The 144,179-nt window shown below is 40.8% G+C and overlaps 1 long non-coding RNA gene across 1 annotated transcript; it reads left to right on the forward strand.

Annotated features, from left to right (window-relative positions):
- The first annotated feature begins 49,242 nt into the window (after positions 1-49,242).
- Positions 49,243-92,522, forward strand: LOC115325991. Its single transcript, XR_003919549.3, has 3 exons — positions 49,243-49,439; positions 50,783-50,863; positions 92,304-92,522. It is a non-coding gene; the product is annotated as an uncharacterized LOC115325991 (long non-coding RNA).
- Positions 92,523-144,179: the final 51,657 nt, after the last annotated feature.

Consider the following 144,179-nt stretch of genomic DNA (forward strand, 5'->3'; position numbering starts at 1 on the left):
TTTAATGTGCTACACCATTTTGTTATCTTTCATGGCCGCGAAGAACTTGAGAAACGCTACGTGTGGCTCAGTGTGCACTAACTTCTTTCGTTGTTATTTGACTTTCCGCACATGTGTCACTTATAATACCTCGACCAAATTGGCAAAAAGCTGCAATGATGTGCTTGCAAAGCCCCACACCCGACTTTCTATAATTTGTCAGAAATTATAAGAAGATTATTTAAATTGCTGACAACTGCAAGCATTTTTATTTGTTTAGAAAGTTCAGTATGGGGGGGGGGGTACTATTTTCCGTATATTCAGTGTGTACTAATTCGTAGATGTCCAGTTCGAATTCATTTTTATAGCTTCAGCTTGGGTGGCTTTTGTATTTCAGCTTTGTATAGTTGAGGAAGACAAAAGAAATCAAGACTTGCCCAACGTTTCACGTTCTTTTGCAGTCATCCGTCTTCATCCTGGGATTCTCGTTCGGAAGCGCCGTCGTCGCACGAACGTCGCCTGCGCTGAGAGACACAGTGTTACTCCATATTCGCCTCACATTTTTTTTCAATAGCAGCCTAAATTATGAGAACTGATGTCATTGCTATATCGAAAGGCTTTGAAGGCCAATGTCAGCTTAATGAATACTCATAATCAATGATAAAATCGTGAACAGGACGAAAACCACAAATTAAAATAGAGCAAGCGATACAGACGGGCATATTCTTTCATGGGAATACTCTGTCTCTTTTATTCTTTCAGCCAGAAGTATATTTATACCAATGCTCTTTTTACGAATATAAGCGACCTCCACTTATGCATTCTGCGGCGATAGCAAATGTAGTAGTGTCTTCTTGTGCAAACTCCTTCATGTGCACTACCTTCCATACTCCTTACATCACTCGGAGCTTTGATTCGGCTGCGATAAGTCCAACTCAGAGTAGGCTCATCGCTGGAACACGGTGTTGAAAGCTAGCTCCGAAAACTGAGGAATTTGAATAGGGTATATCCCTGGTTTCCGAAGCTCTCGGTGTCTGTGATCAACGACACCAATTAGCTTAAAATCTGCTTCTCGGCCGAAGGCAATTGCATTATCTCTAACTCGTTTGCATTCACTTCACATGTGTAGCGTGATTGCGCAGTCCGCTTCACGGTAGCGAGAGCCCGGGGCGACCTGTATCGTAAGTGCACTTCGATGGTCATTACAGAGGTTTCCTTGTTCAGCTTTCGTGCTCGCATTTGATAATGGGGCAAAATAAATTTCGATCCGCTGTCAGCGCTTGTGTCGAGAGTTTTATAAATGAGGCACATATAATCTCACCTGCCTCTCGAGGCTGAGAAATACGATTTTTTATGCTTAGGTCGTCATTTGCGATTAATCCGAGCAGTGTTCATATCTACAAACGACTACCTCAAGGCAACGAATACAGTCGATGTAGATTTACTTCAGGGCGCTGAATGTCCATTAAGATTAGCCATTACACGGCCAAACTTTGGCGTTAACCGTTATCATTCGCGGCGTTGCTGCTAGGGGAAATGAGATTTTTGATGCTTGGTTTTTTATGGGGTTCGTTTAACAACGAGGATTTATAACTTTCTTTTTGGATTATTGACGCACGGATTCCAGAAAGTAACTTTTACCTTCTCAAACTTAAGGGTCCAGAAAATTTATAGTGCTTTCCTACTGAATTTTTATTGGTGGTGTGGAACAAAAGAGTATATTTACCTGGGCGTTTGAAGTTCGTTAACAATGCGAAGTCTAAGAAACCCATTTATTAAAAAAATATCTGAAGTGCATAAAACACCACAGATTGTGGGGAATCAGCTTGAAGCCATAAAACAATTACAGAAAAAGGACAAAACAAGTGACAGACAAAAAACTGGATGTGTTTCTCGTCCCGTTTCTATGTGTAATCGTTTAGTGTTCAAGCTGTTTCGCCACCATCAGTGACCATGTACCAACTCGCTCAACTCAAACCGGCAATAAAACATCAGCTGCTTCACTCAAGGCTGACAGACCATCAAAATTTAGTTTACAATGTGTAAGTACCTTTCTTGCTCGCACCATGGCAACATCAGAAAATGAGCTTGTAATATTTATTTGTTAATTCCCAAAGATAATACCCCCCCCCCCCCCCCCCCCCCCAATACAATGGAGATGAGGTACCCGGATTCGATTCATAATTTTTTTAAGGCGTGTTTGTGTAATCAAATATTTTCGGTCAATATTAAAATTTTATGTTTTATTTGTTTACAAAATACTTTGCAGCGCCGATGCATTGGAGCAGGGAGGGGAGTTTCACAATTGATCAATACTATCAGTCACATACCATTATATCAGCACAGGTAAATACAGTTCAGGAGAGTATGCTTCAGTAACATAAATGAAAATCATCTACACATAATTTAGCGTCATATCAAGTTGAAACACATCAGTACAACACAATTCAAAGATCAAACATTTACATTTAAACTATAAAAAAAAAGATTCACAATAAACTCATACTAAAACTGCAGGCAGGTCTTCCAATCGAATATTATTTGGGGGAAAAAAGAAAACTTCATGCAGTCTTCCGTCATTTTACTTCCCTATTTTTTTCCGGTGATCCCTCCTATTTGAGATGTAATGGGGCGTTTTCAGATTACCCGATTTGTTAACTCCGGTTAGATTATTCGAAATAGCATAAATAACTGTGAGTTCTTTTTTTACATGTTGTATACAGATATTTCATATCGATAGAAGCTTTCATTTGTGCTACCCTTTCATTTCTTGAATATTTTTTTTACAATAAACCTATCTACTGTATTTTGCATGGCCTCGATCTTATCTATTAAGTATTTCTGGTGGGGGTCCCACACGGCGCTTGCAAACTGTAGATTAAATCTGACAAACGTACGATATGCCACTTTTTTATAATTTGGGGAGCTGTGCGTAAGTTCCTGATGACTAAACTAAGAACCCTACCTGCTTTATTTAGGATCTTATTTATGTGTTGATTAAAATGCAGGTCCTCAGAAAGAATAACACCTAGATATTTAAAGTCAGACACTTTTTGTAGCGGGTCTCTTCCATGCTCGTAAGGTGAATCAATACTACCCTTATTAATAATAAATGTAACATGAACGCACTTTTCTGTGTTTAAACTTAGTTGCTTAATCTGGGACCATATAAATAAGATCCAAGTCCCGCTGCAATAGTGACACATCATCGGCATTCCTTTATGTTCTCGAAATTACACAATCATCCGCGAATAACCTGATATTGAAAAAGGCAGAGGATGACATATTAATATTGAAAACTAAAAATAATAGTGGCCCAAAACAAGCACCGGAGGGACACCCCAAGTTACATCCCACATATTTAGATTTCTTACCTCCCAAGATCGCACATTGTTTTCTCTCACTCAGGTAGTCTTTTATCTATGCGGGTATAGTATTATAAATATTTAAAGCAGTCGTGTAATGCAACAAGAAATGGTGATAAACCAAATGCTTTGCGAAAATCTATAAAAATTGCGCCCGTTTGCAGTTTGTTTTCACCTGCACAGACCAAATCGTGAAAGAGTTTAATTAATTGGGTTCTGCAAGAAACGCCTTTGCGAAAACCATGTTGATTTGGAGAAACATTCTTTTATCTCCCAAGTGTTTCATCACGTTACTACAGACGATATGTTCCCACGCCCTACATTATAAACACTTCAGTGAAATAGGTCTATAGTTCTTTACATTTGATTTTGATCCACGTTTTTAAACTGCTACGACATACGTCTTTTTTTCCATTCCTCATTCAATTCTTCAGTTTCGGGAGGTTTGCCAAAAAGTATACACAAATGTTAGGGCCAGGCAGGTATACATATATATATAGCCAGGATTTTTTTTCCGGGGGGGGGGGGGGGGGGGCGCCCATGCCAAAATGCTGTATGAGGGGGAGGGGGGAGAGGAGGTTCCAGAAAACTGGAAAATTTCGGGGGGCGGGGGGGGGGGGGGCCGGGCCCCATGCCCCCCCCCCCCCCCCCCCCGGCTACGTGCCTGGTTAGGGCACTATAAAGTTTTCTTACTTTGATAACGCATTAAAATCTAATATAAAATCCCGAAATTATTTTACGGCTTCTCAGCTTAGAGAACTTATTTTTCAGTTTTGATTGACAAAATTCGCGTGGCGCGAGAGCTTTTAGATTAGACGTACACTCACATCATCTTGTTTACCAATCGCACGCGGATGTTTTGGCGTAACTCTAGACGGCCACAGTTTTCTGCAAAAATACATTTTTACTTAAATATACGTTATATTTTTTTTCAACTTGGGTTGAGGGTATTTCGGCATGCAGAGGAAGAATTAAAATGGCGTGGCCACGAAGTTTCTACGCGATGTTTCTCAAGGCGCCGATATTTCACATGCGAACGATTACACGATCGTACATCACCGACATCACCAAGGGGAAGCGTTAAGCCGGCCTTATCTTAGACTGATTTCCAGCGCGTCTGGCGCGCAAAAGGAAGGAAGGGTGGTGGCCATCGCATTCGTTTGAATCTCGTTCTCGGCATGTCTACGCCGGGTGAAGCAAATATCGCCGGCAAAAAACCCGTTTGCGCGTCAGCTAATAGATTCCAGCAGGCGCACATATATGTTTTTTTTTGTGTGTGTGTGTTTTTTTGCAGTCTCGCTGACGTGGGTGGATGTAGCACGAAGAAAGACAGACAAAAATAGAAGTAAACAAATTCTGGCGACAGCGGCGACAAAATGGAGGATTTTGCAAATCAATGGGTCGTGTTTTTTCGACGAGGCTGCGAGCGAAATGGCGTGATAATATTTATTTGGTTTTATTTCTTGTTTACGAATCGCTGTTTTCACACACTTAACCCGTATGCGTACAAGGCTTATCGAGTTATCGTCGCGGAAGCGTAGGTTTGTTGCATTACGAATTGGCAGCGCCGTGAGCCTCTAGCGTGAACGCGTGCAACAGCGCATTTCCGATTGCACAAACAAGGTTACACCGGGACGTCGTTGACTTCGTATTTGCGAATGTAACTGAACCTCGATGTTGCTTGCTTGCTTGCTCTCGTCCGTTGCAACTCAAAAAGGTAGGGCGAGGGGAAGAATGGCCGGGGAGGGGGAAGCAGACGGAACGCTAAAGAGAGAAGGAGGTTTCCCCCTCTCGTCTCCAGCGTTCCGTCTGCTTCCTCCTCCCCGGCCTTCATTTCTCTCGCCCTACCTTCTGGAGTTGCAACGGACTATATGGGAGCCAAATTATCGCTAAAAATATTCCAGACCATGTATGAAACGTGTTTGCAAATGTACAACGTTATTTAATTAAAGAAAGAGGTACACAGAAAACACAGGCAAAAAGAGGGTGGGATCTCTAAATAAATACATCGGACTACCGATTTGAAAGTCGTTCGCTAAGTGATAGAGGCATTTAATGTGATTTCCAACTACTCATATATCAAGTACTCGATGGTGCATCAGACTCAATTCATGAACTGGTGAATCAAGAAAAAGAGAGTGTCGCTGGCTCAACCTAGATTCTTCAGTACAACATCTTGATTTAGCTTATGGTACTTTTTATGCTGAAGAAACCAAAGAGTATGGAAATGCACGAATCACACATAAAAAACTTGTCGTTTGTCTGGATTTTTTTTTTTTTACCTCATAAACATGAAAGAATTTTGATTGCTTCAATTCGCGTGCAGAATGCACAGTCGAGAGCGCTTAGCTCATGTCAAGAAGAGTCTAAGAGAAAGCTATAGGCACGTCACTTCCTCTGAAAGGAACACTGCGCGCCACCTTTTACCTCAGATAAAGACTTGTGGAGATTAAAACAAGAAATGCCAAAAAGACCGACAAATCAACAATTGTAAAACAAATAATGGTTACCTACCCAGGAGTGACCAGCACGATAAAAGAGAATAATGTACATATGGGATTTTGTTTCAGAAACTGAGAGAAATTCGCAAGCTCTCCGGTCATTTCAACCCGTAGAAATCGTCATGATTTAGGTTACCTCATAGTTGAGAGCGCAATTATTGTCTACCAATCTCTCCACTTAGGCTGTCTTCGGACGCCACACCTGTCGTCTTCAAGAGCGCTCGCGGGTCAGTGCGACAGCATCACCGCGGCGTCTCCGTGTCTCGCACCAAATCCCGCTGCGCGCAAGTTGGAAGCATCTTCTGTCGAGCGGCACGGGCAAACAAGAGTCTACTGGAATGGCGGCGTAGTCGACGACGGCCTAAGCAGGCTGGAAGAGGGGCTCGCAGCGCGATACGCAACGCTGCAGCAGCAGCCGCAGCAGCGGGCCCTCGGTGCAAAGAAAGATGCGCCACGAGATCGTTGCCGAGCGTTAGCGGCCATTCGTATGCGACGCGGTGTCCGGTCGCCCTTTCATTTCCGATCGTTCGCATTCGCGGCACGGTAGGCTCCACTTCCTCTTTGTCGCTTTTTCGTCGTCGTGTGGCGGGCGCGGCGGGACGCACATATAATGACGACGCCGGCTTCGGTTTCCAGCCGTCGCCCTCCCCTCAAGTGCGATAGCGTGCGCGTCTGCAGCAGCGGTGCCGTTCTTCGGATGGACCCGCAGCGTGCGTGCGCGCATGCTGTCCCCCGCATGTTTCGCAACTGCACGCTTCGCCTGTTTCCCAGCCTGCAGATGGGCCCTGTGGCGGGGATGTGCACGGCGGCCGAGTAGATGGTGTTGATAGTGGCAAACGTTTTTGCCGTCAGTAGTCGTGACTCGCCGTAGTGATTTTTTTTTCATATAAAAACTAGTTTAGGGACGGAAGGGTAAGGCGGCCGCACGGAAATCAATGGAAGCTTCCCTCCGACACCATTAAGCAAACTTAATCCTGTGTTCTCGCCGCGCGTGTGAATACTTTTACAACAGTCTGAAGATTTAACATCGTCGCAGCTAATCAAACACAAGTTAAGGATGGTTTAAACTGCTGGGTTTTGAGTTTAGATATACAGCCGTATTGTGGCATAAGGCTGCATAGGACAAGCCGCTGCCATGATAACGCGTAGCAGCATCTTGTCGGAGCAGTCGTAAGCTGTCATACGTAGCCGGTCGTACTCTAAACTTAAATGTGTAACCAACCTTTAGGTAGCTGATGTCGTAATTCGATTGTTCATAGAGCTAAGATGTAGCCAGGGTAGGGTGAGGAGCGGGTTGTAAGGCTTCCGCCTCTCCCCTTTCCCGACCCGTAATTCACAAGCATAACAAAAAACCCTCCCCCTCCCCCCGCCCATAAAGAAATTTGTTATGCGTTGATTGAGGGAGGATAGGTACACTTATGGCGGTGCACATCTGAACTAAATGCTTGAATGTTCAGCAGACAACACTAACTCAAGAGGGCCAAAACACCGAACTGTTTTCTTAACCAATGTATATGTCTTGTTGGCCTGACGTTTCAAGGAAGGGTAGCTGAGCTACGAATGGAAAACTTCTTAGTGTGTTTGAAACGTTTCTGATACATTTTCAAGTTTCTTTATTACTTTAGTTACGTCACTCAGCAAAAGACATAATTCACAAGATTCATCAATAAAGATTATCAATACTAGTAAATGTTTTTTTTTATTCCGTTGGTAATCATACCAATACGGGTGAAGCATGTCACGGAAGCATGCTGGGGTTTTATCAATTTAAAGGGTGTGTGAAGCGCTTTGTATGACCAAAGATGCTGTTTCTCCATCCGGAACTGCATGATTCCGTGACGGCTATTGGCGCCGAGATGTTTAGGTGGCGACCTCTTGCGGTCTGCGTTCATGATGTCACGACCAGGATTTGCCTCGCTGTGATTGTCAGGATTTGCCTCGACGTGAGCCGGCGATTGGAGAGGGATTATCACTATACTGGAATGTATAGTTTGGCCAATTGCGAACGCCACCCGCAGCGACACTTTTGGTCGCGCACGTCGCTAATGGGCTCTTGCTCCAAAACATACTTTTTATGGTTCAACCCTTTGTGAAAACAATTGGGAAGCCCTGAACCTCGGCATATGGCACCCTTCAATACGAGAGGCTGTTCTGATATTTGGTTGCTTTGCTTCCGTTGCCCACTATTGGACGACCTATCCGAGGCATTTACCCATTTTGTAAAGAATTAACCTACAGGAAGCGTTTATTACGGCGTCATATTTCTAAAATAGGAATACATGTTTTCGTTGTCTTGAAAATGACTAAGGTGCCAGATGCCAAACTCTCAGTACTGGCTTAGTTTACAGAAACGCATGCCCAGGAGAAACTCCGTTGAAGCCAAATATAAAACATATCGTGCGTATTCTGTTTCCAAACGCAAATAAAGGTGGTGGGTGCGTTTTGACTATAAAAAAGAACTATGCTAGTGTGAGTAGGAACAAAGAAAAAACTATATCGGGAGAGAGTCCCTTTTATTAGAATTTATACTGAAAAAGCCTGTGGGTTTACTTTCCCTCAGAACATGCAGGTGGTCAATTACTGCAAATAAAGAAGCAAACCAGCAAATGATAAAACCCAAAACACGATTCGACCTAAAAAAAGAAAAAGTGTGAGGAGGGACAACGATATTGTACCCGGCACGCATAGTTTTCTTCGGGTCCAATTGTATCCTGACCCTCGCGATTGGCTAATATTAATTCGTTGTTTGTAATGACCGAGTGTGTATACAAGCGCTTCTTTCGGGCTGACTGAGTTGACTTTTTTATTTCTCTACTAAGACGGCATAACGATTGGTAGTGTGCTTTAAGGGAATTGTTCTGCTTTCACGTTTTGAGCGACAACAACCATGAGAGAAGGAAGAGAGTCAGAGAGAAAAATGTTTTTATTATCATAGCTCTTAGTCAAAGTCGTCGTGAGGTTTCGTTAGGTTCTGTGGCGCTTCGCCTTGCTATTGTGTTTTTGTTTTAGCCAACCCATCGGACATTCAAATAATGTGTACTGGAAAGGGGACAGTACCACACAAAACGAATTCTTTTTCGTTCAAAAGACGCTTAAACCTCAATATTTTGGCTTTTAAGCATTTTTTAGGCTTGCTTCTTCATCGAACGAGGCACTATTTGTGTGGACCTGAAAGGCTAAAATATAAATGTTGCTTAAACATAGATAGGAAAGAAATTTGTGTCCTGCTAGCTGTAAACAAAAACCTTTGGTCGATGCGTAGTTTTGTGCATAAAATACGACGCAGTTTAATGAACCACTCTGCTTGGTTTCAGAAAAGAAAATGCTAAATGAAGGATTTACAAAACGGGTTCTTTCGCTTTCCCAAGAAAAGCGAAACATGACTTTATAAAATGCTTCACTTAAATTTGTGTGGGCGGACAGCATTTTTGTTTTTAAATTAAATTTATATATCGAAGTTCGGAGCAAAAGTGCTCCGAACGTTGATTACTCTAGCTTTAAAATTTGTAGAGTGAAACAGTATTCACAGGACGCTTGGAATGCGACAGAAATGGAAGTATCACACTAACACCATCAACTATAAGGGGGATAGGCTTTTTACAATTGACTTGCCCCGAATATATTCTTCGTCGTAACAAAGCAAGGTCTCTCCGAGGAACAGAAAATGTGAAACGCTCGTAGACCATCTCGTGATAGAATCATGTGGGAAACATTCGCTAAATAGCTAGAAAATATCAAAGGTGATTTCAGGGTTCTTCTTTCCATCGTTATTTATGTGGCACATGAGGAACTGGCGAAACGTCGAGCAGCCTTCCTATTTTTTCATTAATACGTTGAAACGCCTAAAGTGCAACATTCTTGACCTTGGTGCTCGTAAACATTTATCGTAGCCTATCCCCATGTGGAGCGGGCCTCTTGGCGAGCAGATAAAGTTAAAGGTGTTGTTTTCCTTGTAAGCGTACGTTCCCAAACGGGTTTTAGATCTGCACTAAAATAGATTTACGTGCAGTTATATACACTGACGTTGGCATGCGAACCTATTGAGTTTGGAGGGGTGTGCCTTCTTGAGAAATGTTGATGTTGCTGCTGATACCTAATATTATGATCTCTACAACGACGCATGGGTTGTAGATGAGCACGATGATGGCTTCAACGAAAGTGAGCTTGCTAAAATTAAATGTCAAAGGCAACACCAATAATTTTATGATAATTAAACGTCACCATAGATTTGTTTGCCGGTGTTTCATTGTCAACCAAAATTAAACGAGGCATACTGAAATTAGAAATGATAGGTAAAATGACCAAATGTCATGCAAATGTTAATCGACAGTTATGTCTAGAAAAGTGCTTCAGTATTGCCTACTGAAGCACTTTTCTAGACAGAATGATGATTAAAACTAGGATAGACAATTGATTGTTTAACCTATCGAGTAATATATCAATGCATTAATCGCGATACATTTTGAACCGGTTAGTTGGTAGAATTTTTATCAACAATAAAAAGAGTAAAATTAATAGCTTTCACCACCAAGACGTAGACGAACAACACCTATGTGAAGAGCAAACTTTACGTAAATGTTTAGCCTAATGCAAACTGTAGGGGTAACTAAAGATAAGTGCAGAGGTTAAACCCCGGCCGCTACAGTACCGTGCGAATGTTAGTTTTGTTCACCAGAGACTACTGCGAACAATGAAAGGAGAATGAAAGGGAGCAAAAAATAACGGTTCAAACCGGTTCGAACCGATTCGAACCGGTTCGAACCGGTTCGAACAGGTTTGAACTGCTAAATTGAGAATATCTTTTTCGCGTTGTTCTGGCAATATACACTATTTACACCGCGAAACGATTAACTCTATTGTTTCTTCGATCATCCGTGCAATTTAATTTTGTTTTTAGGTGCCAAAATATGAAATTCAGCTATTTAATTTCGACGCAAGAGTAGAAACAAATCTACAGGGTGTCACAAAAAAAAATTTGCACGGTCTCTTTTACCGCAAAAATAAACTATGCATCGTCGAACGCTCATTCTCCGCTCAAAGGTAGAGCTAGAGGTCACAACCAGATGCCAAAGTTTCAGCCCGATCCGATGACTTAATAAAAAGTTATAAGTGATTTTTTCAAAATTTCAATGGGAAAATGGAGCGCATTTTTGCCCGTTTTGGGTTTGTGGTACCATAGAGCCCCATGTGTTCAAAAACTCTGTCGGCCGCCATTTTCCCATTCAAAGTTTCAGAAAATCACTTATCACTTTTGATTAAGTTATTGAATCGGGCTGAAACGTTGGCACCTGGTTGTGGCCTCTAGCGCTACCTTTGAGCGGAGAATAAGCGTTGGGCGATGCCTAGTATATTTTTGTGGTAAAAAAGACAGTGTAAATTTTCTTTTGTGACACCCTGTACATTAACATACATAACGTCGTGTTCATACGACTCCACATCCCTTTGTTTACCAGCAACATATATTTTACCTGAATCAAAATGTTTAAGTACAAAAGTAAAGAGTTCAGCCATGGTTGGTACATACCTGTAAATAGATCAGCTTCTAATTTAGAACTATACGGTATTTTATTGTGCTTTCTTCGTGTATAAGTAAACTTCTAAAGTTCAAGCTTATCTATTTACATGGTGTAAAATGCTGTCGCAAAGTGTGGTACGTCGCCTAAAATACCCGTGATTGGTACTACTTTGTGTCGCAGTGTTAAAAATGAAATCGTGATTGTGTCCTTGAACTAAGGAATGAATTACATCACATAAAATTATGAAATGAGCACCTCGGTGCTCATGCTAATTATGAAATAAGGTTTACGAAATACACGTCACAATATATATGTGTATGATGACGACACAACTGAACTAAAAGCAATTAAATTTTCAGAATGTAAGAAAGTTTTAGGATAATTCCTTTCCGTGTATTTTTTATAGAAACACCGAGCGGGCAATCCAAATGCTTGTTGTTCTAACCAAACATTCTTTACACTCAGCACCGCATGCATGCCACTAATCATGCAGCAAGAAGTAATCACAATTGTTCACTCTAATCTATACGCACCTTCGTACTCAGATCAAATCCGGCCCAAAATAGCGCTTGTCCAAGTGAACATTTTTTTATCCAGAATAAGCGGCATAGCCTGGCTGTTGAGGTTTGTTCTTGACAGGATGCCGGTCAATTTAATTTGCAAATGAGCATCACTTTTGCTAACTGATGATTTTAACTCGATAGCGTTAAGGAGCTCGATCATGTCGCAGAAAAGCCGATGTCGGTGGCGTGACTGGAAAATCCTGATTGGTCGATAGGTTCATGACGTCAGAGCTGCATACTCTCGCGCAAGAATTTCGAGCAACCCACTATGCTCACCTGAAACGTGACATCACGCGTGGAATGAGTGTGATTAAAGCATGACATGTAATGCGAAATTAAGGTCGCCGTATGTCTCAAATGATTTCACTTTTGAAAGTAATTATTTTGCCTTAAAGAAAAAAAATTAAGAATTTTTGCGGGATTCGAACTTACGACTCTTTAGTTGCGAGTCAGACGCTTTTCGCTAGGAACGGCGCGAGCGTCTGGCACGACAAAAACGTGCTTTTTGGTAAGAGCGTTTTTGCAAGCAAAGTAGTTTCCGGAGTCACGCTTGTTGGTCTGCGCCAAAGATGCAGGGAAGAGGAACCTTTACAACACAGTATGTTTTTATTAAGGACAACGGCAACCAGATAACCTGCTTGCTGGTTTTCTGGTTGCTGCCGTCGTGCATAACTGGCGGCAACCTCTCCAGCCTTTCCACTCTGGCTTGCCGGCTTGCGGCCGGCCGTTACTTCATTTAAACCATAGTACAGCTTCGCTAGTCTTCCTTCTTCACCAGAGTGAAAAAGCTGAAAGTATTCCCGAGGAATTGCCTTCTCCATTGGTGTGTGTTAATTTGACAATTTTATTTGACACTTGTTAACCGCAACCCTTTATTGTGTTTATTTTGCACCCCGTGAAGTTTAGATGGGTGAAAAAAACGACATCGGGTTGGAATGTTCATGACGTTTCCGAGGCGTACTGGTCCTCTGGCCCAAGTATACTCGCACAGGGCCGCCACTAATTCAGAAGCTTTTTTGTCGCGGTGAAATTGCGAAGATTAAATGAGACTATTTCTGTTAGTTTTGCCTTCCCAAGGATCGATGTCGCAATTGTAGGGTCAAAACCACCCGCCTGACGACAGTCGATCGCGGCTCATGGATTAGACAGGAGGACTGCGTGAGCACCGTACATCGGCTCGTAACATACAATGCCTCGGTGGACACTTGGGTAGTGGCTCTTGTCCAACCACTGCGGTGATGAGAATAGCCGAACTCTAACAGTGCATGGAACTGAGCATGTGTTTTCTTCCTTAAAACGCCAGCGCAGGGGTATGATTAACGTTGGCGGCATAACATAGGCACAAGGCCACATGGCCGCTTTTGGCTTCGCGTTGAGGGGATGAACGATGCTCATATTTCTCGAATTTTTTTGGCGACTGCAATTGCCTAGAAAATATAGCAAAGCCAGGTTCAAGCAGTTATTAACGTTAGGGAGTGATCCTGAGGAGTATTTAGTAATGAATAGAAATCTTTTTATAGCTCCTTTAAGCAAAGCAGAGAGGAAGTCGAAACTTGGGCAATAACTTAAGAACGACGCTCGTATGAGAGTTACAGCGACTGCCAACGTTCGGCTGTCTCTCTGAGGTCACTAAAATATCTTTTTTTTTGTATTCCTTCCGTACATACGTGTAGTTCTATGTCACGTCATATTAATAAGTCGCATTTAGTAATTTCAGTACTTCTATTCTCACGAACATCTTTCGGATGCAGTTCAGCAACAACGAAAAATATTTGGGTGCCTCAATAACGTAAAATGGGTCTTGCAACATTTCTCCTTGTACTTTCAATAAATACTGTTAAGAAGTAACCCCTAACGTTGATAGCTTGTGAAAACATCCATTAGTTTTGTGGAAACATCCATGTAGATATGTAGTGGTTGGCTTTGCTTCCCGCTGTGTACACAGTGGTGATATGGTTTCGGTGACCTTCAGGGTTCGTTGGTGGGGGACCTTGGGGAAGGATATATGAGGCGCGGAGAAAAAAAAATCACTAGCTGAGTTTGAGACGTTGCCTGTTCACTTGATTTCCTCCTCTTCTGCTGATATTTTTTTGTCGTTTTTGGACCAGCCCCTGGTTCCAACCATAATGTTTAACTTAAAACCAGCTCGCCCGCTCTTTAAGCATTTTTTCACACTTCAGTAGGCTTGTTTTTCTTAAAAGATCATGACACATACTAAAATGTCCTTTCTATCTTTCGCACGCAACCAAACCTATTGGTACTCTCTCACCGTGTCCTTCTCAGGGGTGAAAACGTTGTATATCAGCTATAGGCGGTTCTTTTGCACATTTACTATAAGTTGGTTGACATATCTCTTTTCTTTACTATTGGCATTTGTCGCAACTGCTTTACTATTATTATTAGTTGTAGTACGGTTTTAAACTTGCATTTTTAGTCAATCGTGTTTTATCATCACTCGTGGAAATTAAAAATAGTGTTTAAAATGTAAACTTCAATATTTTTTAAAAATAATTCACGATGTCAGCAGCGAGTTCTAGTTTATGCTTTTCCCCTTTATTGAAATTGGTTCAAACTTCAAACCTCACCCCATGAAGACTGTTGATTGGGATGTACCGAATCTAAAAATAAAGCCCCTTGGGGCTAACATTCATTCCATCTGAAGCTTTGCTGGGAATACGGCTCAAGCCACGCGTACATTTTGCGTAGGCGTTTAAGCCTAGGCAGTGGTAAGATATCTGGTTGAAGTAGGACTTTATGTGTTACGCGTACCTCCATGTATTCAGGTACTTGCCTGTTGATACCCAAGGCGTCACCCCTCACCTTTGAATTCCTGAAGTTTTCTTTGAGTTCCGTGAACAGCGACACGTGGGCACCATATGCACTGCATTTCACGACCAAAAATCACAGTTGAACGGTGCATTACGAAAAGCTCTTAATTCTATAGCTGTCTTCTGATTGAGCTATGTTGGCTTGGTAGACCATTACAATATTCATGGTTTTAACTTTTTTTTAAAGAAATAACTAACGGAAACACAAATGAAAACAAACACTGCAGACAGACATGTTTTAAGAAAAAAGCCAGTTTGTGATTATTTTCCTTAATGAAAGCTTAATACGGTTTCATAAAATAAGTAAAGCAACGACCTTTTCAAGAGCGCAGTTTATTAAAAAAAATAACCACCTCCATATTTTATAACTGTGATTCGTGTTTCCACCAGTTTAATTTTAAGCCGCTTTTGACTCTGAATCGAGCGCTGAAAACGCTATGTCGGTATAAATAGTTATTTTTTTGTACTTGATCACTCTTTCCATATAATCATCGCAGCGGGAACAAACAGAAGCTATTGTTATTTAGTCTGAATACTTCTCGGAGTAATACAACGTAGAAACGCCTCGTCCCTACTTTAAACCTCCAGAAGCTGCATTCCGACTGGCAGTTGAAAATAATTCTCAAAGCGGCATTCAGTACGGTTTCTTCAAGTTTCCCTTCCATGTCATGTTCATTTGATAAAACAAACGAGCCGATTCAATTTGCGCTTGCTATTCAACAGCCAGTAAGAATGCAGCTTAAGAATGCAGCTTCAGAAGCAACCGTCGATAAAAAGTCCCACGAGGGCCATTCGCAATCGTTTTTGCGAGGCTATATTCAGGCTAAGCAGAGAGATGAATTTTATAGCGCCACAGGCACACATACGGACCAATATGCGTGTAGGATAAGCCTATTACATGCATGCACTAATGTTCGTGAGAAAATTTATTATTTTTGTTTTGTATACTGTATATAGAACGCCAAGACGCAAGTCTTGCGATTTCACAGGCGGAAACCGTTCAAAACTGGTTCCCGATTGAAAGAAGACTTGAATGCGAAGCGCCAGGTCGCTGCTTGTCTTCGAGACCAATGCCGTTGTCGGAAGTCGTTTTCCTGCAATGAAGATAAAAATGTCGAGAATTAGCGTCGATGATAACAGTTGTGGCGCCGTAAATAAGCGAACCTCGAAGAGACGATTGCCCTGAGGCTCAGATTTGTGAAGCGGATTGCAGAACGGGTTCGCCGTTAATGCTGAACTTCCGTTAAAAGGCCATCGCACACTTCGTTGTGCCTGGTGCGTAGATAGATGATCACTCCTTCTGGAGTTGGGCACCGCACACAGGCTCCCCCTGTTCGAGTTGAAATCCGAGTTTAGTAGCGAAAATTATTATTCGAAAATGTAAAAAAAAACAAAAAAAAACTTTAGCTGTACGCGTTAGGATAGCATCGCTGTTGTTTTACTTCATCTGGATGATGCACCATTCTAATTGGAATTATTGTTTCTGCTGGTGTTTTCGTTTGGCAGCGACATGTAAAATAGCCAGATTGACGAGCACGCTTGCACTCGTGAACCAACCTTTTGTGCTTTATGCAGCTTCATATTCCTCTCCTTGATTTTCTTACTAGTACTATTGTTAATATTACTCGGAGTAGCGTGCACAGTCGCAGTAGTGGGTGTGATAGTGGTTCTATTATGCCTGATTTGTAGGACATTTCTTTTATAACTTCTTATTTTTTATAAATATTCCGTCTGAGACAATTCGAACTCTATTTTCGAGAATCGCAAAACATATGTGATCTCTTTGTTTGAGATTATAGGTAATGAACTCTTGCTCCGTGAACTTTGTAGATCTGCTCAGATCGGCAGTGTCTGATTTTACGACTTTTTGAGGAGATCTAGGCCCCGATACACTCACGTAAAATACCGATTTAAAAGTTAGAAATTAGCAGTCACATTCAAGAAATTATTTTATATCTAGAATCGAGGAACAAGAACTTAATATGTTCTGCAATAGCATCCGGTACGAGTAAACTATAAGCCCCGCTAATAGTATCGTAGAATACTAAACATAAACATTCCATCACAGAAAATGCTCTCTGTCTGTAGATGGTCGGAGTACAAAGATGTGACCAAAGAAGAGTAACGAGATTTCTAACGCCAAGAGAAAACTCTAAAAAGTATCATTGTCTATAACCGTTTTCAACCCAAAAAAAAAAAAAAAAGTTTTGCGCATTGTTTTTACGCGGCGCGAAGTAGTTGTTACGAGATTTGGTTGTCGGAGGAAAAAGCGATGCCTTTGGCGTTTGGAACCTGTACGTCTTGATTAGATAACATATATGTAATCTAAAATTCACCTAGAAAAATCTTAATTATCAACATAAAGGGGGAAATTAGTAATGCTTCGCGTGGAGCCGGACTTTTTTACTACGGTTTTTATGGTGAAAACGGGTATAGAGGGCAATTTCTCGTTTTGTTTCAGTTCTCTTTTTTATTTGTCGGATTTGAAACCCTGTTTGCGTTTCTGCACTGTTTTCTTTCACCTTCGTTGTTTCTCCTCTTCGTGCCTTTGCTCTTTTTTCTTCTCCATCCACTTTCTTCTTTTCTCCATCCTTTTCTCTCACTCTCTCCCTCACTCTGTTTGTGTGTTATTTTACTTTCCCGCATAGCGAATTTTACGACGCGTCGACGAATCGGGTTGCACCGTCTGGGTTCCGGTTTCGAGTCTGTCAAGCCCACTTCTTTCCCACCTCCTGTTTTTTTTTCCCCCTTTTTGTTTTTCTTTTTCTTGGACTCTCCCGATCTTCTTTCTCGCCGTTATTTCCCGTTTCCAGCTCGCTTCGTATCTTACGGTGACACTTTCCGGGAAAAGGAGGGATAGAATTCGCATCCAATATCAGGGAAACGAAACGAAGGAATCGCCGGGAAAGAACGAAAGAAAATAAAACTGTAGAAGGGAGAAAAGTGCTGGCAGGCCAAGAAAGCGGAATGGGGATGTAGACGGCGCTGCGTGCCAGCCAATGGCGCCTATGCCTTCCCCCGTATTCCCCGCAATTTAAACTCTATTTTCTTGCTACGTCTTTCTATTCTTTTTTTTTTTTTTTTTTGTAGTAGATTTAAGTTTCTTGTGCATTCGAGCAATATGCTTTTACATTTTGAGGTTGTCGAATGTTTTGCACTTTATTTCGCCGCGCCCGAACGAAAGCTTGTCATAGAGTTTCGACGAAATGAAAGCCTCGTTTGGGAACAATGCCGTTCGATGATAGTTTTTTTTTTTCGTGAGTGCAGGATATTTTAGAACGCATTAAGAACCTTTGATCCTGCTTCATAGAGTCTGAACGCTTTGTTGGTGTCGCGGGGTTTATATTGGAAAGAAGACGTCAATTTCATTTTGAACTGCTATTTTTTTTCCGGTGACGGATTACGGGAGAGCAGTTCATTGCATACCGCCAAATTCTTAGAAATAACCGTAAGCGGAACTAACGGCTCCGAGGTCTGGTCTCGTATTTCACTAAAGTGGTGCGTTCCTTTGTCGCTTTTCTGTGGCCTCATGGCGTCTTTTAGGGTTTTTTGGGTATTGAGATGCGCTTTTACGACGAGCGGAAAGGAGCATTTTGGAGAGCTTTTGAAATATGACTTGAACGCGTGAACACCATTACAGCGTTCGTCAGGGAACGCAATCTAGGAAGCACTGTTTATGTTAGGGAGACGGAGGCGCTTTCTATGGAAGATTTATTTTAGAAGTAAATATCTGTGGTCATCAATCGCCATGATTCCTACTTATATGGGGACGTGGAATGATGAAAATATTTTTAAGTTTCCGCCCCATAATAAATTGTGGTTGACCACCCACATTTTTACAGGGGTGCTTGTCTTGGCCAGCAGCCTTAGGCGCAGAAGCTTCTCAGTTTATGTACTGAGCAAACAAAACAAAAACATATTAATACACATGCTTTTGTTCAAATGTATTTTGAATGTATCTATAATGTTGCTCACTGTGAACAATTCTGTGAATACGAACGAATTCAAAATGTAAATAATAAAACAAAAAACGTATCGTTGTGGAACACGCTCCACCCTTATGATCCTTGATTATGTTTGTTAAATTGGTTTGCTTAAATAGTAAAGTACCGCCCCTCCCTCAGAAGAAACACTTTTAATTTAGCCTTTTTGGAAAATAATATGGCTATTAAGCCATAAAAGGTACCTTCATGAGCCCATGCTCTAGCATGTTGTTGCATTTAGCACTTTGCTAAATGAGCGTGCTCTTCACGTAGAAGTAAGACCTATATAAATTCTGCTTTGGTGGCAATTAGCTTTTCTTGAAATGTCGTTCTGTACGGCACTCTACGAAATTTAACTCGTACATTTGCTGTGCCAGTGAACATTTGTGAATTTCGCAAATACCTACTTCATGACCTGAGGGCGCTTTAGGTTGATTATACTAAATCTTTCTCTACGTTAGTGTGTTTATCTGAGGTTCATAAATATTTGACATTTTCTGTTTTACCATCAACATGGGTAGGTTGTATTGTGAGTAAATAGTGCGATCGGAAAAATAATTGTCCAAAAAAGTGAAGTTGAAGTGGAATGCCACCTGCATGCTGATGAATAACTGAGAAAAATTTGCGGCTGAACACAGATCGATGCACTGCATATTATATATCCACGAAGTGTTCTCAGTGTACAGTTAGTAACTGTACATGGTTACAGACTTTAGCAGGTAAAGAATTTTTCCATAAATGTACAGATATTGAGATTGATCGCCGTCAGAAACTCCGCCCCAGGTTCAATAAAAACGTAAATTATGATGGTAGTAACTAAGTTTTTTTTTAGGCTAGTCGCTACGTTACGTTGAAGTATATAAAGATGGCACTTTAGATGTGTTCCACGGTGGAGGATTGATTTTTCTGATTAGAAGATAGCAAACGCAGTAACGATAACGCTACTTCGGCACCATATATAGTCTGTCGCGTTGGGACCAGCTCGTAGTCGTCGCGTACAAACCGTCGTTTGGTGTCGAGACAAATGAGATTTGCTCTTTCGATACTTCTTTTTTCATGTGAATAATTCTCTTCCTATAGTTGTTTTATACTGTTCACCTTTCCCGTCTCATCTTTTATCCTCTCCTTCACATCCTCCACTCGGTCCTTTATAATTACTTTCACTTTATGTTAGCACCTTTGGGATTCAAAACAAGCGGAAGTGGATTTACTGACTCTTGACTTAAGGCATTTCGCAGAGGTTAAGATGTACCTAATTGTTAGGGCAATTTTACTTTTAATGAGGAAAGTTTACACCTATGATGAGGACTTTTTAATTAACAACATCCACTAGGTCACAATATATCCGGTTATTTAGCCATAAATCTGTTTTCTACATAAAACTGTTCAACTCGAATAATCAAGTTGTTCGCTCCAACAAATACAAGTCACAAGTTTTTGTCTTCCTTTTCTTGTCTTGTTGTTTGGTACGGAAAGTTCGACGCCACTATTTTACACAGGGTGTTTAATTTTAATTCGAAAATATTTATTTTGAAAGCATATGAGACTTAGAGGAGTGCCGTCTTCACCATGTATGCATCAGGCTTGGCGAACATTAGATGAGAGGAGAATCGTCATGGTATTTGGCTAATTAACTAAGATGTGTTTATTAACTTTTGTAATTATAAATTTTGGAGGGACATATAGCAATTACAGTATTGATGAAATGTATCATTAGAAGTCATACCAATCTTCAAGGAATTGCGGAAATATAATATATAATAATTGCGGAAATATAATATAATAGCATGAAGCAAGCAAACGGCAAATCACATACAGCACCTGGCATTTCGGCATAGAAAAGTGGCAGAAGACAACGCTCATCTTTCGCTACAAATAAAGAACCGAGTTATCCTGAGAAAAATGGCATCCTCCAGTTTATTTTTTTTAATATGTTCATAGTTAGTAACGAAGGGATTATGCGTTCAAGTCTGCTTTTCTTGAAAAATTACTGAGTTACAATACCCCGTCCCCTCCGTGATAATTTGAATAAAGAACGTTGAAGTAACAGGAAATATAGTTAAGATGCGAAGGGAGGCCTTACTTGGGGACAAAAATGACATTTAATATTTTTGAATGCTTTATATTCCACTGGAACATCTAGTTGAGTAAAGCGTTGAGCACTTGAGCTAGTAATTACGCTATTTTTATATGCGGTAGAAATATCTTAAGATGATGTACTAACGTGTTCTTTTTAATGCAGATGAAGCAAAAACTTAAAAACATCACTGGCCACTTTTTTAAATAAATCTTGAATAAATATCTAGAACATAAATTTCGGTGGCGACGTACGACCAAGCAATCGGAATCGTCTGTCGTGTGGTATTAATAATGATATCAGTATGAAGGCCACGGTAGCTGTATTGACCTGTAAACGTGTTCCTGGTCTAACTAATGAGATTATCGTATTTTTACAAAAAATGTTGTTATGATTACAATCAACTTTAGCTAGAGCAAGAATAGTACAAGTAAAGTAGACTGCATCGTTTGCATATTTTAAAACACCTAATAAACTCTATCAAGAAATTGCATAGAAAACTTCGGAAGCTTTGTTTAAATAAACCTATGAATATGTTGGTGTCCATTATTTACTTTTGAATCATCACATTGTAACCTTAATTTAAACATGCCTCTATTTCACAAAAACTTTCACACAAAATGCTTGCACACGATGTTGCACACAATTTGTGAACACACTTTACAATTTTCAACACATCGTCACCATCCGTTACCTTTTTCATCCTATTCTTGACCACACGTAGACAATCTGATTCATATCGGATGCCTTGGAGCACTGCTGCTCCAAAGCTAGGCAATATGCCGATTGGACTATTTTCTTCCAAGTTGTAAAGTGCGCTTACCTACAACTTTCTTAGACAAACAGAAAAGCAAATATTATCAGCAACTGGGGAAGGGCGTAACATTCAATTTCAGCATGGATGGACAAAGCAATAAAACAAAATATTGAAATACAACTGCAAAATATTTACACAAAATAGTATTGGCTCACAAAAGCAATCACACTTCTGCGAAAATTGTTTAGACAAAGCATACTATACATCGGTGTATTTTATATACAAAAATAATTTTCCATGTTTTCTTAGTCTGGCATTCTGTTTGAGCCAGACATGTACGTAACACGTTATAAGTGATGAGTTACTTCTACCTAGTTACTATTTTCGGTAACGAGCAACGTATTTAGTTACTTTTTTCAAAAAGGAATGAGTAACGGTATTTAGTCACTTTTAAGGCCAAGTAACGAGTAACGGTATTTCGTTGCTTTTGAGGAGAAACGTGCACAACACCGCTTCAATGGCCTTGTTTTTATTCTACCCCGAGGGCGCCTATTCCAACAAAGGTAGATGGGCAACCCGAAAAACAACTAAACAGTATGACAGAGCAGCAACGTACATCGCTGAAAATGTCAGTTGAACAGTTGGACTGACGTATCCAGCGATAAAGGTTGCTGTACTGAACTCTACAGCTGGGAACGTTCATTTTACCCAGCGGACGGAAAAGGTTCGTTGTTGAACCTCCTAGAACCGGGTAGGGACCGAACGTAAACCCGGAGGTTGCAAACACGGGAAGGCACGTAACCCATTACCCGCTGTCCTCTGTGAAGGCGTAGTTCCCGAAGATTCACCAGCTCTTCCTGAAGCACAACACTGCCCTTCCTTCAAGCGCGTCGGTAGAACGACTCTTCAGCGTCGCCGGAGATATATATTTTAAGGAAGCGGGGAAACATAACTGATGAAATCTTCGAGAGGCAGCTACTTCTTAAGTGCAACTATTACAAAGAAAACAATAAACGATGAAACAAAAACGGTTGTGTATTTGGTAGTCAAAGTAACGTGAAAAGTAACTCGCTACTTTTGAGGTAACTCACACATTTTTTTTGAGAATCGGTATCGAGTAACGTATTTAGTTCCTTTTTGAGCGAGTAACGGGTAACGGTATTTAGTCACTTTTTTTGGGGTAACGTGTACATGTCTGGTTTGAGCTTAACCCCGATGAAAAATATATCTATGTTTAAATAAAGAGCGAAGTCCTATGTTACGAGAATGAAGTGCGTTAAACGAAAATATCACTTCTAGATACACAACTTTTCGCTTTGTAGCCAAATACTGATATTACCTCAAGAAAACATTTTTTTATGTACATCAGTATAGCGTCAGCTGATTTGCAAATGTACAGTGAAACCGCTAATGATACTTAATTCAGTTTTTTTTTTAAAGCAGGATGTCATAAATGCGACACCTTGTTAGATCACAGCAAATAAAATCACTACTACCAAAAAGTCAATTACTCTACCCCGTCTACGTGTTCCTAGTTCTTGCGTTTTCTTTGACGATTCTGGTGCTCGAAACACGACCCGATTCATGCTATCAATATTCGACTTACATCTTGAAAGAAAGTGTTCAAAATTATATTTTGTTACAATTGTACTGAAATACTGAGTTTTCAGCCTCTGAATACAATCAACGAATTCGTTTGCTGTTACAATCAATGCTAAATTCTTAATAGTGAACGTATTGTAATTGTATATGCATGAATCGAATAACACTTCTCTAAACGTGGCCATAAAATTATGCACGTTAACTTTTCACTCTCCAAAATCCTTTTCTTTTTCAGACCCGTCTATACGCACAGTAGTCACCACACGCAACATGCATACCAAGCTTGACTTTGAAAGTTTGCACACCTCACATCATCGACACGTTTCTTTCATTTATCAAGCTTTTAATTTTTACTCGTTGTTCTTGCAGATGAAGAAAGTTAGGCTATTTCTTTTGTTTATAAAGGAATCATATGATCATCTAAAAATAGAAAGTTACCCTTGTAGCTAACCATTCTTGTTCGGTGTCTGGTGAAACGTTTGTGTTATCATAATAATCGCATCCTCGCTTCACTTCCTGTTATAAATTACTGTAAATCCCACTTAGAAATTGTATTGCTAGCAGCTTCGATGCTCAAGCATCCACACCTGTCGAAATTTGAAGTCTGAAAATGGGACTGCGCCGCAGGACAGGTCACCTTGGCATGATCCCATCAGACACCCTCCCACCAGATGAAGGCCTTGGCAGCAGGGAACAAACACCGGTATTTTTAAGATTTTTATATAGAAACCATTGATGCGGGTAACTAACGACGGCCTTTCAATTCATCCGCACCCCTGACTCATAAAGCAGCATTTCTGGGTTTGAAAGTACGGGTGATTTAAAACTGACGTCGGCCTTTTGTGAAGTCTGAATATTAATCGCGTTCTCCTCGCGCAGGTTGCCCCACCCGGATGGTGACAAGAACACCGGTTTTGAGGTCACCTTCAGAGATTACCTGCCAACCTGGGCTCCCCTGTTTGCAGTTGCGTAGAAGCTTAACAAAAAAGAAAAAAAGTACATCAACCACGAAAGACCAGCTTACAAGTTATGAACCGTTAGTACGGAGGTCACCCCAGGGGACCCGCTGACAAAGAGAGCCCTGACCTTCGAGGGTATATTTTATTTCTGCCGATCTTGCGCAAAACAGTTATTTTTGGTTTTCTTTTTTTTTTTTTTTTGTGTGTGTGTGATGCACTTTCGAGGCAATAACGGCGCTCTTCCCATTGGATCCTCTCCTTGCCCCAATAGGAGGTGCGCCTCTAGACATAAATTGAATTGACATGCGAGGCTTCTATCGTGTTTTGTATGCTTGCTTGGAGTTGCCTGCATGGAGCCCCACCACATGCCTTCTCGCAGATAACGGAGCTGGGCAGCTTAAAGTTATCGAATGAGGAGTAAGGTTACGCATGTGTCAGGGATGCTTGGAATACCTGGTTTGTGGAGGAAAATATATTAAAGAACCCTCTTCTTTTAGTATAAACTTTGCTGCCAGTATCCACAGCATGGACCAAATTTTGCCATGTGGTTGGTTGTACGACGCCTTTTTCAAAGCTAGGGGTTCGTGATCATGGTTCATAAAAAAATGTCTCTGCTCGCTTCATTGGAGACTCTTGCTTGTTTTGTGACCATCTGATGTTTGCTTCGCCACAAGGTTTTGGCAAGGGTGTGAATATCGTGGTTTGTGTACTTCGATAGAATTCGGTTGGCTTGGTCCTTACACCTTTACTTAAGTTCAAAAAAAAAAAAACGTGCAACGTACAACTCAAGCTGATGTTTTTAATTGCATGCTGTGCTGTTTAGAAGCCGACGACGAAATTATTTGTGGGAATAGTGGACACTTCTTGCTCGAGCTCGGGCTATTTTGCTGTGCTTCTACCTGGCATGGTTGCTTTCATCTCACTCAGCAGGCAATGGCTATTAAATATATCCTTTGAATTAACCCCTAAAAGTGACTGAGAGCTAGCCCAGTTTCACCGCTCTCTGATAATTGATTCAGATAACCTGGTCTACATGTAGAACTTCAGATAAACATGGCTTGCATGAATTCCTGTTTTTTTTAAAAAGTCCCGTGTCATCAGTACGCCCGCTAACCTCGGTGACAGGCCGTACCTTGGCCTCTACCGCTATTGCCAGAAAGGCGACAGCCAATTTTGTGGGGAAAAAAACAAACGATGCGCGTCTTGGTCGATCCTTGGCCACACTGCCCTCAAAGAGCCTAATGCCGTCATTTACATACTTCATTTGCTTAATATTTTGAAACTATGGGCCAAAGCCCCAGGGCAACTGCCCACTTCCATTTTTATTCGACATTAGCAGCAACACGGGCGAGTACCACACGACTTTTTAATCACTCACCTGTTTGCAATGGTCAGCCATTTTTTTTTCAAATGCCTCTTACGTTTTTAATATACAAGTAATTACACTTACTGGCGAGCGCATGTTGATATATAATAAAAGGCACAGCATTTTTATTTATAATGTCAGCCTCCGGAAATACTTCGATACTGAATTCGGAAGGTTATATTTATGTCTTCTACACGAAGCACAATATTCAATGAACCAAACAAAACGATTTTTTTTTGTAAGAAGGAAAAAAAAAAAAAATCAAAATGTAAAAACAGTACAATAACTAGACTGACTTTATTATGGAAGAATAATAAAAGAAAAGTATTCATTGTATCTAAATGTGCACCCTTTATAAAATGTGCGCTATAAGGTGAACGGCAGCGACTCCACGAAGAGTTATTAATGAAGCAAGATTTTAAAACCTAAACAAAACTGCAGCATATTGTTCCTGCATACGCACGTTGAATTATGAAGCCTTTGTAGTTCAGGGGTGTCAAGTGCCAGAACATACACAAGACAGGTCATTTAAAAAAAAAAAAAAACTCGAATCATTGTCAGTATAGGCACTAGTATACGTACAGGTACGTTATCGAGTATTCAGTGACGTGGCGATACACTACAAAATAAACAACTACGGGAGGAACGCTTTATTGCCTCAACTCTTTATGAGCACTTAAAATAAACACATCATTGAATCGAACGAATTAATCATAATAGTATCTAAAAGCATTGCACAAAAATGAAATATGTATGTATATGGAAGACACCCACAGGTGTCTAAGTTGATTGTTTTACTGTAAGAGATGAGGAGGCATCAATACTATCCTGTCTCGGCATGACGTAGCAAATGACGAAGATTATACAGCACCTCATTACCAGAACTCAAAACAGCCGTTGGAACTCGAAATACTTAAAGTTGGCGCTGGAGCGGCATCGAAAGATAATCTATTTTATTGTTTTGTATTTGTGAACTGGACCACATGACTCTCACTGCGCATTCTTTTTCTAGTTTAGCTTCCTTGCTTCATTCCCAAAGACCTAATCTACAGCCACCCTGCTCACTCACAGCTCGTAGGTAATAACTTAGGCCGTCCTAGCGAACACGCACACAGACAGAAAGGAGCACAGTCCCCGCTCACGAAGGCTGAAATATGGAAGAAATGTCACCTACATTCCGCCGACGCTCCTGTCAACGCCACTACACCGGCCCTCCCTCCCTTCCTTCCTCCTTCTTCGCTCTGTTACCGGCAGCCCCCCTTCAGCGTGTAATCTACACGAAGCCCCGCGCTTCCTCGCACCATTCCCCCGACAGCCTCGGCGAGAGGGACCTTACCCAGCCAGCCAACCCCGCAGCAATTCCAAGTCTGCCGCCCCCCCCCCCCCCCCCCCCCTCGCCTTTAGCGGCGAAGCAGGGGAAAGGCGTCTGCGATCAGCGGCTGAGCATGCTCCGAGTGCAGGCCCGCCATAACTTCTGGGTCCGAACCATATTTCTGTCTCTGGCGATGGACCATTTGCTCCCTCGAGCACGCCTGCCGCTGCGGGCTTGTCCGCAGCCATCCGGCGCTTGCTCGCTCGCCGCCCAGCGCGCAATAAGTTGCCGAGGGTCGTCCATTCGGTGCCGCCTGGCAACGCGCCGATAGAAGTTTCCCGACGGCCAGCGGGGTAGGAGCGAGGCATGCGGCGTAGCGGGACGGAAGACACCTCCCCTGCGCCATCCTGGCTGCCTCGGCACATCCATTTCCTTCCGCTCTGCCCGGACGAACAAGCCGGAGAAATACGAGAACATGGCCGCTCTCGTGCAGTTACTTTGGAGCTGTCCTTTTTGTTGGTTTGTTTCAGAGACCTCGCTTCGCGGAGAATGCCAACCACATGAGACGGCTTCCTTCTCTTGCAAGCTTTAACGCGGTGTCTTTTGGTGGGAAATCGGATGTGTTTGGCCGAGGATACACCGAGTTGAGTGTGTTCGAGTACACGTTTTTCTCCAGAAAGATTTCAGGTTACGCGTTCTCGTGGGTTCTTAAGGAAGTTTGAAGCGCACCCTTTTTGCCGTTAAAAGAGCTTTTAAAAAAGTTACTAATAAATTTATGAGCGTATGCGGTCGAGAATTGTGCCTTTGTTATCGTCGGAATACAGGATAATCGAATACATGTGCAGCGATTTGATATCTAGTTTTACGTCTATCCGCAAACAAATTTCAGAAATGTTCTTTTTCTTTCTTTAATTTGGTTTCCTTCTCTCGTTCTCTCTGTCGCCTCCTAAATTTACATACTTCCTAATTTATAATCACTATATAAAATAGATAGAATCGTAAAAATAGTAAAATTGCTTGATACATCAAACTCGCGAAGACAGCTCTGCGAACCAATTTTTGTTTATTTTTATGATTTAGCAATTTTAAAGCTGGCATAACGTGATTAAGAGTTATTTTACTGAAGTAACCAACATCTATAAAGCGCTTAATAGAACGATCAAAAGAACGTTTCATGAATTTGTTATGCCATGGTAGAAGTAAGCAAGGTTCCCCTTCTCCAGGGATTATTTTCGTCATTCTTGTTCTGATCGCTTGCACCTTTGCATTTAATTGCATTCTAATCATAAACTTTAAAAAGCTACAAGTTTCACCCTTGTTGGTATTCGACTGGTGGCAGCTGATAAAACCTGTTTGCTCTACTGACGTCTAACCCCAGGTTAGCTCAGATGGAGAGGTCCCAGGTTCGATACCTGGACCAGGCGGATTTTTTTAGTCGCGCAGGAATCCCCAAGCTGTGTTTGGAGATCTGTGTTTGTCCTTTGTACCTCTTGTACCACTTCTCCAGGGATTATTTTCGTCAATCTTTTCTAGCTCGTTCGCACTTTTGCATTTATTTGTATTATAATCCTAGCCAAATAATGACACCTTTCGGCAGCAGGCTAACACATGTAATGCACTTGCCTGTTAAAGACAGGTTACAAAAAAGCATAATTATCATTAAGCTCTGTGTTTATCAAACTGTGAGCCGCGATCTCATGGGAGCTGCTACAAATTCAGCAGGGGATTCGCAAAGCTGCTCACGAACTTGAAAATATGCGCACCTGAACATTGAACCAAACCAGGGGCGGATCTGAGGGGGGGGGGGGGGGGGGGGGTGGGGCTGGCGCGATAAAGGCGGCCGCCCCTCCCCCCCCCCCCTCCCCCCCCCCCCCCCCAACGAAGACGACACCCCCCTCCCCTCCTCTCGGAGGGCAGTTTGACATGGGTGGACCCGCTGGTGCACAAGAAACAATGGGAAAATAGTATCCCTACAAATTTTCGCCCCCCCCCCCCCCCAAGTTCTGACGAACAAGCTCACCTTCTCACCTTCATTTTAACTTTTTTCACTTGATCTGTATGGTTCATTTATCTGCAGTTCCTACCATCTTCACTTTAATACTACGAAAGGTCGAATAAAAATTACTTGTATATTCTACGTGGTTTGTTCAGTCCCAGAGGTAATGCCCAGTTTCTCGACTACTTAAACAATAAAACATCCTCTTGTTCGTTACAGCCCAAACATTGAGCCCAAGGACTAAGTATACATGTGCCGCGTGATGTAAATTGTCGTATCCCGCTCCACGGGATGGTATATCCTGCAGAAAAAACTAGAAAACTAAGAACACATATAGAAAAGGCAGAAAGAGAAGGTGGTATGGTGCAGTAGTTCGCATAGCTCACCTATGTTGACAAGGCCCTGAGTTCGAACCCCGGCTCGCCAAATATTGTCTTTCGGCCAACGTCAATCCTTCACTCCCGGGTTTGATCCGTAAACGGTTCATTCGGATATTTCGACTATCCATGGAAAAATTGTTCTTTTAATATACACATATGTATATATGTATATATGTATATATGTATATACGTATATGTATATATATATATGTATATATATATATATATATATATATATATATGTATGTATATATATATATATATATATGTATATATATATCTATATATATATATATATATATATATATATATATATATATATATATTAGCGAACTTTTTAACTTATTATATTAAAAACCAGAGCGCTAGAAATGAAAAGCGGCGAAGCACCGATTTTTATTGAAGGAGCGCAACTACAGCGGAGCAGACATTGAGCATGAGGAGCCAAGTCAATACCTGAAGTAGACAAGGTAGTTCACCCGTTCAATGTCGTTAAAAAGCCTTTCGCGTAGTTATAGAATGGCTTTACTTAGAGCGTGGCTCAAGAACGCGAGACTAGATATTAATTAACTGAGCTAAAATCAACAGCGGTTGAACTCGTGTTCCGTCCGTAAACACTTAACATTTTTAACAATTTTCAGCTCTCAGAAAATGAAAAACATGCATTAAAAGTATTCCTTACATTTGTAGGTAGCGGATGCGATGTCCTACACAAACTTACTGTCCCAGTTTTGTCTCTTGACTAGCATAGAGTTTATTTTTACCTCGTTCTATACCCTGACGTTTAAAGTGAGATTTCAGAAGCCATGGCCCTCTTTAACACGGGTAACGAATATTATGCACAACTAATTAAATTAAAACCAATCCCAGTGCTTAATTGAGCTGGTTCTGCGACGACAAAATTGGAAACTTTGTTGGCTGCAGAAAGAGAAAAAAAAAGACACTATTTTCCGGAAAAAAAAACTTGGAATTAAATTTTCCCTCAGGATATTCACTCCTTTGTCGAAGATGCCGATGGAAGAACAAATGCAAAGCAAGAACTGTCGGAACGTTTCCTCCAACGCATCGGAAGAGCGTTTCAAAGAAATTTCCAAATTGCCTTCCTACTCTTTTTTTTCTTCTTGAATGGGCAGACGCAACGCGATAAGAGGGTCCCCCAATAAAAATCCCCGTGCTCGCGCAATACTTATTTTCAGTCTTTCTCTCTATCTTCATTTTTATGAATTTTTGTCATAGATTTTTTCCCCTCACTGTCACCCATTCTAAATCGCGAACTACGCAACGCGATCCTTTCCAATCATCTCACTCCTTTGCCAGCTCCTGCACTACAGTATACATGTACATGGCGCAAATTCTCAAAATTCAAAAAAAAAAAGACGAAGCACCAGATAAAAATAAAAAAGCACCCTAGCCAAGAAAACAATATAAAGAAAGAAAAGGCACTGGTGAAGGATCTAAAATTTATACTGAAATATCGAGCTTCTAGAACCTGGGTACGAAACAAACTATCTAACCAGAAAAGGCGTATTGAGGTGGTGGGGGGAGCTGCTGCCCCCATCCAGTTCTCCACTATCGTGGTTGGTTCCAGGGTACGGTGAGTGTGTGTGTGTGTGGGGAAGAGCTGGCTACTGAATATTTATCAAGTGTGTTGTTTTTTGTTTTGTTTTTTTGCCTCGTTCCCGGGTTCGCTTCGGGGTTCGGAAAGGGTAGTTGGTCTCCTTTACGCGTGTGGAAACTTTGGCGCTGCTGACGCTGAGAGGGACGCTGAAAAAGAAAGAACTCCGTTTCGGCGCTTTCATAAATGGGATCCTCCGGCTCTTGGTAATTTTGAATGCGTTATCGGGCGAGCGCAGGAGACGCTGTCTACACCCCGAGTGTTGGTGGGTTGATTCTAAAACAGCTCGAGGGTTCGTCTTACTTTCTTTACTGAGTGCAATTGAAAGAAGCACCCCCGTATTTTTGCTTTCTTTTAGAATTTCTGTGATTGGACTTATGATGATTCGAAGCAAGTGTTGTTTCAGTAAATGAAAATAGCTCGAAACACTGAAGTGTGTTTTATATACACTCATAAAACTTCTACATTCTAATTTGAGCTCTCTGCGCCTCCCTAATTTGTTTGTCTACAAATCGTTCCTTGGCTGCGTTCACATGGAGGCGACCGTAGCACATCGAATCGAGGTTCGACTATTTTGATTGGTAGTAGCTGGGTAGAAGAGGAAGAAGTTGAGAGACAAGGTGCGTGCGATTGGCTCTTGCTCGATTCGATGTGCTATGATCTCATTTATTTAGACCCAGTAATCGAATAAAGAAATCAAACTGACCAGAAACGCATGAGCGTTAGTACACGATGAAAACAGAACAGCGCTCATAAGCGAAGAAAAAGGAAATACGATACGAGAGGTGCTGTCTCGCACTTGAAATTTTAATGCGCTGAAAGATAATAAAATATTAGAAGGAGATTAAAAAAAAAAAACATACCGCACGCCAAAATGCCTAAAATTTGCCGCAAGAAGTGGGGTTTTGTTAACATTATGAAATGTTAATCGTGGTAAATTGCAAAAAAAAGTATTTTAATAAATACAAACACAAACCGCTCATTCACGGGAAAAAACTGATGAGATTATTGGTTGAACACTGAAGCCACGGTCACTGCGATGTGCTATGCAAAGGGCTTCAATGATTTTTCTGTTCACTGTTTTCTTGTACTTGCCCACAGTGTAATATGACTTGAAGAAGCGTTACATGTGCGTGCGACCCCTAATGCAACGGGGTTTGGCGGCCTTGAATAATTTCAAGGGGAAAAACTATACTCTCAAATTTCGTCGTTAAGACATCTCCCTTTCAGCCTATACGACACTGTTCACAAGACAAGGCAAGGACGGATGCGACAGACTCTACTTTAAATGCAAGGTACGGACCGCTTTGTACGTTTCTACGCATACCTCTTCGCCCTCAAAAAACTTGGCTGATCTTGAAGGGCGGAAAATATCAAGCGAATGCCATACCGACTTCTGGTTTCTTAAATGGTTGGGATTGCTCTGAAATGTGTAGAGGTACAGTAACTACCATCCCTTTATTATGTAGATAGGTCACTGTTACGTCTAACCCTCTAGTTGTTCTGTTCCGAATAATACTCGCAGGTTTTGTGAACATCATAGACAAAAACAGCTGTCTACTGTTCATCGAGTGTACTCGGGAAACTTATCTATTAAAATCAAAGTAAGACTTTTGAAGTCTTAATTACAAAAACTATCCTGTTAATTATGTGTTACATATAAAGCGCGAATGTATTAATACGCAGATTTACCACATCATAAAAGATCGATTATGTGCTACGGAATAGCCATATATAAAAATTTTGGACATACATAAATGGCGTTTTTTTTTTTCTGAATTCTTATTGAAAGCCGTAATGTAAACATTTGTTTGTCATTTTTTTAGTTGGCCATGCCATTTTTTTAACCACCCACATAGCACCATATATGTGCCCCAGACTCATAAAACCCAGCTATCAAAGCTCATAACTTCAATAACACAGTAACTAGCCCTTGAAAACTACAAGGAACTTTATATTTCGTGACGTATGGCAAGGAGCGTAGCCTTACGTCAATTGATTATTTCTCTTCCCATTATTAAAGCTACTCGGGCAATATTAGGCTGCAATTTGAGATGGAAAGAAGGTAAATGAGGACGGAAGGAACATGTATCATACTATATCAGCACAGAGTCCATGATCTCGTAGATAACCGCCTCTGAACAGGTGTTTATGCACGCCTATTGCGTTTAAAAAAAAACAAAAAAAAAACACAAAAAAACGCATGATCTTAAGGACTTAAAATTAAGGAAAACTATATAGCGTTTTTGTCCTTTTTTTCTAAAAACTATATATATTGTTCGTTTAAAGTAGCTAGAACAAGCTCCGATCGCTACTTGCCAAATGTGACAAAAAATATGGCGTTCAAGGTTTCCCCTCCTAATCAGTTTTGTTCGGGCTTCACTTTATTTTTTGACAAAAATTACATAACTTTGTACTGAATAATTATATCCGACGTCTGTAGACCCATATTCTACCAGCCGAAATGAAATTATTATTTTTTATAGGATGTTGCCTTTTTTGATTTGCTTCGATTTTCCAAAAGTATTAATATTTATGACACTCCGCAGCAAGTGTAAAAAGTTCACTCTAATTCGACTTCCACCACGAAGCGAGTTATGCCTTGCGGCCGACACTTTTTTTTTTCGTCTTTAACGTTCATGCATGCCCTGTACGCGCCGTGAGGAAAACAACTCCCTGCATCTTCCTTTCGTCGATATAACAACTTGGCCACCGGGCCTTCCCTGTATACGTAGTTTGCAGAGCTGCAGTCCCGTGTGCTCTAGTATCGCGAACCCTCATGAAGATCTTGGCCGAACGACGCCTCGTCCAAACTTTCTGACTACTTTTCCTCTTTTTTTCCACCCATTTTCTAGACACAGGCTTCCAGCTAGCGGTTTCATGCTGCTGCTTTCCCGATAGCGAAGCAGATCCGGAATCGGCCTTATCGTACTTTCTTGTTAGCACGTGGTCTCAAGCGGGGATTCGCCCAAAGCTTCTTCTTTTCCTTCTCGCCTCTCTTCCCGATTAGCGTCGATTTTCCTCTTCCCAGCTGCAGCAGATGCATCGCCCCCTGGATTGGCCCGACTCAGGGTGACCGGTATAAAACTTCCCCTTCCCTAAATCTCCCTTTCTCTCTCTCTTTCTTTTTCTTTCTCCTGCCTGGCATGAGGGCAGAATCCCTGGGAAGGTCCAAAATCTTTCCCGTTTTATTCCCCGGCAGGGAGGGCAATTCCCGAGCTGTCCCAGTCGCATATCCACATTTCTTCGTCCGGGATGCCAGCGAAAGGAAACGACTTTGGGGCCGACTTGGCGGTCTGCCGTGCCTTCCTTTCATTTTGGATTCGGTTGGTGTTTGTAGATCCTTCTCCCGAGGCTCGGATCAGCGTGTCTGTGCGGGAGTCCCTACTGGCCGGACGATGTTGCCGCGCTTGTTTTTGCTTCGGTGACGTCAATGCCTCGCCGAGTCCCTTCAGCCTCATTTAGGGAAAGCAGAACGGATGCCACCGACCTGGCTCAAAGACACGAAAAGTTCTCGGCCAACCGTTTGAATTGGCTCCATGGTCAGGGAGGAGTCTCTTTCGTTTGGTATTTTGTATAGGCTGGGTAATGGCGCTATGATGCCGTTTGGTCCAAGCTTTGTTTCACTCCTGTATGTTTTTTTTTCGCTTTTGCTGAAGTTTATAACGACAAAAGGCAAACCCTTACAAAAGCCACTTCAGCCTTCAATTGCAGTAGAAAGGTATATGATGACATATATTATTGATTATGCATAACTTCAGTTCCTGAAGCATTCCAAACCTATGATCGTAACCTTGCAGATGGCACAGAGTGCGATTATAATAATTTTTCCCATACAGATTTTTTTTTTTTAAATAAAACAAACACAGCACGATTCGTCTCCTTGTTGATGGCATTGATTTTTTGTTATAACCGCAAAAGAAAATGTGTAGAGGTGCGTGTGCTGTGGAAAAGCGGAGGTGATGAAAGGAGCACGAATAATTAACCTTAGCCTGCTGGCATGGGACTATATAGATAATATAAAAATAGTCAACAAAACTATGTTTTCTTCTATAGTTTATAATATACGTATATTGTATAAGTTATAAACCATCCTTTTATTATTATTTTCTCTCGAATTTGTACAGAGAAACTGAATGCATTCAGTGCTAGAAGAAGTCGTGGCGTTGTTAATTATAATTTTGGTTTACCTCTCATAGTACTGTTAAAATCGGACATGGGCTTCATCTCCTGAAGACGTAAGCACCAAAGCGAGCTAAAGAGGCAGCTCGGCGAATTGCGAGCCTCAAAATATAGTAACGATGCAAGCGAGCTGGTGAATAGTAACCACGTTGAATTAACCCGAGACAGGGGTAGAAAGGAAACATCAAATCATTAAAGGACAGAAAACAGACAGGACGACATTTCCTGTCGTTCTGTCTATTTTCTTCCTCTTCTACGTTTTGATGTTTCCTCTCTACCCATGTAGGTAGTGAACTTCTGGAGGTGACATGAGGCCACCGTAGGCGAAGCGAGAAGCGTGGAGGGAAACGCGCCCAATGATGTCCAAAACCACAGCTGTTTGGGCCATCGTTGGGGTCGTGTCCCAAGGTCCACATTCACCTATCGTGGCGTCCTGTCGGCTCCAGAAGCTTTCTGCCTCCACGTTTTTCCCCAGTCCCAAGTTCAGTCAACATGCTCAAAATATACTTAGACCGAAAAAAAAAAAAAGAAAAACACAGTCGGCGTTGTTATTTGCTGCGCGCCACTCATTGTCAAAGCAACGACATTATTTTTTTTTTAAAGCATATTATCAGCTACTGTAGTGGCCAGGCTCTCTTCATACATCGCGAGAAAGTGCCTTTCTTGAGTGCGGTGCGGGAAAGTAGATTTTTCAAATTTTGTAGAGTCAAGGTTGATTTTTTTTTTTTTTTTACGAACGTTTATATTACATCGTTGTCCTAAACTAATCCTCTGCTCGTCAATTAACAAGCCCAATTCTCACGATGACCTCCGAGCAGGGCAATCAACGCGCGTGCATGTATTGCTCCCATCCGCGGCGGCGAAGCGCGCTGCGATTTACGATGAACGATTAGACTTTACTACCAGAATAGTGGCCGTGTTTACGGGCCCATATACCGCTCCACGGTCAAGAGGATACATGCTCCGCTTCCTTCGCAGTCCGTGTACGTATGCTGGAAAAAGCCGGAAGACCGCGGAGGGTACTAAACGACCGACACACATTCATCGTCTATATACGAGTCTTCGCCCAATGGTCAGCGTTCCCGCCAATTCGAGTTGGATGAGGCGCGTCAGCTATGCTTGTTTCGAGATCACGTTTAATATACTACGCTAGTGTTTTCTTACCATACGACGCTCTGGTGAGCTGCGTAGTACGTTTGGCTTTTATTTTGTTTCTTTCTGCTGCCCGATTTCTTCTTCAGGGGGATGTGCTTCAGGCGGATGTGCCTTAAGAAAAACAAGGCGTGGTTTATTGATTCGTGATTCTTTAATCCCGCAATCTAATTGGCTGAAGAGCGATAATGAGATGATTGTAAATCCCAACGCCCTACGTATCTTAATTTGCGAGTCATTATAAGTGAATGATTGTATTGTTTTCTGACACGTCTTAATTTTATTTCATATGAAACACTTAATATTTTTGTGGCTTATCAGTTTGGTGAAAAAGCTGTAGCGCGACGCTTATCCTATACTTTTATGTCAAACATGTCTAATTTTAACTAACACATTTGCTCATTCCGAAAAACCGAGATCGAGGAAACGAGAGAAATTTAACATTTCCGGGTTTTCGTAACGTTCTACCCTCTTGGTCTTCATCTTCAATACGAAAGATACGAGTGACAGATGTATCGCAAATATGAGAAAATTGGATACTTAATCCTAACGGCCGTTTTCCTCCTATTCACCCAAATTTAACAACAGAAGATTGTACAGGCCTTTCTCACTCGACGCTGGTAATATTATGTTAAAGAGGCATTGCTATGCAGGGCCGCTGTGGTGGTTAGACAAGCCTGTCGACTTTTCGAATGCTGGCCTTGTAGCGGAAAACCAAGTTGGTAGTGTCTCTGGATAGTCATAAGTTGAATTTTTAGTTAAGCTCATTGACTTTGAAGCAATTTTGAAAAAGGAGCCTTCCGATTGGCGGGCGCCGTGCTGCTTATTCAGGCGAATAGTGGCTGACGAACCGGCTTGCCCCCAAGGCGGGGAAAAGTGGAACGGTTTCATCGCAGGCGATATTCTCGATTGTTCCGGTGTTCAGCTTTTTTAGATTTCTGTTTATTAATGCAGGACATCGTCTTAGTACTGTCGTTATAAGACACCGTTACAGAAAAAAAAAGGAAAAAAAAAACTGTTTCCGTTGCTACTTTTTGAATGGAAAGTCTCGCGCGTTGCTTATTCGAGAAACCGATCCCTGCTTCGTGTTTTGAATTTAATTCCTTACAAATACAGTTTTATTTAGTGATAAATCAAGTAAGCGAAACCTGGAACTCATTTACATATTTTGTCCGTCGCCCTATAATGATATTATCAGTTTTCAACAAAACTGAGTTGAGGCTGTGAATTGAAATGTTTGGTAGTGGAAAGGTGGAATACATTGGGTGAACATCGCAGGTAAGTTTTATCATGAGGGTGTAGGGTGCGTATCGACGCACCATTACAAATATCACACACTCGGTGACAGCTTAAAAAATTCAGGGTGAGGCTCATTATGTTCACACTTGTTGCTTGGTGATTCCTTCTTCCATGTTCTGGTGAGCCCATGCCGCAATTTAATTGGAGGGGGCATAATAAGAATATAATTATAACTCTACGCGCCCCACTTTTTTTATTCTCTCGGTGAATATACAGTTTGAAAAACTAATCAAGACACGTGACTTTCAATTAATATGTTTTTTAGGATAATTCAGTAATGCAACAAGACGTGATTACTAATTCACCGATGGAAGTGTCAGATTAAACGGAACGAAAAGGTATACTGTATCTGAGTAGCATTAAATGTAAGAGTAATATAAAAAATATTTTTAGTTTTTCTAGGTTAGGTTACAATTTACGGATGTTTTCCACAGAAATGTCCACTGAAATGTCCCCAGAAATGTCTAGACTGACTGCTCATTAACCGAAGAAACTCGCAATTTCGTTCTTGATCTTCAAGCCATCTCTTGCTTCAAATGTCCTAACTGATGCAAGAAGCGGAGGAAATAAGTATAAAATTTTGAGGGTATTTTTGCATTCACAGATAAACATAACTCCCAGATCACAAACTAGAAAGAATAATTTCTATATTTTGCGCAAGCTTCTAATACTGGTCGTTATGAATGTTCTTTAGAACTAAATTGTACTAAAAAATTTTGTTTTCTCGCGTTAAACTCGCTTAGTCCACGTGAACTTACGATATCTTGAAATTAGATGTAGCATGATATAATGTTGTGATGGAGGAAATGTGGCACCATTCGCCTATCAATCCTTTGTGTTTTTAACCTTTCAGTTTTTATATTTCAAACTCGGAACATTCGCGTATCACTCCTTTTACGTTTTTACCCTTCAGCGCCATCATTCCATCAAAGGGAAGCATCCAAAGGCTCGATTCGTTCAGGGTAAGTTTAAAACTGGATGCAATACATCGACTGACAGATGAGGAAACCAATTGTCATGAAAATACTCCGCTCTGTACTATGCTTGAGTTACATTAAAAAAATTAACAAAAACAGCAAAGCGGTAGGGTCAATTATTATACCAAATGTCTCTATCAAGCCTTAGACATGGATAGGGCTTACGATAAAGTAAACATCTCCGAAAAACAGCAAAAAAAAAAAACTTCTTCTTTGATTGGGCCGCATGACGAAACATAAAGCGGGTCTATTGATAATTCTGAATTAAGCCAGACTTGTGAACAATTTTCTCATAATATTGGTCTTGCTTATATAGGTTGCATGTATTACGGGTTTGCATTCAAGGGTAAACAAAGAATGAATATCCAAGCGAAACAATTCTACACCGTTCAGAGAAGCTTCCTCAGATTGGTCTGTGCTAAACCCTGATATAATAATTTTGATATGCTTTGGTCATTGTTTAAAAAGGACTAGTTAACATTTTTATATCCTGTACAAATCGACGTTCGATGTCTTTTTTCTTTTTTAAATTAGGCCGCATCTGACATCTCGGAAACCTTTAGATATTTGAAGGGAGAACTTCTATGCTTAGGGAATGCTTGGACTCCAAAGAACATGTTCGTTCGCCTCAAGTTCCAGTCATTTTAATTGTCCATACAAGATTTATACACATCTCTTTATTTTTTTACTTAAAATTTAGAGGCGGGGTTACACAAAAAGCTAATTAATTCAAAATTACGACTCCACATTATTCACAAAATACAGCACCAGAATGAAGGCAGTCATAAAACATCATACAAGCTTCTAGCAACATACTCAACATACGCGAGGACCTTGGATGGCGAATAGGACTACAAATATATTGCGGTGTTCAATATTCGCTTTCATCGGAATACGCTCAAGCGCAGGGACGTACTCGGAAATACCCGTATTGATATTGCCTACGCACTGACTCAATCGCACTTAGCAATTAAGTACAGCCCAATATCTGCGCAATTGTTAGAGAGAAATGATTTTCGCACATTTATACAAAAATCTGAGGAGTGTATATTTCACAACGGCCATTCAAATACAACTCATCTGCCCCTCATACCGCACACGAACATACCATGCCCACTCCTAGGCACGGTAATACTACAGCCTGGTTAGTCATGACTGTATTTTTCCATAGTTTATGCACACGTCCTCTCACGACAGAGAAGCGCTGCCGCAGGAACGAAACCGTTTTCGCACAGCAACCCTCCCAAATTCCACGTTCCCGACGGACCCTCCCCTGTGCATCCCTGACTCCCCTCGCCCGGTTTTCCTCCTCGCCTTTGCGCCTCCTCTCCCCTCTTCCTTCCATTCTTTCTCACTGAGCTTGCCGGTCCCTCGTCCCGCGTTCTCGGAGTCTGGGAGGGAGAAAGCTTCCCCACGCTGGCAAAACCAATTGAGCCGCGATCCCCCACATTTCTGTTTTATATATTTTTACACCGTCGTCTACTGCGTCGTTTTCTTCGTTTATTTTTTTTTGTTCCTATGGCGATGGAACTCTCAATCTTCTTTGGGCTGTTGTGTTTGTGCTCCAGAATCTGTATATTTCTTTTTTTCATGCTGGAGTGGGGCTGCCTAATTTACGTTGCCTCTGGCAACCAATTCTACACCTTCCCCTTTTCACTCCTTCTCCATCCTTCTCGCCCTCTTCTTTTTCCGCCTCTCCTTTCGCTCTTACCGTCTGCGTTGGCTAGCCTCTGTCACAACTATCTTGCTCTGTTTTCACTTGCATCTTTTGCAATCTCTCCGCGGGCTCTTGAGGAGATCGAATTCTCTCCTTTAGTTTCTTTTTGGTATGTATATTTGTTCGAAAAGTTCCTTAGATGATGCTTATTTTTAGTTTCTTTCAATAATGTTAGTGCTCGTTTTGTTTCTTAAAGTTCGAGGAAACTTTGAACAAGCCGACGAGTCTCTGACCAAATTCCTTACTTTTTTTTCTCTCTTTCTTTTCTGTCTGTCGCCTCTCGTTTCTCTGCAATGCGGCTCCGAGGTGGACGATGAAGAACACGCTGTTTCTTTCCTGTGCTACGTTGTTAAAAATTCAATATATTACGTTCTTATATTTTTCTATTATATTTCCGCTCAAGTGATTAGGAAATAAATATATTCAGCTTCAGTTCTCAACCTGGCGTTTTCATAAGCTCCCTTAGCGTGTAATTGTAAGCTCAGCAAAAATCAGCAAATCACAAAAATCAAAACACAACGCCATAAGTTAGAAAAAGAAACCAATAAAAAAGCATAAACATTTTTTTCGTGTTTTTATTTTTAATTTGCAATAAATGTACCAAAACACCTTTCAAAGGAGGTTGATTCCTCTTAGTCATAAAGAGGGCTACTGAGGACGGTGACCAAATACACAGAGCGAATTTTTCGATAGCCGATTTGTTTCTCAAAGGTCTGATCGGTCTAGGCATTCTGGGTGTGTGACGCATGGTAGTCAAATTCTGTTACTATTTCTCTCGCCAGTTCACCGGCATTTGAGCATCCAGTAAACGGCAGTAAGTGTGACCTTGGGTACAGTTTGTTGCTGTGTATAGCATAGTTTCTATGATTTCATTTTACTCCAGCACGACCCGCTGTGATATCGACGCACTACTTCGGACCCATAATGTATCAGTCCTGACAATGACAATTACCTGTAGAATATTTACACCGTGTTTATTAGAAGATTTAACCTGCACAGCAGTATCCGAAAATATTATTCGCCTTAAAATTGTGTTTAACATCATGTGCAGTTGGTTCGCAAATAATACAATAAATTAATTAGCACAACATCTCAGCGTTTTCGCTGTCCGCATTTTTGAGAAAACAAGCAACATAACGCGGCTGCATTGTAATAATAATTCTAGAGCCACATCTTTGAGTCCCTAAGTTCACTTGAATAAAAGGAAGACACCGCAGAATTAGGAAGTGTTCACAGATATGTGGAGATGATATGAAGATTAAAAATGAAAGGCTTCACGAATCGCAATTGATGTGTGAAGGGCATTCTGCCATATATGAGTGGTCTTAAATCCTTAGGGGGAAAAAACACATCCTTCATTCTACCAAGACTTCGGTACCGCCTCTTAAATTTCCTCTGCTCTCAATAAAGGCCCGTCCACACTCTTGCAACCGAGTACAACCGAGAGAGACCAGACCGGTGTTTCAGCGTCTTGCGAACTCTTAGGACCAGCTTCGCTGCAGCGAGTCCGGCCCTAAGAAGTCGCAAAAGGCTTAAAAACCGGTCTGGTCTCTCGGTCTTACTCGGTCGCAAGAGTGTGAACGGCGCTTAAGTTTTAAATGCTTCCCTCCTCCGTCTCCGGAATTCGCTTCGCAAAGAGTATTTCACGGTGTCTTAGCGTCGGCTAAAACCTCCGTTCAACAGGATGCTTGTTTTTCAACTGCTTTGTTTAGTATACCTCGAAAACGTCAAGAGCCTATCCTAGAATAGCCTTCCCGCCTCGAGGTGTCAAATGACAAGAGTGACGAAACAACCAAGTGCATAACATGTTACACGAATGTTTCCCGGATACGTCTTTCGTCACGCAAGAACGGCCATTTTGTCATCGGCGTTGACAACGTGTGGAACAATTCGGGTTGCGTTAGGGCATTCCCTTTCCGGTGCCTGGTATTCCAGTGCCATGAGGAGAGTTGTGCATGCCAACGAGAAGTTATGGTATAACACGTGGGAAAGCAAATGTAAATAGACGCTTTGAGACAGAAAGAGAGAGAGAGAATAAAGGAAGGTTGTAGAGAGATATGTTAGGTTTTACTATTATTACTTTTTATTATTAGTTATTTTAATAATAGAAGAGCGTGCAGCTTGCCCATAGTTCTCGACAAAGATCGTTAAGAATTAAAAGCTAAAAAAATAACAGAAAAAAGGACATGCGAAGACGTGAAGTTTCATGACAAATTTTCTCCATGTTGTCTAAATTTTTGGGGTTCCTCGATCTCGGGTTTTTGTAATGATGTAGATGAACTTCATAATATATGTAAGCTTCTGACTAGTGCATGAAACGTTCATTCTTACAAAGTATCAAAGCGTTCATTCAATTATACCATCTTGTTTTACTATTCAATCCAGGAGTTATTTATTAAGTACGATACGAAGTACTTACCTGTGCGAAATAATCACATTTCTGCTTCTTTGTAGCCCATAAAGATTTGTTATCCTCGTGCTATGGAAAAATATCGTACTTAAAGCAATATCACGGTGTGTTTTCGCCGGAAGAAAAATATAGTGGTGCAGTGGCTTCAGAGGCAACGCGTGAGAAGGGGGAATCAAATCGTCTTTTCTTCGAGTTGATAAAAAAAAATTACTCCTTTTTTTTATTATCTGCATTTTCGAGTCACACGTGTTTAGCCTAACCTTTAGACAATTTTTATAATAGCGTACGTCATGTTTAAATGTGAAAATTCGTTATCCAAACACAAAATGTCATTCTATTTCGTTTTATTACTGAGCCTGTTATTGAGCTTAGCACACCGAAAGCAAGCACACCAAAGCAATAAACGTCGATAATTAGTTCACATGCTTCTGCTTTTTCATAAACTTAAAAATTTAAGCTTCGCTATGAAAGCTAAGCTATATCCCACCTTGGTACTACCTGGGACTATCATTCGTTAAACATACGTCGTTTACACTACTGGAGTGTTCTGTATTTTGATAGCCTCAAGTCGCCGGCATTTTAAGATATATAGATCGTAGGTTGTTTTTTACATGTATCTTTCTTCGTGATCCATTCGTTTGCCTTCGGGCTAATGCTGTAATCTCATTGGCCGCAGAGCTACGAAGATGGGCTTGGGAGTGACCGCGACCTGCTTTTCTTAAACTGTCAATTACCATAGTTCTTTTCATTCCCCCTTGCCACTATTTTTAATTTTGTCTTTTGAGCGTCCGGCAAGCCGCTTTAATAGTGCTTCGTGTAAGCCATAAATCCGAACATGCCGAAAACCAGCAGTGGCCTTTCGTGAATTACACAGTGCGCAAGTAGAACACAATCCCCTTGTTAAAAGCGAAATCAGCAGTTTCAGTGTCATAAAAAGGTGAACATTTTAGGCGAAAAAAGAGAGGCCGACGTCTCAATGCTGATATAGGAAAAGTTATATACAGTGAAACTTTGGTGGAAAGAAATTCGTATTTTGAGCCAGTTTTCTGTCTACCAAAATGGCCGCCCCAAGGCAGGTATCGGGTGTATTTTTCAGGCTAGTTCGGATATATTCCACATGCTGTTACAACTTTACATCAGGCATAACCGCCTATTAAACCTGCTATTGTGTCAAGCTATACGTGATAAAGTGAGGTTGCGTGATCCCCGATTAAATCAACTCAATATTTGCAATCAAATTGTAACGTTTACTAAAATATTAAAGTAAAATGCACAGGAGTATAAAAACGTTTTGAGTGCTCGTTCACCTGCCAACATACATTTGCTCATACACGTGAGCTGTGAATCAGAACATAAGCATTTTCCAAGTCTTATGTGTGCAGAGGCTTCAGTGTTATGAAAACAGCACATTCAATATGATTTATATATTAGCGAAACAGTAAAATACTCTGCTTGAAATGCTTTTAGTCTATTGTTTTAGGCAAATTCAGATGTAGGCATTGTAATCAATCACATATGACATGGGGCGTTGTAAGAAGTTATATCTATGGCGATATTGCACCCGACCTATTGTTTTACATTATTCTTAGTGACTTAATGTTCGCCTTTGTTTCCAGTACGTTTTGTAGTTATTATTATAAAAAACAATCTCAGGCGAATTGTTTCAGCCAAGGATATGTACGATTCCTACCCTTTCCACGGGCTTGCATTGCATTTATACGGCCTGCCAAACTAATGCGGCAACTGCGAAAAACCAGAAGACCCTTAGTTTACAGAACAGCCAAGAGGAATTTTTTGCAATATTTATTTCGAGGCCCTCGAAGTACGCCTGCTTGATATTTGGTTAGGGTTTGTCTCCTTGCGATTATGTAGCTTTTATCGATCTATATGAATTATGTTGCGACTTCAGTTTTACCCACAAACTATGAATTACCATACGTCAAGCACGCTCCAACACAGCTCGACTTCATATGTTGGCGTAGCCCCTACTTTTCGGGAGGAAACTTAAGGCAAGCGGATTAGTCAGCCGACAAAGACATGCCGATATTCACGGTCTTCATGACGCAGGTGCTGTTAATCCTGTTCATGGCTTCGCCAAGTGCCTCGGAGGGCGATGGGGCCTGCCCTTCGTCATGGTCACCGGATCACTCTTTCCACACCGTCTCAGCAGGGCAAGAGGAAGGTCATGCTGCCTCACTTTAGACGCGGCCAACGTAGTCCCTTTCCTACAACCGCATGACGGCACACCGGGATGTAACTGTTTCCGTCCGGCGGCTACCTTCAAAAGGATCTTCCTCGATGGAATTTTTGGGTTCGACAAACAATATCCACGTTCAGTCTTCATGGCGCAGGTTAGTTACATGCAAAAGGCAAATTTCAGACATCCAAATAACAACATATCCTTTGAAGTGTCGTGCCTGACCGACGTAAAGCGCCTTCTAACTTTTTCTTTCGACGCTGTCATGTTTGTATTTCATTGCAAAGCTTGTATTGATATTTTCTTTTGCCTTGCTGCTGCTTTCTGATGATGTAGAAATAAACCAAGGTCCTAGGACTCTAACTCAGCTAGCACAATTCACTGACCTTGAAGACAGTGTTGGAAAGCTTCATGAGAGTCAATATATACTCCTGCAGGAAGTCACTTAGCTAAGAGAGCGCCAAAAGCAGGCTAATGCGACCGTTTCAGGTCTTGAGGAACGCGTAACACCGAATTCGAGCGAACTTAACTACCGGAAGGAAAGAGATGGTTGCGTTACACCTGCTGAGCCTCACGTTACCAAAGCTTCTAGCGAGCTGTCTAAATTAAAAACAGGCTGCCACGAAGTGGAGAGCAGGTCCCGTTGTTCTAATTCATTATTTTTCGGAATGGCTCACACCAACAAGGAAACTTGGGCTGAATCCGAGGGATGGGTCATGGGCCTGTGTTCCAAGAAACTCAGTATCAAAGTTGTACCCTTCCGGAGTTGAAGGAGCTCACAGTATAGGTGCACTAAATTCATAGAAATGACGTCCTATCGTCATAAAAGTTTCATCGTTAAAAAAAACGGCATTCTTGGTTCAGCGCACCAGCTTAAAGGCACATGTATTGCAATCAGCAAAGATTTTTCATTTTCTGTCAGGCTTGCATGCCATGTATAATATTTTCTATTTTGCTAGATAAAAAAAATGCCTTTCCGGTTCCATCAGGACAAGCTCTTGATATATGGCAAGTGTTTTTTTGATCGATGACGTTCTGGGATCAGTTACTGAGAGATGCGTGGAGCAAAGCCACCGTTCGTTCCCTTTGACTTCCCATGGTGAATCCGCAAAATACAATGTTATCAACAAGAAATATTTCGATTATTCTGTTATGTTTACTAACATTAGATGCCTGAAGCCACAGAAATAATTAGTATTGCTTCATTGAAACATGTAATTCCAATTTTGTTGAGCTTACTGAAACGTGACTGAATCCTGACATATCGGGTGCTGAATTGTTTCCTTTTTATCCAAACTTTCGTATTTAAAGTACAGGTGCCACCGAGTCACTAAAAAGAGGTGGAGAGTACGTTTGGCTATTAATAATCAAATCATGTCTTGACTCATTCCGATTTGTACCGGTCTAGAAGTGGTATGGGTTTACCTCCCTACTGCGCTATCTGTTGTGCTAGGCATATGTTAGGCCACTTGATAGCTATAAGGAATTAAGTATTTAGCTTAACAAGGTATCGTTCTGAACTCGGTATTCAATATCATAAGGTGCCAGGCGTACTTCTTGGAGATTTTAATTACCCGAATATTCATTGATCTACCTTCCCATCCACTTGCACTTCCTCTTAAGAATTTATAGATATTTGCCTAGTTTACAACCTATCAAATATTATCATGCAGCCTACCAAAATTACCGACTGCTGCAGCAACATACTCGATTTTTGTTTGAACTAGGAGCCTTCACTATTCAGCAGCGTCATCTATTTACCAGGAATTAGCTACCTTGTTGTCATCGACATAACACACACGTTCGCTCTCTCTCTCTCTCTCTTCCTGTTCCTCGGAAATAACACTATTGCAAATACATTCGAGATTACGCTATAGGGCTGCATACATTTCCATCAACTCATGCTTCGAAGGCTTTTACCAACCATTCTCTGTAAATTTTGAGGAAAGAACCGTCGGTGAAAATTTATCGCTCTATAAAAAGATGCTAGCCCGCTCAGTTGAGCGTTTCCTTCCACTGATCTGCATTATATCTGAAAACTGTCTCGCGGTGTGCATTATAACAGTCCATAGTCATGCAAATAAAAAAAGACGGTAATTAAACTAGCGAAGTCGGTTAACAATTTAGTCTCGTGGGATGCATATCATGCATGTGCTAGAACATACAAACCACCATTACGGATGCCGAATCAAAATTTGATACTCATGACCATTTTAACAAAAAAAAGTTATGAAAAGTGATAAACTCAGCTCTGTCACTTCCATTGGAGTTAAATAAATTACGACGGCATTTCCCTTTCAGACGAAGATAGCGTTCTTGATCTAAACATACTGTAAACGACTTAATTTTCGCGAGGACCTAATTTATGTGAATTGCGCGAATCGCCTACAATTTGCGAAGAATAGGTCCCGGAACAATTCCGGTAAAATGTAAACACATTAAAATATATATTGAGATCCCACCGCGTTGCGGAAATTAAACCCGCGAATTATTCCAAAACTTCAGGTTTGATCTAAATCGCGAAATATATGGAACCCGCGAAAAATAAGTCGTTTACAGTATTCTCAACCTCAATCTTTACTAACGAAGACTTGCTAACCGTTTCCGAACCAAGCCCATTATCTCACCCTCAGATGAATCATAATTTACGACGCAGGCGTATTGAAAGCAATAGATGACCTAAACGTATCCTCGAGCTCTGGGGATGACCAAATTAAGTCCGAAGATATAAAGGATAACTAAACACATTTTCCCTGGTTTTCACTGTGACATATTCTCACATCCCTCACGCTTTATATAGTTCCGTCTGACTGGAAAATCATTAGCGTAATTCCTGATCACAAAACTGGCGATCGTCAGCTCATAGGTCATTACCGTCCCATTTCTCTCACCAGTGTTCCGTCTAAGCTTTTAGAGCTTATACTTTATTCAAATATGATCACCTTTCCTGACGCTCAGAACCTTACTTTCCAACATCGGCAAGGATTTAGTCAATTTTACTGGTGTGAAACCTAGGTAGCCGCTTTCCTTGCTGACATTTATTATGCTTCGAATTGAATGTTCAAACTGGCACCATTTCCATTGACTTCCCCAAAGCACTCGACGAAGTTCCTCGTCAACATCTTTTAACGAAGCTTAACCTTATCAATATTCACCAATACGTTGTCAAGTAAAATTCGGAATCCCCGGCCCGCTGCCGTTCCTAATCTAAATTAATGATCTCCACCGTAAAATATCTTCATCTGTGCTCCTGTTCGCCGACGATTGTGTCATATACCAACCCATTTTTTATACCATGATCATGTAATTCTTCAGAAAGACATTGCGTCTCTAATTGAGCGGTGCAAAAAGTGGCAAATGAACCTAACCTTTAATAAATATAAATCCCTGACATTTTCCCAAAGTTCACGTGCCACATCATTTTTGTTTACCTTTCTGACACACAGGAAACAGCCTGCTCATCTTATGAATACCTGGGTTTTCATCTCACCCTTGACCTACGTGGACTACTCACATAACCTCAGTTATGCTGATAATAATCGTACTCTTGGATATTTGCGTCGAAACCTCTAACTTCTTACACCTTTCGTAAAACGACTAGCGTACACCACTCTTATAACATCCAGGTTAGAATATGCCTCATCTTGGTCTCTATGGCACTAATGCCTCACAAATGATCTATAATCCGTTCAAAACAGAGCCATTCGTTTTGTTTATAACAACTACTCAAGATACCGCAATCACGAGTACGCCATTCAGCTAACCTTCATTCACATTCCATTCGCCGCCGAGTGTCACGCCTCTTTCTCCTTCATCAAATTTTGTTTTATCGCAATATCCACCTTAGAAAATAATTACTATCACCCCCACATCGTATATTCCTTCGTTTCGATCTCCCATGTAAATTACGTCAAATTCGGTCGTCAACTCTTTCTCACGAGACATGCACACCACAATTGGCTATCGAGGATTGGAGTTCGCTACCTTACAACATCGCTTCTATAAATGATACTACTGAATTTGCTGAATCCATTGCCCTCTTTCTATTTAAGCTAGCTAATTATAGTACAGTGTTATATATCCGTGAACTGTTCTCTTTTTTGTTTTATTGCCACCGCGTAACATAATGCCCCACGGGCCCTCAAGAAAAATAAATGGTGATGGCGACGATACACACAAGGACAGCGTTGTGACACCTTTAGTTTCACACTTTTTTTAAAAATATATGATGATGATGACGATGATGATGATGATGACAGTAACGCGACTCTTTTCCTACGAAGCGGGTGGGCTTGAGCTGGTTCATGCTCAAGCCAGGGGGCGTAATGGGAGTGAAGCCCTCCTTAATTGGTTCCATGTGCATCCACCCTCTCTCCTGTTTTCTTCCTCAACGCTGTCACTTTAAGTGACATCAGCATTGTCGTCCATCTGGCTGCGATCGTTGCCGTTTTACTTTTACGACCGTCGCAGTTGAGTTTAAAATGGACGGTGTTCGGGTCGCCCCCGGCCATTCGTCAGCGTCAGAAACCCCTCCTCGCTTTTTGCCAAGGTCTCCTGAATTTCTATTGGCCGGTGAACGGCGGTACAATGATTGACGTCTCCTCCAATGAGGAATCGTTCGGTTTAGTTCCATTGAGTAATTCAGTCGAGCCAGCGTGCTCATCTTGACGATGCAACGTATCTACTGATGGACCCGCTCATATAAGGTATGCAATATGTTATTTTTTTATCATTTATTGTTGAATAATGTCACACAACTAGAGATAGCTTTTGCTCTCACTACTTAATAGTGAGGTTGTAGCATAAGAGCCAACAAAATATATCTGTGGCAGCCTCTATACAAATTCATATTATGGGCTGTTTCATTCGATTTCTAAAAACCTATCAAAGGTAAAAAGGATGTACAGGGTGTGACCTTAAGAACTAACAGATATGGGGCAGCCTTGCATAATTCGAATTCCAAACGTACGTACCTTAAATAGGTCACGCAAACGTCGTTTTACAAGAATACTTATGTATATTCTTTTAAACCTCAAGTCAAGAGTTTTAAAATTTAAAAAAAAGAAGCAATATAGGCGGCTATGTATTTCCTACGCCTTATATCCAGATATTTGTCGACTGCACACTAATTTGCGAGCTTGCTCCCTGGTGGTCATTGCTAATATATTTCTTTAAAAGTATTAATTATCACGATTGTCTTGCTTATTTCCAGTTTCTGCTTTTGGTTTTTGCGTTTTTTTTTCTCGTTCAGCAAGCGACCCGGGTGCGGGCTCTTAAAACAGTCTGCAGACGACAACCAGGCTGGTAAAAGACATAGGAAATACACGGCCTCTCATTTCGCTTTATTTTTAATATTTTATTGCCTAAGAATTGAGCTTTAAAAATATACATAAAACCTCCGGCGAAACTAGGTTCGCGTACCCAATGTCAATCATGTACGTGTGGAGGTGGAAGTTTGAAAGGGCGCCTGACGTGTTAGTCCTTACGGACCCAAACTGTATTAGATGAGCACCGGTAATCTAAACAGGCTTCCAAATGTTTGCGTGCGACAGTTAAATCTGGGAATAATGTGGTGACGTAACATATTCCAAAGTATTGGGCTGCATGATATAAAAATATAGCCTTAAATGTTTTTAGCTGTGTAACAACTAGATTCACTGTCAAACATTTATATGTTGCAACGAAGCTACTCGTTTCAAATATTCGCACTTCAATGTGGCCCTGATAATATGAGATTTAAATATTCCCGTGTGTAACTAGCTCGAATTTTGAAACATCAGTGAGTGTGCGTTTCAAGAAACATAATAAATCGGTATCTCGATAAGAGGCAATTTGTTACCCCTAGGTGTCTACCCCCTCCTCAACACCGGGTGATTACGGAAGTATCCTATGTAGTAAAAACCTCTATTTGATGAGATTAAACACGATTATAGTGTGGCAGCTTAAACAAATAGAAATACAAGCATCAAATGTTTTTTTCAGATTGTTTAATAGCCCAGCCCATCTTTAAATAATATCAAAGTCATAAAACACTTATTTTGTACTCCAGATTCATCGGAAATATTGAAGACCTCATCCCCACATGAATTGCCAGCGTCGTCAAGGGATACGATTTCACAAGAAGTTTGAGGTAAGAATCATTCCATTTTGTGAGCTAAATATTAACAAATTGAAGGAAGTGTTTTATTTTTTAACGCTAGGATGCGCATTTTTAAAGATGCTATAATATAATATTTAAAACAATTTGAACATAAAATGTGCTGACATGCCTTAAAAAGAAAAGAAAAAGACTAGTGAAAGTTGACACGTGTATATTCTAAGGCTGAGGGTTGCAAAGTTGCGCATTTCTAGAGTCGCAGGAGTGTACGTATACAGCATATTACGTGCAGTATTACTTTATATTAGAGAGTGTAGCATATAAAAAATTAAAAAAACAAAGTTAGGGTATAAGATAACACTGTTTACAACAATGCAACACTAAATATATGGTGACACAGACTGACGAGCTATAATTAGTTAATCAATTAGTCGTACTCACGAACGTGGATTTGGTGCTTGGATGCATATAGGCGATTGCGGACACGATGGTAGTTTGCCGAACGTTAGCTGCTGAAACAAAAATAAAAAATAGCGATTGGTATTGATGTAGCAAGTGCGTAGCGTACTAAATTAGTGAGTAAATTATTAACTTTTTATTAAAAGAAATCTAGCCCCATTTATGCCCATATTTCTTTAATGGAATCATTATTTTAAAGCGCCCGGGTGGAGTATGAGACAAAAAAGACATATGGAAACGGCTATTGTGCCCCCTTCCAGTAAAAAAAAAAAAAAGAGCTCAGCACATGACATTCGATCAACAATGCCATGATTACCGTTTGAGATAAGGTCAAACGAAGCTTTTAACCTTAATTAAATTTAATATTGAATAGAAAAAAATGTATAACCCAGGAAAGTCTAACTGTTGTTCCGTAAAGAAGGTGGGTCGATGTCTCCCTTCTAAAATGTTTATGTTCTCGTTACCAAAAGACTTATATTTATAAGATTGGCTGAAATGTTTAACCTATAGTTTTATGTAATAACAATGATGCACCTCTGTTTTAGTGGCAAAAGATGTATGTTTTCAGAGAACAAATTGTGACGTCATAATACAAAGCGTTTTTTTAACATACGCTAGTGAGGGCAGCTAGCACGACGCAGCAAGTGATAAGCGAATCCTTAAAATTATATCCCCCAGGGAGCCTGGGCTGTTCGAACGTGTCAGTTGTAAAAATTAGTAATTTTTTAATGTGTAATCCAATCAATTGAAACTAAATAAAAACTTTATTCACATCACATAGAGGTTGGCGGTGCAAACAAAAAGCCCATGGAAGGATTGACTATGGGTCTGCACCCTGCAAAATCCTTAAAATGACAGCAGGGGCGCGTAATAAATGAAGCGGATAGTTACATGAAACGTACGTAATAACATTGCAAATGAAACACGATTATAACAACATCGATGGAACAAACAACGTAAGAAGGATTTAAAGTGCCAAAAATAGGAGAACAAAACACGATGGTAACAGTAGCGATATCACAACCATCATAATGATTTACGGTTGCTAATCAACACCAAGGTTATTTAGTAAAAACAGCCTGGTAAAAACTAAGTATTTGACGGCAGCAGCATGTACGTGTTAGTGAAATGAACCAGCCGCAAATGCACGTATGTCGTGTGTGTGTACTTTACGTTTTAAATGAGATAATTCTAAAGTAAGTATGGTGTGTTTCCTAATGTTTTATTATATCATGGTAAAAACGTAGTGTTGCGTAACGGAGCTAGTGAAGGTGTGCGAAATGTTTTAAAAGGCTTGTTTTGTGTGAGCATCGTATGCATATTAGCTGTGTTTCTTATGGTACGTTTCTGAATAACGTGCTCTGTGTTGGTCAAAGTCCTTATTCCCCAGACCAAAAAAAACAAACAATAAATAATGACAGACAAGAACAGATAGTTATACAGGACGTTTTATACACTGTGACCGAAACTAAAGCAATTTAGATTGTCTACCTACAGTTTTTTTTCTATTTTTTTTCAGCAGTCATATCAACATTATTTCATGAGGGATGTTCTTCAAAGAGTACTCGGAGGTGTTTCGTTATTGAAGAAATTTGAATACGTACTGAACAAAGCTTAAGGTCAAGTTTGGGAACATTAGGAAATTTATTTCTGGGTCTGCAGAGCACTGCATGTGTTTTTGTTGTGTTAATCATTAACGGTTAGCGAATTTGACATGGTCCATCGTAGAGCAAGCGGAAGCGATGGGGAGACAATCGTTTGAGGTACCCATATTTAGGTGAAACAATGTTTCACATGAAAAAACAGGAAAAAAGCTTGCATGAACTATGTGTTTCGTCGAGTCAAACACATGGAAGGCATCTAATAATTTCTGTTCAAGTCAATTCAAGTTGTAGAACACGTCTTCCCATATTTTTTATTTTGATTCTTCTATTTTGAATAGTTAAAAATACCGGTTCTGGCATAAGTTTGAGGAATATCGAGAATTTAAGTTCCAAATCAATCGTTGGAAATATTGGACATCTGTAATAAAACATCAGTTCTCGCTTTAGGCCTATTGTAGGTTAGAGGCTCCATTTAATAAAATGATGTGTTTTGTAGACGTATTGACGTATTTTTTAAAATTATTCTAAGTGAGAAAAACGTTTGGCCCTTTTTGCGTCAAATATCTCAGTTGAGCCTTCAGCAGCCTGGAAATATAAATCCTTAAGCCTAAAATATGTTGTCGATAGGAAAAATTGCTTCCAACTTTCAACCTTTTTGTTGAAGTCGAATTTTACACCAAAATATAATAATTTTTACTAAGACTTTTCATTAAAAATATAATTTTGGCTGCGGGCCACCACATTTGGGCATCACAAATTCGTCGAAGTCTATTTCACACTCGATACATTGCATATATGTTCAGCGAGGAACATTCTATGAAGATGACGTTAAAGAAAGTCCCGCAACAATCTTTTCAAACCTGGAGGTATTTTAATGACATAATTGAAACAGCTACAAGAAATTAATGATGTAGTATTGTCTAAACACCGGTATACCTAACCAATTGTAGTTATGTCAGTTTTTAGCCAATAAAATTATTTTTCTGTAGGTGTTTCAAGTATGGGATTGGAATAGCTTTGGACTTACACTGAGACGTCGCCCTTAGACATGACCGAATGATAGTTGATCGGGACGAAACTTAACGAAACCAGAATAAAGGTCATGTGAAGACGACACGACGCATGCTGACCGATAATTCACATCAGCCGGACAAGAAAATCACAAATTCAAAATTATTTAATAACTTCCATTATATGTAGCATTGGTATGGGCTAGCTTTCATAACAAGGTTTTGTCTTACAGCGTCAAATTCTTGCGTACTTGAATGAAATGTCTTAATCCGATTCTTAAGTGTTTATCATATTAATAAGTTATATTAGTCTAAGGCGAATACCACAGAGTGGTTCTTTTTGTCTAGAAGCTGGGAAAGTCAGAGGTAATCGCTCAAAGCAGTGTTCTTGAAATGCTGCTGCACAAATCATATTGGTCATTCCGTTCTAAACCGTGCCCGAAATGGTTATTTTTTTAAGCTGTTCGTAGTTAGTACATTGAGATTTCGAACGTTGGCATCGTCCGTGATGTAAGGGGAAAAGAGAAACAAGTGTAACACGGGGACATTGAAAGAGCAGAGCGAGCAGGTTCGTGATGTATCGTCGTGTGTCACCAATCAACTTCGTGACCACTGGCTTTCGGTTATCGAAGCAGGTTATGATGTGAGTATTATTTAATTTCGCCTGCTTTGTTGGTTTTGTATTATTATGTTTAAGTGAAGATAACAGTTTTTATTTCATTTATCATCATTTCCAGACTTGTTCTTGAAGTCTCGTCAACTTATATATTTTTTCAAATGTTTGTTATACATATACAATTTAATTTTTATTTCTGTCGTTTGAAATTGTATTGGTTCTACAAACTAAGAAAATATGAACGTGTTGAGAATTTTTTTGCTTTGCTTATAGCTACTCCATGGCCCGCATTGTTCAGTACAGTTATGCGAGACTTTTAGGATGATGCGGTTCTCCTACAATAACCTCGCGAATACATGAATGCAATTCATTTTTGTTTCATAAAGGCTTGCACAGTTTACATGATTGTTCAAGATTAGCACCAGCTGTGTGCATCTATGTGCCACTAGTAATATATTTTTTTTTACTTTCTCAGTTCGAAATGTCAACCTACCTCGTCACATGAACCGCTTTCAACATTTTATAACACTTTCATTAAAACCAATATTTATATTTTACACTCAAGTACAGACGACTCAGACGACTAAAATATTTAGATACACCCCGAATATTATTTCACTATTTTTTCTGTATCCTAAGATGTGCTGCTCAGGCTTCTGAAGGTACAGTGCACTATATTTGAGTTATAGCGTATTTCCCTTTCTTGTTCGTTATTGAGGGTTACTGTTACTTTCTTTGTTACTACATAGTTTTAGCTAGTTTCCGATCCGCACAGAAGATTCGACATAGGCATCTATAATGTATAGTGTTTTCTTCTGCATATCAAAGTACACACAATTAGGTGATTATTAGCGGCGAATATAAACCAATGCTGAGGATGTTAATAGTTTTAAAAACATAACAAAGTAGACTAGTTTTATAGGCGGTTTTGGTAAAAATGGACTACACTTCGCAATCAGTAGGAAAGAAATGCCATTCCCAAGTCTTTTCAACATCAGCCTACTCCCGGTGAAAACATCCACATCATCTCCGATTGGTTCATCTGTGAAACAAAAATATCGTAGAAACAAGCAAAGGAAACGCCTAAAAGCTTCAAAACAATAACACCACGAGAACCTTTAATGAAACCCAATGACGAAATTTTGATCTTCCGGACCCCTTCGGTGTGCCATCCCTACATCCTTTCCCCCTTCCTATCTTCCTTTGTTCACCCTCCTGCATCCGCTCTCATTTCCGTCACTTAGTCCTCCCCCTATAGGAACCACGATGCTTCTTTGCCTCCTCCCCAACGACCAGCTAAGCCTCACGTCTGCCAGGGGTTAGATTGCGTGAGAGCTTTCGAAGCCACGCCAACCGACGCATGCACGCACCAAGTTTGGGTTGGCTGAGTCACGTAGAGGGGTATTGCTTGCCTCAGGACCGAGTAGGGTCCCAAGCGGCTTTCCAAGTTCCCTGGACAACGAAACCCCATGTTCGTGAGATTCAGGGTCGGAGGTTCTTCTTGGGCTTATATCCCAGCTTTATCAGAAAGTCAGTGCAAATGACGTATTCTGAAAAGAAAATAACATCAGAGCTGATAACTCACCATTGGCGAGATTACCTCAGTTCATAATAGGTTTATCAGGTAGGTTCTTTATCCTGATTACTAATATTTTTTTTTTCATAGCCGCATTCCCACATTTATTCGGTCGAGAGTATTCTCACTCAGTTCATAACGAAAATATTGTGAATATGCTGTTTCCTAGAACTTCCGACAATATACAGCTAAACAGCTGTGGGAAGACGGTGAACAGTATATTACATTTGGTGATTGCGGCAGTTGCTCAGCATGATGTTTGGTTTAAATATAGGCAATTAACGTGTTTCTTTCAAGCGTCCCATAGGTTACAAAATCTGTTGAGACTGTGTCCGCGTAGCTTGAGAAACCTAGGAGCCATTCGCCTAATCTAACTTTGATATCTTTTCTGGAGTTAAAAATGCATATATTTGGAAAGATTATCTTAACAAGAACCAATGATTATACCCTCACTTTGGTGTTAGGAAGGCGGACATTTTTGTCTTCAGTTACTTGTTACTAAAACAAGGATAAAAATTTGACTGCCTGATATTACCCGTAATGTTTTATTAATAAAGTACAAAGGAATACTCGAAAAGGAGGTCAATGCCTGTATTACATATCGTATCACCCACCTTGCTTCAAATGCCTGTGCCTTAATGTTCAAGACGCCAGGCGCAAAGTTCTGCCTGTGTGGTTAGGCAACTAAGAAGGAGTGTGCAATTAACGTGCGAACAATCAAATTTCAAAACTTATTTCAAACCAAAAAAGACAATTTACGCCACAAAGCTCAGGTACTCCGATAAGTGGAGGAGTGGAGTCTCCAAACGTTTTGGCTAAGGGGCCGATTTGGTGATCCTTTGCAGTCCCGAGAGCCGGAAAATAGATGAGGCAATATAAATATATAAATACTAAACAAATAAACCTAATCAGGCATTTAAGTACAAAAATGTAAAAGAGAGCAATAATTCAGAAAGAAATATAAAGTGAATGAATAGATATGCCTTATTTATTAATGCAATATGTTGATAATTATGCCATTACAAGTTAGTTTTGACCTAGAAAAGTAACCAGGCACAAATCAACGCGCATAAAAACCTTGGCGCGTTTACACAGGGCACAAGACTAATAAGAACTATAGATTTGACAATGACAATGTGTAGGAATTTCATCATAGTTACAGAGACACGATGAAGCAGGGAATTTATGCGGAAAGTAATGCTGGTTATTACAATGTAGAATAAATATTATGGCGAGAGAATCCGCTTTTCGATTCTGTTCTTTCTCATTCTTTCTGATATCTTCGTTAGCGCTCTCGGTGCCCGTCGCGGCGCCGTTGTTTTTTTACGCGCTTCTTAGGTTTCGGGCCGCGGTCCGGGGTTCGGAGGCCCCTGGTTTATAGATATATTTTCTATTCCTCAATTTTCTTGGGAAGGGTGGATATTTATGTTCTTTTAAAATTCTCTTTAAACAGCTCCAGCATATTAGCAATGTTTGTCTTTCACATTGACCTTAGGTATATTTCTTTACATAACATTTCATAAATTGCGCAGACACTATTTCCTCATCGCCTCATTGCATAGCTAATGCGACACCTTGTTCATTCAAAGCTCTGATGCTACTCTTCTGATATCCCGCTGGAGATTCTTGGGAATGGTGAGAACATAGGCTCCTTCGCAATAATCTAGTTTCAACAGTACTCTTTGCTGTCTCCTCAATAGTGCCATTTTCGGGATGTGTATCAAAGTAATTTTTAAGATAAATATTTTTCTTATCGGAGCCGATATCGCTTTTTTGTTTAAGCCCAGCGGGCTATGCACTATATATCTAGAGATTTCTTCGCCATGCCCCGCTGCTTCTTCTATTATTCAAAGGAAGTGTTCAGAAAGGAAAAGTTCACAAAATTTGTCACTCTAACGCAGCACTTCAAATCCCATTATTGTCAGAACCATCATACATATCGCCGCGCACCGATCATCCACTAAAAGTAGGAATCCCCTACTGCATCACCTCCACCTTTTATGCCTCCTATCTACCCCTGACCTCCGTCGACTGGAATCGCCTTCCCGCATCCGTAGTCTTACTTACTGACGCTGCTGATTTTAAAACCGCCATAAGTAATGTTCTTGATAATGTTCCATAGCGATTCTATACCTTGGGTTTTGTTTTTTGCGTTTTGTTTTCATTGTTCACTTTATATTTATGTATAATTCCACTCCTCTCTATAATGCCTTCGGGCCCTGAGAGTATATTAAGTTAAATAAATGAAATGAAATGAAAGAAGCAAAACGCCGCTATAAGAATGTTCGCATAGTCCCTTGAAGCTTCTATTTTTCAATCTAGGGTGCCTTTGTTGCATTTAAAGCAATATTTCTTAAAGGCATGCAGAAAACAGAAGGAAAATACAACGACAATTATTGGTCAAAATATTGCGCCTGCATGCTTCCTAAAAAAGACGTAAGTACGCTTCTTGCTTGTGATTGAAGACAGATTTGCTTGCTCTAATGGATAAGGAAATTGTAGCTTTCTCTAGGTAGCTTTCCTTGCAACATGGAATCTTGTCGAGAAATGATTTTGTAGTCAGTGATATATAGCGATAATTTAGAACTTACGTTTTAAATATTTAACAGGTCACTTCTCTGTCTAAGATCTTACATTTTATTACTAATTTTGCTGTTGAGTAACATTTTATATAATACCGCTCACGCTCTGAAGTTCATAATTCGATAAATTTTATGGACGTTTAGCGTAATTTCATATCAGCCAAAAAATATTACTGTATATTTCGCGTACATATTCAAAGCAATCAGAAAATTATTAAAAATGTTCTTAACGAATACTCTTCAATCATTTGTCAGATTAGATTCTTGACGTTTCTTCTGTTTGATCATTTCCCAAAACGTAAAGGTGCACACAGTATGTGCCCTATCAAATTGATCAAACAAACACTGCTCATTTGTACAATTTGCTTTATGAAATTTTCAATCTGACAATTTCATAGCTTTTTTGGCTGGACCCATTCAGTCGTGAGAGTCATAAGCGGCTCTGAAATGACCTTTGCAAGATATTAAGAGTCTTTAAAAATAAGTAAATAAAAAAGGTATATATTTATATATCTTTTTTTAATTTTGAAGCTTCATCGGTGCTTCCTAGCATACTTCCAGATAAATCTGAGGTGGATAACAATTAAGCCTCGGATTATAGTGTAACAATTTTTTCCTGACAGGTAAGTTTCTACACGTTTCTTTTTCCGATATAAGATACCGTTTATGACTTCTTGGGCATTGATTTGAGATGCCGCTCACAGTGTCTCCAATGACTTCAAAAGTGGAAAAAGATTTGACGTTTGAGTGATTTCTACAGCGTAAGGTTGGTCTGCCAGTAGGGGCGACACTGGTTTACGCTGTAGATGAGCAATTTAGCCAGTGCAGTACAACCGCTAGCCTGGGGTCTTTAACGTGCACCACGCAGTAGTGATACACGACCGCACGCCGGTACGATGCTCATCCAGATCGAAACGGGCAGGGGTGGGGCTCGAATATTATGCCCATTTATAGGGGAGAAGGTTTTACCTTAACCAATTACTAAGATGACATCCCGTAGCGATTCTTCACGAGTAAGCAATGACCCAGATGAGAAGTCAATTATGGGGACGTTTAAGCTTACGTGCCAAACCGACGAAGGGCAGCTGACATGCTCCAGCGGAACATTGGAGATTAATTTTTACCAGCCGGGGTTCTTTGGACGTCTACCCGAAATCACGCCTTCCCTGCAATAAGCCTCTCCTATTACGGGAATCTCGATCGGGATTTGAACCCGCCAAGTAGAGATACGCAGCACACGCTTTGCCTCGGAGCCGCCAGGGCAGCTAATAACCTAAATGCTATGCTAGCCTCGTTGACACGGACTGCATATGCTGATTATATGACTGAAAACTTATATTAGACACTTGCTGAGCTTTCAAAGAGACGGATTTAAAGAAAAACTTAAACACCTGAGGAAAAAAAAGAAATCGTAGGCTTCAATCGGGTATGTGTTTTCACAAACTGGGCGACCTCTTTCTTCCTCATCTCTATAAACTAAACACTTGAAGCATATCTAGAAAACAAAGATGATACGATAAAATATATTTTATACTTCTCACTGGTATTAACCGACCTTCACTGTTTTTAACACCAAAACTCATTAACTCCAGTGACTCAGTGCTCAACCTACATAAGCGTTTCTAATCGCGTGTAGTAATATTGCTTAGATGCTGAGTATTTTGAGCGTTCATCAGAAGCTGTGCGGACTACTTGAGGTATGCAATTCACGGCGACATTTTCACGGCATTGCACTCATCGCACGTGAAACTCTGGTAAAACGAACAGCGACTTGATTGTCATGTCGTAGTTTCTTTATGAAGTAGATTGGGATATATTTTGAGATGCGCATAGAAATAAGTTACCAATAAAAACATGTCGTGCCACAGTGTGGTGACCTAAGCTTTGCATTTATGGTCTGGCCCTCATAGTCGCATAAGACTTCGTTCAAAATGTTTGCTGTTGTTAACATATACCTAACCTACATATATAAGGAACATTTCAGTCTCATCACATCTTTGCAAGAATTTCTGTCTGACTGTTTGTTTGCCTGCTTTTGCCATCAAAATCACGCCTCAACCTTCAACTAATATATTTATTAAATTTAGTTTCAAGTTTGATAGAAATAGCGAAACACGCTTTCCTAATTATGTTTTGAAGGACGGGGGATGGATGGGTTAACCTGGCAAACGAAATATATTTTTGCTCATGCCAATTATAAAACAATTAATGCGGATGCTGATTCTTAGATATCGTAGATCAGTTTGATACATTGGCTATACTAGTCTCAGGGCGTGTAAAGCGTATAACACATTTATATACAAGAAAACAACCAAGATATAGTCCTGCAACAGTAAAAATACCTCTGCGAACACATCTTGATTATGATTTTTAAAGAAAGACCTGGTCTCGTCGCCGGAAAGTAGAAGTAGGGATTACGCAAATAAGAAAATACTTCTCCGCACGTCATATTTCATCGGGATATTGCTTGTCTTATAAAGATTATTATTCGTCTGTAAACAGCTGTAAATATTCACCTTTCAGCAGTGAATTAGGACATTCTGCTTATTCAAATAATCCAGTGTAAATAATTCCCGTGGGAGACCATGTTTATCTGGAAAGCACCAAGCCGGAGATCCGAGTTAATATCGAACCGGCCGGGTGGCGTAGCAAACGCATGAAGTGTGGCGGCCCTCCGAAAGATGGCAGCACTTCCTAGGACGGCGTAATATCGATCTCTCGGGCAGCCGCATCGTCACGGTGGTGGAACTACGTCCGACTGTCGCCATGATGCACTATACGTGCTTCGAGAATTCTCACGTTAGCAAAGAGGTTTTCTGCGACGTCAAGCGATCGAGGTTATAATTACACAGCCACATGCATATGAGTGAGCATGTTTAATAACTCCCGAAACTCTTACACGCAAAATTTTTTTTCCCCGACTCATTGAATATGTTTGTATATTGCTTTGTGTATATTGCTATATTGAATAGCGAGGTGATTTGCGTGGATGTTTTTAATCGTGTCCATGAAAAATATTAATTGTTGTAGTAGGTTTTGTCATTTTTTTAAGAACGTGTTTATTTATTATCGTTTTATGCGGACCTTGTCAGGACATGCGCCTATGTTATTTCCTTAATCTTAATTCACTTAAATATCTGACGTTGTCTACTCAAGTTATGTTTTCTTTTTAACCCATTGAGTATCGATAAACACAGCTCAATAACCAGTCATCGAGTATAATGTACTCTTCATGGCAGATCCTCCGAATCGTAACAGTGTGTGACTCTAAGGGACTCGTAAAGCGTGTCAAGGTAGTTACGGCTCTCTTATCACTCGCTTACGTTTTTAAAGGTAACAGCCACATTTTACGACTCCGTTTATTGGCGTCTCTGTGTCGGAACGGTACTAAAACCATTACGGCCACCGTAAAAAAAGAGGAACATACAATTTTTTTTTTACCAGCAGCGCCGTATTTTTGTTAGTCACGACACATCATTGACCACTTAATCGTTTATTTCTCCAGTATGTCGCTGTTACCAAGCAACGTGGCCCGAGTCATAAGTGTCGTCAATGAACGAAGGACTTAGATGGATGTACGCGGAATAAAAATGAGGTTAGGTGTATAATGAAACGCAGGTCGCCCTGCCTTCGCAACTTGTTCACGGACAGATTACACCGGGTGTGGCGCGCCACTATTTATGCTCGGGCTTAGGAGTTGCATTTATTTTGTTTATTCTGATCACCTTTGTACCGTAATGACTATTCGCAACTCCAACGCGCTCTAGATGACGGGGCGATAATCGCAACATGGTGGAAGAGACGGGGATAGGTTCTGCAGGAATCTCTGTGCTCTATGATTGCTGACGATGGTCAGTGTGCTGAAATTAATTTATTCAGCTACAAATACGAAGAATGTAACGCTTTATAAATGCGAAGAGACCCGTGCCCGGGGAGGGGGGGGGGGGGGGGTTCTCGTAGTCATTTATGAATGTGGCATCGCTAATTCATCATAATATCAATTGTTTGGATGATGAGTAGATTTTGAGTAGTCAAATCGCAAAGAAATATAAAAGGGCTCTGGACTACAACTAATTTACTCAATTTGTAACCTACATTTAAGTCGAAACTTCTAGGCTACAATGCAATTGTATCCTAAAATCCATGCGTTCAACAAAGTATACAGGATGTTTCAGCTAACTGTGAAATTTAACACGGTATACAGTATGTTTCAAATAACTTGTGACCATAATTAAAAACGCAAAACTCGTGCACGCTCTTTGTTTTGAACCAACGCTGTATATTTCACTGTCCTATTGAGCAGGTGAAAGATAGTTTTTGCGATGCTAATTAGCGAAACTTTTAAATGTTAATTTGTCCACAACATTTGTTATACAAATATTGCAGAAAGTGTTGAGAAACATCTTATTGTTTCGTTTCCATTAAGGTAGTCTTGGTAAGACTACTTTTTTTTTCAAATTTAAAGAAAGTACGCGATGTTTTACAATAAAGAAGTTCCCTTGACTAAGTGCACTAACATCGCAGTTCGCTATCGGGCAGTCGCCGTGGGGATGTTCTTTTAAATCTATAACGCTTTTATAAAGCTAAAAAAATGAGACACACAAAGGCTATTGTGGTGGAAAGAGCCGGATGGGATTGTTTCTCAATACGCTCTACAGCGTTTACCGTAAAGGCCTTGTGATTAAAATATTATTTTAAAAGTTACCTAACTAATCCGTGTCATTTAGCCAGTTCGTCACATCACAGAAAATATATTCAGTTTCTTTATAACCCCGTGAACAATACTGCGTTGGTTCCACGCGCGTAGCGTGTATCCATTTTCTTTAAATTTTGGCACAAGTCCTCTTAAATACATAGTATAGTGACATCCATGCAAGATCTCATGACCTCTGATATTTCATATCTACCTTTCTGTTTACATGGAACGGGTCGTCTACTGATCAGTGTCTACCACGTTTGTAGGAGAGTTTATACGACGCCTGATGTCTCGAAGTGGATAATTCTAGAACATATCGAACGTAATGCAAATATTGTGAATAAAGTAGAAATGTCCCAACAGTCGTTCCAAGCGCATATCGCTGCATTATCCTATGACATTGCAATGCTTTCTTTAGACTGCTTAAGCAAGCTACAAAACTGCGCTATTTAATTCGAAGACATATTCTACTAGAGCTACACATACCAACTCTCGCCTTTCGACCTTTCTACTCCAAGCAACCCGGTCTTCAACCTCTTTTCAGCAAAGCCCGCAGCCGGCTGAATCGCACTCCTTTGCCCTAAAATGACATTTCCAACAGAAACAACAATTTTATAGCGAGGTCAATTATGACACTTCGCTCTTGAATCTAAAGAGTATCCGCACACTCCTATATAATAAAAGTACTCTTGTCAGACAGATTTATATCGTAAATATTTTTTTTATAACTTTTATGGCTATGAGTTGAGACAAATAGCATTTACATGTCAAGTCTGTTTCCCCGTGCGAAATCAAACCAACGTATTTACTCTCTCTGATACTTTTCTGTTTTTATAAGAAACAATCAGGCACAGAACATTGGTATTGGTGGTATATGTTAAGATTATATAGCACTACATACCAAACAAAAAAGAGGTCCTTTGGTGGCGTTTCAGGATAAAAATCTTTCTTAAACCCTGTCTTAAAATAATTACCAGTAGAAGTTATCAAGTAAAATGACTGAAATGATGACAAAATATTTACCTTTTTGTTCTTTCACTCATCAATAAGCTTCCTTATTCAGAATACTGTTTGTTTCTTCGATTCAATGAGACAAAGGGAATTTCACTTAGCATTTCATTGTATGTTACGAAATAAATAAAAATGGTGTTAATGTAAGACAAATACAGTCAATGTATTTTCTTTTATGTACCTACTCCCTGCGCAAGCAAGACATATATTCACTTATTGGAAGCATAAATATACATCTGCCCTCTGTTTATGAATATGGATAAAGTACGACAACCGACAATTAAATAGTTCGTGTTTAAAGAATTGGCAAACGGCAAAATAATTTATAAAAACAAAACAAAAGCAAGGCGTCATACTTCAATATATCTCGAGCACAGTTCCGGAAATTAGCCTGGTTTGATTGATTTTTTGGAAAGAAATCCCAGTTATCTTTAGAATTAAACTATATCTAAGTTTGCTGTGTTATCTTATAGAATGACTACAACAAATAAGAACACAAACACGTAAATTCAATGTATACATTTTATTGTACGGGATTCGAACGCTACACATACTAAACACTCCATTTCAAAGTATGACAATATGTACTCTGAAGCATGCCATCAATGATAAAATAATGTAAACACGAAATAAATTTCGAAGAACACCGATAATATGAGACACTTTTTATGCCCTGGTTATTCTAATTCTATGGTACACGAGCCGAATATATTTTAACTCTGTCAATATATTCTGTAAAAAAGAAAATAATCTGATGGAAGATGAAGGCTAAGTCAATTTCACAATTAAAGCTTGTTTGGCGCGCATGAAATAATACGTAACTATAAAAATAGACTACTAGATGTTTAACGCTACGAGCAAGGAATGAGTGACTATAGCCTAGACTGAGGACAAATATAGTGTTCCGCTAGCCTTGATTCGTTTGGTTCATCGTCATACCAGTCCCTTCCTCCTAGAAATCAGTTGCATTGTCCGTTCGATCTTTCTTCTTGCCTGCGTTTCATTATGACAACTACAAATACATCCAGCACTACGCTGCAAACTCACCTAGCGAAAAAAAAGGATGATATTTATATAATTTGTATAAAAACGTGCGGATATAGCATAATGTACCGAAAAGTAAAGACTTATCGTTAAAATTAGGAAGAAGCAGACGAGCTATGCGATGCGCAAGCTCGTCTGCTTCTTTAGGCAAGGGTTGTGGTGACGTCAGAAATACGCCGAGCTCTGATTGGCTCTGCTTGAACGATAAAGGGTAGAACTCATGGCAGCTTGCTTTGAGGTTTACCCACTATCCTTCAATCAGAGCAAAATCATAGTTCAGCATTCTTACGTCACCACAAGTCCTGCCAAAAGAAGCAGACAAACTTGCTCTCCGCATAGAAATTAAGACGGAGCCATACGTGTGCGACGTACGCTATTGACACTAATTTCGTACAGACTCAAGTTTATTGGTCCAAACAAAAATAAATACACTTTTTAGTTTGTCTGAATGTTAAAAGCAATATATGTGAATTAATTAAGACACTCTCCATATACAGTTCATTTTGGCTCCCGGTATAGGCTCAGAAGTTACGAGGATGGAACAACGTTTTTTGTTATCAACGGCGTAAGTTAGATATAGCCTTACAAGGAAAAAAAACACAAAGTACAAAAATAATAAAAACAAGAAAACGAACCACGGAGCATCTTCGGGGCAGTAGAGTGAGAATTTTGTGCTTTGCTCAAATTTATGACGTAATCAAGCAGCCACCCGCCGGATGGGGATGGGGTTCGGCTGTATGGCCAAGCCGCAGGAATGTCTGCGCATAGTGGGGCTTCAATTTACTGGGCAGTGAAAAAAGAAGCGCTCGTCGCATTCCTCCGGCTCGACGGCCTTCTCTTGCCCGTACTCGCCGTTCGACCGTGTCCCAGTTTATTTGGTCCTGCTCCACAAATTATCCTGTCGTGCTCGCGTCGTATTTCTTGCGCGAACAAATAAAATAGAGGAACGACCTGTCCCGATATGCAAAACCCGCTCTGACGTCAATTCTAGAAGCGGGAAATGCGCACGTAAATACCATGGTCGCTTGGCCCCGCGTAATGCATGAGAGAGAATACATCGCCTTTGTCTAATATTTCTGATGATCAACAGCCGTAGATTTTACCTTGCGTGGAGTCTGAGCGACGGCAAATGGGGCTTTCCGACGACCAGTGGCTGCCAAACTGCTTAGCCTGCCGAAAGATAGTGACGATGCTTGTTGGGTCTCGGGTAGGCTGACGAGATTGAGAAGTCGGTGTTTGATGATATTTCGTTACTAATTAATATTTGTAATTTTGATTACTTAAAATGTCAAGATCTAGAACATGGACATAGGTAATAGTGGTACGAATATTATTGAGCTTACTTAAAGGTGACTTAGGGATCTCAACCTCGGTTAACGAAGTTCACTTCTTCGGGCTGCCGCAATTCCAAAAAAAAATATTAATAAGTTTTAAGAAACTGTTGAAAACAAAGCTCTGAATACCTTGACCTCACCTATAAACTTAAATTCACGCAGAATGGGGTGTTTGCTCAGTCTGTGCATGTGTATAGTTATGGTTTTCCTATGCTATTTACACGTACTCACATGCCTGTACACGGAGATCAAATCTATTACTTTCTCCCGAAAAATTTTGCGTAAACCTTTATTACTAAATATAGCGTTTAACAATTTTGCTTCTAATTGCGAAAATGTTGCGCAAAACGCTTACCCATTTCTAAAATACAATCTGCGTTAAAAGTCTGGTAGATAACACTGGACTTCGTCGAGTAACTTCACGCATAAAATGTTTAGAGTGAATTTAATTCCAAGTTTCTCACAAATTATGCGCCAAATAAATATATCACTATAAGCGGATGCATTTGCGATGCAAGTATAGTCATGCTATCAAGCTTCCTTTTTAATTTTTGTTTTAATACGTTTCTTGTTTCGCAATGTTTTTCCAAAAAAGCTGAGATAAGCGACAGTAGCTGGTCAGTGGGCAAAGAGAGAACGGACACATAGGAGCACAATTATCATACTTATCCTAATTCAGTGGAAATCGTTGTTCTTTTTCATCCAACGTTCCAAATTTACCAACATTAAGATTAGGATAACAACGTAATTGGCGCATTGACTATTTTAAAAACGTCAATAAACGAGCAGCATTCAATCAATATCAAAACCATCTGCTTTCAACTTCAGACTCGTCTAACCCTCTTCGTTCACAATATTACTACTGCTGCACTTGTCATTCTTACCTCACTCCCTAGGTATACATAAACCGTGCAACCTATCCAAATGGGCAGGAAAAGTTCCTGAAAGGAATAATGAAATTATTCCTTTCAGAAAACTGAAATTTGGATTTAAAAAAAATGTGGGAGATGTAGGCAGGACGCTACAATCCCTACAACACTACTCGCAAGAGAATATCTCGAATGGACAGCCTTATTTTTGGAAAAAGAGGTCGAGATTGAACCAGGCCGAAGGGGTGCGTGACGTGGAGATATCTAGTTTCCTCCTCTCTTCGCTTCGCTCCCTCAAGGCGGCGAGGCGGAAAAGACGCGAGGCCGTTCCCTCTCCTTCTCGTAGAAACGCGACGTGACATTTCTGTCAAGTGCGCCTCCTTTTTTTGAAAAAATACGGTCATCCATTCGAGATATCGCTGTATGAGTGATGTTTTGGTGTTCGTAGCATCCCGTTGCACGCTTTTGCCGCGTGTCTTGTGGGAACCAGATTTCGGTTCAGCATCCCTTTAAATACCTTGGAGGACGGGCCCTTTCCTACATTTGAGAACTGAAATGACGTTCTACGCCACTGCCGCAACTCGGAACTACCAAAGGGCTTAATTGATTCAGCAAGCGGCTGGCGTCTGTACAGTTAAGCGAATTCAAAGCTAATAGTAAATGGGGTGCTGGTCAAGAATTGAGTCCGCCGAAACCAGTGGCCGGGATGGTCGTTCAAGGCGTCTTCCAGAATACCCTAAGTTTGCGGATTTGATCCCCGCTCCTGGCTAAATTTTCCGTCAGCTCTTTTTCCCTTCCCCTGACTTTATTGTAATATGTTCGATTAGAACTCCCCCCCCCCCCCCGCCTCTACGTTCACAATATTACTGCGGCTGCACTTGTCAATAATCTTAACTCTGTACATATATATGTCGAACACACGTTGTAAATCCGTCTTGCGGATCTTTTTCGGCGACAAAATAAATGTGAACTGTCCTGAAAACTGAATTCGCACTAAGAGCCCTACATTACTGTCAGCTGTTACTTTTATAGCCTCCAAAAACATTTCCAGCTTACGGTACAGTTCAGCGGTACTTTCAAAGCTGATGTCAGAATTTGCTGTGGATAGTAACTTAAGGGATGAGAACGGCAGGGCGTCTCTTTCGGATGCCCGACTTCCAGCACGGGTTTGCTGCCTTCCGCTATGCTCTCGCTGCGCGTGCACGCTCTGCACTTAGCGAGACGCCGAAGCAATATCGAAGTTAGGAAGTCCGTTCAGGAGGTGGGACCGAAATAAGAGCAATCCTGCAGTTCTCGCCGTGCTGGTGACTATGTTAAAGCAAATTGTCAGGTAATCGTCGTTTTCCCACGCATTTTGAATCTGTAGTAAATCCTCTTAAATAATGCGTTTTGTTTTCATTGGCTTATGATTTGTTTGACAATCAAAACCTTATATTTTAACAAATTAAAAAGAAACGTAATTGCGCTCAACAAGCAGACACAGCTCTTGGAAATGCATAACTTGCAAAAATTGTAAACTCTAAATGTGGTGTTTAAATGGCGAGTTCTTTCTAATTAAGCCAGCTCACTGTTTACGAACACGCCCGCGTTATTCCAAACAATGTGCGGAAGAAGGGCAGGCCGTGTGCATGCGCAGAGATTACAGCAGCGCCACGCAATGTAGCGACGTCGGAAAGTTGAGTTGGTCCTACAAAGTTACCGGGTCTCTACACTTTATGCAAGGCTTTCGAGTTATACCTCACATTCCCCACCTTCAAGATACGTCGAATATTCTGAGGCTGAATTTAGGAAAATAAAATCAAAACTCCAAGAACTATACCCTGATAAATGAAATAAATAAATAAATTGCTGTAGCTTGGTGTGAAGTACCACAATTTATTGTCAAACCTTAAAAAATTACACTTTCTTAAAAAAAGAAAACCGGCTCGCATTGTATGGAATGTTTCTTCTGACACACATACTCCTCCACAATTTAAAGAACTTGATCTAATATATACTAACGATTCATATTAGTATACTTTCCTCACGTGATATAGATCCATCCTTTAATGCTATGAACCATTTTTTTACTTTTATTTCGAATCTGACTACAACTTCCCAACCTCATGATGTTAGAGAAAGGGAGCATAGCAAAATCCCATTAAATCGCACGAACTATGGGTTTCAAAAGTTAAGGCTTAATATTCCCTTTGTCTTAAATAAATTTGAATAATATAATCTGTCAAATATTTAAAGAAGTAATCTCAACAAAATTTCATATCTTTATTTCCACTAAAAAAAAAAGAAAGAAAAATAAAATAATCCTTGTGGAGCAGTTCAACCATCAGTTTTGTGTATATTTGTTTCCTGTATAAATGCATTCATTAGACGTTATCTTTATTTTAGTGTAAGGGTAAAAGCCTGCCTTCAGCGGCTATTCACAATCAAAAAGTGTTTACCTTATAATTGTCATTCGTGATCGCTGTTGTATTCTTTCCGTATTGATTGTAAGGTTGTAGAGGTCTTGCCAAGTCAAAATAAATAGTAATTTACTGATTTATTGATTCATTCATAATGTTGAAAAATTCTACCGAAAAAACTGTAATCATACTGAAGATATTCCTGGTACCGGCATCACATGATACATTCTATGTGGCTTAACGGTCAATATAACTATCGCCAATAATTACTGAGGTATTCATTGAACGTAAGTAATGTGCGTTGTGAGTCGTATGTGGCATATAAAATAAAGATAACTGCTTCAAAAGGTACGAGAGACACTGAACATCAATGCATGCGCGTCTCAATACCGCGGATAAAGCAGCTGTGTATAGAAGTACAGGGAGTTCCCGAAAAGGATAACAGTGTTTTTCGGCACGAATAAATGAAATATGCATATAAAAAAAACACAAACTCCGTGAGAATGTGAAGCTAGCGCTTGGGATACAACGCAAAAGATTTAGAAGATCTCGTTGTCTGGATTAAAAATAATTGAGAAAACCAATTTTTTTAAAGGGAAGACGTCCACGTTAGCCTAATATCGTGAAAACAAGAAATGATAATTAAAACGCTCGTGGATTTTATGTCAGTGAAAAACACTTGTCAACAAGAAAGATAATATTGTTCTCCTTCTTGCTGTCAAGTTTGTTTCTCCGAAATACGTGCTACAGGCCCCCACAATGTCATGTTTTGTATTGACAAACTTAGGCTTTGGTGGACGTCGGCTCATAGAGAAAGTTAATTTTTCTCGATTATCTTTGCTTCAAGTAGTTCATATTTTCAAACTTTCGCATTTTATCCCAACCGCTAGCGTCACATTTTCAGCGAGTTCGGGCATGCTGCGGTGCATAGTTCAATTACCTGGGCCCAAAAACAAGGTTCTCTTTTCTTGGGAACTCCCTGTAGTTTCATTACCCGGCTATAATGCTTACGTTTATTAATGTTCTAAAATGAAACTAAATTTGGTCTAGAGACAACGATCCTGAATAAAAAAGTGTTAATGTAACCCCCCCCCCCCCCCTCTAAGAGAAAAAAAATTAGCCTAGGATTAAATCCGTTTACCTACAAATTATTACATAGAATATTAATATAATGATAAAAACGACACACACATGTGACGCCTAAATCTTATGAACGCCATAATTAGTTAAATTAATGCTTAAAAACTGGCATTTGATTTAGTTTAGCTGCGAACTCGGATTTGCCAGCTCAGCAGAATAGAGGCCGGCTTAATCAACATTTGATCGGCCGTGAAATATTCGTACGCCTTCCAAAGTTAATCACATTAAAATTTATGTTTCTTATCTTTACCTTCAAGCAATGTTAACCCGTGGTATAATGAGCGTAACTAAAACCAAAACTCGCTCCATATTTGTTGGCTTCACCACATGCCTACTGATATTGAGGGAAAGCCCCACACATAGTGTGGGGCTGCAACAGGGGCTGTACCTATGGTCCGTTGGAGACTTCACCTGTTGCAGCCCCACACATAGTGTGGGGCTGCAACAGGGGCTGTACCTATGGTTCGTTGGAGACTTCAATTAACTTAAAATACGAAAATCAGGGCACGGGGCAAAAATAGAACATTGCGTCGTATTCCATTACGTATCAGCCAGAAGGAACAATACGTGATAGAGTATAGATTGCTTCGACGCGATTGAAATGTCACTTTATCAAATGCCATGGCTAGTAAGATTGCCGCTCCTAATTCGAGAAACATTGTCTTCGGCTCCGTAAGAAAACTTCCGTTATTTTGTTTTATTTAGATTATGCCTTCTCAACGCACAGCATCGTCTTGGCTTGCACCCTTGCGCCTGGAAATAAGTAAATAAGCGAGGAGCCAAATCAGGAGCAAGAGCTGGGGGCACGTAAAACAGGTTGTAAAGGCGCACTAACCTCGAGGGCCGTTGACGCATCGGGCCATAACCGAACGACGAGAGACTGCGATGTAAAACCCTTTTTAACGAGTCATTGGTCTTTTATAGAGATGTCCCATAACTGTGGCCAAGAATAGCGCCGTTTATGTAGCACTTAAACGCTGCCCCGGCTCCGGAGTCGGTCCGAGAGTCGCCCCGTGGTTAAGCGGCTCCCTGCTCGGCCCCGGCGACGGGAGAACGCGCCGCGAGAACGAGCCCGTCGACGGCACCCTGGGAGGCCGGCCCCGGCGTGCGTAAAGCTGCAGGCTGGTCCCCGGAACTCGAAACGGGGAAAACGATGTTGCTCCTCGGAGAGACCTCACAACAGGATCGAGTTCCGCTTGTCGACTCGGGAGGGTCGCGATGCCGCACTTCTTTGCCTTTCCAGCTCAGTCGGTAGCTTATCTGTGGGGCCGATAGGAAAGTATGGGCGCGGTATATGTTGCAGCCTAAACATTTTAGTTAATCCCTCAAATGTCTGTAGAGGAGCAAACCAAAGCAAGTTTGCTTGGGTGGCGTTGGGTGTTAACCGGAACGTCGACGTGGAACTTCGGTTTCTTCGTGTGCTGGTATGTCTGCCGACCATTTGCGTTTTTAATCCTTTTTGGTTTCTGGACAAGCCCCAGATTTTAAGTTGATGTCTTTCCATGGTATTACTAAACATGAAGAGCTTATCGTCATATATGACACAAAAATAAGTTCAAAATTCATCGATGAAGTACAAATGTGATTTTGAGGAATGTTGAAAAAAAACATTTTAATTGTGCCTAAGAGTTATAAAAATCGTTTCTTTTTATTGTGTAGTCCAGTCGTGTGGGAGATAAAGTACAGTGGATTCGATTCATACTTTTTTCAATTTATACTATATATAATTTTAGCCATATTCAGCGGGAACACATTTATTTTCACCCTTTTACTGACTGTGGGGTGTGTTGGGAGGAAACAATAAAATTAGCAAAAATAGTTCACCAATTGCGTTATTCCATACCTCATCCGATATCAACGAAAGGCCAGGGAAGAGCTTGAGCTGGCATATATGTAACCACATTCACCAACCACAGCTCGGAACAAATCACTCTCTACTAACAAAAGGTGCGCCAGGAAGAAGGACGCAAACCTTTATACAGGTACCCTTATTTGACTAATACAAACACGAGGACAAGCTGGACTAGTATAGCACGTCATTGCTTGCAATTCGAAGCAAGGTCACTGTCGCCGTTTCATTGAACAAGTCGTTTTTTTTTTCTCCTGTAAGGCATAAGCACTCCGAAGTTTACTGAACCACATACACATATGGCACGTGCAAACACCACCTGCACTAGTACAACACGCTGGCACACATTCACAAAATACAGAACTTCTTGCGTGTGCACGCTCCGCGGATGACCGGCCATAATCGCCGAATATATGTTAGACATCACGTTCTGTGGAACTCGTTTTATAACGCAGAGGGAGTGGTTACCTTTCACTGTCGCAGAGATCTCTGCATTGTAAAAGTGTTTCCTATAAAACGACTCAAAATCAACTTCGTTTTAAGCGGACCTCAACGGCAACCGATCATCAAAACTATTTCACACGGGGAAGGGCAGCTGAAGTGACTCTACACAAATTCTGTTTCAAACACGCCCGGGGGATAAACAAGAAGCCCCTTTAAGACGCCTCCACTTTACGTGAATGGCATTTATATGCCGTTCATTTAAAGTCTGCAGCCGCGTTATCTGAAACCCAGTTTTTATAGCCCCGAGTCGCCACATTAAAGAGGGAGTGCCTATAAGGAAGAGCTGTGTCAATTCCACTTTATGTAAAGCTATTTTTCAAAGAAACAAGCACACATTTCAATACAAGAAAGAAGCAAACAAATGGTAATACAAAAATCGGAAAGAAGGAGAAGAAAAGAAAAAGGGGGGGGGGGGGGGGGGGTTGTCTGTGTCGGAAAGGCGCGCGGGCGTGAATAGACCTAATCGCGTTCAGTTTCCGAAGCCTGCCTGACACGCAGCACAAAACATGAACGGGGAGGGAGGACGGGAGAAGGGGAGACGGGGGAAAAAGCAGCGCGGTGGGGAGAGGAGGCCGACATCGGGGGATCATATTTCTTGGAGCGCTCGCGGAGCGGCAAAGCGAAGCCAGTCGGGAGCAAGGCCCGACCCGCGCCCATAAATAACGCGCTGGCCGGTTCCCATTGGCGGCCCTGCGCGGCGATTGCCTTTTGTGCGGACTGCGCGCGCTTTTGCGGAGCCCACCCGGGCACGCACGCACCCGCGGACGCGCCGGGGAAACGGCACGGGCGACGCACGCACATCGCAGGCCGGCGTTGTCGGGAAAAGCCTACCGCCAGTGCGGGGCGCAGCGCGCTCTGTTCTGACGCAGTCTGCTGCGTGCGGTGGTAGTGGCGGTGCTTCCTGCTTTATGTATAACTTTGGGTCGAAACCACATCCCCGCGCTTGGGTTCCAGCCGGCGGGGCTAATTTGAGTTGATGCTCGGATTTGCTTCTCGGGCTGGAGTTCGAGCCCTGAGTGTGATGGCTGCGGCATGGGCCCGTGTATGCTGGTGGTTCCAAAGGGTTGAGACAATACGAGTGCCTCGAAGTAAAGTGGAGCCTGTTTTATTTTTGAGGGGGGGGTTGAGAATGCTGCTGCGTTTGTGCCCTGGGGAGGGAGGCGGCCATTCATATGCAAGTGCTTAGATATGATGCTTAAACTGGATATAAGTTTTTGTTATCTCTAAGACTCACTCACCTGTCATTTTCTCATCACTCAAAGCTCCACTTTCTGCTTTATAGTATGAATAACAGGTTTTAAGGCGTCCTTTCTAAGTAAGGAAACTTTACGAGGCGGCGTTTAGGCTTTAATCCAGACCCAAACACGACGGCTTCTTAAAAAAAGAGGGCATTATTTGCAATCATACAATGCTTTTGGTCGTCAAAACACAGGCATCATGTTAAAGAGCGAGTATATACGGCAACGTGCAGGCAATTGGGCTTTACTTTTTTATAATAAATTGCAAACAAAAAAACAAGTTTTGTTTTCTAAAGAAACACTTGACTATTACAAATGAAACAGGCTGGAGCGTGTCTTCACAATCTTTCCATTTCTCCATCAGGCGAGAGAGCCCTCCGTTTATAAATAAATGTGGTTATTCACTCGTTTATGTTTTTGTCCACTTTACATACTTTTAACTAAGACAGGCATTGCGTTCGCATGAGCATTTATTCAGAACTATCTGTGTCGTCATTACCAGCGTTACTCTATACAACGTATGCTACTTTAAGCCATTCAAGCAAGCAATTTTCTTTTTTTTAACAATATTATTCAGCCGCCCGCATTACTTTTCAGGTTTTTTCCTGCAATATATTCCCTCCCTAGATCTCTTCCCCCAGGCATGCGCGACACCTTCCGCCTCGTACCGTCATTTTTCTCGTCGGTGACCGAAATCTTAAACGCAAGAGTATAAGAGAAGAAAAGGCGAGAATATTCTAAGTGACAAAGTAGATAATAAAGAAAGAAAACACAGCGAACGTTTTTCGGGATGTAAATGAGACACACACAATGACAATGCCTTTATTGTAGAGAATACGAGATTAACATTATATCAAGTTAAGGGTTGCTTTTGCGGTTCAACGGTTTCTTCGTCTTTATTTATACACACACAAAGAAATCGGTAAATGAACACTTTTTCAAATAAAATTGCCTAGCATCATTCCAACGTAACACCAAAACAAACAAAAAAAATCGTCGGAATCGGAGCTCAATTGTGGAGTCGTTTTTTTTATGTAACTAGATAAAAAGCCTCAAACATGTGGCGGTTTTTGGCTCATATGATTGTTAAATGACCCACAGATATCCAAAACGAATGTGGTGATGAAACTTCGCGAAATGTACGGGATTTAAGACATTTTACGCCTCTTGGGGTGTTTTTATTTTTGACAGCCTGAATGCATTAAAGAGAAATCAAGCACGAGGATATCTCGTCTACAAAACAAATTTGGTAGTAGGAGTTTCTAACTGTATTTAATGTTTGCCTTTTTTCATCACACAAACCCTCATTATGACACAAACTGCCAAGGGATATCAGGAGCGAACTCGTTTTTTTTATATTAAAAAGCGAGCTTTATCTTATCCACTTAATATGAACATTACTGCAGAATAACAACATAAATGCTTTGGCGAATAAAAACACCAGGGATCCAATCTTGGTTACGATGAGAGCGAGAGTCTTCTCGGTTATTAGTTGGACGTGTTGCCACAGCTTGCGCGTAATCAAATAAGGAGTCATTTTTGACCCGTTCGCGACTTCATGATCGGGCAATATGTTGGTGAGAACGTCTCACCAACTTATAAATAGCGACGAGCTAGATATCCCGGCCTCTGCTGTGCTTCTCCTCAGTACTCCCTCATCACCCGGTCGACGTCAGCCTATGTACACCAGCAGAACTTGATGTTCACAAAAGACGCACGGGTTTTAGTGACTTTTAACATTAAATAGCAGACGATCACAATTTTAGCCATGCAACCGGTCCCACTCTCCCACGGCGATCGGTTCGTAGCAGACGATGAACATCCTTTTTCGGTCTGATAGCAGACGGCGTATGGGGTTTTCTTGCTTTTTTTCTTTTTGCGAATGGCGCTTCGTAGCAGAAGAGCCGCGTTCTTCACTCGCTTTAGCAGACGTAACGTCTTCAAACGTTATCTTCCCTCGCTCCATAGGAGAAAAAAAATTAAATCTTCTTGTTTTCGCGGTGGCCAAAATCAGACCCCAGGCTATATCCCGTGTTGAACAGTGTCGACGAGTATTCACGTGAGACTTACCTCACAATGAGAAGAACACTATACTAAGAACCTTACGTTGAGCACCCTTTGTGAGCACCACAAGTATCCACGTTACAAGATTTTCATGCAATCTAATATCTAAGAAAGGTTAAAAACACAGGCGAGCTGGTGAAGATCTCCCATAGTAACCGGGGATTCGGAACGATAGAAGAAAAACGAAAAAAAAAAAAAACAACCACAAATCTTGTAATTCTTTCGTCCGTTTATTATTATTATTTTTTATTCTTATCTTTCCGTGTTTGCAGTTACTATTGACGATCTAATAGTTCGCTTAAAACCGTTATACTAGCAAATAAACAATAGCAATACTCCAAGTTATAAAACTTATTTTTATTCAGATACTGAAGGTGTGGGAATGATTTTTCAGTTTCATATTTTCTTAATTGCTATCTGGATAGATGTGCTCCTCGGAGCTGCGCTGAGTTGTACCAGAACCGCGAAAGGAAACCCCTAAAAAATATCCAGTGATAGCACCCCATAAAAGTACCAAACTTGTAGAGCGCAGCTCTTAGGCGCCCGTTTCGGGATTGAGCGACGTCGCCGTCGCCGTCGGCGTAACCGCGCGTCGCATTATGGGACGTTTCACATAATGGCGTCACACGTGACGTCATTATGCGGAACGTTCCATAACGCAACGCGCGGCTTCGCCATCACCGTCGGCGTCGGCGTAACCGCGCGTTGCATTATGGGACGTTTCACATAATGACGTCATACATGACATCACGTGTGACGTCCCGACGGTAAAATTTTGTGAGAAATTTTTGACGCGAAATTTGGCGGTGAAATTTTTTTGCTAGATTTAGCAGGAAACGTTTTGGAAAATTTAGCGAAAATTTTCCGCTCAATGGGAGGGGAGCAGGAGAAAAGGAAGAAAGGGTACGGAGGCGGAGGAGGCGCATACCCTCCCCTCCTCCTTCTCAAGAGCTGCGCTCTTATTCGGCATATAAGAACATAGTAAACATCTTTCTTTTTTTTTTTTTTCGCGGATACACTTTTAGCGTTATGTATAAATTGTTAAACCATCACTGCATTGTTAAAACCTTCGGTTAAGTTTAACGTTAATTTGTTTTCTATTGACAGCCTTTTCTTCTCACGTCTATCATTTTGAAATTCAGAGATACTTTTTGCATAAGATTTTCTGACGAATTTGCTATCTGGAGAGGGCACTGAACGACGAATGTAAAAAGGGTGTCAAAAACAATATGTTAAAGACGACCACTGAATGCACGTGTGTACCTTACTCAATTACTTTGTTCAACCAGTTCTTTCACATAAAAGGTTCGCACAAAACCCGGTTTTCTCATATGGCAAGCGGTTCTCGAAAGGTGCTGCCATTCACATGTCAGCGTGCAAGCCATTCTACATAGTCACTGACCGTTTAAGCATTTCCTGTTCAAGAGTCCTGAGCATTTATTTCCATCTTTCCGTAGCTAATGAAATTCTGGCATTACTCAAGAAACCAGAAGCGTGAACATGATAGGACACACCCTGAATTTCGTGAGCTGTCAATCTCTATATACTTGTGAAAGTTTCCATGTACATCCGCTTCTTCGAAAATTTTACACGTCATGATCACGCCACTCTGTTCATTTCAAAACTTATAAACACTGAAAACAGACTTTGAAGAGGGCGCGGACTTTCCAAATGCATAAACCAAAACAAAAACAAAACAAAAAAAGAGAAAAAGGTATTTTTTTAAAGGACATTTAGCTATAGCCTCGCTTGCGGACAAAAGTACATCACTGAGTTTTGGAGGAAGTTTCAGTGCAGGACGTGTTTTTGTTCCTTGTACAGTTCCAGCGCGGCGCTGCCTTGTCCGGCAGCCGTCGGCCATTGTGATTCGTTCTCATTGCGAGCCGTCTCGCACTTGCGCACTTTCCGAGAGGAAGGTTTTTACAGCCGTCCCCCATAATAAGAGAGACGCATATTTCTGTCGCCGCCGTCGCCGAATTATAGGGGAAGTCGGGGTCTTGCTTTTTCTGCCGTCGCGTGCTGCCAACCCCCTTCCTCCTCTTTTGGGGCCTTCTCACTTCCGACGTCGTTCCTCTTTTTGTTGCCCTCTCTCGCTTTCTTTCTTCGTTCTTTCGACGTTCCCCGACAGTTCTGCGCAGCTTTTGTTTCAATCCCGATTTCTCGAGCGTGGCACCACGGGAAAAAAGGCTTTTTTTGCCGAGTAGGCTCTCCGTGGATCGAGCTGCGTTTAAATCGCGATAACTCTGTTCTACTTGTCTTTACTTCTTCCAATATTTCTGCAGATCTGGGCGATTTTGTTTTCTGGCTTTTCTTAGCTAATTTTGTTTTTACTTAACGGATGTATATGGTGCTTCGAAGTTGCAGACTGGGCCGATGCTGCGACCATGGCTCGCTGTTTCGAGTTTCCTATGGACTTTGTTTTTCAGGCAACATTTTAAAATTTGTTTGAGCCCGACTAGGATCTTTGATTGTTTATGTGTCACTGTCATCTGCACGAGAAACGCTCCTTTGAATTCGATGGTCTTGCTGGCTGTTCTTGGAATGCGCAAGCATATAGGCTGCTTCAACGAATATATGGTATGCTACTTTAACATATTTTCAACACATATTCTTGGTCAAGTGCCTTACTAAGCCAAACAATACTTTCGCGTCATTATTAACTTTTCCTCCTCTCTTTAGTTGTGGGTGTGTCTAGAAATCATAAAATTAGTATGCCTGCAATGCAAGCAACATTTTGCTTACAATTTTGTTGTGAAATATTTCTCCCGCGCAATACAAACACGACCGATGGAGATTTTTTTTTTTTTTGTGCGCCATATAGGGCATTTGCAAATAAAAGCGACAAGTTTTGTCCAGGGCTTGACCGGGGCTTTTCGGTTTGTTTCTATTAAACAAACGTAAAGCCACTAGTTGGATGGTTAGACGCGTTTGAAGACTAGTATTAACTCGGTTTTCGGACGGCCTTTCTGTTAAGCGTTTTTCTGGAATGAGCATCACCCTATTTTCCTGTTTTTATCATCTCGGTATTTTTAAAGTTAAAATATTTTTTTTTAAATTAACCTGGGTTATTTTACTCTATCGTGAGGTTAAAATTATGCCAATGGTGTCTAAGGATAACATCTAATACAAGTTTCCTAATTCTTTCGAAAGGCAAGGTTTCGACATGTGTTAGGGGTCGTTGAATTGACATCATCATTCCTTAAAGACTGTGAAATATTATCTTACTGTATACTAACGATTGCTATTCTGAAATACTAACAGCGCATTCAATGCAATGGGCAGCTAGTGTCAGTAATTTCTATTGCTTTTTTGTTGTATACATTTCAAATTAAAATAAGCGCTCATAGCGTGTGTCCTTCAATGATTACGGTAATATATATTACTTCGTTCCCCATCCTTTTGTTTTCCTTCCAGTGTCATATGCCCTGGGCTATGTACACATCAGCCAACTAATTCTGTCCACGTAAAAAGAAAACTGAATGAAAACAAAACACATAGCCCCCCCCCCCCCCCCCCCCCCCTTTTTCCCCTTCTGCAGGGTCTTATGTCCTGGTCTTACTCGTAGTAGACGATCCCATCGACGTTGAAAGGCCTTTGTTCCTTTTTGCGCCTGTGTTTTCGTTCCCTGGTCATTGGTTTCACTGTTTGTGCAAGCTTTGTTTCCCAACATGTGTGCTGCGAAGCGGGAAAGTCTCCGTATGGTTTCTCCGCGAAGTCGGGCCGTCTGCCCTGTCGAGATAGCGGCAACCGTAGCCCCGTTGGATCCTGGAGGGCGCACTGGGAGCAGCGTGGCGAAAGCCGGCGCAACGGAACTAGAAAGAAAGGAAATGGAAAGCGCGGGAGGAACTCGGGCGGAACCGGATGTTGTTCCTTGCTCTTTGCCGAGCCAGTGAGCGAGCGAGTGAGCCCGCTCCTGCGTCTAGATTGTCCGGAGCTCAGGGATTTTAGCTTCGGATCTCCAGTTTCTGTTCTCTCAGGCAGGAAGCCATGCTGCGCCGTCCAACTCCATCCATCGCCGGGACTCTCGGCTGCTGCGGGAGTCGCTCGGTTCCCTGGGCAATTTCTCGTAATTTAATTCCATTTTACTTTCTCCTCTCCCTTTTTTTCTTTATTTTGATATCTTTGTGCTGCTGAGATGTTCAGTAACCCTCTGGGATTTTGTAAACTCGATTCTGTTACGCCATGCACTTCAAAATTGTAACACAGTGCGCAAAAGACGAGAACACAGAGTAAAAGCAAAGTAAAATCACCTCAGCGAGTTTGTTCCGAGTGTTTCAATTGCATCGGCGAAAAAAACAAAATCCACAATTCAAGCCACAAAGGCTTACGAAAAACATCTTCAATAGAATAAGAAGGATCTCTAGCAGGACCGTTTCTTCATAAACCGTTTCGTTGTTGTGAAGCTGGTTGCACCAAATCGCTAGGAAGGTTGATAACATGGAGTACTTGCCCAGTACGCGATTATTATTGGAAGCTTCTTCGTATAATACGACCAGTTCATTTTCAATACTGCCGTAGTACTGATATCTATACTGTTATTTATTTTCCTCGATGCATGTGAATATGTTTGATCTGAGTATGCAGATACACATGCGCCAGGGTATGTGACAATAAAACAGTGGCTGCGCCAATAATTTAACTCTTTTCGTAGCTTTGCATTGCTCAAATATATGCTTTTCGACGAGATCCCGGACTTACCTGATGACTTGAACTTTTGGGTGTTCTCAAACCTCGAGCAGTAATTATACTTTTTACGGTGCAGAGTTTCTGCTGGCGTTCTCGTGAAATGTAATCAGAGCAGTACATGCGAATCGAAAATTTATTAGAATAGTATTGTTTGCACATATATTAATTTTGTGTTATGCTAGTTAAAGCCGTTTTTAAAGGATGATTTTCTAAATATATTTATATAAAATATCATTAACATAAATAACGTACCATACCTTTGTACACAATGGGCATTAATGCTTCGAAGGTATATTGGCTTTGTAAAAAAATACTTGAGCTCGCTTTTACGTACCTTCAGGCAAGAAAGACTGTCTAACGAAACAAACTCACTGACACAGTTTAAAAAGGTCTGGCGTTTCTACTCCTATAGGCAATGACAAGATAAGAACGGCTATGAGGAGCATCAGTTGCCCCGCCTCTAGCGCGAGCTTTTTTTACATTCGACAACGCTTCTGCTGGCGTCTTGAGCAACTCAAGCGCGCGCGCAGTCAAAGCACGGCGGAAGGCGTAGAGCCAAATAGAAGGATTGCTGGTGGCCCGGCGATTTAGATACATACCTTCCCGGTCTCATTCTCGCAGTGAATATACCAAAGCATTTGAAGAAAAGTTAAATACAGCCCCCATGGACTGCACGCGACAGAAAGTGCAAACTAAAATTAAACGTTTCTAGAAAAAGAAAAGTGTAGAGGACGTTGCACCAAACTTGATATCCTAATTGCCTTTCAACTCCACGTTGTAGACACTTTTTTGTGCAAAAACAAGATTTTTCTTGTTTTCTTTTTTTCTAAGTATTTGCTGAACTTCCTCCCTAAATTGTTTGTAATTTGACCTGAGCGTGCCCTGCGGTGAAGGAGAAGCAGCGATCTTCTAAAACAAGCAATTCAGAACGAGCCGTCACCGTGCATTTCATTAAATAAATACGCTTTCAACTTGTAAGTCAGGTGAACTACCACAAACGTGTCTAGATTGTATATCTACGTTCAGAAAGGAAGAAAAATGTAGGATGTATATTTCACCAACTAAAGAATCGAGCCCAACAACAAAAATCACGAGTTTATTTCGTCATTTTAGACCACAGGTCATAGCACTTTGCGATTCACATGCATACTATATTGCAATGAGGGAATACAAAAAAAATAGATCAGATATTGAGTGTTAGTCGGAATCTTTTGTTGGCCTAGATTGTTCTCCCAAACTAATTTTGCGAATGGTCTCCACCTGATGATTAACTATATATGTGTTTATTCAAATCACTTCCCAGTGCATCAAAAGCATAAGTTCGGCGAGGAGTACAAGTTCAAATCAACAGGAAAAGAGACATGAATACATGAATCAATCTGATTTGAGTGCGCTAAACATAAGCTTAAGATTAGATGGTGAACGCGCAAAGACATTCGCGCGACGAAGTTGCCCTCAATAAAAACTATTATGGAAAACTCTATTCAATAATAAAGTTGTTAATGTTACGGTAATTAATTCTTCAGAAAGTAAACTTATACTTGTTGTGAAGAAAAATAATAAAAAGTGTGTACACACATTTTTGCTACTTGTACACTGTTAATTTTTAAAGGTATCCTCTTGATGCGGGGTGGTACGGCTGCATGCACTTGGTTTTGCTGTTTCCAATATGATTATAAAAGGTACTGGTATGTAGCTTTCCTGGGTTTTATATATCTTCTATAGTGTATTTAGGAAAAAGTTTTCAAACTTTCGCCAAAAAAATTCCGAATGCCATTTCTAAACAAAAGAGGCTTATGTCGACTCGCGAAACGCACATGATTAGACTGCCTTATGTTTAGCTTCATGTTAGACGAGTCAACCAGAGGGAGGTATGAAGTATCATATCGTAAAGAAGTCACCAGTGTATCTTAAAATCGCTGCTTCTCTTCAATTTTTACCACGTGTTTAAGTTAATACTTTTAATTAAATTCACTTCGTTGGTTGTACCACCTCCGCCCGTATTCTTAGTCTTTCTTCTATGCTTTCATGCAATATGTAAGCTGTCACATGAAACTAACCTAGAGTATATTGTAAAAAACAAATGCTGGGCGCCAGCTTAGTTCACTGTGATCTATTTATTTATTTGAAATACTGCGAACCTTGCGGTCTACTCAATAGAGAAAATAACAAAATACATAAATATTCGCCAGGCACTCAAACAATTGTATTTTACAGAACAAAACAAATTACAAAAATAGTGTATCACTTAACTTTCTTCAACACATCGAGGTGTTCCACTTGTGCTCGCTACAAAAAATGTACGCTGACAATTACCTCTCGTGCAAATATAACCAACACGATACTAATATATTTCAGCTCGAATTGACCATAGCCACAATGTTGTTCCTTTGTGCCACTGTCACACTAATTCTTACATTTTCTCCGAGAACATATTTGAATTTTAATAACCTTAGCTGTAACCTAAATATGTGGTAGTGGCAGTTCTATAATCACTTGAACCATCAAATATTGTTTTACTTAATTTAATACATTTGCTTTGAATGGAACTTCTAAAAAGCCTCAGAGTGAAATACAAGTTTTCGCTAAGAGACTTAGCCTTTTTGGATGTTGCTTCTTCACCCCGGAAGAAGCTTTAAGTGTTTTCATGAAATGTAGGGTTCAATTCGGAGGCTTTCGGTGATTTTATTATTAACATGGTAAAATTGCGCACAAATAGAAAGGAACGGAGGAGAGAGAAGAGACAAGCGCACTAACAATTCTCTCTCCTGTTCCTTTCTATTTGTGCGCAATTGTATACATGTCCAATCATTACCAACAAGCCCAAAGAAAACACCTCACTTTATGTGATGTTGTTCTTATAGACATCACTCCCGCACCATGATAAAACGAGTGTCATTTGTATTGTAGTGCTCCATAATTCTATTTAATATATCAGCTCCTCAACCATCACCGACTATAAATATAGAAACGAATAAATAAACTAACGAAGCACTGTTCCTTGATAAGCTCTAAGAAACCCCGTCTCCGGAAGCTGTAGAGATGATTCGATATTAAAATAGTTATATATGAAAGCCTCGAGTTCTCCATCCAAAACAAAACACCCAACATATGTAAGAAGCGCCTTTAGTATTGTAATTACTTTAGAGGGTTAAAATGTCACATTTATTTGAAAGAATTCTCTAGGACTGTCAAATTTGTTTCACCTGCTAAAAATTATACTGACTTGCCCACTAAGCGCCGAAACGTATTTTTATTCTTCGTTCCACGAAAAAGTAGAGGAGTACGTTATTTTATACCCCAATTCCTCCAACCTGTTTGAGCCTGAAATGGCCAGCTGCACACTCAATTTGAAAATAATGTTAATATAGGTTTGCACGTTATTCTTACTTTTTTTCATAAAACGGAGACTCATGTGGTAAACTTGGTTTCCAAACGTACATTTCTGATAATGCAACATAATCGGTGGCTCGAAATCAATTGGAGGAAAAAAACTGGAAATTTACCCGCCTTCAGTCATTCCGAATATAAAGACACCATGAAATAATATATTTAAAAACAAAGATTAAGGCTACAAACTCCCTTTCACCAGTTCTGCCCACTCCAATGTCTTGCTCCTGAGGACCGGTTTCGTCGGCGTGCTTCCGAAGCCAGGTTCATTTTTGCTCAGGAGACGGGCAAGTAACGCCATCTGCCGCTCAGATCTGGCTTCACGCGCCAGGCAGTCGGGCAAATGGCGCCAGTTCATTCAAACCTCGTTCGCGGTTAGGTTTTGCCCCACGCTTTGAGAGCCTTCCGATGTCCATAAACGATCTAATACCAACGTAACCGTACTTAATTCGGTGTTTCTAAGCAAACGCGATATTTATTTTTGGTTTTCATACGTTGAATTCATAAACCGACCTCATTGAGGATAAAAAAATACAACTTAAGAATATCATCATATGCTTTGAGCCAAAATGTATAGATATAGAAGTCTATCAGAGTTTAGAATGTATTTATTATGTTTGTCGATCTTTAACATCTTAAACTTTTGTAATTTTGGCGTTCATTAACTCGTCCGTTTCTAGCCGTTTTTTTTTTCAGTAGTAGGAACCGTGAAACAATACTTCGACGAGCTGCAATCTGCGCAATAGTTTGATTCATACCTCGTGTCACGATAATACCCGCTGGTACAGAACGTGGGTTACCCAAGTAAATGTACCACACTTATGCGCCAAACTTTATGACGTGTCTCTTTCTATTCAGTAAAATAAAACACAAAAAACAAAAAAAAAATGTTAGAAAGGTTTTGCAAGATACAGAGTTTTAATACAACAAAGCACCTACAAAACGTTAGTAGAATTCAGACGCAATGCGTCACTTTATATATTTTGTAAAATAGAATATGTCGCAAGATGCAAGTTCATATTGACATAAATATACATCTTTTTCTTTCACTGGCTTTGCAATTGAGCTGTCTCCGCTACTAACAACACCATGATATCTAAAACAATATTTCAAAATATGCTACGAAATGAGGAAGATATACCAGTACATGCTGCCAGCAAAGGTGAGTAGCATTTAAACCAAGTTGTTATCTATCTTACGTTAGAAAGTTGCTTTTCTTGTCTAGTGAAAGATGCGGCAAAAATAGTGATTTTCAGAATTTGAATTGTTGCGGATAAATCTATAAAATGATTTTATCTTGGAATTAAATTTACATTGAGGTTTAAATTATATTACTCCCGCAAATACAATCTGTATTTTGCTCAGGCACCACAACAGGCGTTGGTCGGAGATAAACTATCAGTTGCAACAGCTCATGCCTTTAGTTCTAAGTTTAGTAAGCTGTTCTTGTGTAAAAATCTTGATAAAAATAAACATGTTCCCAATAAAAATTAAAAAAAGCTGTAAAAATTAAATCTTTGCAAGCCCCTGTTTACCCGAATTTTGTCAGTTAGAAAATGCGCGAGCTTTGAGGGCAAGCGAATATTTCTATTGTTTAGAGACCCAGATTACATCGTTTGAAGTTTTAGGTATTTAATGATCGCGAATCAAAATATTTTGTCCAAATCGAAAAAAAAGGGGTCGCGAGAAAAAAGAAGTTAAAAAGTTAAGTCATTCAGAAATATTTTGCTACCATCGCCGTAATCATTTACAATGTGTTTGTATATTAGCATTGCTGACCCATGAACCCTGTATTCGGTTTATGAATAGTACGCATTTCCGTGTTTATTCAATAGGCGCGACTGGACACGCATAAAATCCATGTCAGCACCGCGCCGTCCAAGAATCACTCATATTTAGTTCCAGCAACTGCGGCAAGGTTCAGACGCCGAATTGTTGTACTACAACTTCTAGAGTAAGAGTTCCTCACTGTGGAGCAGCGCCATGCCTATTATGGTGGCTAATCTCGAAAACTCAAAAGGAATGACACCGACACAAAAAGTAGAAAGTTCCCTCTTTCTATATTTTAAACAAAAATGAAAACAAGCGCTACGTCCATCAACAACACAACGATCCATTTAAAGTAATATATATTTTCATTTTTTGCCGCATCTTGTCGCAGTTTTTGTTGGGTAGATTCGGCAAACCAGGGGAAACCGGAACTATGAAAAAACTAAATGTAATAAAGTATATTGGTAGAAAAAAACAGAGTAGGCGGTGGGAGAAAATACTGCAAGGGAGAAAATAAGAGAGAAAGAGAGAAAGAGTGAAAGCACGATAGTGCAAAGGCCTACGACTTCCCCTCAAGAGTGCCTTTCTTCCCCGAAAAAGGCCAGCTCCGACCGACAACTCCGGTCGGGAGGGCTTTGTCCAATGACAGAGCCTGTTCAAGTCGGTGTGATTTGTTGCCTTTATTGAGCCGGAGTCGTCACTTTGCTTCCCCGTCCCGATGGTCCCCCTGCGCTAGGTCTGACTTCCTGGCACCCGGTCCTCCGGGGTCTGGGGTCGAAACGCTATCTCCCTGACAGTCCCTCTCCTTGTCCGTCTTTAGTGACGCGCACTTCAGCCGTCCCGATCGCGAGGAGTCCGTTTGACCCGAGGCGGCCCTCTTGGCCCGCCGGTGCTCGGGAATAGTCGCAGCAAAACTGTCCAGCTTCCACTCGCTCGTCTCAACGAGCCTCCCCTCTTGTCGCTTGTCTACGCGTTTGGGAGCAATGTAAGGTGCATCATAATTTTGTTCCCAGAGTGCGAAGTAGCTTGTCCAGAGAGTGTTCTTTGTATTAACATGTGGCTCTTTCCCAAAGCGCTCGTCACTACGACGGGGATGCAAAGCGGTGACGTCTTTTTACACGCTTTTTTATAAACGTCTCCGGCTCAGTTTGTATTACCTTTTTTCTCTCAGCGCTGACGTCTTCTCTAATTTATCAAATTAGAAAGTGCTAACTTAAGAAGTCAATGAGGTGTGCTTTCTGCTGGTAGATCCTTGCGTGACTCTGTCATGATCTTGCGTAAAATGTGAAGCTTCCGTGTTAAAATATAAATTACGCCTGTTTTTTTGAACGATGTGGTTTCCGAGTGCGGTGTTTCATATAGCGCTACATCTGGGGATTTATTTGCCGAATGTTTTTTTTTGGCATTCACTTTCGCATCAGGTGAAAAAGCACGATATGGTGGATGCACCCTGGAAAACAAAATAAATCAATTTAACACGACAAGCCGGTCAATGAAATATTGACTTCACTATTGATCTTAATGCCGACTGTTATGTGCTAAATGAAGAATAGCCCACTTAGCCGCACAAAAATAAAACCAGAAAAGTGTGTATGTCCATTTATGCTAACATGCGGTTCGCAGTCTTTAAGACAATACAGTAGAACCCTAGAAGAAAAAAAGCCTTTCATAATTGATATCACAACATCGTAGAAAAATGTCGAAATCATCGAAAAAATATTAGTTATACAAGACCACGATTTGAATGTTTTACTCATGGTTGATGCTTAACTGAATTCAATAATGCCCGTTCGAGTGACTCGATTTTTATAACCTTGCTGTTGTAGTGCCTCAGGACCAAGACGTTTATAAGAAAACACCATACTTCTCTGAAGCGCAACTCATGCTCGCAGGTTGTGAGCGAGAAAAATTATCACTTCCGCAGAGGCACAATGTTGCGAAATGCTTGTTTGAACTTTGCATTTGAAAGTAGCTATCTTAATTTTACAGCTGAATGAAGCGTTATGTCGTAGTCGCAGTGCCTGAAGACAGCTGAAGTCCCCTCGGCACGTTCATTGTTTTTTTTGTGTCTGGGTTCCCCAGGGAAGCTTGACGTCACATCAGAAGCGCAGAAACAATTGTTCCGACAGTCGCAATCATCTTCAGATCTTCGAAGCTATGCAAGTAAAACCAATCGCGCAGGAGCGTAGGAAATTACTCGACGAGCGAGATAACCGAACGGAACTTTTCCTTGCTGCAGAGGTCTTGCGAAAGTGCTTCCGAAGCTTTCCCCAAACTCCTCGGCACGTCTATTGGGCTGCAGACGCAGCGACGGGCATGCGGCGAGAGCTCGAGGGAAGCGGCGCAGCTCTTCCAAGGGGCCGAGCAAAACGACAAGAGCAAAGCCCCGCTTGCATGTGGGAGGAACTCCGCTGCGAAATCCTTCGGAATTCCTGGAGGACGGATCGAGGCTGCTTCTTCCTTTGCCGCCGCTTTCCTTTTCTCTCTGGGGCTCCAGAGAGAGACCCCCTTTTGTCGTTTCCCTTAATTAAGCAAAAGGAAAAAGGAGCTAAGCTGCCTTCTCCCCCAACGACTCGACGCGTTTGCCTTCCCCCCTCCTCGGTCTCATATCCTACTTCCTGCACCTTATCTCGAGATGGGCTTTGGGAAATGTCTTCGGAACTGCTTGTGCCGAATTTCTCTTTTGCTTCTTAGGCTTTCGTTGGCAGTTTCGTTTTTTGTTTTTTTCCCCTTAACTTCCCTAGGTTCTTCTATAGCTTCCCGCTGAGCGACCCTACGTTTCGTTTGCTCTTTCTCTTTCTTTCCCTCTCTTTGTCGTGTGCACTCAGTGGGGAGGCCATAGCTTCAGTAAGGCTCGCTCACGTCTTGAGAAACTTTTCGGAAGGTTCTGGAAATGAAAAGGACAAACAAAGAAAGCAAAATACAAATGCAACTGAATAAGCGCGATGAAAAAAAAAAAAAAAGATATACGTAAATATGAAGCGAGTTTGGAATAAATGGACAATGGGGCCGCTCTAATCAGGGCCGGCCGATATGAAGGGATTTTGGATGAAGGACTTTGGGTGGAAGGAAGTCCAGAATTGAGTGAAAGCTGAAGATTAAAATTGGGACCGCTAGCCTGAGTACTTTGTGAATTCGCTTATTTTCCTTTGTGAGGAAAAGAAATATTGGGTTGACGTTCTAGCCGAGACCATAGAGGCAATCAGAAGTGGCTGATTTGTAGTAACACAAAAAAACACGTTGTCTTTAATGTTACTATATCCTCCCTTTTCTTATTATTCTTTTTATAAAAAAAACAGAGGCCCCCAAGCTCGCGTATGGGAAATGTGAGGAATTATGCCGTCATATGAGTGTAGTCTGCCAGAAAAATTGTAAATTGAAGCTTTCATGAAGGAGTTAGTTTGTTATAAAATATCGCTTCAAGCTTAGATTGAAATGTCGTTTCTGCTTTGGTCACGCGAAATTTCTCCACGCAGTCTCATATAGATCTTTTCAGCCATCTAAACACCTGACTGCTACATAGAGAGCTATTCTATATAGTGACCCGGCAGTTTCTGATTAAATGTGAATAATACAGGTGTTATACTAGATTCATGCTAAAGTTTAAAAATAAAATGTTTACATCTATCTGCAAAGTAAAAATGAGAGGTTTTAGGAAATAACGTTATAGAAATATGACAATAAGTCTTCTAAACGTTAAGAAGAGTATTATAGTGGCCCAGCTATGACAATAAACGTAGAGACTTTTTTTTAAAGAATATGAACTAATTGGCAACATTTTTACTTATACAACTGGTTTTCGCTTTAGGTGCTCACCATGCGAAAAGATATGCATTTTTATAAAATTATTTCTTCAGGATATTTAATAAAACTGCAAAGCAAGGTATGAAAAACTAGACCAGCACGTGAGTTCATTCTGCATTTGCATAGCAAAAGGGTTTGCGAACGTATTCAAGTTATTTAATGCACTTCGTCAAATTTTTCTCTGCCTCTTTAACGCTGACACTGCCTCCATACATTTCTTATGCCACCGGAAAAATGTAAGAGTGTCCTAATGTAAGACGGCAAAGTGTAAGAATGCATATGTGCTTTCGCTGAGGACGGGCAGCAAATTTGGTTTCGATAAACCGAGACACGTACTCCGCCTTTTTAAAGCAGAATGGGCTTTAATGGAAGCAAAACCAAGATTTTCGTTGCGTATTGGCTGTCGTAGCGGTTAGCGTAGCCGTTAATTATAGCCGTACTGTACAGATCTTGGCTAAATTTCGAGGGATAACATTCCGCTAAATGTAGTGGGCTAACTCCTGCCTTCTTCACTTGGGTCACATGGTCACGTGGTTGATGCCAAAACGAGTCAGGGGGTTACGTGTCTGGTGCAACTCTAGGTCACTTGACCATGTCACGCGTTCAGGCCAGGACAGGTGAGGTGGCGTAGCATCGTGGTGTCACATTGTATTGCCACGTGAAGTCTCGGTGTCTGCTAGCTCGCGGTGAAATGCTTGTCTGTTTTTATTTAAATTTAACGTCATGGCGTCAACATAATTGTTAGATTCTCTAAGGTTGGGTGTCAGGTCGTGATGTAACGTGGCCTCATGTAAGGGGACCTCGTTGTTTGACGTCACAGCGCCACCTGACAGCGTGTCATGACTTGACGTCACCATATACGACTTTGACGCCGTGACCTCAAGTCGGGTGAATATGCCAAGTGACGTGACGGAACCGATGAGTATCGTCAAAAGACCTCGTGGCTTGACGATACATAACGTCATGGTGTCATGTAACGCTGCCTCGGGACTTGATGTCATGACAGCATGACCTGACACAACGACATAACAGTGTAACGCTGCCCAGATTTGGAGACTCCAGCAAAATCGACGGCACCTAGCGGCTAGAACAGAAATCTGGGGCAGAAGGTTCGCCTGTTAGCCTTTTCGAGTGAACCAGATATTTAGAGCGCTTGGTGGTCGTGATACGAAGCCCTGAAAGTAGTTCAAAATCACGGGGTGAATATCGCCATGCATTCCGCGTACGGGTCGTTTGGACGGTATATCGAAAGAGCGCCTTAACTTTCTGTGAGGAAGTCATTTTATGAGAAATAAAAAAAAAAAAGACGTGTTTCTTCATTGAGAGTTCATAAAACACGGAAAGGGTGCTTGCACCAACATTTGAAATCCTGCAGTGCTCTGTGAAATACTGTTTTTTTACTAATATTGTTCTCCGTATAACTTTTCGACATTCGAAAAAGAAACTTCATGAAAAAATTATATTTTTTTGTTTTGTTTTTTGGTGCGAAATTGGGTAGGGTCAAATGCTTTAAAGTGATTAAAAATTACTTAGCCAAATAATAATTTTTAAAGGAAAAGTGCTTGATGTAATAAAAGAAAGGATCTTGACATGGGAAATTTGTAGTGAAGGGACAAACTGAGCTGGATGAAACTACTATAAAACAAAGGGACGCATGCTGCAACGGCAACGAAATAGTTAGAAAAATGGAAACGACCGGCGAAGGCATAAGACAAGACTTTCGCCTCGAGAAGGAGTCAACGCATTCATTTTGCTTGTTTTTGCTGTCTTCATCACTACGAGTAAGACGTTTTCTAAAGTAAGACGTTTTCCCTTCTCCCGCACACAGGGCAACACGCCACTCTTGAAAGAAACGCCGCAAGAGCTGGGACCGGCTTCTTCACAGCGTGCGCCCGTGTGGGCGGTTTTCCGCCATAGTGTGGAACCCTACAACACATCAGGGAGAGAGAAATGAGACGCCATTTTGAATTGTTCTTCGGAACCACGTCTGCTCGAGCCTCGTTCAAGGCAGCTGTTGCCCAACACCAAGGGAATTCGCGAAGCAAAGAAGCGGTAACAGAAAAATAACGGAATAAAAAAAAAAAAAAAAGACGGGAGTGTGCTTATAGGTATATCCTACGCTTCAACAAATCCAAACATAAAATATGAAGGAGTGAGGGGCTTCCTCGCGTTCTCTCCTTGCAAACACAATTTTGCGGTAAAGTCTCAGTTAGGCCCACGTGCGCGTGTGTTGGACGTGAGCGTGGCTTCCCTTACACAAAAGAGGTACGCGCGCTTCTGTTTGCCGGTGCCTGTATATAGGTTTGGATATCGTTGGCGTCACTTGTCAACGGCAGGGGCGTGTTGGGCGTTGTTCTGGTGGGCGATGTATGGATATGTGGCTTCAGGGTGGGGCGCGATAGCCTTTGTGTCGAGTTTGCCAGAGCTCTGGTGACAGAGCCCGTAGCTTTCGTTCTCAGAGGTCTGCATTTATTATTTCGGGTCTTGACACGACATATCCGAAAGTAGATAGGCTACCATGTTTACAACTTTTTGTGTGTGTCTTTTACACATCGTATGCAATGAGAAAGGAGGTGGTTTTCTTCATTTCTATTCCCATTCTGGAGTTACTAACTTAATATGCACTCAGGAGCAAACGGACGAGCTCATCCCTTGCAATGAGTATGATGGACAAACGCAATAGGGGTTCATTATAAATTTATTTGAAGTATCCAGCCTGCTCTGGTGATGAGAACATGCCATTTTTTACATTCAATTCTAGGTTAATTGTGTGCGCCCTCGTATATTTGTACTCATGTGTTCGCTCTTGATGAAAGCTTTATATCTCTTAGATGCTTGCGATTTGTTTCGTTGTTTAGTTAACCATGCAAGCGAACTTTAATAGGTCATGCAACGTTCTGACTTTATCATTCGTATGCGAAACGCTGACACGCTTTTAATGACCTTTGTTTAGGAGAGAAGGAATAACTAACGGTTTTCTGTGTTGACACTAAGCGTCCGAACGTTTTGTACACGTCGTATCATCAAATTCGGTATGGCAATAAAGAAGTCCAGCTACCCTACATGTTGGGCAACTGTTCTCGCTTTTAAAATATTTTTCCACCGACTTGTGCACCTTGCCGTCTAGTAATGACTTTATGCACAGCAATAATACGAAATTTCACTTTAAAAAGATATTAGGTTTATGTAATTGACCACACTCTCCGCACAGACTTGACGGTCTAAGCAAACGGGTTTATAAAAACCGGTGATACAAAGGCTGGATAACGCCAGCAAATAAGTTAAGGGTAAATTTTAAATTCATTCTGAAGAGATTTGGCAAACACACAAAGCAACGGCCACTATTTGAACGAATCACGCGAAATTCTTGAGAAGCCGCAAATTGGGGGCGAAATAGTCTAAATACGTAAGCTTGTTCTCTGTCTGAGTATAAAAAAAGCGCTCTTTACATGAAATAAATTTGATCAGCGTACAATCTTTCAGCTGATAACTTGAGCCGGTCAGTTGTCTCTTCAATTCCTCCCCCCCCCCCCCCCCCCCCCTTTCCAAGACCCCCGCTGCGAATAGTAAATAAAGCATCCAACAAGTACAACAATTTTGCGCAAACCTCAAAGCCAGTCGCTCCCTCTCCAACTCCTTTCTGGAGGCGTCGTTCGCGTTTATTCAAAATCACGGCGTCGCACAAGCTCTGTTTCTGAATATTAATGCGGAGCTGGGATTCTCAACCAGTTCGGACAAACACCCACACCCGCCATTCACGCTCAGTGCGGTCGAACGAAAGGGCATGGGGCTGGGAACAAAACTAAACAGAACAAAAACAAGCAAACCATTCAAAGGAAACACAAACGGGGGCGAATCCCCTCCTCGTTTGTTATGCCACGCCGAGCCATTTGTATTCCCCGAGTCACGGACTAAGGAGGGCCCATTGAAGAGTGCTCCTGTTTGCTAAGCGCGCCCAGTCTAAAACGTTCCCCCAAAGTAATCTCGGAATTGCGTTTTCTCCCCGGGGCAAGTCGAGTTCCACGCCGGCGGGGTTCGAGTCTTGTACGAAGCGGTGGCGCGGAGCTGACTTTGCGTCGCGCGTCGAAGACGGGAGAAACCCCCGAGAGCGTATTGGTAATGAAGGCACATTTGCATGTGAAAATGCCCGCGAGTTGCGCCGGATTTGCACTTGGGGGCGCGAGGGAAGGAGAACTCGGAAGAACTTGCCCGGCCAGGAGGCGGGGACGACAGCGCGCGCGTGCACTTCGAAGATTTGGAAGTTGAGCAGTTCGGTCTTGCATACGTACGTTCGGTTTTTGTGTGTGTCTCCCTGTCTACGTGAAAAGGGTGAAGGGGGAGGGGGAGGCGGAGGGGGGAAATCTAAAAGGGATTGTGAACTTAGTTCCAGTTTCTAATGAAATCGTCGAGCGTCTTTTGATGTCACTTTACTTTCCAAAGACCCAATCATGATAAATTGATATACACGCGCTTCTGTTTGGGTCGCATGGTGCTGCTGAACCAGACATGTACACGTTACCCCAAAAAGTAACTAAATGCAGTTACTCGTTACTCGCTCAAAAAGTAACTAAATACGTTACTCGTTACCGATTCTCAAAAGGAACGCGTGAGTTACCTCAAAAGTAACGAGTTACTTTCCACGTTACTTTGACGACCAAATACACAACTGTTTTTGTTTCATGGTTTATTGTTTTCTTTTTAGTAGTCATTGCCCTTAAGCAGCAGCTGCCAGTAGACGTTTTCATCAGTTATGTTTTCCCGCTTCCTTGAAAGTACATCTCCGGCGACGCTGAAGAGTCGTTCTACCGACGCGCTGGAAGGAACGGCAGTGTTTTGCTTCAGGAAGAGCTGGTGAATCTTTGAGAACTGCGCCTTGATTGAGGACAGCGGGTAATGGGTGTGTGCCTTCCCGTGTTTGCAACCTCCGGGTTTACATTGGTCCGTACCCGTTTCTAGAAGGGTCAACCAACGAACCTGATTGTGCTCGCTGAGTGAAGGACATTACCAGCTGTAGAGTTCAGTACAGCAACGTTTATCGCTGGACAAGTCAGTCGAACTGTTCGACTGACGTGTTCAGCGATGTACTTTGCTGTACTCTCAGACTGTTTAGCTGTTTTTCGGGTTGCCCATCTGACTTTGTCACAATAGACGCATACTCAGGCTAGAATAAACACAAGGACGTTTAAGCGGTATTGTACACGTTACTCCTCAAAAGTAACGAGATACCGTTACTCGTTACTTGGCCTTCAAAGTAACTAAATACTGTTACTCGTTCCTATTCTTAAAAAGTAACTAAATACGTTACTGGTTACCGGAAATAGAGACTAGGTACAAGTAACTCGTTACTTATAACGCGTTACGTACACGTATGTGCTGAACTCACTATGCACAACGCTACGCTATGCAGAACGCTACGCTAATTTCAAAAGGAGTTCAGCGTGATATGTTTTGTGTAACTTAAAGCAAAGGCGTTGCATTTCAGTTCCCCCGATATATCGCGAAATGTATAACGAAGAAAATCGGTATTGTCTCGTCGAATGGTAATATAGTTTATTTCTCTCAAAATGTTTCTTGGCTGTGTAAACCGAAAACCGACGCCTAGAAAAAAAAAGGATCACTCGTTTCTTTTCAAGGATGCTTTAGTAGTACAATACGTAAAATAGAAACAATATAAGACATGAGGGAGCAGGCCACAGTCTATTGAAACACAGCGCACGCATCCATTCCCCCGTCTGCCCCCCCCCCCCCCCTTTTTTTCATCCAAATGCACACAAAGAAAAAAAAAAAACATAAAAGAAGCGCAAGAAGCAGATCGTCTCATTCCGCTCGGCGCACAGAAACAGCCAAAACCATCCAAAATCGACTCACTCACAATTCCACGTTTTCAGCTTTCCCCCGACAAAACCTACGCTCCTTCCTCCGCGCAGTCGACTTCTCGCTGCTCCCCTTTGTCCAATGTCGAGGCATCGGCGGCTCCGGGCAACCCCAACAAAGAGCAATAGTGGAGACGCATAACCCATCCGGAGGGGTCCGTCCCCTCCCCCAGGGCGCCATATTTCTTGGCCGAGACAGTAAGACAAATGCTCTCTTGTCATCGTAGATGTCCCCCCGAGGCCCCAGTTTCTCCGCTGGGGCGTCGTCGGCCCGTCCTGCGCCGCCACGACTGCGACGGCTGCCGCTTTAACGAGAAACTGCGCACGTAATCTTCCACGCCTCTCTCCCCCCTTCCCACCTTCCCCCGTCTCGCTCTCACCCTCGCCTCTGCCACCCACCACCAGGTCCCTCTTCAACTGCTTCTGTGCAGTGCGCCACTGCACTCGCTGGAATCGATTAGCTGAATCGACCCTGGATGGAGAGGGAAGTCGAAAAACTTCTCTTCCTCCCCGCGGGCAGCTTCTAACTTTTTCTTCTGTTTCTCTTTCGGCGTGCAATAATAATCATAATCATTTATAATTCGAAAGGAAAGCGATAAATTGAGCGGCGGCCCTGTGCCCCGTTCCACGTCGAGCTTGTCCGCTCTCTTCTCGGTCCTTCCTGCTCACGCTTTCGCCGACTCGGAAATCCCCCTTCCCCCGTCCGTGTATCTCTCGTGGGGGAGGGTGCACTTTGGTGCACTCGCGGATCGATACCAGATCAACGGGAAGCACGGGCACAGAACGTTCGCGTCGGGCTTGGTAGAGTGCACCGTGAATAGGGCTGGAACAGTGCCGACAGTTGCCTGACTCTCGGCCGCCAACGGACAATTAGAGTCGTATTCGGCTTCTGAGGCTATGGTTCTCCGGTTGAAGTGTCGAGTTAGATGAAACATGGGAAGTTCATTTGCCAACTGACGCTTTCAATTAGTAATCGGCATACAGAGTTATTCGCTACTGCGAGAGAACGGACGCACCTGCTAACACGCGAATTTCGTGAGACGGTGTGGGAATTCATTAGATATCGCCTTGAAAATAACAGCCCAGAGAGAGTCAGGATGTATTTAGTGCTTCAGCTTGTAACTGACAATACAGCTAAGTGTCAATTGTGCGTATGAGCTGCTGAAACGAGTGATAAATTCTGACTCCTGCTCTGAACGAGCGACATGCTGGGCAATCATGGTTGGCAGTTTTCTGGGGAATGTGAGAGCTTGGTTGGTAGGCAAGTTGAGTGTGAAACACAAAGCTGTAGGTAAATGAGGAGCATTCACTATAAATAAAGACTGGCTGAGAAGCGCAGCTCGTACTTTCTCTCATAACAAGCTTGCAAATGCATGATACTGGGCACTCCATAGGCGTGTTATATATACTTATAAAAAAGCATTTCCACTGACAAAAATAAAATATGGATAATACTTTTGACGCGGTTTAAACTCGCATTGATCAGCAGCCAAATGAACTCAACGACTGTAAATGTGCGCGACAGCTTTATAAACGTATTTAAATATCCTGTATGCTAGTCTATTATACAGGATTGAATGAACATTGATGTTTTGCGACATCCTACGATCCTCCACCGCATTTACAAATGTTCTCTGCTCCTGTTATGTACTAAAGCAAAACTTATTACATTTCCATTTCTGAGTCTATTTTTTATGTTTTGTCAGAAAGCAAAAAAGATACTTATTAAGTAATGCTCTGGTTTAGTGAGTGCAGGCCATTTATAATAGTTATCAAGATCTGCGGGAATAATACTTTAGAATTTATAATCATTCTGAAAGAAAACATAAGAAAAGCTGCAAACTGAAAAGAACACATATTTGTCCGAACTCATATTCTGTTCCAAAGGAATCGATACAGTCTAAATCGAGTTAGAAAAAAAAATATTTGACGAAAATAATTTATACCAGGATAGGAACAAAATCTAATTTAAATAGAACACTTCTTTTCGCTTTGCAGTCACTTGCAATATTAGCCGCATGAAGTGCAAAATATCCTCAGTTATGCATTTCACTTCAAGAAATAGTGTTAGCGCTGAAGCTCACGTTATGAGACCCGTGTAAAGCTTCCGCTTAATTAATTCTTTTATATTTTTATAAGCCACTGTCTGCGTCTTAACATTGTGGTAATAAATATATTAATATTTATGGAACAGCACCTTCGTTTCAATTTAAAATTCCATAGTGTGTTTTATATTATTTTAACTTCAAGATCAAATGATGCCGTGCCATGAAAGTTGAAGCATGCATAAATATAATAAAAAAATGTCCTGCTCCATCATTTATCTCTGAGGAGAAAATAAAATTGCTGACTCCTATAGACCAGATATTTCAAGAACACAGTAGTTTGAGCTGCGCTGCCTGCTCAATATTTGCGTTCCTATCGTGAGGTCTTAAGGTTCCATCAAAGCGATAATGACGCTATTGTTCCAACCAGACGTTGTCACCTAAACAGGCTTCTCAAAGTTTGGAATTAAGATACTGCTAAATTAGCCGGCTGCAACACTAAAGCAGTAGTATCACCAGGAGTATACTAGTATTTAGAGGTAAACGTTCGGGGTTTCAGTAGACCCTTGATGATATTTCGACAGGTACGTACCTTTTTATATATTCAAGTAAACAACAAACTTCTCTGTCCACAATTCTCTTTTTACCCCGTCTTTCTGGCATCTTGTCAAGGTTAATATTTGTGTGCTTCATTCGGTAACTATTCCTAGAGTGAACACTGAATTCGAGCTCCCGGTAATTTTTTTATTAGGTGTCGAGCAAAACCGATGCTAAAACAAGACTGGTAGCCACGATGTGAAATTGTATCTAAGGCGGCATATTTGTGAAACCTGCAAAACTTAACAGAGATGGTGGCTGATAGGAAGATCTATAAAAATGCCTATCTTAAAACTTGATGTCCAATACAAGCAACTTAACATTTAAGAGTAAGGCACCAGAAGAGAACTACAGTGCACTGTTTTCGTATTTATATTCTGGCAGTGCTATTCACATTCACGTTCTCCAAACGACACTGTTATTTTCGCAATGAAAATATCAGTAAATATTTGACAGAAAAATAAAAAGAGATTGAGATGTTGCGAACACAAAATAGTAGACAGTTACACTTTAGGTATAGGTTTAAACTATTCGCACTCGAATGTATCTAATTGTAGCATTTTCTATATGGAGTATTGTAGAATTATATAGTATACATAATTTAATCTATTCTTATTGTCGCATTATGTAGCCTTGTGTCATAAAAAATAAAAATCAATGCTAGAGATATTTTACAACATAGAGATAATCCCCATATTGTAATCAAAGCTAGCGATATCTTATCTCATAGAATATTTTGGATGCAGTCCGCATCTGCCCTTTAGGATACGTAAAAAGAATGTTTGAAGAGATTTTGAGAAGCCTAGTATGTCTTAGTCGTCTTAATTCTACCACTTATACGTAGGAATATGAGCGTTTAACAACAAAAGGTTGTTAAACGCTCATCAAAGGCACGTAAAGACTGAAAAATAAGTTTTCATTTACGTGTCCATTACGCGTGCAGAAAACCGGTTTGCAGTACGAGGCACTACATAGTGAACAGCGAAGATTCGCCCGATATGACTCACTGGCGCGGAACGTCCAGCCAGACTGATCCGCCATTTTGAATCAAAGGGGCGTGACGTCATCTTTCCAACGATGACGTCACCCGAACGAATGTTTTCTATTGGCCGAGATGTCATTCGCCGATTGGCCACGGCGCAGAGTGTTCGGCGAGGGGGAAAAGAGAATCGATTATCGATTTCTTCTGTCACGGCGGCAGCACCGTCGATCTTTTCTCCTCTCCTTCCTCGAACGCCCCTTTTCCTCGTGCGCTTCCTGCCCTGTAATTTCATTTTGCGTGGGAAGAGAAGGAGACAGAGGAATGAAATATAGCCAAGGGCGTTCTGTTTCCATGACGTGTTCCTAATCCAGCCTATGCCGTCTACGTGGTGCTGATATATAACGTTCCCCGCGCGCTGCACTGCATCATTGAAGTCGAAGCCAGCGCAAATATGTGGTATCTCGATATTATCTTTTATGCGTATGGTACACTTGCGGTACAACAGCTGGTCTTTTTGTGTGTTTAATGCATCTTCGGATGCTGGAATTGTGTTGTTGAAACAACAGTCTTAGTGATTTTAGTGGCGCCGTGCATGTAAGCACCGTTTAACTAGTACGGTTGGCCGAATCTCTTTTCCTACATGTCGCCGTAGTAGACCAGTTTGCATTACCCGCGATTACAAAACTATTGTCGCTTACTCGTTGTAACTGTTTAATACCGAAAAAATTCTCATTCCATCTTCTTGCGCTAAACATCGATAAAAACGTGATTGGTTTAGTTTTGTTTTTACAATTGCTATAGAGGTGGTAATGAGGCTCTATCAGGAACTTATGCCGCGTTTTTATCTTGTAGCCAGCTATAGTAAGATTCATCCATAAAATATTCTATGGAAACAATTAAATTTTTATTACCCATGTAGCGTTATCAGTGATAAAACAATTTTGAACGCAAAAAAAGTTAAGGGTTAAGTCAATGAAGAAGTTTGACTTTTGTCTCGTTCAACGCACTCAAACACCATGCACTGTCTGTCGCGCCGGGAAATATAACACGGCGATGTAAAATACGAGCGACAACACTTGAAAAAAGCGACTGACAATGCCAACCAACTTGAAGAATTTATCGCGTCTTAAAGATCCTCGTTTATCTCTCCAAGTTTCAGGGTTGTTTTGACACCCTATACGTTGTTTCATGGATATCTGAGGTCGTGAATTATGAGTTGCTCGGCAAACGGCGCGAATAAAAAGCCTTCAGAGGGATTCATCCCCGCTTACAATGAAAGCCGGTTCATTCACTTTCTCTGCTGCAAAGAAATCGTATCACCAATGTTCGCTGTTTATAACTGTATATTTGTGGCGTTTATAACGCACCTCGCGGCGAGCTGTTTCCCTTGACTTATGATAGATAAAAGAAGGAGCGAGTTTTTGAAATTTTAATCTTATATTTTCCTTGCTACACCATTGTTTTTAATTTAGAGCCAGTGATCATAAATCCCGAGAAAATGAAGATCGGCCCTAAACAAAATAAATATTATACTTCCATGCTCCGCAAAAAAAAAAAACGAAAACAAAATATTTTTTTTTTTTACATGTTAGGCCAGTTTTGCGAAGCAGCATCTTTTAGCCTCAATGGGAAACAAAAAGCGCAAGAAAGTATAGTTCTTCTTTACAATTATAGGACGAACGTCAATATTTGGCCATTAAAAACCGAAACTGTTTACATTTGGAGGGCTAAGAAAAACAAATGAATATAGGCAATTAAGGTTTTGATGTGAATCGGAGTCAACGTGCCTGTTTTCTCTAATTATTAGGCACTAGTTCTTCTTTAACATACAAGGTCTCTCAATGGAATTCCCAGACTTGAAGCGCTCTCTGCTTGGGTGGCAATGTTTAAAAATGTGGATTTTTAAAGTTACTCGCGAGACAAGAATTAAAGGACCCAGTTTCCAGCGGGCTCTAGTTGCCTTCCGTCGTGCATTAACTGCGCGTGCACGACAAAGGCTCACGAGACACTGATGTGCTACCGAAGGGAGGCTCGTGTTATATTTGGCACAACTGAATGACCTCCGTGCCGTTCCTATAACATTTTAGTGACTACCGTGAGGGTGAGGGCACAAATAAGCTTTGCATGTTACGACGCTGTAATTATTTCCTGAAAATGAGACTAGCTGGCGGATTTATTTGAGTGCGAATATGAAGGGAAAACTCACCTGCTACGAACCAAAATGTTTCAGCGACTCATTAGATAGTTAAGCCTACTCCAAGTTAAATTTGAAAAAAAATCTTATTGGAAGCCATTAGCGCTATTACGTAGCAGCTATTTTTGTGCGCTTTTAAGTAGTAGCCATCAGGACGTCTGTTTTATTAAAATATGAACGGTAAGATCGATATCTGTTGGAACTTCGCTATCTTTCCCTCTTTTTCTTCCAGTAGATTGTCCATGTGGACACAAATTCCTTTTTTCTTACTTTGACGTAAAATAATATATTTATAGATCCCTTGAGCCCATTGAAACTCCTCGTTTTTTGTTCATAGTTGCTGATTAGGGCAACTGTACCCTTCGTGATTTTTAGTTAAAATAGCAGTCACAGAGTCACTTTCAGGTATTGCAGAATGCGCAATGAAAAGCTGATTTTTACGATTAATTTTAAGTGAGATAAACTTTTTTTGCCCACGCGGAATAAATGCCATATGCTGTTTTTATATGTGTGCTACGTTTAATACTGTCGGAACGTGTTTTATGGTCTATGTGCAGTCTTGCACGTAATGTACGGCGTGTGTAATGCTCCTGACATCTCCGCAACAGCGGCTTTGTACATTTGGTGTTTATTGTGAAGTCATCGGCACTTAAAAAGTTGATAGTTCAACTTGATTATGAACCTGACTTCGTATATTGAATCACTGCGGACTTCATGCTCTTGACCAAGTTGAAAATGGCTTCCAAAGGTTCGTCTTGCAAGTGTGTTAATGATGTTCAAAGCACTGTAACAGCGAAACTTGCAGAGTATCAATTCAAGGTGACATTACAAAATAATGGTAGAACGGATAACGTAAAAAATTAAGACCTGTGTCGTTGGTATCTCCCTTTGCTAAGATCAATAAAATTGTTCTCTTTGAGCACATTCAAACTCTTTTAAGCATAAGAGAAGCCCTTCCCAACATGGCTTTGTGCGTGGATGGTCTGTTCACGGGTGATTTCAGATAAGATCGACCAAAGGGTGGCTGGTCGACATTTTTAAATCAACTGATGTTTTTATATGACATTGTCTAGTGTCTGGTATAAACGAATCCACACTTAGTTTTGACCAGAAAAAAAATTTGGAGACAAGAAAAATCGTAAGGCAGGGAGAGGTGGACAGTTGCAATAACGCGCACTGATGGAGGGGGCAAGTTTGAAAGTGAATAATTAAAACAATAAAATTAGGAGAATTTTAAAACTTTTTACAAACAAACTATGGGTACAACTTGCTTGTAATATAAAGTAATAATATTTATTAAAAATTTATTTAGTTTTCTAAAAATTGCCAAACCTGCCTGCTCGAACGACAAATGGCAAACTTTGGAAATCTGTATCTCATGAAATAATTTAATCATTATTACATAACTTGCAGACATTATTTTACTAATATATGGCTATTATTGAAAAAATAAATAAGGTATCTGAGTGACACAATAGTTACAATATATTTAGGCAAACATGGGAAAAAAATCAAACAAAGAAAAATTCCAATGCGAATAAAAAAAAACACCACCTTCGATTTTTTTTAAATTTGGGTACCCTGTTATACTCTATTTCGGCATTCATTTCCATTAAAACATGTTGCATCATTGCACTGTGAAAGAAGAAACAACTCCCCAAAGTAGGGTCCTTTTTCAAAGCCTACACTTAGCAGTGTCCTATACAAGAAGTGACTCTGAGTTTCAGTTTCATGAAACTTGCACAACTCTTTTATATACATTTATTCAGATGAGGTCATTGATAAAAAGAGCGATCGGTCACACAGTAAAAGGGAGGAGAAACTATATACAGCATTTTACATAAGCGTACAAAGTGGTATCATATTAGAGACTAATGCTTTGAGAAAAGATGATGCAGTGTGAAGTTGTACCTTCCGGTATATTTTACATCTAGAGTAAAATAAATAACTTTACTTCCACACACAAAAACAAAGATATAATAGTAAGATATTTAGGTTGGCTGTGTATTTTACGATTACAAACAATTTCAGGTGACGGATGCCATAGTGCCTAACTGGAGCAGCTTCGATGCTCTCGGTGTATGAATGAATCGTGGCAAGCCGATATATTTTATCCTGCTCGAGGATAACATTTTGGGATTTTTTTTTATAGTGATCAGATAAAAATTATTAGTAACCACCAACAAAAACAGTAGGTTAAATACCCCGTGAAGAAAAATGTGATAAATAAGATGTCCCTGCATTCAAAATGAGCAGTCCTTGGGAAATCAAATTCGGCACTTTACGCTAAGGTTTTCCTCGCTGTACCCATTTAATAAAGTTTCTTCCAAGCAGATCCGACTGTCCGTGCTACATATACGTCACAGGTCCCTTCTGTTGATGACTTGCTGATCCGCCACGCGTGCCAAGACTGAATGCCAGGGAAGGCGCGCACCGTCAGCCACTCTTCTTTTTTTTGTTCACGATACCGAACAACCTCATTTTCGTCCAGATATACAAGATGCACGCCTTTCAGTTTCTTTGATAGAACGCTCACCATTGTCCTGGCCGTCTGAATTTCGCTTACTGAACGTTCTCTCAGGTTGTTCAGCGTGGCCTGGTGCTTCACGAGTCCGCCAACTCCGTCACATGCATTTTTCCCATGTCCAGATGCAGAAAATAACCACTGGGCTTGTGGGCATCGCCCTTTGCAAATTGGTGAAGCTGGTAGCGATTCTTGAAATGACTGGCGGCGCCGTCACTTACGTGTCACGTACGAGTATACCGCAACGTTGTCTTCAGCCCACTCGTTCACTTTTTCTAGAGCCAAGCAAGCGTGAGCGGCGTCGTGACACAGGTCCTCACTGATGATGGCAAAGCTGTTTGTAGATTTTCTTGTCGTCACTACACATGTAAATATCGAAACTTGTTTTTTTTTTCCAGTGATATGCTTGCACTTCGTCAGGAAGCACGATGGTCCAGTTTTCAGCAAAGTCAAAATGAAAGACAATGCTCCCGCGTTGCATGCACTGTTTTTCATCGTAGATCGCTTTACCTTGCGTTTGCCGGATATGGTTGTGAAGTACCCAACTTCCAACCGTCACTTGGATGACTTTTAGGAAAGTCTCAGGTTCCAAAGTTTTTTTCACAAGGTCGCCGGACTCCCATGTTGCAAGCACAATCTCTTCATCCTCCGGGATATCAAGTTCCTGGAGTGTAAGAAACTGGCCTTTTGGGCAGTGATCACAGTCTCCTTGAAGGCACAGTTCTGTTGCTGGGTCGCACAGAAATGCCGAGTTCATTTCACCAGTGTTGAATGTTGAGCCTGTAACGTTTTCTAGAGCGGCAATACAAAGATAATAATTGGCGCAGCGCACACAAACGCACACTTCCTGGTGTGGAATACATTGGACCCATCTAGGGCGCAACGAATAAAATTTAGTTAGCCCAACGCCGGAATCGGAATGCTTGTCTTTGTATATACGGAAGGCCTCTCGTATTGAGCGTGTCATGAAGCGCTTTGGCACGAACGTTTTCTCTCCGTTGAGCATGACAGAGATGACGTCCTTCTGGTTGGGACTTTGGCGCGAACATTGTAGCTCGTCTTTCGTGAAGTACTCTAGGGCAGCAGACAGGTTCTCAGGGCTCACCTTGCACCTCGTGTAAGGATCCGGCTCATACCACACGCCATGCTTTTCCTTGAGTTTTCGGAATTTACTGATGAGGTACATTGAGGCCTGTGGAATCATCTTTTGAACCTCATTCTTCGTCAGTGTTGACGGCAGGAGTGTAAGCAGTTGACAACGTTCCCGGAGAGAGGTGGCGGTTTCAAAGGCCTGCCGAAAGTTGTCCACCCACTCAGTGCATGTGGAGCATGTTGGTTCGGACGACCCCGATGGTGCGTCCCTGTCGTACGCAATACGTAGCCTTGAGTGTATATTCTTGACAGCAACCTGCTCCAGTTCTGTCTGCTTTCTCTTGACATAGGCAGGCCTGTCCCGACTTCTCACGACGCTTGGTTGTCTCAGCGGCGACACATCTGTAGGTAGTATGCTGCGATTTAGATCTTCAATTGCTTCTTCAGCTGGCACAAATATGTCAGGGCACTGCTCTGAGCTTCGCATCGAGATCTCCTTAGTGATGTGCATGAAGCAATGGTAGCACAGGTAGTCCGTCGCACTCACTTTGGTGGAACAGTCAGGCGGAAGAATTTGCTTCAACGAGTTTAGGTCCAACTCGCCAACACTTCGAAAATTCCGCTGCTTTGGTATAGTCTTTTTGTGTTTGCAAAAGTAATCTGCACAAAACACTCGTTCGGAGCTCCAGGACGTCTTCATAATGTATACAAAAATAATAGAAATTAAACCCCAACTGATGGCATATAATTGCCAAGTGAAAGAACTACTGGGTGCACAAGTGACAAGTCCGAGGCTGAGGAGCTCACTCACTGCAAACGTACATTTGAAAAGAGAGGTCACAACTGAGGCTGTCGGCAAAGCTTGATCCACGTCAAAGGAAGAAAGAGGGAAAGTCTCCAGACAAAAAATTGTGGTCAGCGGCCTTCGAAAAAGACTTTCCGGAATCGCACTGTCGTCCCTCCACGCGCTGATATGAAAGCACCCGAGCTTCTACCACGTGGTTCATGACACAGCCTGAGCCATGTCGGCGACCGGTTCGCGAGGGGTTGGCGGTGGGGTTACGTTGATGGTCACTCGGATTAGCCCTTGCTGTACTGAGCTGCCGCCTGCAGTGCCTTATCGCCGGCTGGTGTCAACAACGAGAACACACACACCCTGTCTACACCAAAACTACAAGCGTCCACCGCACACGCGTCGCCGCCGCTTTTAAGCTTTCGTGAAATTGCTTTCTTTTGCCGCGGAGAACCGCCTTATCTTAACTACGCGCCTGAAATCCTTCCAGGCGGGCGTACACAATATCAAGCGTTTCGAGAAATGCCCGTGGAGTAGAACTATGGGAAAATTCGGAGCCCGCGATGTCGATATCGTCGCCGTTGTGTTAGTACGCCGTCGCGTACTGCAGTCCCCCGTTGGGGGAGGGGGGGGGGGGGGTCGGTCTTACTACGATAACATGGCGACAGCGTTTACACTCTATGTATTTACGCGAGTCTCGAGTATTTGGGGATAATGCTGCCGGTTGGTGTGCCCCTTTGTGCCTGATATTATCGCCTGTGACGCCAGCGAGTGAGATGGCGACAGGCATGACTGCTCAGTAAACAGGCGTCGGCGGCCATGTTTTGCTGGTTGAAGCGAACCCCCTTGTCCTTGACAGCGAGCGGGGAAATGCGAAAAAAAGATTGTATCGGCCGTTTTGCCAGAACTAGCGACGAGTGTCGTCTGCGGTTTCCGGCAACTATTTTGCCATAATCGTGAGCTTAGCGAGGAAATGATTTTTGCTAGCCACAGAACACTACCACGCAGAAAGGGAATGCTTGAACATGTTTTTGTTCTGGATATATATCAGGGATATATATGAGAGAGAGAGAGAGATGAAGGTAGAGCGGAAGAGGGACTAGCATATAGTGTCGCAGGAGAATAAAGTAAACAAAGTTCCTAGTGGCCGATGGCTGCATGATCTTTTCTCGGATCACTAGTCCGTAATATGATACCTCTTTGTACACAGTAGTTTCTCCTTAATTTAAGTGTGTGAACGATTTCTTTAGTTATCATTGGCCTCATATGAATAAAAATATATAAAAGATGTGTGTTGGTTTCATGAAACTGGAACTCAGAGTCAGTTCTTGTATAAAACACTGCTAAGTGTAGGCTTTGAAAAAGGACCCTACTTTGGGGAGTTGTATCTTCTTTCTCAATAAAATGATGCAACATGTTTTAATGGAAATTAATGCCGAAATAGAGTATAACAGGTTACCTAAATTTAAAAAAAATCGAGGGTGGTTTTTTTTTTATTCGCATCGGAATTTTTCTTTGTTTGATTTTTTTTCCATGTTTGACTAAATATATCCTAACTATTGTATCACACAGACACCTTAGTTATTTTTTAAATATTAGCTATATATTAGTAGAATAATATCTGCAAATTATATCATAGTGATTAAATTATTTCATGAGATACAGACCTCCAAAATTTGCCATTTGTCGTTCGAGCAGGCATGTTTCTCAATTTTTAGAAAAATAAATAAATTTTAAATAAATATGATTACTTTATATTACAAGCAAGCTATACCCATAGTTTGCGCCTAAAACGTATTAGAGTTCTCCTAATGTTATCGCTTTAGTTATTCACCCTCAAACGGGCCCCCTCCATCAGTGCGCGTTAATGCAACTGTCCACCACCTCATGCCTTACGATTTTTCCTGTCCCCAAGTATTTTTTCTAGTCAAAACTAAGTTTGGATTCGTTCATACCAGACACTAGACAATAACATATAAAAACATCAGTTGATTTGAAAATGTCGACAAGCCATCCTTTGGTCGATCTTATCTGAAATCACCCCTCGGGGTGATTTCAGATAAGCACGGACAGGGCACGCGTGGCGGATCAGCAAGTCATCAACAGAAGGGACCTGTGACGTATATGTAGCACGGACAGTCGGATCTGCTTGGAAGAAACTTTATTAAATGGGTACAGCGAGGAAAACCTTAGCGTAAAGTGCCGAATTTGATTTCCCAAGGACTGCTCATTTTGAATGCAGGGACATCTTATTTATCACATTTTTCTTCACGGGGTATTTAACCTACTGTTTTTGTTGGTGGTTACTAATAATTTTTATCTGATCCCTATAAAAAAAAATCCCAAAATGTTATCCTCGAGCAGGATAAAATATATCGGCTTGCCACGATTCATTCATACACCGAGAGCATCGAAGCTGCTCCAGTTAGGCACTATGGCATCCGTCACCTGAAATTGTTTGTAATCGTAAATACACAGCCAACCTAAATATCTTACTATTATATCTTTGTTTTTGCGTGTGGAAGTAAAGTTATTTATTTTACTTTAGATGTAAAATATACCGGAAGGTACAATTTCACACTGCATCATCTTTTCTCAAATCATTAGTCTCTAATATGATACCACTTTGTACGCTTATGTAAAATGCTGTATATAGTTTCTCCTCCCTTTAACTGTGTGACCGATCGCTCTTTTTATCAATGACCTCATCTGAATAAATGTATATAAAAGATTTGTGCAAGTTTCATGAAACTGGAACTCAGAGTCACTTCTTGTATAAGACACTGCTAAGTGTAGGCTTTGAAAAAGGACCCTACTTTGGGGAGTTGTTTCTTCTTTCACAGTGCAATGATGCAACATGTTTTTAATAGAAATGAATGCCGAAATAGAATATAACAGGGTACCCAAATTTAAAAAAAATCGAAGGTGGTGTTTTTTTTTTATTCGCATTGGAATTTTTCTGTTTGATTTTTTTCCCATGTTTGCCTAAATATATTGTAACTATTGTATCACTGAGATACCTTATTTATTTTTTCAATAATAGCAATATATTAGTAAAATAATGTCTGCAAGTTATGTAATAATTATTAAATTATTTCATGAGATACAGATTTTCAAAGTTTGCCATTTGTCGTTCGAGCAGGCATTTTTATTTTCTTTATTTTTATTTTTGTTGGGTGTCCAAAAACAGCACAAGGCCTAAATAGTGGTACACCGCTCGTCATCAAGGATAAATGCAGGCAACAAAACAAGGTCGTGACTATGTACAAATAATTGACTCAAGCCTATGTCGAAAAACAATCAGGTCGCTAAAGATATCTACAGCAGATTGATCCAGTTTGTTAAATTCAAGTTGCATTCTTGTTAGTGGTGACGCGACATTCAAAGCAGACGGGTAAAAAGGACTTTGAAATCGATTGAACCGCAAGGGAGCGTGAAAACAGACAGTGCTTAACAAAAGTGGTGAGTCAACAGCACCGTTTACAACCTTATGTAAAAACATTAGATCACGTAATCGTCTTCTATCGAGTAACGTACACAACCCAAGTTTTTTTAAGTAATTGTTCGTAGCTGTAGTAGCAAGTACGGTCGAAATATCTGTGGTAAATTATGCCTATGAAGCGTTTTTGAACACGCGCAATACAGCATGATGCAGTGAGGTTAATGCAGTTCCATACAGAAGAAGCATACTCCAGCTTCGTACGCACTAGGCAACAAAATAAACGCACAAGACAAACAGGCGAAGAAAACTTTCTCGTGAAACGAGATATCGCCCCAAGGTTTCTAAAAGAGGCGTTGCAGATAGTTAAAACGTGATGATTAAAATTTAACGATGAATCAATAAAAATTCCAAGATCACGAATGACGGAGACTCGGGTGATGACGCTGCCACCTATTGTGTAGGAAAATGCAAGCGAATCACGCTTTCTAGTGAGAGACACTGTTCTTGTTTTTTGTTCGTTCAGTGGAAGATAATTCTTTGCACACCACTGTGAAATTTGCAATGCGTCCTCCTGAAGAAGTACGCAATCGGAGTGAGATTGTACACGTCGAAACAGTTTGATGTCATCCGCATACAAGAGCACTTTTGAATTTTTCGCACAAAGCGAAATGTCATTCACAAACATCAAAAATAATAGTGGACCCAGGTTGCTTCCTTGGGGTACTCCAGAAGGCGATGAAAAATAATCGGACATGGATCCTGACACACGAACATAATTTGTACGACATGTAAGATAACTTTTGAACCATTGGCAGTAAGTCAAGCACAAACCATAGCTATCTAGTTTCGTCAGAAGTGTGCTGTGATTAACCTTGTCGAATGCTTTCGTCATATCAAAGTATATTACGTCGACTTGCTCGCGGTTGCAAACCAATGGAACGGCATAATCTAAAAAAGAGCATAGATTGGTTTCAACCGACTTACCCTTCAGAAATCCATGTTGTTCTGGGTTCATTTTATGTCTAAAGTGCCTGTACAGACGTTTATGCATTATCATTTCAAAAACTTTGGAAAAACTGCACAACAATGAAACGGGACGATAGTTGTTTACAGTACTAGGGTCCCCTGCTTTATGAATCGGAACAAAAACAGAGCGTTTCCAGATAGAAGGAAATATTCCTTCTATCTGGAAACGCATTTGGAAACATGTTTGTCTGGAAACGCATCTGGAAACGTGTTAGGCAATTTTTAGAAAACTAAATAAATTTTTTATAAATATTATTACTTTATATTACAAGCAAGTTGTACCCATAGTTTGTTTGTAAAAAGTTTTAAAATTCTCATAATTTTATTGTTTTAATTATTCACTTTCAAACTTGCCCCCTCCATCAGTGCGCGTTATCGCAACTGTCCACCTCTCCCTGCCTTACGATTTTTCTTGTCTCCAAATTTTTTTCTGGTCAAAACTAAGTGTGGATTCGTTTATACCAGACACTAGACAATGTCATATAAAAACATCAGTTGATTTAAAAATGTCGACCAGCCACCCTTTGGTCGATCTTATCTGAAATCACCCAGCGACGTTTATCGCTGGACACGTCAGTCGAGCTGTTCGACTGACATGTTCAGCGATATACGTTGCTGTAGTCTCATACTGTTCAGTTGTTTTTCGTGTTGCCCTCCTAACGTTCTCGTAATATACGATTCAGATTAGAATAAAAACAAGGCTGTTCAAACGGTGTTGTACATGTTACTCCTCAAAAGTAACGAGATAACGTTACTCGCTACTTGGCCTTAAAAGTAACTATAAATACGTTAATCATCCCTTTTCTGAGAAAGTAAATAAATACATTACTCGCTACCAAAAATAGTAACTAGGTAGAAGTAGCTCGTTACTTGTAACGCGTTGCATACATGTCTGGTAGCAATTCTAGAATTAACGGCGATTGCAATTAAATACTAAAGAAATTTAAAGATTGCGAAAATGCAACGCGCTCCGAGGTAGTAATCCATCAGGTTTCGCGTTGCTCTCGCCTCAATCCAAAATTTCAAGCAAAACAAAAAACAAAGCGAAAAAAACACGTTTTTTTGGGTTGTGTGTAGGAGAGTCGCGCACTTGTTTCTGGACCCTACTGTGCTAAAAACGGCAATCCCTAATTGAGCTAAAATCAACAATTGGTGATAGTAGGACCAATGAGAAGTGTGTTAATTTATTGAATAGTACTTTTGCAGATTCATTTCCTACTGATGATACGCCCGACGTCCCGTCTTTGGATTATGCGGATCATTTGCCCAAGGGTCACATATTTTTATTACGTGGGTATCGTGCGTATTATTAAAAAGCTAAGACTGTCCATAACAGCAGGAATAAACGGTATTAACTCGAAGTGTTTTTTTTAGTACTAAGCATCCTTCTTTTAATATCTTAACAAAATTGTTTCATAAATCTATCCAAGATGATATTCTTACACCAGACTGGAAAATAGGAAAGGTGGTACCCATTTACGAGGCCGGTGATAAACATTGTTCCCTTAATTATTGACCAATCTTAATTACCATTGTTTCGTGTAAACCTCTCGAACTCAACTTTTTCACACCTTGTCAATTTCTTAGAAGCGAACAACTTCTTCAGCATTGCCCGGCATGGTTTTTGGAAACCATGTCCATGCGTGTCGAGTCTTCATCGTTCAATTACAATCTATATGGCATTTTGGACCTAGGATAATGGGCGGACTGCATTTAACTGAATTTTGCTAAAGCCTTTGACAAAGTTTCCCACAATATTCTGCTTCTAAAACGTTCCAAGCTTAATACAGACTTTATTGTTCTTGCATGAATTCAATGTTAACTTACCGGTCACAATTTGTCACTGTCAACAACAATCACTCACCCTTTGTCTCCGTTGCTTCAGTGGTTCAGCAACGACTTTCCCACTATTGTCTCCTCATCTATCTGTCTGTTCACTGATGGTTGTGTAATTTAACGCTAGATTCTACATAATAATGACACTAACATCCTCCAGCAACACATTAAATTTGTCTTCCATTGGTGCGACGCACGGTCTATGAAGCTGAACGCTAACAATTGCAAGAATATATGTGTCTCTCGCCAACTTCATATCTGTCCCAACTACTTTCTTAATAGCGATGATTTTATCGGTATCTTCATACAAATATTGTGGTGTGCATATAGGTTTTTACCTCTCGTGGAAAACATATTTAGCATATTTCAACTAATACTAACCGCATGTTCAGAATTATATCAAGCGAAATTTCTTATTACCTGAAGTTTCACCTAAGTTAGTTCTTTACAAAGCTATAATTCTCCCGAAGTTATAATGTGCGATATCTGTCTGAGATTCCGGTCTAACCGCTCCCATATCTGCATCGGAACCTATTCAGAGCAGATCCGCTCGCTTTATTACCATGAACTACAACCGTAAGGCTAGCGTCACCGCAATGAAAATTCTCCTGTCATTGCCACCTTTATCCCTTCGTCGAAAAATATATACCCTGTCTTATTCAATAAACTTTTTCATTATAACTCTCTCCTCAGCACAATCTAGTTACCCAGCCTGTTTCATTTTCCTCTCGTCTTGTTCGTCAGCATAAGATACAAAATAGGCATACTGAATTCCATCGAGAAAGCGTTTCATTCATCTTTCGTCCCTCGTACATCCCAGAAATAGAACCACTTTCCCGGGCCAATCGCCATTTTCACGGACTCGGACCTCTTTGAAAGTGCAATTACTAACCATCTTGTTTAGTGTGTCTTATATACATTTGGTTTACCGAACATTCTCCATGCTCTGCCTCTCTGTAACGCCTTCAGGCATTGAGGGTAAAATAAATGAAACAAAATGAAATTATGTAATGATGGGCACTTGAAGGATTAATCTAGCGATTAATCACTTAAAGTTTTAGTCGCGATGACAGTTTTACGGGCGGTTATTCGATTAAATGTTGACAAGCAAAAACAATTACAAATCCAACGCTTGCACTACGCAGACTTGAAGGAGTACATCTCTATGAAGGCAAAATTGAGGCGACATTTTGACCTAATGGAAACCGTAAGGGCAATATTTGTAACTCCAGACCTATTGGGAAGTTCATACATGTCCTAGCTACTTCAATGCCGCGCGAGTGTCTGTTTCGCACAGCAGAGACTATTGGGAACCATTAATCGAGTTCGCTTTTGCCGGAGAATATCAACGAACCTCTTTGACTCTGCGGCTGAAGTAATCATTTGTGAGTGTGGGTGTCTTTTGACTGTTCTCAAACTACACATCAAGTATAGAAATTACGGAGAAGATGCAAGCGAGCTGGTGAACTTTCAACATGGTAAAACCCGAGTCGTAGGACAAAAGGAGAAGAAAAAAGGGGACAACACAAACACAGGTCTCAATAATTGGGACCTGTGTCTGTGTTGTCCCCTTTTTTCTTTTCCTTTTGTTCTACGTCTCGAGTTTTACAATGTTGAAAGTTACACATCAAGGTTGATTTAAAATCCGAAATCGTAAATTTGGCCGTTTGTGACATATTTAGCTAAGGCCGAACATAAAATGTTCACTTAATTATATATATATATATATATACTCTGCTTGAGAATGGACGAAACCGATTAACCAATTAATTTAGTAGAGATTAATCCGGTTCCAAATGTTTAATTGACGCCCATTCCTAGAAACGCACCGTCCCTGAGTTTTATCGTATATGCAATATGAAAACTAATTAATTTCAAATTAACGAGTTTTCGTGTTGCATATACGATTAAACTCCGACACTGTGCGTTTGCGTGTGGAGCACGCAACGCTCACGCGAACGAACGGCGCTTGCGTTTGTTCTATACGCCATACTAAAACTATATTGCGTCGGTAGAGTTGCCTTTCAGCATCTACTCCGTAGACGGCCGAAATACCGACTACCTACCTGAAACAACTACGCGACCAAGCGCTATTTTGCACAGTACTTAATGCTCTCTGTTTGCATTTAGGTTCGGAGTCTACCTACAAATAAAATGCGAATATTGATCGCACATTGTTTCAAAACCTCTTGCTTTTTCGCCAATTGTTTAAAATTGTTGCACTCTGATATTCACGGCAATTCATAATCAAATTGCAACATGATCCACCAGACTAATAATAACGAAAGTGAATTAGCAATTTTTAGGTTATTAAACCTATCACCGTGACGCTCATTCTCACATCTACAAACCGCTGAGTCGATACATATGCAGCGAGCACAATTAAGTAGAAGTTTCCGTAGAGGTCTCAGATCGGCGGCCAATGTATCTCGAAGAAATTTGGCGTATGCGGTTACTCTTTATTTAAAGTCTGTTGGGGCAGTTTTCATCTTGTATATATATAACGTCCAAATTGCTTGTTTTGATATCCCGTAAACAAGGTCCTGTGTTCCTGCTTTGTAAAATGTAGATTGCACTAAGCACAACGAAAAATATCTGCCACAGGAAAAAAAAACGTAATTAAACTGAAAAAGCATGTAATCAAGTATAGTCATGAGCTACTTGAGCATCTCATTATGGCTTGTGAACCAAGAAGTCTGCTTTATTTGCCAATATAAATGCCGTATACGAATCGCGAGCCAAAAAGCTGGAGAATAATAGGCCGCACATTCCGTTTCTGGTACTTTATGTGACTACAGCAAATTATCCCTATATTAATATGAAGTCTACTGCATCCTCTGTAAGCAATCAAAATATGATTCTGGTCTCACTGTAGGTTGTACTCACACCAACGTTGGTGCATTTAAAGGGTGATAATGGCGCCAACTTTTTTCTTTACATATATTAGGTGATGCTTCCTTAAACTAATACTTAACCCGGTACAGAGTGCAGCTATAGCGTCACCTTATTAATCAAACGCAGTCTTGTTAATAACAATCCTTTGAAAATTGTTTCTAGCTCAAATGTGGGGTGCAAATTTCGACTGCTCTGAAGTGGAATATAGACGTTGGATTTTACTGCTCGAAAAGTTCGTGGAAAAAGTTTGGTATCCGAAACTCAATCATAAGCATTAAACACAAAAAATACCACGTACAAAACAACATTTGCTTTACCTCTTCTTTTATTTGCCGCGGGTGTGGGACGATAATGTACGGCTGAAATACACGCAAACTAGAGAGTGTGCAGATATACATTGAGATGTATATACAACAAATTCAAAAGAAAAGATTTTGTAACCATCACTCTACGTGAAAGCTCAAGTAGAAATTCTATCAACAAGGTTTCGTGCAGCGAGGAAGAGATTTTTATTCACAATACTGAACGGCGATTTTAACAGATTTTTTAAACATTATTAGCGCCACGACTGGTCCTAGATTTATGACGTTTACACAAAGGACGCAAATTTCCTTCATGTGTCGCAATGATTCTATTCATTTTTATTACCCACGAATACTGGAAATGTGGAATAGTCTTCCCCAAGTACATGCTAATCCACATTTAAAACTATTAAAAGGCTTACCGTGGAAAGTCGACTATGTATTTGTATTGTTTTGTTGTTTGTTGCATTTCTATATTACTCCTGTGTTTATACTGCATTTTTTTCAATCTAACTTGTTTGGATTAAAATGTACTAACCTCCCCCGCAACAATCTCCAAAATAAGGTTAGCACTGCTTATAAGTTAATAAAAACAAAGAAAATGACAAAACATATTTAACCAGAAAGCCAACGTGCAAAACGAACCTCAAAGTAACCGTTTCAAAGCGTGAGTTTAAGGATGCCACAAAGCTTGAACATACGACTGTGTCTTCTTGGCCAAAAAACAACTGAATACAAAAGAAAATATAAATGGTTTCAAGATTTGAGGCCAGAGGCAGACACCCCTTCATTGGGCTTTTTGGCAAGCATTTCAAACTCTGGGAATTATGTATCGGCTGAAGAGCGTGTACATTCTCTGGTATATGCCGAAGTCTTTTCAGTGTCTTTCCAACCACTGATCTTAATTTCTGTTGCGTACAGGTTAGTTTTCTTCCAATACTGTTCATTATTTTACCCAAGTGCGCAAATGTGTCAATAATGTGAGAGTACGAAAAGTCTTTAAAAAAGCTGAGGTTCATGAACGAAAACATGAAATGTTCGACACGTGTATAACGTTCACTTCTTTTTCTTCAACTAGCTACATTACAAGTATTGGCATTCTGGTGAGTGTCAGCATATTAGTTTCCACGGAAATGAGCTGAGCTAGTTGGTTATGATACACCTTGGGTGAAACCAGCTCGACAAAGGAAGAAAGGAGCTGATTCCACCCGAGATATTAATTTCTATCAGAGTTATCATTTTAATCAACATTTCCATCGGATAAGCTGATACGAAATTTTGTAGGTTTCAAATTCGTGTTCTCTCTCAAAACCATTGAACGTGAGAGAGCACTTCACTGACGTCTCCATATTTCTGATCATCGGATGACTCTTCTATGTCAACCGTAAGTATGTACTGCATATTCATGGCCTCTTCTATAGACAAGAACTTTAGCATCCGGAGAGACAAATAATCGTTGCGAATAATGTTCTCACCACGTTAGTCGGGTTAGAACTGCAGTAAAGTGACTTTGAGATCCCAAGTGTGATTGTTACTGAATGAAATAAATGCTTATGTGCATATTATACACAAAATTATATGTTTTGTTAACATTTCACTTCCGTTTTTTTTTTTTTTAATTTACAAGTACGAGTGCGCCAGAAGTTTCAAGAACGAACTATGGATTTATAACCTCCCTGCCAATATCATCCGCTCGTGCAGTGCAAGCACCGTTCGTCGCAACACGCTCGTGCCTGTAGCTTCGGGTTCGCTTACAGAGTTGAAGAACTGTTGACGCGTCTCCTTCAAGATTAGAAGCTTGCACTAAAGCGGGGGGGGGGGGGGGTGTGTGGGGGGGGGCGAATAAAGGAGGCACGCATTTCGTTCTTATACTGCCTGTGACTATACTCGGCGACAACTTTTTGTTGTATGTCTGGCGAGAGAAGGAGCACATGTGAACAGGTTTACTTTGTCTTCAAGCACGCGCCTTAATCGCTTTTACTGCGCAGTTACAGAAGTTTGTCGCCGAGCGGCTCTGGCTTCAGATAATGTCATCTGGATGAGAGAGTTAAGCCAAGAAATGAAATTAAATCGCTTTACTAAACTTAAAGTTTCTGCATCGGCTATGCAAATTTTAGAAATTGTATTTCACAAATCGTGTATTAGTTTTATAATTACAGAAATACTTTTAGGAATTTTTTAAGGCTATACGATATACCATGAAAGCGACAAATTAAGCGATTACAGCTAACCGACTCATCCGTTAAAAGTGCTTTTTGTGGGTGCATAACCCTACTGTTACCATATTTGACTTAAACATATGGAGCCTTTCGCAATTTTTTGTAGTCTGTCGCTACCATGTAGAGGCCTCAAGTCGAGAAACCTGTGCTTTTAACCCTGCGAACAAGTTGAAAAGGTGGCAAATTGTCCCGCTGTAGCAATGGACTGCAAAAAGCAACAACAAAAAAAAATAACAACCGTGAACGCAATGGACAATGCTGTGACCGTGATACATTCATTTAGTTTAATTGGTGCAGCCTCCATCTCTGGCCAGGCATAACCCAGCCTGTCTTCATACCGGCCGTATCTTCTCTTATGCGATTTAAGAAAAAACATAACGATGCATGACAAATATGCTCTAAGCTTACATTGCTTGGGTTATTCCAGTGATTCAAAAATGCTTCTGAAATCTATAGCATTCATTCTGATATTGTTGCATTGATTGAAAAATAATTGGAAAAGGTGTTTTTTTTTACCTAGAGAGTCGGTGTTTAATCTCCACGATATGTTTTTATTGACGCGTAAGTGATTGGTCAAGGCTTACTTACCTAAGATAATTCCTTAAGCCTCCTCTAAATATCACTATTTCGGGTTGGGGACAAATCTTGAAACATACAGAAGAGTATATTGATATAAGTAGAGATTCTGAAGCAGTGCTTAGTGGTATATTTAGGTTCGCACTAATTCAGGTGCAGGACAATACCCTTCCTAGCTGCAAAAAAAAACAAAAAAAACTATGAATACACCTCAGTGCAACACGGTCTTGACGACCTTCCAAGTTTGTGGGTATTCGTGCTAATATGTTAAATCACAAATGAAACTAATAATAAAATTGTTATTCTGCCGGCATTGTAATTCGCTTTTGATATCTAACAAAAAGTGAGCCACTGAGATTAATAAAGCTTGGACTTGGGTTTGGGCTAGTTGGTTGTACATTGATAGACATGCTGCGCTGCGAAGTTCTACAGAACAAACGCGTGACTAAAAAATTGAAAATGAAAAGGATGAGTTTACATTGAGATGAGGAGAAACACAACAAACACAAATGGGCGCAGACTAACAACTGTTTATTCTTTTCTTTTTCCTCCTTTTCAATGGATGAGTTTCCCATGCTCACGCATTGGGAAACAAACTCACGCATTGGGAAACTCATGCATTGAAAAGGAGGAAAAAGAAAAGAATAAACAGTTGTTAGTCTGCGCCCATTTGTGTTCGTTGTGTTTCTCCTCATCTCAATGTAAACTCATCCTTTTCATTTTCAATTTTTTAGTCACGCGTTTGTTCTGTAGAACTTCGCAGCGCAGCACGTCTATCAAGAGCCACTGAGATTTTGAGTACTGATCAAAAATGCGTTCTAATTTGCCTGGTGATGCAAAATAGTGTTACTCTTGTTCACTGTGCGTGCTTTGGGAGACAGCACATTGTCGTGTAAATAACTGATTAACCAGCAATATTACACAATGCATAAGATATATATTGATTAGTAAAGTTACATCTATTCAGACACTTCACTAAAGTGTCTTTTGAATTAATCGGCTTAGAATTTTTATACGTGACATCTTAATTACTATGCTACGTGGTAACTGGAAGGCACCTCAAAGAGGACGTGACTTGCGAAAAGTCTGTAGATTAATGACGGCATGCAACTTGTTGTTGTACTTCATGTTCCATAATAAGGAATAAAGAAAACACAAACTTGCCCCGTCTCCAATCATGGCGAAACGAACAAAAGGTCTGTCTAATTACTGTAGAATTTATCGCTCAATTTAAATCAGTGTAATACTAAATTACGCATTTTCTAACGCTAACTGCAAAAATAAGTGTTACTTCCATATACGCGTAAATAATCAGCTATGAGCAATATCTGGTGCTTTGTACTGTGTGACATCTACGATGAAACAAGTGACAAGTGACAAGATACACGAACAAACAAACAAACAAGTGACAAGATACACGAACAAGCTGCTAATCCAGCAGTGTGTTTGACATTTTTTTTTGTTTCTCCCCCTCTCGCTCTTAGTGCACCTTTCTACGTTCAGCAGGCATCTTTAGAAGGATAAACACGAGGTTGGTTCTGGCGGAGATGAAAAACGCATTTTAATAATGTATTTATATAACAGGCCGCAGTTGACAATTGGAACATTTTGACACGCGTGAGTATGGAGAAATGTGAGCGTAATTATGGCTATAGGCTGAGGTTGTGCCAAAGTCGATCAGTAAAAAAGTAACATTTTGTTCTGTGAAGACACTTAAATGAAGGTAGGGAACCGACCGACCGGAATATGTAAAATTTGATGTAAAACATTAAAATTTACGGAAGTTGACCTACAGAAGCTGGGCTGCTAAACTCAACACATTTTGACGGGCACAAAATTATTTATTTCGAACTACCTGGGCCGCACCTAATGGGAAATGCTGCAACGTTTTGTTGAAAAGCTTAAGTTCGGCTTGTTTCTTGGCGCATCCCTGAATATCATAATATCATACAGTTCCCGGTAAATTTGTTTGATATATACTTGAGAGTGAAATAATTTATATTTCAAAATATATATAAAAAAACTAATTTTTAAAGTTTTGCAACGTGTATGGGATACTCTCTTTGAAAGGAGCCTCAGATTTTGCTCTTAGCAGATTAACCTTATGCTTGATTACGTATACCGAAAACTCGAGGAATATTGTGACCAATCACTCTGTGGCAAGGTTTCTTTAACTTTGGGGTTTAGGCGCATGAATCTATCACCCATTGCTATTTTCCTCTTTACTTATTGCTAACTATTGCTCTTTAATTTATTATGACCATGTACACATCGCCACACCTGTGGCGCAAACAAGCGATTCCCAGTTTTCGTGGTTGTTATTGTAAATTAATGGCTCTTATGAAAAAAACCTATTATATTCAAAAAAGTCTGCATTCATGGCAGCAGCAAGCGGCTAGCTTGGGTGCTTATAAATGTTCTGTCCGTGCAAAAAGAAAAAAACTTAGAAAAATGGTCATGTCGTGTTTGCGCTAACAGTGCACCCAAAGTACGTTGTGCAAAAGCCACAAAAGTCCAAAAAGTGTCACATTGAAACACAAGATCGCAGATATCTCAAGCTTGGGGAAGTACATGTAAAAAAAGAAAAAAATCAAAATGTTGGGACGAAAATTAGGCACTACAACGTAGAATATGCCCTGTGAATTACTCTTGCTTGATGAATAAGAAAAGCCATTAACTTTCCATTACCTCCTCTGTTTTAAAAACGAGATTCTTTTTTAAACTCAGAGTGACTGGCGTCGTTGATACGTACTTTTAAGAGACATTCAGTTCTTTTAGCGAAGATATCTCAGAAAACGTCAGTTGCCTCTTTCAGGATTCCCAGGAAGCCATATTTTACTTTTTCACTAACAACCTTGAAAACTTTTTTTAACTTGTTCTGATTAATAAAAATGGCGTGAGTTCTTGGCCCTTAACTGATGGGTTTGTATTATTGTTCACGTCAAGCAGCCTAGACTTGCCACTCAATTTCCTTGGTGCTAGTTTGGAGGTGATGCTGACTACCAACAATGAATGCCGAAGTTTGAGTTCTTGACGCCCCATAAAATTAATATCACAAGAAATCATAGCTCAGTTTTTTGACTCGCCTTAAGTAATGGTTAAATTCAAACAAGAAAGTCGTCAACGTATGGACACACTGGAATCGAAACATAAGCATGAAGGATTGAAAATTCCAGATCATATGGCAAGTTTTTTGCCACGTGTTGTCAGGAGCAAGTTTTTTTTTTTTAGACGCAGAAACAGCTCTGATTTTCGTAAAAAGTAACGTATAGGTATTAGCTGGCAGTGTCGTAACAAGAGCATTCAGATTATGTGGAATACCCTTCAGGGAAAGCATTGTCTTGTGCTCGATTATGCATAGAAGGTATTTATACCTAGCATACGATAATTCTTTGGCACAGTGAGGGTGCAAATATTCAGCATTTTTCTGTGGAGGACCGAAACATCTTAAAAGCATTTTTCGCGTAGATAAGATACATGCCCGAAGAAGGTCTGCGGTTCGCGATAAAATAAGTATTTTTCGCCTTGCCTCAATCTCGTTTCCGCGTCCTAAAAAAACTAGATTTAACGTTTTTGGGTTAAGTACGAAAACATTCACTGACACTAGGAGCCGTAGAAAAACCTGGAGTCAGATTATAAAGCGTGGATTATATTATCTCTGCTTCGTAGCACAACTCCCCGTTCCTTCCTGTGGGATGTGCCATCCCAGATATGTGTTTATTGCTCACCTGGATAATTAGGAATTTAACATGACAGTTTAATTTACAATAAAAAAGAACGTGTTCGCAACAAAAATTTATGTCACGATAAAGCGAAATTAATTCATGTACCTCACATGATTAGTCATGAACTAACAGCTGTTGTTAGAGTGGTGCCTCGTGTGTCATCCATAGAGTCAGGTGTTAAAAATCAGTGCGCTATATATATGGACCCAAAGCAGTGGGTTGGTGAGTCAACACTTTCTAGAATCAACTGCAATTTTTGATAGATTTTTAAGGTGTAGTTTCCCTCAAACTGAAAATATGCAGCAAAACCGTGTGCTCTAATGAAAGAAACAACAGGCGACTATCACATTCCTTTGTTTCTTCTCACTTCGAAGAGTACTAGGCTTCGATGCGTGTTTCTAGAACTTCAGTAATATCGCAACCATACCTTAGTTCTTGCTAACACCGCAGTATTCTGCATAAAACTACTCATTCACTAATTCCTTCTACAAAATGTTTATTAAACCCTTTATATTTATATTATACTAGACAAGGTAAAAAAAGAAATTTACACACTGACTTGGTTTCATAGCAAAAGCCTATAAATATTTTGCACAAGGATATTTCGGTGTATGTATATTTAATAAGATCGTGCTATTTTAAGATTCAATTATTTCGCTTCTCTTTTTTAGATCTTACATGGACTGTTTCGTGTATGCTTACGCTGCAATAAATTTTGTCACAATACCGTAACCACGCTTTATGTATAAAAATATCGATAAACAAGGCTAGAAAGAAAGGTGAACAGAAGGGGAGGCATTGTGGAAAGAATGAAAGAAAATTGCCTACAATAGACATATTCCACGCCTTTAATGCTCTATCTCACGCCACCGACCTGCAAATGTAGTATTTGTTTGAGAACCAGTCAAACCGGTCTTTCAAACCTTTTTTCAGAGATTAAGTTATTTTCGTAGCATCCAGAAACTTTATAGATGCTTGAACCCATTTCAAACATAAAGATCGAACCACCACTGATGCGAAGACATGCACAGATAACAGAGGTGAAAGAAGCGGAAGAGGTTCTCATCAAGTAGAAGCTGCAGACAGCTGAGTTGCATGATTGTAGTGAAAATGAGAAAAGTTATAAACAGAATATGTTTAATTATATATCTGTTCTTATTTCTCAGGAAATGTTTTTACAGACAATACGTTTTAACCAGGGTCGTTCATTGTTCGAAGAACGTTTGCATCAAATTCAGCTGCGAATATCCCCAACATATTAGGAAATTCGCTCCTTATCCACTCTCTTGGCTGCTCTCTGCCGAACGCTATAAAATATTTGTTTCAGCCGAAGAACTATAGAGAGCAGTATATATCACAAAAAATTTCGAAGCGTGCAATATGAAGAAATAATTAATGAAACTTCAGGATAACACATTCCTTTCCTATACCCAACCTATTTGCCTGCAGTAGGTTATGTAAATCATATTTGTAATATCTTGAATTTATACTAAACATAAGAAAAAAAAATATCCCCGAAGTATTTAATACCGACGGACGCATAGCACAAATCGAAATTAAAACAAACCTCGGACCGCGGTCCAAATCCGGCCCGTGGAGGTCTTTTGAAAGGCGCGTGGATGGCCACGGTTTCTCCAATGAAGCCCGGCCCGTATACGCATCTATCGGAAGACTGACCAACATGCCGGCACTGGTAAATTTGAGTGACTTAGTTTTTTATTGAATTTACCTGGCGTGATTTGTGCATAAGTATTATGAATATTAGACTCTAAAATATAATAGGATCGCAGGTAAGAAATTGGTTGTAAACAGTGGCGATTAGAGACGTTTCTAAAATAAGTAGCCGCGAAGCAATGGCTATTAGAGTTATCAAGCATAAGATGATAATGTTTATCGGAGATACCCTGTTATCTTGCACGAAAAGAATCACCAGAAGTATGCAGGATTTTGAATCACATCGGTATTTTTTAAGATCACACAATATCTGTATCTAGGACTATTAGAGCAGGAGTTGTTGAAACGCACACAGAATGATGTTTGGCAGTATTCATTTCAGACGACGGTCATGGACAGATTAATGAATGTTATCCTAAATCTAATTGAGTTTAAGTGTTACATGAACTAATATGTTTCAGTGACATAACAACAAGTCTATCACTAATAAATGTCTGACCTGCTACAAATGTAACTTGTTGCACAACTAAATTTGGTGTTATTAATAAACCGATGAAAATAAAAATATAGATAGAAACAATTCTAAAAGTTGCAACTGTGGTCTTATTAAAAAAACCTAAACCAGAAAATATATTTTATTGGTTTTTTAAGGCTACACAATAAAAATGTTCTATATGTGTAATGAATTTGGCGTTCATGCACTGGCACTGAACAATCGAATACGGTCAGCACATTGGCTATTGTGTTCACATATTATCTGAGTCTTCGTTTTAGCTGTTCGTTACCTTAATCTTTACCTCCCTGCGCCCCTCAAAATACGACAACCTATCGAGAGTTCACAAATAATTATATCTATAGAATGGACGGCACTACGGACGGACCTGAAGATGGAGAGATTATTTAATAAAGCATAAAAATGTATTTTAACGTACGTCTTCTGATTGAATTTGATGGCTAGGTAGCCAATATTCAATCTCCTGTCTATCTTGTCCTGCGTATAAGTCACTTCGGCCATTTCCACGCCACTCTTTTAAGATCTCGTATGCTCTAAAATAAAACTATCAGCATATTGATTTGGCATGAGTTAAGTCGTATTTGAATATGTGTAAACAAAAGAAAAGCTTGTACAGGTGTATGATACTCCTTAAACAAAATGAATTCCTTTTGCAACTAAACTTGAGGCTCCATGTAAACATGTTACAAACCATTCATACTTTATAACACTATATATACTGTAGTAAGTGGAAAAACTAAAATCACATTTTATCACATTTTTATTCTTCATCACAACATTATTCTTATTGGGACACATTGTTTATCAACAATGTGTCCCAATAAATTCGATTAGAGAGGCCGACCAATCAATGCTAAGAGTTTTTTTTTATATTTTTAGATGAAAAAGAGAACCAAGATCCAGAATGATTAAGAAAGAGAGGACGCTATGGTCTATCTCCTTTCACTTTTTGATGGTCATATATGGGCACACTATTATAACGAGAATATGAGTAAGTGTGAAAAGGTGCCTCTCTTGTAAAGGGTGAATTTCAAATTGCTTTTTATACGTTGTCATAAGATTTTAATGCTTAGCCCACATAACTTGAGAGTAGCATCTCATTCGGAAGTGCTAATTGAAACTGAAACACAATTCAATCATTGGTGCTGTTCGTGAGCTAAAATGGCCATAAGGAATTTTGCCCAAAAGACCTGCGCTCATATTTAAGGTTCATCCATAAATATGAGGTGGCTACCGATATCGGTGGACACCGAGAGCGTTATAATTTCATGTCTAACAAAACATTTCTTTAAGTTTCGCTTGCCCTAGGTCTCAGCGTTTGTTTTATTTTCTGTAGATTATCATTGAATGTGAGAACCATACTGGCTTAGGTAGTAATTATAGCCTCCAAATGATTTGCACATCATGCGTTATAAGCTCAACTTCTTAATAGGGCTGTACGCTTCGCTCATTTGCAGAAAAACAAATTACTAGTGCCATAAAAGATATAACGCATGTCTAAACCCAGAGAAACTTTATTGGTGGAATTTATTGAACGATTGACGCCAGTAGGAATATTAAACACCACAAGCAGCTCTTGAGCAACTTTATAATTATAGTTTGTACTTAGCAAGCGTATTCAGAGATAAACTCATGCATTCGAAGGGATAGTTGAAGATACATGTTAAGCTAAACAGTTCTGTAGGGTCTTATATAATTCAGGCCAATACATATTACCTTTTCGCTCTAAAAATCTACAATGCTTTATATTATAAATAGAACTAGCTGAACATTTGACGATAAGCAAAAGCGGAGAAAACGCTTGACTAGCGACTGTATATTATTAAGGACTTTATTTCTGCTCCTCTTTTTTTTACTGCTTACACTCCAGTTTTGATTTCTAGAAATTGAAACTTCTTCATTTTCCGAAGCAATGGTTCCCCTAAAATCATTTTTCTTCCTTTGTCGTGAAGTGCTATGAATGGGGCACTAACACAGTAATTGATTTTTCATTCAATGGCCAGCAATTTCAGTATTTTGCGGTTAAGCTTCGTTGTGTTTTTTCTTCTTCTAACGATGTTAAGGACATGTAACCTTGAGCATTGGCACTCTCGACAATGAGCTGGTAGATGTCCTCCTGTTGAGTGTTTTTTCATTGAAGCAGTTTGGTCTCGTACTTTTTAATTAATGTATCTCATTGTTCACCCTATATAGCATCTTCTGCATGTAAATTGGATGCTATATGTGACTACTTTTTCGCATGTCGAATATTTCGTCTTGCGTGCGATACCAAGAACTTCTTCGCTACTTCTCTTTGACTTTGCTGCACATGGAATAAGCCTTATGTTGTACAGAAGACACCGCCTAAACGCCTTGCCTGCCAGAAATTTTCTTCAATTTGTGGGAGATGCCGTAGAAATATGCACTACCAGAAAAGGTTGGGAGATTTTTTGTTTTGTCAGTGCGCCGTGGTTCCCGCTTGACATACTTGCAGATAGTTCACGAATCGATGCCCATTATTTTTTGTAGCTATGCAGCCTCCTTTAGTCTAGATATCAGTGTTCGAAAGGTTTGTTCGACTTTTTAATGACAGATGTAAGAGCCGTCGTGGCAACCCCTCGTTTCACATATTTTCTCATTGCCGGGAGTGGAATAGGAGGGATCCTTTACATGATCTTGCTTGGTATATCTAGAATATATGACCAACGTTAAATTCTAGGACCAGATGAAAGAACCTTACAGTATTGCCCAGGAAAATTCAGGGACAAAAGAACGCGCCGGCAGTCCTTGCAAGTCTTCAGACCCAAGAAAAGAAAGAAAAAGCTGTGACTTCGCAGTTCATAAATTGAGCAGCAAGGATCTAAATCAATTTGTGTCGGGCACGGAAGGCGGGTTCGTCGTCCTTGATTCAGAACGTCTTGGAGAAATGTCCAACCATGCCAGGACTAATCATTCTTATAAATATGATTAAAAAACTATATCCACAAATCAAGTAATTTGAGAAATATTGGAAAGGAACCTTTTTGGCAGTTTTGACACCAAGATCAGTGGAGCAAATGAAAACCACCGGCTGGTCTTTTTCTCGGTCAAAGCTCAGAAGCAAGATATTCTATTTCGCGTTATCGTCTCACAGAAAAACGTGTGTCAGGCACGCCTGACGATCTTTTTGCTAAAACTATTGTCATCAGTTTATTTAGAGACAATTTTAAGGTTTCTTACTCGAAAATGTTATTAACTTAAAAAAAATTAATTCTATCGGTTTTATACGATCATCGAAGACATGTATAATCGAATTCCACATGAAAGTCTTTTGCAAATTTTATGATCAACTCTCTAGCAGAAAAGAGTCACACCTGTCCGAAATTTGGCAAGTATCAACCTGGACAACTTCCTCAAACTACTCCATATCTATTTTGGAGAGACAGTGATGGTAATGGCTCATCAGCATGAACAATGTCTGCAAAACATCAGGGTGTGCATTGGATCATGATTGGCCCTATACCTCAGTGATGTGTGTCTCGCGGCTTGCGGTATTGCCATCCGAAAATTGTCCGGGATCTCAAGATTGAGGGAATTTTCCGATATGTTGAGGATTTTCCATTTTTGTGTAACACGGAAGTTCTCGAGATGCTTTGAACAATGCTGCCTAGGGTTTTCTTTCACACATTAACTTTCCGTGGAGAACACTATAAGGTTCCTCGATTCGGCTCCAGAATTTAAGGTTGGCATGTATGCTGAATATACCAAGCTAGGTCATGTAAAGAATTCCCCTATACGACTTCGAATGTTGAAACATTTTGAAACGAAGAGATGCTACCCCATGACGTTAAATTAATTCGTGACGTTACACCTCATTGTAGGCTTTCCCCCCTTTCCTCCCAAACCTTGACCATAAATCCGCTTCTGCCACCCTGCCACATATGCTCTTAAAAAATCATGCTCCCATCAGGTCGAACAAAACATTGACACACAGGCTTCTGAGCTAAAGGCACCAGGATACGCAAATACGTTGTAGCGTGCCTTCGCGGTTAAATAGAGCGGGAGAAAAGAAGCAAACGCGCTGTTCTCGGGAGATGGCGATTCGATTAATCTTGGCTGTCATTCGCTGAGTTATTATTTCCCCAAAAATAGGTGACCTGGACATGATTCCACTTGTTAACCGAGATAGCATTCTAAAGAAGCATCATCGTGGCTCTTGAGGACACCGCTGCCACGAGAATAACAGCCCTCGACTGCCGAAAGTTTGGCCACAGCACATTCAAGTATGGTTCGCACAAGACGAATCATAGTTTTTCACCGCTCGGACTACCGGTGCCAAAAACATTTATTACGTCGTAGCCTCTCTACCTCCCTAAGTGACCCTAGAAATTTGAGACTTGATACCCTCACTGCCGAAACAACAGCCCTACGACAAGTTCCTCTTGGAGCTGGTAAAAAGGGCACCCCTGTAAGAACAAAGACGATTACAGCCAATTATATGATATGAAGAGCTGAAGACCGACCGCCCTCACAACTCTGGCGTCTACAAGAGCTGATGGGAGACAGGTGAACCACATGTGAAATAATTCCTCCTCCTAGAGCTTTTTCTGCAACAACTACCAGTCAGAGTGCGGGTGGTGCTCGTGTCCACTCCAATAATGAGTCTCGATGACCTGGCTAAGCTGTCAGACAGAATCGTGGAATTTGCAGTTTTTACCGCATTGTGTATAGATCAGATTTAGGAACAAACAGAAACAAGGCAAAGCCGAAAAATACAAATCAGCAAGTACCCGATGTCCTCAGTGTGTACGCAGCTTCGGCAGCAGGTTCCGAGCTGACAGTAATGGTATTATCCCTGGTTTCTCGAGCTCCATCGCCTCGCCGCGGCCGCGTAACAACACGACCACGATACTCTTTCCCATGCCCACGGTGCCCACGCCACACCAACGAAGGTCTATGTTGGTACCACTCGAGTTTTGGTGACGACGCCCGGCACCACCAACCCTGCTCGGCGTAGGGAAATCCACTTGAACACTACTAGAGGCATCAAGGGGTGGCAACTTCCAATTTAATCGCCTGCTTTTCGCCGTAAATCATAATAAAGGGATACCGTTTCCTGATCAACACGGTGACTTAGATTAGTGTCCTGTCAGTTTGATTCAACTCACAACATAAAAAGAAGTCCACGCGTACATCTTATCTTCCAATCAGAAAATTAAACATCAATTCAGACCTATGGAGAGCAACCCTTGACTCTCAACATGGGACTTTGAACAACATTTCGATGGATATTTTTAATAAGAGATGTTTCACATCTCATCTTAGGAGAGGACTTTTATCATAGTAGCAACAGAACGTAATAAACAAGGACCGAAAGAGAGGAAACAAACAAAAAAATAAAACCAGGGCTAACAACTTTTGTTTCTTCTAGTTGTTTTTATGAACCTGCACCACAATAAAAGAAGACTGACAATCATCGCTCTTTATACTGTGGTCCTGCTTTACGCAAAGACAAAAGACATTTTATCGTTTAGTCAGCGCTGTGTTTGCCTTTAAATATTTTCCCTTATTTGTCCTTGTTTATTACGCGCGGTTGCTAATGATATGGACTTTGAACAACTCGCCCGAGCTTCTACCTTAACAGGAGTTTCATCGAAGGTTCGACTTACTTGTTGGTGTGCTCACCGAACGTCTTCTCGACTCCATCATAGGTTGCTATTGTCGGCCAACAACCTCTCATCGAAGCTGCTGGTCATTATCTTCAGTCCTCCAGATATGATACGTTTTATGGTCATTGATTATTATAAAACTTTTATCATGTACTAAATATCCATCTTTGAGTGTGTCCACAACATATTTATTCAGATATAATTTTGTTTTGTGAAATTTTAGGTTTATGAGTACAGCTATGAATCACTTGCTGCCGCCTCGGTGGCTCCGTAGCAAAGCGCCGGTCTACATATCCCCAGGTGGCGGGTCCGAATTCCGGCCAAGGTGCCCACAATCTGACGGACGCTTTTTGGGGAGAAGGCGCCGTGTAACCGAGCTTTCGGATGCACGTCGAAATATCCCTAGGTGGTCAAATCAATCCTCAGCCCTCCACTGGGGCGTAGCAGATACCTATCGTTGGTTTGGCACGTAAAACCCCTAAATGTTTTTAATCCCTTACTGCCGCTCTACTGGCAACAACGAGGTGGGGCGCTCATGACGTCAAATATGGCATCCGAGAGCTGACGACGCTCACTACTCCAAGGCGTTCCGCGTTCTAGTGACAGTGAGCGTCTGTGGTTTTGCGAATTCTGTCTGGTTAGGCTGTTTGCAGCATGCGATGGAGAGTGGAAAGACTCGGCGATGAGATGTGGGGTGCAATAATACCACGAAGAAATTCAACAGAGCGACATATTGGTTTCCCATCGAGAAATCTCTGTGACAAAATGGGAGTCCGAGCAGTCCGATGCGAACGCTGGCTCCTAGCGTTCGCATCGTGCTAGAAAGCGGTTTACACCTCTCTAGCAAATAAAACCTTCTATACCATGCTTCGAAGCGGATCTGGGTCAACATGTTGGCGGATCGCGAATGCATCCCCCACGGGAGGTCCACTCGGAGGTGATGCCGGCGATCGACTCTGAACGGCGGATCGTCTGAAAATCTTTAAATATTTGCTGGTCATTGCTTGACTAAGACGACCTTGATGAATTGTAGTCCGTTATTTCCTACGGATGATCGCGACGCCCTTCTGACTACTTCTCATGCTGGGTAAAACAGGCTCAGGCTGCCCATGCGCTCATGTTTCTACAATTTCTAACGTCACAACAAGATAGAGAACCAATAATGTTTCAGTTTAATTTTGGGTATATCATATTTGTACAATAAAAATTAATTAAAAAATAATGAGAAAATTTATTTGCTGCGTTAAGCAAGTTTCTTGTGATCTTTAAGATATTTGAAAAAGTACAACACAAAAATTTCATCATTAACATCTCGCCACGCCTGTTATGTACAAATCATCTGTACGCTCTGTTTCACACTTAACGTACAACGCTGTCAAAGCTACTGGCGAAGCGTGAGGCTTAATATCGTTGATCATTTGCACGCGTGCTCGAGCGAGCGAAACCATAGACAAAGCCACGCGCTTGCGCTAGTAGCTTTGACTGCGTTGCATATTATGTATGAAACAAAATATAGAGGCTTGCCTACAGCGCGGCTTAAAATTGATAGATTCAAGTTCGGCCATATGTTAGAGCTAGAAATTATTCGACCCTCCAGCAGTCCATGGGCATCTCCACTACATATAAAACCCAAGAAATAAACCGGCGACTGGTGGCCATGTGCAGATTACCCCGCGCTTAACGACGCAACTGTGCCTGACACTTAACATACTGTCATGCATTGAAGTATTTAGTGCCTTACTGCGAGGATTCCCGATTTTTTCAAAGGTGGATTTTGTGAAGGCATACCAGCAGATTCCACTGAAAACACAAGAGATCCGAAAAACAGCCATAGGGACACCATTTGGCATTTCGGAATACCTACGCCTGCCGTTTAACTTAAAAAACGCTGCCCAAACGTACAGCGTTTCATTACCGTCATCCGCGGCCTCCTTTTCTGCTCCGCGTACCAATTTAAGTTTGAGCGCAAATGAACAACAGCACGATCAAATCCTTCGCGCGGTTTTTTCGCTTAGTCAACAACGACATCATCATCAACAAAAGCAGGTGTGCCATTGGAGTCCGCGAATAAAACTTTCACGGCTGTCATGTTGACCGTCAAGGAATTCCATCCTTGTCCATTAAAATAGAAGTTATCGCTAAGTTCCAACCACAGCCATAAATACAAAAACTTCGGAAGTTTTTTTTATTAGTTGATATTTATTGTCAATTTATTCCGAAATATGCCCGTGCCCTTCGTCCCTTGACTGATTTGGTGCAGGAAAACACGAAAGGCTACACCTTTGGTATGGAGAAACTACACGCTAATGCTGTCAAAAAAAAAAAGGCCATACTTCGGCGGTAGTCCTTCTTCATTCTCACCATGATGCTCCAGCAAACATCATGGTTGATGCATAAAATGAGGCCACAGCAGCTGTGTTGCAACAGCATGTGAACGGGAGCTGGCGACCCTTAGCATCTTTCTCGACGAGGCTCCTAACAGGCGAGAGGAAGTACAACGCTTTTGACAGAGAATTGTTAGTGATCCAGTCCCTGGTTCGATATAAGGACCAGGCTGATGCGGATTTTTTCACCGAGCACCAGACACCTAGCTGTGTTTCGAAATTTGTGCGTGTCCTTCGTCTCCCTTGTTCTCCTTCTCCAAATGTTATTATCGCTTTATTTGTCTGAATCGCCTGCACCTTTGGGCTAATTGCATTAATATCATACCTTAAAATGCAGGCCGTTCGCATTTGCTGGTGTCAGACTGGTGGCAGCGGACAAAACCGTTTGCTCTACTGACGTCTAACTTCTGGTTCGCTCAGTTGGTAGAGCGCTCCGCTGGAAAAGGAGAGGTCCCTCCTTCGATACCAGGACCAGGCGGATTTTTTCAGAGCGCACCAGTCACCTAGCTAAGTTTGGAGATTTGTGTTTGTCCTTCTCTGGGGATTATTATTACATATTCTGTCCAGCTCGCTGCACCTTTACAATAATTGCATTAACATCTAACCCTTTGAAATTTGCTTTAACATCTGCGAACGACAGCCCCACGTCTCGCGAGATTCATCACATGGCTTTCATATTAGAATTCACCACCGACATTCGGCGCGTGAAAGTATCAGAAAACCTCGTGGCACACACACTTTCCCAGGTTGTCATGAGTTCGCAACAGTTGGTGCCTCCAGCTGTTGACTACCAAGCGCACGAGAATAGGCAGGGGATGAAGAGCTTAGAAATCTTCGTGCACATTTTTTTCATCTCATTTTCAAAGAAATACCACCAACTGGCGACGAGGCAGCTACATATGAGATATAGACCGGAACTCCTCGTCCTTTAGTTCCACGAAGATTCCGCAAACATTTTACTTTATCCACGGTTTGTCACATAAAGCGATTCGTGCAATGCAACGAGTTTTAACACACATATTAATCTTGCCAAGCACGAATTGCAACGCACGAGCATTGAGACGTGCTTGCCTCAAGTGTCGACGCTCCAAAGTCAATCGGCACACAGCTTCGCCCTTTTCCTTGTTCGCCGCCCCTAATTTCCGAGCTGATCATATCCACATAAACATAATTAGTAAATATCCACTTTCAAATAATTATACCTACTTGGTCACCTGCATTAACCGATTTACGCGTTGGGTCGAACCCATCCCGATCCACGACATCCATGTTGAGACAGTCACCCAAGTTTTTCTCAACAGCTGGGTATCCACATTTTTTGTACCTTCATGTCTGACCACACATCGTGGTCTGCTCAATCTGCTCTTTTTCTTGAAGTTATAACCATTCTAGGAACTTAAAAAAATAGCTCAGTAGCCTATCACCTCACGTCCAACGGGCTTGTGGAAAGATTTCATCGTTCTCTAAAAACTTTACTTCGAACACAAGTGCCCGTGGCTGACTGTACTTCCGCACTCCCAATTGTTCTTCTTGGGCTACGCACAGCTGTGACTACTAGCATTGGTTGCAGCCCGTCTATACTGCTCTACGGAACCACCCTAAGACTACCAGGCGAAGTTTTCGAAAGCGGGTCAGAACAGCTACCACCAGATCCAACACCTACAGAAATTCAAGCAGGCAATGCGCGACATCCGACCCCCTCCTCCGAGCCCACAGCAACGCCTCACCCGCGTTTATCTCAAACGTCCTCCTCGCATGCAGACAGGTGTCTCTTCGTCAAGATGCTGTACGAAAACCCCTTCAACAGCCGTACGACGGTCCATACCGACTCGTACCTTGTGATCTCTAGATATTCAAGGCCAACACCAAACCATGTCTACTGACCGCTTTAATCCAGCTTATCAAGAATTCACCATTCATGAGAATATTAATTATTTCGAAGATGTATATGCCTGCACAACCAGAAGCGCTGCAACCTTCAAAGGGACCGCCGACGAAATATTAAGTTATCGAGCTTGTTTTCTGCTTTTTCACACAAGACGATCATGAACAGGCCCCTTTGTGGAACTCTTCTTGTGAAAGGGGAGGTATTGCAGCGTGCCTTCGCACATAAATGAAGCAGAACCAAGAATCACAAGCGCGAGCACGGGTTCGTAGAACTTGGGTTACGCGCTTTTCGCGCGAGATCACAATACAACCAGTAAACATTTTCTTTTTCATCTTGCCGGTCGGTCACTCAGTAGTTTTGTCTTCAGAGATTTTTGGATTAAAGTGTGAAAGCATATTCAGAACTATCAAGCGGAAACCTGGGCGCACTGACGAAACTAAAAGAACACTCGCCAGCCTCTAGCGGTAGTTCCCTAGATCGACGGCATTTCCCACAAATCAAAGAAGATTGTTAGCAGGCAAGGCACCTAAGTGGTGTGTTCTGCGCCAAATAAAGCTCATTCCATGGGCTGCAATATAAGCCAAAATACAACAAACGAAGCAGAAGTGTGGCACCGCTTGCACAAGACGAAATATTCAGCATACAATAAAGGATCTTTCGGAGTTTTGTTTTCTTACTTTTATTGCCGATCTTCTTTGATAATCAGGGTCTCTTTTGAGTTCGTACTGTACCTTATCCGAATACTAAAAGCTCCCATGGTTTTGATTTGCAGCTCATGCGGCATGAACAAGCAACCCCTCAAGTAATAAAAAAATATATACGTAGTGTGTTTTAGCGTTTATGGTGAATCCCATGCTTGTTTCAATCTGAAATATTGGTTGTCAATAAGTTTGCATAAACTACTTTCATATTCTAATATAGACAATTTTTTGAACATCTCATTAATGTTATGTAGGGCACAACAGGCGATGCATTAATGAAAGAACACCAGAGCATGCTATTTCAATGAAAAACATCTGAACAGGTGGACAGGTATACCAGTTCATTGTAGAGAGTTCCAATGCACTGCAAGGTTATTTACATTAACATAGTTCGAAAAGTTCAGACAAACTTACGTGGGAAATACTGCAACTGCTGACCACTGAAGAGAGAAGGATGACTGTGTTAGTGCCCCGTCTGCGGCGCTTCACGAGAAAGAAAGAATGTTTTTTTGAACGAGGGACCATCGCTTTGAATATTAAAATAAGTTAGGCGTTCTAGAAATTAAAACTGGAGTGCAGAAGACACGAAATAGACGACGAGAAACAAGGTCTTTAATAATGTACAGTTGTTAGCCCAGCGTTATCTTGCCTTTCTTTCCATTTATTTTCAAACGTTCAGCCGGTTTGGTCTCTAATCATGACCCAACTAGTTCAGTTCCAACTCGGCTGCATATTAGCTTGACACAGTCTCATTACAAGTGTCATAATATTTCAGATATCTAAGGTGCTCCAAATTGCTAGGAAAAATTACCGAGGCGCAGGCAAATTAACACCACAATAAATATACTAGATAACAGAAATTATAAAAAATGATGAGGACGAAACACAGACGACTCAATTCTTTCAACTAACAAAATGTATTTCAAGGAGTGCGATCGCTTGTTTCATGGAATAAACTTTGTTGTGACTTGAAACAATCTGCTCGTCTGTGTTGCGTCCTTTCCGTGTTCCAGTTTGCTGTTATCTAGTATAATTTACCGACACGCTCGTTAAGAATATAAACTATAAATATATATTTGTAATTTCAGTTGAACGTCGTCATCTAGATATTACCAGATTGGTCAAAAGCGGTTTGTTGGCAACAAAATTAAATAAAGGTTATCAGTGGTTACCAGGGAAACCACTCAGCAAAATCAGATAATCTCGAAGTTGCGGAATAGGTCATTTCAGTTTTTGATTTTCAGAAGAATTTATTGTCACTGTAAACTTTTCGGAAATGTTCCGAGATCTTGACCGCAGATTTTCGACACTGGAGTGTCAAAAGCACATGCTCAATGCGGCGTTTACTGTCTTAAACTGCGTTCATTTTTATATTAAAAATGGAGCCTTCATGTGACAACCATCCTCCATGTTGATAGTCGATAATGTAAACACATATTAGCGATATAAGGTTCTTTAACAAAAAGGGCGATGGTCCACCTGTTTTAGCGTCCGGCCAAAAGTTCCTTGTTGACTCAATGCTGAACTGTAGATTAATGATCCAACTACGCAGAGATGAATGCAATTTACAGCATTGCATACAGCTCGATTTCATGGGATGACACCACTTTTTTTATTGCAGGACAATGAGAAGGCCTCCATCCAGTTCTTAATTCTTTTAATCTCAAACCAGTTGCATGCCAAGGCACATAATACAGAGAACCTTTAAAAAAATAGCTAGCAATTATCAAAAAAACCTTCGATTACGATTCTCTTTTGTGTATTTTTAATAAAACTAGACAATATTTAAATTTAAGTCATATTTCCGGGTTATATTACATTATGACTAATTATATAAAACAAACTCGTGCACCGCTAATACTGAGTGTTTTTGCACGAAAAATAATTATCCGGCATATACGTCTTACAAAAAAAGTATTCATGTGTTTTTTTTTCGTTTTTGCTGTTTATTGCCGCTCTGGTTGAATTATCAGGTTCTCTCGTGAGTGCATGCTATACTTTATCTGAATGCCAAAAACCTCTCACGGTTTTAACTTACAACTCATTCAGTATGAATGTGTAGCCCTGAATGAAACCTTGAATGAGTAGATACGTAGCGTGTTTAGCGCTTACGGTGATTCCTGCGCTTGTTTTAATAGGCAATATTTGTCTTAAATAGTTTCTCTCTGCATAAACTATTTTCATATTCTAATTCATATAGGTTATGTTTTGAGCGCTCTGAACCCTAAAATAATCCTCACTATTCTCATAACGTCCGAGCGTAATATTTTGCACCATATGAAAAGCGTTATTTTTTTCCTTTTATTGGTAATGCTTACTTTTTTAATTGAAAATCTACCATCAAAACTATTATTCTGCAGGGGTAATATTATCTTGACACAATTTTGGGCGTAAATTGTAATCTTTGTTCCTCCGCAAGTAAAACAACAAAAACAAATGCACCACTAACTGTGTTACGCAGTATATCAAATATTTTAAAGGTCAGTGAATCATCTCTTTTGGTGCATAGAAGAGTGAACTGTCCAACGCCACTCTAAAATGCTTTTTAGCTCTAATATAATTTTTAAGATCAACACGCATGTAGGGAAAATGTTCCCCTTCTTCAAACTTAATAATAACGACATAGAACACTACGTCGGTAATACCTTCATAAAACCCATAAACCAATAATATTAAAATATATTCCCCAGTGAGGTTCGGTGCAAGCAAAAAAAAAAACGATTTCTGTCTTTGAACAGCCTCCCTTGTTCAAAATACAGTTTTAAGGCATTAACAAAGTAATCAAAATCTCAAATTATATATTAAATGCAATTTTGGCAGATTCGTTAGATCCAGTTATATGAAATAATAACGGATACTCTCCTAAATTTGATAGTTCCGCTAACCAAATGATCTATAATTCAGGTTTATAACTTTATCTCTGTTCAATACAATCTTACTATAGCGTATGTCTTTTGCGTTATGCATGAAACTGATATTTGACGTTGAAACCTATATGAAACAGTTTTCTTTTTATTTAGTTACAGAGATATGAGGAATTTGGAAATTAATGTTTGTGCACATATGCATATCATTACGAAGATAACGGCAGACAGCCTTGAGAAAACGAGACACAAGTTCGCACTCTTCTAGCGCCAGTAATTCGATCGTGATTGTACCGACCCTTTCTATTATATGGCCTCCATTTCAGTATCGAAATTTTTGTATAATCCCGATTTCATCGTCAACACAGCGATACCAAACAGTTCTCCGCAAACGAGTAGCGTCCTCGCGGTTTGGGACCAATCCCGACAATGTTTTGTTTGTAACCACAGATGACAAACAAAACAACTCTACCAGATAATGTTTTGTTCACAATAATTCCTCTAATTGTTTACTCAGAAACTCTAAACCACTTGATACAAATTTTAATATAAGTTGGCTCTGCAATTTATTTATTATATTATAGGGTTACCTAGTTAAACAGGATTCCTGTTAGAATTTGTGAAAAAAATTTCGGTATGAAACATCGCCGCGAGAACGAAGCTTAGCATCAAATTCAAAAATCGATTCATAATATGTGCGCGCAATGCTACCCGACGTCTCTCTGATCGATATCCCGAACGAACGAACGACTGGGTGGCTAAGCCTAATACAAAATATTCATTTTGCTGTAACTACAACAATGCGAGAACCCTACCCAGATCTCGCATATAAACTGGGTACGCCGTAATTCACGATTCAGATTCAGTATGGATGCGATTGAAAGCTCCGAACGGAGCCGCCGCTCCGTTCCCTCGCTTAAGCCTTTTTGAGCATTGGGAACCTTCTGAGAAAAAAAGGCCGTACTCACGCCGGACTAACAACAGACAGGAAGCTACCGCCACTTCGTATATCAAAACAAGCATGTATCATACGTGGCTAGCCTTCGTGCTTTGAATAACTTGGTGCGAAAATTATGTAGCGCTTACCGCTGGGCACCGCCATCTTGGAAGCTGCCGCAGCGAAAACATGGTACGACACACGACGGACGTAAACAAGCCGCAATACAGATCGAAACGTGCCTTTGCCGTACTCACTGCGATCACCGTTGGGCCTGAAATTGAAGCTTCTACATTGTTAAACTGTATTCGAATGCCAATATTTAGCTTTGCTGGACACGCGCGTGGACATCGACGTTGTTTTTCCGTTTGGGCAGGCAAGAAAAAAATCCAACATGGCGTCCTTCCAAACGACATGCATCATTGTCCTCTTGAGGTATTGCACCAATCTACAACCGGGGAAAGGCGGAAGAGAGAGAGAGAGAGAGCAATAAAAGCTCGCCTCTCCTGGATTACAGTGGAGGAAAGGAGAACACTAAACAGGGGAGAGAAGTCAGGATCGAATAAGTGAGTAAAAAAGCGGACTCGCTAAGCGCGGATAATTGCCAGAACGCACATCGACTGACAGTTCAAATTGGAAAGAAACGTAGATTGATCTCCGTAATTTTTTTGGAAGCTCGCCATCGCGCAAATTAGCATGTGTAAGGTCTGGGTACTATCACCCTCAAGACATGTATCGAAGACGATGTGCGGAGGGGGTGGAAAAAATGGGGGGTAGCAGGAAGAGGGCAGGTTCCTGTCTATTCGCTGGCAGCCACTCCCATTGGTCAGGATTCCAAGATGGCGGAAACTGACACCGCCAGTTTCGGTTCCTCCGCCAATGGCGGCGCGGGGGACGGCCTTCGCCTGATGCGCTCTCTGCCATTGATACCGTGCAACGGACGCACGCCCTCCCCCAAAGGGCGATGATAACTGTAAGCGGAGTAAAGTTTTTCGTCTAATGAATAGTTGTTCCAATCGCGAGCCACATTTTTTTATACATTCCTGAAAAGCCCCGAGGCGAAAAGAGTTCGTCGTCAGCCGACAAAGCTGGACGCACCTCCTTCCTTCCCGCAACGCGTGTGATGCCTGCCGTTCGCTGGCGGTGAAAGGATTGACGGCAACCGGTAAGCTGTCAACGACTGCTCTTGCCCTTCTTGGCTCACCCATCGCTAATGAGGAGCCGCGTCACGTCAAAAAAAGAAATACATTTCGGTTTCTTCTTTCATCGCTAAGATTAACGCTCATTTCTCGCTGGAACTGCTGGAGGGAAAACGCTTTCGCCGGCTACGCAAATTCATAGATAACATTAAGATTGGCGCTGAGATGTCGCTCGAAACTTTGAGATGCCCATCTATCACCTACCGGGAAGACTTATGGAAACTGCGTGCGGCCTGTTCCTAGTTTAGAATTCGCATACCATAACGTCGATGGTTCTTCCTTTGGAGGCACCAGATGTACGTCTCTTGTCGTCGCTATGGTCTTGATAGTTTGGGCATGGGTGGCACCGGTCGTGACGAAAACAAACCCTGGTTTCGACGGGGACAGCTGTAGCACCGAGTTCTCTCTCACTTGTACAGTCACGGATTGCTCGAGATGGGATCACCGGGCTAAAGGTGAACGGCCCGTCACGGATGCCACATCTTCCAGGGGGATCTCTTCTGTGGGGTGACTGTTCTGAAGAGCAGATGCAGCCCGTCGAGCCAGGTCCTGGCGTGTCACTGCAGAAGGATAAATGGGCATACAGTTAGTTAGATTTCTAATCACGATAAAATATCAACAAGTCCGTGAATCAGAGTGCCGCTTATTTAGCGTCAAATTTGTTCTAGTTGCTACAGTGCACGTTATTGCACACGCTCCTCGCAAGTGAGTTTGAGATTATTACAATTAAACATGAATTGTTGACCATCTAGGTAGTTTGAGTTTTTTTTGCAAATACTACAAATATGTGTGCCTTTAATTTTAAACAGGGACATATTGCGATATCTTCTTGAGTATGAGCACTTTCCTTTGCACCTATTTTCTTAGATCTTTAATCAGATAAACATTTAAACTGAAAGGGTCATTTTAAAACAGTATCTGCCGGAATAAACAATTATTTTAATTGAATATATAACGTTTTTATACAAGCAATCTCAACGCAATGTTTTTTGTTTTTTTTTAAATATGAGATTCATACGAATCATACTCCATCATCATATAAAAAAGCCCAGAGTTAATGTCTCTATAGGGTCTACATGCTATATAACTCTCAATGTTTTATTCCGTTCTGCTGTCTACCGCATTGAAAACAGTTTTCTTCTTTAAGTATAAATATTAGTGGCCTTGTCCACAAACTGAAAAATACCTAGCTGGAAACAGTGTGCTGGATTGACACCATGATCATTAAATCTGCTCGTCGTGACAAAACATGCAAATGTACATAAACTTATTTGTTAACGACATTGCAGTTTTATTAATTAAAATATTATTATATTTTATGTGCCCGAAGGTTTAGTGGTTAGTAAGACATTTTAATATACAAATTACTTTCTGCGATAGCTTAGCTTCTCCAATATGAAGCAATAAGAAAATTCATCGGAAAATGTACGGGTATGATGAAACTGATTGTTTGTCATTCTTTACGCATCTGTTCGTTTTCATACAAGGTTTACGGATACATTGAAGCTCATTCATCGAGGGATGTTTTGATTAAGATCGTCGAAGTATTATTTAAGCAGCCCACCGAAATAATAAATATTTCAAACCGCTTTAATATAGGAAAGCTGCTTTCGGAGAGGTATTCACTACTGCTCAAATCCCATGATCCGATACTTTTGCAAGGTGTGACGAGAAATTTGTTTCTATCACCTTTCTGCTTTTAAAATTTAGCATATCTTGCAGAAACAATAACTGAATTTAGTCCAGGACAGTTCACTTGCTGCGTTACGAATTTCTCTTAAAATAACTGTGTGAACGCGTATTGAAAAGGTTTCAGTTCACATAATTAAACAACATTTCTTCAAACGCATAAAACAGAAATGCGTTGCTATGGCTGCAATAAATTATTTGTTGCCGAATTCTATATTGTAGCGCATTAAACTACTGGAATGACTGCAACCTCCAGTGCTGCCACGGGAAAAACACGTTTACTTTAAAGCATTGTTTTAGTAAAGTACACAAACAAGTTATTATGGCCTAAGATATGTTTAACCCTGGTCGCCGTTGAGCTGAGTCTACAGTTTGGATCCCAATATGAAACTAAATGCATTTCCAAATATACGGCACAATTAGAACGTCTTCAAGGTAACCTATAGAAATTATATATAACTAATTTGTGTGCTTGTCGGGCAAACACAGCAAACCCACTGTACACAACATATGTGATTTGTATTGTAGGAACGAGCGCATCCATGTACCACTGTATTATAAAGACTATAGGTGAATTCAGGTGCCTTTGGCACACTGCGGTGCTAAAAATATGTGCAGCCACAATTAGGTTTTATCATGCTAATAATGATGCGTACGAATAGCTGAGTCAGCAGCGTGCTCGACTCCCGCGCGGCTGGCTGGGCTTTGATCCCTACCAGAACTTGTACTATTTATCTTTCTTTTGTCTGCATGACTGGAATAACCTAGATGACTCGAGAATATCCCTGTTTGTTCGAACTCGGAAACTTCTAGATACTTACGCGCATACAAAAGGAACTTCGCATGTCTTCTTGAGTCAGTCGTCCTTCCCTCGCAGCCAAGGTGTACTCAATCTTTTTTTTATGTTTCTGGGCACAAGTTCGCCGCATTAAGTGTTCATTTTGTAGTTTTACTAAACAAATTTATGTTTTCATTCGTGACAATTACTAAGTTCCTGTAACCTTTCGGTTTTTCAGGAAACATTTATGCTATAATATTCAAAACAAATGTATCCTCAAATTTCTTGTTTAATAAACAGGGAATTTTAAGTGATCACTTCAGTAAACCTAAGTGGCAGAAAATAAAGCAAATTGTGTAGATATTGAAATGTAGACAGTGAATCACATAATATAGCTATGTGTTTATTACGAGCAGACACAAATAAAAAGCAAAATGAAATGGGACAAAAGCAAGAAAATGCCGCAAGGACACGATATGCTTAGTAGAAGAGCGTGTTGGTTTAAGTCATGAATGAAGAAAGAATAAACAATTAAAACAGGGACAACACAACTACATCTTTCAACTAGCAACAGACGAGTAAACTTTCAGCAGCGAGCAGCCGACTATACCCAGTAGGAGTAGGGGAGAGAAGGGGAGAGAAGGAAAGATAAAACACGCGAAGTGCAAGTCAGGGTGGTAGGGTTATCTCGGATTTTAAAAATTCAACCTCAGTTTTCGTCAGCAGGAGGGATGGGTACTGCTTCCGTCAGCAGGAGGGAAGGTACTGCTTCCGTTTTCGGAAGCAGTACCTTTCCGTTTTCTTCACTGCAAAAACACATAAGATCGGAGTACCCCTCCGAAGTATTGTGTCGGAGAAGGGTTGTTGGCAGAAGCAGCTCGGGCTCTTTCTACAAAAGCATCTGTCCTGCATCCACCTCCCTCAACCCTTTAGAGTGTCTAACTCAATAGAACTCATCTCTGTCATCAGTTCCCAACATTTCTTCTCCTTGCCCCACTCTATTTTTTCACTTGACATAGAAGACATGTATTTCAAATCTAGATCCTACCGCTTTGCTGGTCTCAATCTCCGACGCCATCTTTGAGCACGGAGCTGTGGATTTTTAGAATTCCTCCGGTGTCTCCGTTGCTGGATTCGTAGACCTGATTCATCTATATCTCCAGTCCACCTTGGTCGAACATGAGAAAGGGATCTACCGCCAAAAAAAGGGAGTTTGCATCGGTTCATGTCTCGCCCCTGTTCTGAGTGAATTATTCCTTTTATTCGTTGACAGAGCTATAAAAGCACAACTGGACATCTCCACGCCTGGCTGCCATGTTTTCAGATTT

This window comes from Ixodes scapularis, unplaced genomic scaffold, assembly GCF_016920785.2.
Source record: "Ixodes scapularis isolate PalLabHiFi unplaced genomic scaffold, ASM1692078v2 PGA_scaffold0__279_contigs__length_252992795, whole genome shotgun sequence".
NCBI lineage: Eukaryota > Metazoa > Arthropoda > Arachnida > Ixodida > Ixodidae > Ixodes > Ixodes scapularis.